This window comes from Pogona vitticeps, chromosome 5, assembly GCF_051106095.1.
Source record: "Pogona vitticeps strain Pit_001003342236 chromosome 5, PviZW2.1, whole genome shotgun sequence".
NCBI classification, from domain to species: Eukaryota; Metazoa; Chordata; class Lepidosauria; order Squamata; family Agamidae; genus Pogona; species Pogona vitticeps.
In genome coordinates this window covers 72,956,911-73,101,089 of record NC_135787.1, presented here as the reverse complement: position 1 = coordinate 73,101,089, position 144,179 = coordinate 72,956,911, and the positions used below count along the sequence as shown (strand labels likewise).

The 144,179-nt window shown below is 40.0% G+C and overlaps 1 protein-coding gene and 1 long non-coding RNA gene across 3 annotated transcripts; one reads left to right on the top strand and one right to left on the bottom strand.

The window, feature by feature from the left end:
- Window positions 1-66,910: 66,910 nt before the first annotated feature.
- Window positions 66,911-133,871, bottom strand: KCTD8 (potassium channel tetramerization domain containing 8). The gene is made up of 2 exons (XM_020786177.3): window positions 132,977-133,871; window positions 66,911-68,165 (listed from the first exon to the last, which is right to left on the bottom strand). The coding sequence occupies exons 1-2, from the start codon at window positions 133,869-133,871 to the stop codon at window positions 67,705-67,707; spliced, it is 1,356 nt and encodes a 451-aa protein (XP_020641836.1). The 3' UTR covers window positions 66,911-67,704.
- On the top strand, window positions 133,026-141,268 carry LOC140707506 (uncharacterized). Of its 2 annotated transcripts, none has more exons than XR_012087612.2 (2): window positions 133,026-133,112; window positions 138,491-141,268. It is a non-coding gene; the product is annotated as an uncharacterized LOC140707506 (long non-coding RNA). The 2 variants fall into 2 exon arrangements; XR_013545847.1 differs by lacking the exon at window positions 133,026-133,112 and adding an exon at window positions 134,567-134,679.
- Window positions 141,269-144,179: the final 2,911 nt, after the last annotated feature.

Below are 144,179 nucleotides of genomic sequence, written 5' to 3'. Positions count from 1 at the left end.
GAGGGTGAGGGAAATGGAGGAAAGATTAGAGAGAGAAAGAAGGCAATTTGAAATAGAGAGATTGGAAAGAGAAGAAAGATTAGAGAGAGAGAAAATTGCTCTGGAAAAAGAAAGGATGGCGTATGAGTTAAGAAAATTGGAACTGATGAATCAGAATAATAATAACAATAGAGATTCTGAGGGGGGCCAATTGTCTAAAACTGACCTGAAGAAATTCCCTGTGTACCACAAGGGAGATTGCCCTGAGGTGTTCTTTTCCCTCGTGGAAAGAGCGTTTGTGGACTTCTCAGTGAGGGAAACTGAGAAGATGACCATTATGCGATCTTTAATTAGTGGCAGCCTGGCAGAAGTTTATGCAGAGATGCCAGAGGAGCTGTTAAAAGATTTCGCTGAGTTTAAAAAACTGGTGTTTGCCAGACATGGGATAAATGCGGAACAGCTGAGGCAGAGATTCAGGTCACTCACAAAGAAACCAGAGCAGACTTTTACCCAAGTGGGGGCCCAACTGGTGAGGCTGCTAGAGAAATGGCTATCTCAGGAGGGAACAGAGACCTTCCAGCAGCTCAAAGACCTGATAGCGCTGGAACAGTTTTATTCAGTCCTGCATGGGGAACTGAAGTTCCAGGTGAGGGAAAGGAAACCTAGATCTGTGGCAGAGGCGGCCGAGATCGCAGATTTTATTTCCCAAATAAGAAAGCCCTTAGGTGAGGGGAAATCTATAGGTAAACCTAAAGAAACCTACAGCAAGTACTCTCAGGGACCAGGGAAAACCCAGCAAGTGGGAGGGGCCCATGGTGAAGGGAAGCCCTCAGACATGAAACCAAGACCTCAGATTTTGGAGGGAAAACCAAAACCAGATGAGAAAGACTCAAAATACAGCAGAAAATGTTATTTCTGTCAAGGAAAGGGCCATCTAATCTCAGAGTGTGAGAAATTAAAGCAGCTAAAAGGAAATGTGCCTCATGATTTGAGTGGAACCAAGCCAAAAGCTGTGTTCTGTGTCCAGAAAGAGCAAAGCTCCTTGCCATTGAGGGAGCCTGTTACCATGGCTACTCAATCTGGAACAGTTACATCTGCTGATCAGGCTGAGGAAAATGGTCCTCTTGTGGAGGTCAAGCGCTGCTTGCTAGTGAGAACAGATTCGCAGTTGTTTGAAACCGCAGGGGTGGACGTAGGAATACTTGACCATCAGTATAGGGGGCTAAGGGATACTTGTTCCCAGGTGACCCTGTGCCATCCAGATATTATTCCTAGGGAGTATATAATCCCGAATGAGAGCCTAAAGGTGGCAGGGATTGAGGGACAGGTGATCTCGCTGCCAGTAGCTGAGGTACCTGTGAACTTTCAAGGCTGGAGGGGAGTTTGGCGGCTAGCGATTTCATCGACTCTGCCAGCAGCCGTGCTCGTGGGAAATGACCTGGCTGAACATGTGAAACGGGTGCTAGTGATTACACGCTCACAAGCCACCACGGGGACAGTTCAGGGGGGTACTGATGAGCCCGAGACGGAAGCAGAGGGGAGTTCCGAAGCTGTGGTGGAAACCTTAACCACAGACAGCTGATTTGGCCAAGAGCAAAAGGCAGACGCCACTCTCCAAAAGTGTTTTGAACAGGTGACAGACGCCCAGCTAACACCTGAAACCCCAGTGAGATTTTGTGAGAAAAAGGGAATTTTATATAGAGAGACCCTGAGGAATATCTCAAAAGGGGGAGATGGGATCAGAAGTCAGCTGGTGGTACCTGAAAAGTATCGCCCCATGATCTTAAAAAGGGGGCACTCTGACATGTTTGCTGCACACTTAGGGGTGAACAAAACACAGCAGAGAATCACACAGAATTTTTACTGGCCTGAAATAGGGAAGCAGATCAAGGAGTTCTGTAAACAATGTGATGTGTGTCAGAGGCAGGGGAATAACCGTGACAGGACCAAAGCAAAGTTGTGCCCTTTGCCTGTGATTGACACTCCGTTCAAATGTATAGGGGTGGATATTGTGGGACCTTTGCCCAAGGCCACAAAGAGGGGGAACAGGTTCATTCTCACCATTGTGGACCATGCCACGAGGTACCCTGAAGCCATTCCCTTGACTAACATTGAAACTAACACAGTGGCAGATGCCTTGGTGGGGTATATGTCCAGGATGGGATTTGCCTCAGAAATAATCACAGATTTGGGCGCGTCGTTTACATCGAAGCTCATGAAACGGTTATGGCAAATCTGTGGAATTAAACACAAGGAAACCACTGCCTATCACCCTGAAAGTAATGGGTTAACGGAGAAGTTCAATGGGACTCTAATGCGCATGATTAGGGCTTACTTGGCAGAGAATCCAAACAATTGGGACCAGAAGCTGCAATCCCTTTTGTTTGCTTATCGATCAGTGCCACAAGCCAGTACCGGGTTCAGTCCGTTTGAACTTTTGTTTGGGAGAAGGGTGAAAGGGCCCCTTGATTTGATCAAACAAAATTGGGAGCAGATCACCCAGGATGACCCACAAGACGTTGTGACATATATAGACACCTTGATGAATGACCTAAAGAGAAACCTAGAGCTAGCAGCAGAAAACCTGCAAGCTCAGAAGGTCAGACAGAAAACATGGTATGACCACAAAGCCAGGGAGAGGCACTTTGACCCAGGGGAGGAAGTGCTTTGGCTTAGGCCCTGCAGAGAGAACAAACTGCAGCTCAAATGGGCAGGACCATATAGGGTCATTTCCAAGATGTCAGATCTGAACTACCTTATAGAGCAGGAGGAGAACCAAGCAAGGAGGGTGGTACATGTGAATGCCCTAAAACCCTACTACAGAGGGGAACAGAGGGTTTTATTTGCAATAAAGGCAGCTGAGAGTGAGGAAGCTGAATTACCCTTCTGGGAGGGTAGAGGGGAAGTAAAATACAACCCAGATGAGGTAAAGATCAGTCCTGCACTCACCCAAGACCAGCAGCAAGAACTAAAAATGCTGCTCATCAAATATCGAAGGGTGTTTTCCAATAAGCCGGGGATAGTGAAGGGAGTGATGCATCGGATCCACACAGGGGATGCACCCCCGCAAGCAGTATCCCCATACCGAGTGACGGGACCCTATAGAGACAAGGTGCGGAAGGAGCTGGACGAGATGCTTAGGGAGAACATAATCGTCCCCTCTTCTAGTCCTTGGTCCTCTCCGATAGTCCTAGTGGACAAGCCTGATGGGAGCATTAGGTTTTGTGTAGATTACCGGAAGTTAAACCGCGTAACCACTCCTGATGCCTACCCAATGCCCAGGCTAGACAACCTGATTGAAACCATAGGGGGTTGTTGGTTCATTTCCTCATTGGACCTAGTAAAGGGATATTGGCAATTAAGGATTGATCCCAGGGATCAAGAAAAGACCGCCTTTTGCAGCCCTTTTGGTCTCTATGAGTTTAGAGTCCTGAGCTTTGGTCTCAGAAATGCACCAGCCACATTCCAAAGGCTGATGGACCAGAACTTAGCAGGGCTCAGTGACTTTACTGTGGCCTACACTGACGACATTGGGATCTTCAGCAATACCTGGGAAGATCACCTGAAACACCTGGAGTTAGTGCTGCAGAGGTTAAGTGCAGCAGGGCTAACAGTAAAGGTGAGCAAGTGTCAGCTGGGTAGCCCAGAAATAAAATACTTGGGTCACATGGTAGGGGGAGGAGTGATCAAACCCCTAGAGGCCAAGATAGAAGCAGTTCGTGATTGGCCTAGACCCAACACCAAGAAAAAGGTCAAATCATTTCTTGGGTTGGTGGGCTACTACAGGAAGTTCATCCCGAGGTTTAGCGAGATTGCGGCTCCGCTGACCGATCTGACGAGGAAGAAGACTGATGACCGCATCCCGTGGACCAGCAACTGTGAGGAGGCGTTCCAGAGGTTGAAGGAGGCCCTCATCAACTATCCAGTGCTGCGTGCTCCAGACTTCGACCGGGAGTTCATCATCTACACCGATGCGTCTAACAGCGGGGTAGGAGCAGTTCTTTGCCAGGAGGATGAGAATGGTGACCAGCATCCAGTGTCCTACCTGAGTAGGAAACTCCAGAAAGGTGAGAGACATTTGGCAACCGTGGAAAAGGAGTGCCTGGCCATAGTCTACGCGATCCAGAAGGCCAAGCCTTACATCTGGGGAAGACATTTTATTCTGTGCACTGACCATTCACCACTGCAATGGTTAAAGACAATGAAAACCCACAATAGTAAACTTATGAGGTGGGCTTTAAACCTGCAAGACTATGACTTTGAAGTGAAGGTGGTCAGAGGGTCAGTGAACTGTGTTGCTGACGCCTTGTCAAGAAGACCTGAAGATTGAAGACGGCGAAGGAACATGGACTATGTATATATTTTGGTGACCAAAAAGTTAAATGTACCTGTTGTTTATTAAACATGCCTGGTTTGTATCAATAAAGGTAACTTGATGTATTGTAAATGGTAAATGTTTAAATGCCTAATTGATATGTTTCACTTAGAGTGTAAGTATAAGTAAGTATGGTATTGTATGTTATTGTATAACTGTTTTTGTATGTTTTGGATCCAGGTTGTTTTTTTGGAGAAAAGCACGTTAGCTTTCCCCCTACAAAACAACTTATAAAGAGGGGAGGTGTTACATACAGCACTGATGTTACCTGTCTGTCATGGGTTTGGAGGGAAAGTTCCATCCTATGGGGAGTGGAAGGCGGGACATCAGGAGGAGGGGCTGTACTGTATATATATGTGGAGCCTGTGAGGAGAAGCTGTAGAGAAGAAGCTGGTGTGGGAGTCTGTGTGTCAGACAGGGTACTACTGTGTGTCAGTCAGTACCAACCTGATAGGTTCAGGTGTCTGTATGGGTAGCCAGAACTGATAGGTTCAGGGTCTGTGCTTTATTTAAAGGTGTTCTGTGTGAACCAAACTGGTGTATGTATGATTGAGACTAAGCCACGTTACTGTATCTTATTCACTTGATCATTTTATTTTCCCTGTGTGTGATTTAAATAAACCTTATTCCTTTGTTTGTTAAAAATCCATTCCTGGCCTGTGTGACTCCTTACAGGGAATGGTTGGTGGCAGCTTAGTGAAACTGTGGCATATCCCAGTAGGTCTGGGGTTGTCACATGCCCATCATGTCTCTCCAAAGCAGCCCAACTCAGATGAACGTCTGCCTGGCTGTGGTAGTCATTCTGAAGACAGGAAAGTTGATAATGTTGGTGCCATATTGATATGATTAATTTGTTGTGCCCAGTGGACAGGCCTACGTTTTGGGGGCCTCTGAAGTGTGAACTGTTGGGGAGGGGGGCTTCACAACCAGCAACAAGGTCTGGTTAAGTGGGGTTGTTCCATGACAGATGACAATGATTTTTTTTCAAAAATATGCACTAAAGTTTATTCTAATTACCCCTGGTTGTGCCAAGCCAGTGGTTCTCTTTCCAGACTCCATGGATTGACTGAGGAATGTGACACAAAATTCATTTATTTTATTTATTTATTAGATTTTTACCCCGCTCCCCTAGACAATGTCTACTTGGGGCGGCTTACATGGATAAAAACACAACAATATGACATGTATACAAATTTGTCAAAGACACAGTTATAGCAATTAATTCCAAACAACATATTACCAAGATGACATGACTCAAGGAAGAAAAATAAAGATCAATTAATTGACTAGAGGGAAGGCCTGCTTGAAGAGCCAAGTTTTTAAATGGCTTTTGAAAACACCCAGCGAGGGTGCCAGCCAAATTTCAGTTGGGAGGGTGTTCCATAGCCGAGGGGGCACTACTGAGAAGGCCCGATTTCTTGTTTTTTCCTTCCAGGCCTCTCTCAGTGTCAGGCCCCTCAGCCGTCCCTACTAGATATGTCAGGTGATTCGGGTAGATCTAGGTGGAAGAAGACGATCTGCCAAATATCGAGGTCCTAAACCGTTTAGGGCTTTGTATATAATCATTGGCACTTTGAAATCAATGCGGAAACGGATGGGCAACCAGTGCAATGCAGCCAGAGTGGGGAAGATATGCTGATACTTTCTCACCCCACAAAGGAGGCTTGCTGCCGCATTCTGGACCACCTGAAGTTTCCACACCAACCTCAAAGGCAGCCCCACGTAGAGTGCATTACAATGGTCTAATCTTGAGATTATGAGCGCATGTGAATTCACACTTCCTGCCCATCCTCCCCTCTGTCTGTCACTCTTGTATCTCTTGATGCAGCTGCAGGCATACCTTGGAACTGAGGTACATGAGAGGGTGGGCAGACCTTGTGGGCTAGAGGGGCGGTCCTTCAGGAACGTAGCAAAGAAGCTTTAGAACAGTGGTGTCGAACTGTGGCCCTCCAGATGTTCTTGGACTTCAACTCCCAGAAGCCTTCACCACCACCTCTGCTGGCCAGGATTTCTGGGAGTTGAAGGCCAAGAACATCTGGAGGGCCACAGTTCGACACCACTGCTTTAGAACATTCCGGAGACCTCTGCACAAGCGCAGATTAAACCCTTTAGTGTGAATTCACAGATGACCACTCGAAGAATCAGAGTTAAAGTAGGTAACTTCTCTTTCCACCTGAATGCTATATTTCTAAGGTTCAGCTGCTATTATCCACTGCAGTGTGCAGGAAGACATTTCTTTGTCCACTTTTTCCTGCAGAAGTCCTCTCCCATTAGCTGATCTCCTTTCAACCCATCTTCTAGACCAGAGTTTCTACCAGAAGCTGATTAACAGGTATGGTGGACAGAAGGACAAATAACAACTTGCAAATGAAGATAGCATGTTCATTTCAAACAAGGCCTCTCGAGTGCACGTATTGTAAATAGTATGAAAATCTGCAACCAAGAGGCAAAGCAGTTTTCTATAAATTATTATGGTAACATGTTAGTGAGCTAGAAACTTTATACATTGTACTTATGTACAGCTGAAAGTTAAAATATGGGAGAAATAAAAATATTTTAAAGATTCATTTGAGATGACTTGGTACAGGAGAGATTTCACCTTATAATGCAATGATTCCTTTATTAATACTGATTTTCCTTTAAACATAGTCTGCAAATGAGTTGGCATCTGGGCAATCTGTGCCTGTCTGTTGCTTTTCAGTGGTGAAGGATTTTGCTGACTGAAATTTCCATCTCATTGAGCTGGGAGTCTCTGGAGATGGAGAGAGAATCTGTGAGGCTTGGAATGTGTCAGACAGAACTCTATGTGCCATTTGTTTGCCTTGTGGAAAGCCAAAACCAAACAAACCCTGTGATTTCGTATCTTTGTTGTCACTTCCCAACATACTGCTGCAGTTGCACTCCAGCTCTTTTCATTATGGAATGTGTTTACTCATAAGTAAAACATTAGGACTGAGGCTTGTGGCTGCACAAGGACTGCCTTCAGGCAACACTGTCAGTTGCATTTATTTTGAAAGTTCATGAAAATATAAGATGTAAACCAGGGGTGTCCAACCTTTCACCTTCCCTGGGCCACATTAGAAGATGAAAATTTGGTTTGGGCTGCACATAAATTTGGTTTGGGCTGCATGGGGGGGAAGCCCTAGCCTTCCTCCGCAGCCCCTCTCCAAGCGCGCTTACCGGCAGCTGCAATCTCAGACAGCAGAGGCTGCCAGCTTCGACTCCGGTGGCTTTATGGGGCCGGGAGGGGGTCCACCTATTGACAGGGACAGCGCAGTGCAGTCACGCAGCCCCCCTCCCCTCCCCTCCTGCTCCTTCCTTCCTTTCCTCTCTTCCCCCCCTACCGTTGTGATGTGCCCCAGCCTCATTCCGGCCGCAAGCACCAACAGTGTAACTTGAAACTTTGGAATTTCTTTAAAAATGAAAAATTGCACTGGGCCGCATTATAAGCCAACCTGGGCTGCATGTGGCCCTCGGGCCGCAGGCTGGACAAGCCTGATGTAAACCATGTGTTACCAAATGTTGACTCTGTCTTTTACCAAGGTGGGTCTGGGAGAAATCAGAAATGAGCTAGGACAAAGAAAATATTGAAGACAGGTAACGATTTTAGCTAGGTTTTTTTTTTAAAAAAAAGAAGTAACTTCCCCTCCCCACCCCCCAGATTTCTTCATAAATTTGATGGGGATAATTTGTTAGTTAAAAACAAACGAAGAATCAAATCTGGGAGAAAGCAAAACAAACAGATTTGCCCATTGAGGCACAGGGGTTTGAGTGCTTAAATTTTAAAATGACATTTTGAATCCCTGTGAATTTAACCATCTCAAAAGATCTAACCATAAGTTGTCACTTTTCCCCCCAATCAGACTCCTCATCTTTATTCAGTTATTAAGAGATTTCTATACTGCTTTTCATTCCAAAATTTCCAGAGCCATGTACAATGCTGTACTATTAACAACCAATTAAATATAATACAATCATGAAGTAAAACAATTGTGATAAAACAGTAAAATAGTTTGTTAAAATCTGTGAAATTTTAACACCTGATTAGACTTGTGATGAGGAAAATGCCTGGGTAAAAAACAATCAACTGGCAGCACAAACACCTTGCATTGGGAGCTGGCCTGATTTCATTGAACTTAGCTTGATAGCTGAGATGTTCAGCCCAGAAGTTATATGTGCATGATAGGAAACCCTACTGAGATTAGTTGCATTCTGCATATGAAGTTCAAAGATACAGTTACGCTCTGGCTGCCTCAAAAACAAAATTCTCCAATGTGTTTTATGGGGTGCTGGAATATGGAATGGAAGTTTCAACTGGTGCAAAGTGCAGTTAGTTATTCAGGTGCTGTGTGGATAATCTGAACACATAATTTCCATTCTGCACCAGCTGTACTGTCTACCTGTTTTCAAAATGCTGATTCTACTCTTTGAAGTCCTTAAAGTTTCAGAACCAACTGGGCTGGTTATTTGACGGCCTGCTTTCAGTCCTCTCTTTATGCTAAGATCTACCTTGGAGGTCCTTCTTGAGTACTTTCTCTTAAGATCAATAAATTGGTATAAATTAGAGGCAGGGCCTTCTCAGTGCTCGCTGAAAAACACCGGAGGCCTCTTACAATCAGCTTTAGTTTACACATGTTGGCTGTTCTGCCAACAACATCCCTCTGTCCCATATATTCCCTCTCAATGTGAATTCTCCAAGCAATTATTCCCAGCCAAATGGCATAGAAAATTCCCACCACCAAGATATAAAACATACTATTCAGGATATTTTACAAAGGTGTTAGATGCTTTGATACTTCAGTGTGGCAGCTTCATTTCTAATAAGACACCAGGGCAGAGCTAGGTCCAGTCTAAGACACAAAGTCCTTCCAGCTAGACCTTTTCTCTAAGTGAACCACATGTAGGTGTCTATAAGGTTTCAGTCTGTAGGATGAGACTCCATCAATGAAGAATTCTGTGATTTTGTAGTATAAGAAATCTGAAAATTTTGGCACCCTTAACTTAATATTTGGTCACACCCCCTTTGGAAAAAAATAATTGAAATCAATCACTTCCTGTAACCATTAATGAGTTTCTTACACCGCTCTGCTGGAATTTTGGACCACTCTTCTTTTGCAAACTGCTCCAGGGCCTTCAGATTTGAATGATGCCTTCTCCCAACTGTTGTTTTGAGATCTCTCCATAGGTGTTTTATGGGACAGATCTGGACTCATTTCAGAACTCTCCAGTGTTTTATTCGTAACCATTTCTGAGTGCTTTTTGAAGTGTGTTTTGGGTCATTGTCCTGCTGGAAGACTCATGACCTCTGGTGGAGATGCAGCTTTCTGACACTGGCCACTACACTGCACCCCAAAATTCTTTGGTAATCATCAGATTTCAGAATACTGCTCACACAGTCAAGGCATCCAGTGCCAGAAGCAGCAAAGAAACTCCAAAACATCTTTGAACCTCCACCATGTTTGACTGTAGGTACTGTGTTCTTTTCTTTCAATGCTTCAATTCTTTTTCTGTAAACAGTGCCATGATGTCCTTTACCAAAAAGCTCTACTTTTGTCTCATCTGTCCACAGTACATTCTCCCAGAAGGATTGTGGTTTTGTCACATAAGCTTTGGCATATAAAGGTAAAGGTAAAGGTTCCCCTTGACAATTTTTGTCCAGTCGTGTCCGACTTTAGGGGGTGGCGCTCATCCCGCTCTTCAAGCCATAGAGCCAGCATTTGTCCGAAGACAATCTTTCTGTGGTCACATGGCCAGTGTGATTTAGACACGGAACACTGTTTACCTTCCCACCGAGGTGGTCCCTATTTATCTACTCGCATTTGCATGCTTTCGAACCGCTAGGTTGGTGGGAGCTGGGACAAGCGACGGGTGCTCATTCCGTTGCCTGGATTCGATCTTACGACTGCCGGATCTTCTGACCCTGCAGCACAGGCTTCTGCGGTTTAGCCCACAGCGCCACTACGTCCGTAAGCTTTGGCATACTCCAGTCTTTTTTTTATGCCTTTGTGTCAGCAGTGGTGTCCTCCTGGGTCTCATACCATAGCGTCCCTTTTCATTTAGATGGCGACAGATAGTACCCTGTGTCTGCAAATCAGCTTGAACTTGTTGGGAAGGTAATCTAGGTTCTGTATCCACCATTCAAACAACCCTTCATTGTAATTTTTCAGTAAATTTGTTCTTCTGTCCATGTCCAGGGAGGTTAGCAACAGTGCCATGGGCTGTAAACCTCTTGATGATATTGCGCACAGTGGACACAGGAATAATAAGATCTCTGGAGATGGACTTGTAGCCTTGAGATTGCCTACGTTTTTCCACATTTTTTCTCTCATATCCACAGACAGCCCTTTACACTTCATTCTTTTCTCCATGCTCAGTGTCACACACAACGCAAAGGCTGAGTCAACCTTTCTCTATCTCAACTGGTTGCAAATGTGATTACTATATTGTCCACATCTTTTACTTGCAACAGGTGTGTCTAAATACAAATTAAAGGAGCATCACATGCTTGAAAAGCAATTATTTCTTACAATTTAGACAGGGTGCCAATAATTTTGGCCAGTGCATTTTTGGGTTTCTGTATGGGATTGTATCAGAATTGACTTTTCTTCTCTTTTTTGTGTTGTTCCAAAACAAACCAAATAAATGAACATGTGAGTGCCAAAACATTTGGAACAGCAACAATTTTCTGAGAGAAGGGTTGCATTTTCTGAAAGAATTGCAAGGATGTCAATATTTTTGGCCATGACTGTACACACAGTGAGATCACCGAGGCTTCAATAGTAATGGATGAATTGCTCCTGTCCTTAAAAATGTTATTGCGGTTACTATTAGATCATTCTCTCTAGTTAATCATCAACATCTCTGCATCTTTCTCTGGTTCCTGTTGAACTTCCATCTTTCTCTTAAATGTTTTCACCCTTCTTCAATTTGCCAACATTTCTGGATTGCCTATCTGTTTTTTAAAAAACCCTCTGCATATCTATATGTGCAATGCAGTGCCTCATCTCATTGTTTTGAACACATTTGCCTCAATATAACTGGTTTATGACTCACACTAAAATATCTTGCCCTTTGATGGGTGTGATTTTTTCTTTAAAATATACTGTAACAAAGTAATGCTCGATTCTCCATAATATTAGTCATTTAATAAACCATAGATGCAGCGATTGAAAAAGTTAAAACTAGAAAGTGGAACACAAGCTCCTGCAAATTCATGGGCTAAATCTCATATCTTTTTTTATGATGGTTCTATGTCATACATTCTGCCCATTTTGTTTTATGAGACAGAGGTCCTGTGTTCACAATGGCCTTTGAATGAGAAAGGCACAGATGATTGATTGATATATATTTTCATGTAAAAGTGAACATTTTTACAGGATCAGGGAAGGTTCAATAAGAAACAATGCATAACAAAAAATGATTCTACTTCTGCACCCAAGAATGGCACAGAGGCCTGAGTTTACAATGTTAGCCAGGTATTCTGCTATTTAGCCTCAATTTCAGATCTTTTCAGGGCCAAACATTACACAGTGTGGTGGCCACCTCAGGTGGCACATTTTGGCAAATTGTTATAGAGTTTATAGTGACTGCATTTTCAAATATGCCTGAAATAGTGAGGCATATTTGTGGTGATACCACACTAATTTGTATGTCCTTGGGCATGATGTGCCTTGACTTTGGAAAGGGCAACAAAATGTCTTGAGCCAACCCTGAGCTATTAGCATATATGGAAGAGGAAGGAATATCAGCACCAAGGTTTTTACAATGTCTTTCTGAATCCCAGCTCAAGGACTTGTGTCTGACCTGGATTCTTGGGACCTCCACACCATATGTGTGAGTTAGTGTCAGGGAATTTAGAGCATGAACAAAAGACCTCGAAGTCTGAGACAGGGATTTATCCTATCAACTAACATGGGCAGAGATTATTGGTACTAAGGCCTGCCCTCCCCATCCCATTGGTTGCCTCAGGATAGGATGCAGCCATTTTAAATTTCTCACTGTGTATTTGAGTGATTCTGTACAGTCAGATAAGCCCATTGCTGTGAGGGATGGGTGGGATGGAAATAACATAGGAGGAGTCACATATGTAGATGCTATACTTGAAGGGGGAGAAATCACCCTTGGAGCCCACATTAAGCAGGAACCAGACTGCCTCTCCAATGAAGACAGCAGAATATCTCACGTTCTGCGCATCAGGATCCAGACCAAGTCCAAGCCAGAATTTTCATATGGAAGTTGCCCAATCCATCCAGTCTTATAAAATGTACTTTGGTTCATCCTTGCTCAGTAAATCAAAACACTAAATCATTTTTACTACATTTCTTTCGTTTGGAGATGTTACATGCATGTTTGAGCCTATTTTGTGAATTTCTATTAATGTGTTATATTGAAAAATGGCAATAACTGTTGCCTTCTTGCATGAATCAATAATAGAAGCAGCAGTGGATAGTTTGTTTTGTCTTTGTGTTCAGTCAGCCTGTTCTGTTGTGCTTGCTCTCTTTGTCTGCTTAGTTTCACAGAAGGAGACATCAGTTTTGAATAGAGACATTTTGAGCAAATTGTGAAAACCACAGCCAGGAGGAGGAGGAGGAAGAAGAGAAAGATATCTTGCAGGATTGGAGATTTTCCACTGGCAAGAGATGCCCTGCCTCAACCAAACTCTGAAAGAGAGATGGAAGTCTGAAGGAAATACAAGGCATGTATTTTCCCACTGTGCTCTTTGGGCTGAAACCCTGTTATGCAACGTATACCACATAAGGCTGATGGCATCATCCTGGCAGTAGTGATTTTGAGATATTAAAGACTTCCCACTCCCATTCTGTAGCCCCCAACAGTGCTTCCAGGATGAAAAGTCCTCAAGATATGCAGGATGGAAACTGGGAATTTGTAATTTCCGAAATAAATAAATAAATTAAATTAAATTGTTTTTAAAAATCACAGTGGCTGATGACATCAGCAACCAGACTCAGCATAAGTTAAAACAACTGGATTCCAGCCATTATGTGAGTACATATTTTTTTTAAAAAAAATAAAACTTTGTTATCAATCAATATGTTCTTTAACACCTGTCAAGTTCCTCATTTCCCCACCATGCCATTACTCACTGCTGCCTGCTATGATTGCTGAAGTCACATCATTCCATCTTACACACACATTAATATAAGTTTGTTTGTGATTTGTAGTGTTTTAGGTGGACATGTTAATTACAAATTATATTCTCACTTAAGAACCCTGGGAGATCAAAAGAGATGCCTTTGACTTCATTTGAGGTTTAAATTTTGTTCATCTGCACAGAATGTGAGCAGATGGTAAAAGACAATGATTCCTGTGAAGATGATGGATTAACAAAAGGCAAGAGAAACTGAAAAGGCTCTGTAATTTGAATTTATTTATTTATTTATTTTATTTATTTTATTTATTTATTTATTTATTGTATTTACACCCCGCCTATCTAGTCATTTCGACCACTCTAGGTGGCTAGATTTTATGAATTTATGAATTTATTTTATAGAATTTATGATGCTTAATATGGAATACAGCGTATTCTGACCTGAAGTCCCTCCTACCAGCTAATGTGAATAAAAAGCACTTAGAACAAGCTCATAACCTTTCTCACTTATTTTATTTTATATTCACTACAACTTAGTTCTGATCCAAATTGATCATTAGTATCCCCATCCTACTTTTCATTTTCAAATCGGACCTCTTTTACTAACTGAAAGTCCAGATTTTCTCATCCTTTTCAAAGAAAACCTGTCCAGATAATGGGATACAAAGGCAGTAAGACTGAAAAAGAAAATAATTTGTTGCCTTTGCTAATCGGCCGTGGCTCTCAACAGTATTCCCACAAGATCCACAGATTTAAAATGTTAAATGGAAGTGCAGCTAAAGTGGCACAATATTGATTGTGATCTCTTCGCCTCATGCTGCATGTCGAATTAAGTAAATGTAGTGTTAACATTTAGCTGAAAAGACCATTCACTATGTACATCAAATCAGACCAGTGCCATGGTTTCATACAAATATGAAATTGTATTTGCATGTTTCCAGAAACAGGCAAATGTTCCAATTCTGTTAAAATTACAGAATGAAAAATCCTCCCATTCTCCTTTCAAAATACCAGCCATACATAGAGTTGGCTATTTAAAAGACACCTTGCCCCAAGGCAGAGGTGACGAGGAAAATTGCCTGTTTGTTTTTCCAGCTCACATCTCCCACAATGCCTTGGTGACCTCTCACAAGTAGGCATCATGGAATTAGTCAGCTCTGGACTTCTGCCCATAGCAACAGCCCTCTGGATGAGCAGGTGGCAATTGGCCACTCCCAGTGGTCTACCACTTGTGATGAATGCATCAACAACATATATGTTAGGGCTGGCTCTATCTCTACTAAAGTTAACAACAAGATGCTTAACTGTGATCTGTGGATGACACTATCTGGCAGTTCACTTTCTTAACTTTAACATTTGTGTTTCCCTACCAATCTATCTCTTTACTATTCTAGTCACATACAGACCTGAATGTACATAAGCTCGAAAAAGAGTTGAATATCTGTTCATGTTTTTATTGTTTTTGAACTTTCCTCATTATTGCAAGTGATGTATCCATATCTAGTTCTGAACGAATGAAGAGAATGACATTTTACAACACAGCACCATCACCTACCCACCCACAGAATGTGTCTTACATGAAATACTAGTTGATGAGACTTTAACACCCCAACTGGAAAAGTCTGGCCAAGGTTTCCAGTCAGCTGTGCTGTTGAAAATCATGCTTCTTTGGGGGTAGCTCTTACCAACAACGAAATGCACGTTTCTGAGCTTAAAAATTCATTCTTACCGTCTTCTTCCTAAGAGCATTGTTTTTCATTCAACGACAGTTGTTTCACCCACACTGAAGTTAATGAACAGTATTTTAGGAGAAATTGATTTTTCTTCCACTGCAGCAGTTTTTAATAAAATCAATGTTACTTTTCCTGTTAACATATTTGCATACCTCAGCAGAAGAAGAGGCCAGGCTAAGCCATCCAACTGGTATTATGGCTGATGCCACTGATAATCTTCACAACAGTGGGACAATATTGCCACTTGACAATTAGTGACACCATATCCAGCTTTCAGAGAATTATAATTGGGAGAAGCTTGCAATAGGTGCCACCCAAGCTCAGTGCAGGAAACCCAAACCTAGGGCATATGTGACAAATGACTGCCTAGCCTCTGCTCAAAGCATTTTTGCACAACCACCACCCCCCACTCATTTCAATAAATGGCAGCCCTTACGCTTTGCATTGCTTTTATAGTTAAGGTATTCCTCCTACAGCTTGGATATAATTTGTCAAATTATTTACATTGAATTGTTAGTCCCAACAATATGAAACATACTGAATGAATGAGTCAACAACACATAAGTCCAATTCATTCAGTGAGTCTATTCTAGCTGAGGACTAACGCATGAATTTAAGTTTCGGAACAATAACAGCAGCATTTGATGTGATCAGATTACTTGTAACATTAATACATTTCTTGGGGAAGTCATTTGGAGGATTTTTTTAAAAGTCGTACTACTTTTCCAATAATGTGCGTCACTTTAAACTTCTAAAAATCCAATGTTATTGTGTTACTTGGTAAAAGTAATGTTTCTAAAGTCTGGGTTTTCCTAATGTTCCACTCAAAACTACCCTCATGCAACTCACCTTCTAGGTCTGCTCTGTAGAGCATCAAATCTACTAAAAAGCCAGATAAGAGATGAGGGCTACCACAACCATGTTATAGAAAACAACTTTGCCAGGGCCGTCCATTCTGTATGCGCTGACCTCTTTTAAAAGTGCAAGAAGGAACCTGTAATTTAAGTCAACTGTGTTTTGACTTTTGACCACATTACCAATAAATTACAAGGTAGCATCAAGGAACATTATTTTGAGTAACATACCGTGTTTCCCCGAAAATAAGACAGGGTCTTATATTAATTTTTGCTCCAAAAATGCATTAAGGCTTATTTTCAGGGGATGTTTTATTTTTTTCATCTACAACAATCTACATATAGTTATGTCATCTTCTTCTGGTTACTGCACAATGGTGGAGGGCAGGGTTTCACTTAACTAGGGATTATTCTTGAGGTAGGGCTTATATTACGACCATTCTGAAAAATCATACTAGGGCTTATTTTCAGGTTAGGTCTTATTTTCGGGAAAACAGGGTAGATGGTTGCAAGAGAGACCTCTGATTTCTCTTAAAAGAGCACAAAACATTGGGGATATCTTAATGAGTTTAGGGAAAGACAACAGAGACTACCTGATATTTGCCAGAAAAAACACCCTTGTGGACACAGTGTCTCTGCAGGTACACTGACTGAGTCTGTGGATCACTGCAGTGACAAGAAGTGTTATTTGAAAAGATTTACCACTCACAGCACCAGTTGGATAATACAGCGCATGCCATTAGATGCCCCTGCAACAAGCTGTGTCTAGGGGAAAAAAAACATATAGTTCCTTTAAATACTATAGAGAAGCATCAGCCAGGGAGATTTCTTGAGATGTGACTGGTTTGTTTTGGGTTTTTGCCTGAAAAAAAAAAGAGGCATGGAGGGAACAAAAATGGCCTTCTGGGGCTGCATGTGGTCCGTGGGCAGCACTGAACTGACATCATCCCTAGCATCAAGGAGGGATGGGGAACCTATGTGATGAATATAGCATTTGTTCTGTGCTGTAAAGTCAGAACCAAATTATAGAAATCCTAATATGGCTTTCAAGGTGAGTGATATATTTAAGGAGTGATTTTACCAGTTCCACACCCAAACCTGGCGACTTTCTATTGGCCAAACAGGGAATTGAATCCAGCTGTCCTGAGTCCTATGCGATCACTCTATCTAGTGCTCCAGACTGGGTGTAGCATTAGCTGTCTCTTTCTTCTGTCCTTCATACCTCTGCTCAGTATCCATATTCTGTGCAAAGGCCTTTGGTTAATCCAGCGAATCCTCATTCTAACTCTGACCAAGTGCAAGTAAGCATAATTACCTTCTGTAACACTTATCCCACTCTGTTCCTCAGTGCACATTCCTGCTCTTGATTTACATTTTAAAGTAGGGGTGGCTCATGGACTTGGGTACGGGTGTATCTCACTTCAGAGAGCTCTGCTTGTGGGCTTTCTATGGTGTAAACATTAGATCATCTAGGGCAGGTCATCATCTTTTCCTTGATTTTGGTTCCACAATTCCATATAGTAAGAAATATATTGCTAGTGCCGCATCCATCATAAATTATAGCCATGGTAAAATGGGAGCACTTTAAGTAACTCAAATTGTTATCACGAACGCTGTTTTGTAACTTCCACCTATTATGAATAGCTGTGACAAGAGATTTCTCCTAGGCGTGTCTTGGGATTGGCATAATAACTGCAAGTGCTTTCTGAGAAAACATCTCCATTTTTAAAAAGTACTCTCCCAGCTTTTGATTTGGCACGCACACACATTACTCCTGCTACTGCATGCATGCCTGAACCTTAGAAACCTCTCCGGTGGGGGTAGGTTGAACATCTCTAATTCATGCTAGCATCAGCCATGGAAGAGAAGTATTTGGATGGCCCTCTTGAAACAAACTTGTTTCAAGCTCCTCTGGGAATAAGGGTGCATTTTATTTCTAGATTGGGAGACACCAACCACACATCATATCTACAGTGATGAAAAGTTCCACCATATTTCTGTAAACTGTAGGCAGCAGAAGTGGAACATGTTTATGATTTCTTATGAAGTGAGGGAAAATTCCATGGATTTCCAGGAATCGGAGGCTGACTGGGACAAGCAGCTTACACATCGAAACTGGTGAAAGCAGCAGCAACCCTTCTCTCAACATATCAATTAGCAAGATGTCTGTTTACCCTCAATAAGGTCCCAGGATTGTGTGTGTGTTTGTGTGTGTGTGTGCGTGTGTGTGTATTTAAAGTTTCCAGATAGAGCTTCAACTGAGCCCCAGAAGATCTTCACATTAAAAGGCTGGTGGTTGACATCACATATTCCAACACTTTTAAAGCAACTGGCTTTTAAATTTGGGATGTTCAGGTATTTTGCTTAGTATGCATTTTTAAACAAAACCACCTGGTTCACACTTGCTAGACTAACACATGTACTGGAATAATTATTATTTCATGCTTTTGTGAATTTTGTGATATTGTTTCTGGCTCAAAAAAAGGAGGATGAAAATGTTTATCTTAGAGGAAAACATGCACTATATTCTGTACAATATACTGTACATTTATTTATTTATTTATTTATTTGTTTGTTTGTTTGTTTGTTTGTTTAACTTATATGCCGCCCACACTACCCGAAGATCTCTGGGCGGCTTACAGCATGTGTACTTAATACATTGATACAGATTATTATTATTATTTTTTTAAAAAAGAGAGATTGGTGGAGAAATGAGATGAAAAGACTTCTGAAAGAGCACTGGGAAGGATCAGAAAAAGGAAAGGCCTTGTTCATGGCATACATATGGCATTTGGCAATTTCATTGGCCATTGGGACTGTACAGAATTTTTGTTCATTCTAGGATTCCATAGAAGGCAAGAACCTCTCAAGGAAATGTGGAGTCATACATATGAGAACTAGTATTAATCTGGATAGAAGTGGTCCAAACTCAAAAAAGGAAAGCAAGAAAATAATTTTCATACTATCTTATCCATGAAGTGCCTTTTTGTAGAAAGAGCTATATATAATTTTTTCAAAGGTGTGCTAATCTTTAGAATGTAGGTGCCACCCCATAAATTAAAAGCAGTGCATTGTACCATGTTGACCTTTTCAATATTCACTACCTTGCATGATTGCGGTTTCCATGTTTCTTTGATTAAAGACATGAGTAGTACTGAGAAAGTTAAAAAGAAGAATAAAAAATTAAAAATGGCCCAGTATTTTTCACCTACAACTGACAGAGGTTAGAAGGTGAATGAAAATGAGAAAAGAATGGTCTGAACATTATTAGAATCTATTTACTGCTCCGAATACAACCTGCATAATTTGTAACCAACCACCATTACATGGAAAAGTTTTCAGACTACAGCTTTCAGAATCCTGCAGCCAGTAATCATGCTGGCTGAGAATTCTGAGAGTTATGATCAAAGCATTCTCCCCTAACTTTGCCAAGACATGTGGCATGTCAGATATTTCATGAATCTGTTTCTGCAATACCAGGACCCCCATGGTATTCCTCACAGGGAACTGAGGTATATGTCATAAATCATATAGGCAAGAGTGAGCCAGGCTTTCCCTAGTAAAAGAATTAGGAAGTCACCACAAAGCAAGAAATAATATATTTCATGTATATTTTTACCCTGTGGCAAGTTGTTTCTGACTTAGGCACCAAAATGGTGAGGTCATGTGTTAGTTGGCCACATCACAAATTCCTAGACCCAATGAAAGTATTCTGGTATCCTCCAGATGTTTTGGAGTTCTCATAATCAGTGAGTGCCACACATCTGTCTGGGGCTCATGGGGATATAATCTAAAACAGCTAGAGGGCACCAGATTGCCTACCCTGTCTTAACCACTATACAAGCCAAGTTCTGTGAAAGCTGAGTGAAATCACTGTCTACCATTGTTTGCTTACATCAATTAGTATTTTTACTAAAGCACTAGGGATGGGTTGCTAAGTTACATGAATGAATTGGGAGCACAGCAGAACCCCTTCCCTTTCTCCAGCTGATGTGAAAAAGCTTGCACAGAACACACTGAAAAGCTGTGACTCAAATTTTTTTATGTTGGAATATGGGAGAAGCCACAGTGTGGGTTATTCCTGTCGGGTCCATCTTTAAATCTTCTCACTTAAACTCCATGGAGCAGGAAACAGCAGCACACTAGTAGTAGCCCTCAAACCCTCCAGACCAAGAATAGTAGCACTTCTGAAACCATGCCTTTGCTAATGAATGTCCATCATAATTAATCTCTCTCCACAGTTTTCAAAAGTAGCATTAAGTGATGTGACAGTGTCTGGAGCGCTTCTCTATAGCAGTACAATACAAGGAAAACATACTCATATGAAATCCTGGCACAACTAGGGATGTAATGAGTATTCAGCAGTTCTTTCCTTCCCAGAAAAAATTCACAGAAAGAGACTAAAGATGCTGTGCTGGTCAGGGAATCACAGGAGAGAGAAGAAAAACATAACAAATATTGTAAGAAGCTATAGAATGAAGAAAGCTCTACAATCTTAGGCACAACCCTGACTATTCCAGCTAGAAATTACCAAGTATAAACTCATCTATCTTAAACAGCATAGTAATATACAAATACAAATCCTGATGAGTTTCTTTTATTAAAATAATGTTTTGGTTTGGGGGTTCTTGTTTTCTTTTGTCTTTCTTTGTCAAATGAGCCCTAAAATGTATCCCTAAAATCAGAACAAGAATGCTACCTTTTGTCTGTGTGGAACTTGTAGCGTTCTAACAGTTCTCTAGCTAAAGGCTGTCCATGATCATAAGATCATAAGAGATGATCACAGGGGAGGATGTACATAGAAATGTTGAAGCAGTATTGAAAATCAACAACAAGAAAAGAATTTTCAAAAAAATGGAAGGCAGGCAAGCAGGCAGACTAACGCAGGGTTTGTGATCACACAGACAATTTGCTGTGTCTTTGCTGCTTATTTACATTGACATATATTAAGATCATAATACAAGAATATAAGAGCAACCCTGTTGCATTTTATTAAATATCCATCTGGCCCAGAATTCTGCCTACAATAATGGTCAGGCAGATGGTTCTGGGAAGTTGACAGAAATTTTAAGCAGCACAAAAAAAAACCCTAAGGAAAAACAAGTCTTGTGGCACCTTAAAGACTACAAATATTTATTTGCCTCATGTTTTCTTGGAGTGTACCCCGTTGCATCAGATGCATGAAGAATAGCTTCAATAGGTGAGGTAGAGTAGGGAAGCAGAGATGCAAATGGTACAAACAGTGGTAATTATCTTTATGTTGTGTTGTTATGTGTTGTTAAGTGAGACCTAACAGACTGAAGTGACCTAACAGGGCATTTTAAGGTAAGTAAAATATTTAAGAAGTGGCTTTAACAGCCCCACTCTCCAGTGAGTTTCCATGGCTGAGTGGGGAATCGAACCCAGTTCTCCTGAGTCCTAATCTGACACTCCGTCCACTACACCATACTGGGTACCTGGTTATCTTAATAGAGGTTATTTTACAAACAGTCATTGGGAAATGACAAGGACATCCTAAACAGATTGACAAATGTATGTGGTGTCCAAGTATGAGAGAAGAGGTATAAAAACAATTTTCCTCAATATAAATAGACACTGAGGGAAAACCTGCTCACTGTTGACTTCTCATGGACACGTTAATTGATTTGTCACATTCTGAAAGTTATTCTTCAGTCAGTTGTGCCGCTACAGCTGACAACACCCTTTCCTCCACCCTTTTAGTGAACCATGGTTTAATAAAGGCAGGAGCAAAGGTGCTGTGTTTCCCACTTTTTATTTCAATACTCTTCAGGATTATGCTTGTCACTTAATTACACAGTAAATACAGGTAGTGACAGTTTAATTATATGATAATAGACATGATGATAAAATGTAAACTAAGGATTATTTCTGTCTTTTAAAAGTAGTGTGGGTTACATAGTAATTACTCTTGGACTTATTGAGCGTTTTACCAAGTCATCACCAAGAACATGTAATTACCCTATCTCCCCTTCACACACTTCCTGTCTATGGTGCTCCAGAAGAGAATTTAAATTACTCTTTGAGCTTCCAAATTTTTCCCTCATTACATTTCCTGACACCTCATCCCCCTCCTACTCTCACCTGCTCTCTCTGCTTCTTTAATCCTAAACTAAGTCAGAGCTTCATTTCTACCACTGACGACTACCAAGAGATGGGAAAGTATGAGTCTCCTCTCTTCACCCATATCACACTCATCTTTACAAATGTAAGCAAACATACTATTTGATTTCTTTCCATTTCCTGCTTTTCTTTCTTTCATTTAACTCAAGCGCCTGAAACACAGAAACAAACTGTTTCTTAACACATGGACCAAACACATATGATGGTGTATTGACTCTTCCTGGACTGTGTTGTGAGAGAATGCAGCAGTGGTTGTTATGGAGCCACTGATTTGAATGTTGCCTCCATGGGGAAAAAGAGTGAAGAATATGAAAAATGAGGGTGCCAGAAAGGTTAGGCTCGCGTTCTTCTCACTAACATCTATGTATTCTCTATTTGACTGAAGTTTCTTTTTTCTCAGGAGAGCATCCAGTTAGGCATTTCCCTTCTGCTAAAGTGGTTATGTTCCTCCATCACAGCCGCATTCAACAAGGCACAGCTGCATGTTGCTCTATGCCTGATGCCTCCACTTCCCACCAGTGTCCTGTCAGGGAGAGATGCTGTTCCGATGTCACTTGTAAAATGTACCACCTGTGCCATGGCCAAATGCTGCTGTAAAGTTCCCCAACATAAATCTGGCACCACCTGCAGTTAAGGGTTGTTCAGGATGGCAATTGGTAATGGGGCATCAGTTCAGCCAGAAACCTATGGAAAGCAGTGTTCTCCACCAGAAAGAATCGCTGGCCATTCATGGCTATCATGTCCCCTAGGCAAAAAGTAATCTTGGCATTTTTACATTTCAGAAGGCTTTTTTCTGCAACCCTCCAAGCAACGCTGGGGAAGCTTGGAGCTAATTCTTGAGATTTGGGTCTGGTGTTTGCTACCTTCCACCTCTTGCTATTTGCCCACATCCTTCCTTGCTTTCCTAGACTGGTGGCTCAACCTCTGCCCTCTGATGACTTACCCTTCATAATAAGGAAGCCATTTGCCCCATAGTATCCACTTCATTTCCCAGCTTTAATGTCCTGTGCTGAGTCCTCACCTAACTGAGCATCTTACTATAGGATAGGTGGTCCATATCTTGCCCATGCTTGAGCACCTTCTTGCAGTGCATACACAGCCATACAAGCATCTGTTGTACACTGAAGAAAATGCCACCTCCTTGAGAGAGAGACACATACTCTGTACTGTTTCCTGCTGCTCTTTCACAGTTTCGGTGCTGAACAAGGCAGCTGGGTGACAGATTATGTTTGGGGGGTTAATAATAGCTGTTGTAGGTGGTCTTTTTCCTCTCCCCCTCGATAGAATCTGATGCAGTGGGTGGAGGCAGCATTCCTTCAGCCTTCCCCAAATGCCTACTTCTTCTAACACATCCATGTTTTATACTGCCTGCAGACTCTAACAGTAAAAACATGAATCCTTCTGATGAAAATCAAACACAAAGACACAAAATCTGTTAATTTAATATATCTGTTTATACGTAACAAAATCTTATTCTCCGCCTGATATACCCCAAAGGGGATTGTTGCAATATTTCCCTGGTGATTTATAACACAATACTCTATGAATCTATGAATGCCACATTTTATTCCTAATTATATTAAGGGAACAATATGCAATGAAATGTAGAGAATGTAAATGTAAATTGAGGGTTCAGAAAAGGCCACAGAGAAACCTGATGCACTACAGGCTTGCACCAAAGCATAACTAAACAGCAAATGCTAGTGGATTTATAAGCAACTAAGCCCACCTTTCAGTTGGAAACAATCAATGTGAAAAAAAACACACCTTCTGGTGTGCACACCAGCTTCTAGATTTCTTTGGTGCATATAGACATCATTGACAGATGTTGCTCTCACCTCAGCCCTTCTCCCTTGAAAAACCCATGACAACCCCAATAGGGAGACGGAAAGTCTTCTGCCTCCATTATACTTGATGAGTTTCTTTAAGTTTCATTTCTCAAAAAATCACTCTAAGCTGCCAGATAAATAGGTTTCACTTTTAGTTCTTCTGGTAGGAAGCAGAAACCTAACCTTTTGCTTTCTAATCTATAGGAGTAAATAGGACTCCACATATAAGGAATTAAAATTACAGATGTTTGGAACTATCAAATATGGATTCAGATATATTTGGAATTGTCCGAACATGGCATTATTCAATGAATTCCTAATATTTCTGAATTCAAGTGCACATTCTATTTATTACCTTCTTCAGGGGCTGTGCAAAGAAAATAAAACAAAGCAAAAAGGGACAACATGTTACTATTTTTACATTTTTACACTGCAATACATCTAACCATCTGAAACTTTAATATACATTTTTGCAATGGGAATATTCATCAAAGAGAATCACATTTAATTGACAAATGCAGCCATTATATTTTATACATGCCATTAATTTGCAATCTAGATTAACTCTCTTCCTCTTTTTTTTTTTTTTTTTTTGGTCTGTTACACAGCTCCACTAGGGAGAAAGGTTCCTTATTTATGGATGTTATCTTACTGCAGCTATTGTTCAAGGTTATTCTGATCAACCCAAAGACTACTGGCCTGAAAGACCTGGATGTGCATGCAAGAAGTAGTACTGCTAAAACAGAGAAGGAAAGTCTAGTTCTTCATTTAAACCTTTGGGAGTCAGAGTATCCAGTGTCAAAATCTAGCCAATCTCCATTGTTAATAAAAGGTTTGGGGACAGTTATATGGCAGGAAAAATTAGATATGGAATTTGATTGGGAAATATAGAACATGTAAAATGCAAGAAGTTGGCATTCAAAATATATTACACTACTCAAATATGGTATTAAGGAAGTCATCCCAAAGGTGGAGGCAACTAAGAAAGAAACCTAGTTTGGCGGCGGACGAAATTGGCAATTATAGGCCCGTCGCCAATGTTTCTTTCTTAAGCAAGGTAGTCGAGAGGGTGGTGGCCGATCAGCTTCAGGCGTTCCTGGATGACACAGATGCCCTGGATCCATTCCAATTGGGCTTCAGGCCGCGCCATGGAACAGAGACGGCATTGGTCACCCTGTGTGATGACCTGTTGAGGGAGGCCGACAGGGGCAAAATGTCTCTGCTGGTCCTCCTCGATATCTCAGCTGCCTTCGATACCATTGACCACGGTATCCTCCTGGGGAGGCTCACCGAGTTGGGAATAGGTGGCCAGGCATTTGCCTGGCTCCGTTCCTTCTTGGAGGACCGTCCCCAGAGAGTACAGCTTGGGGAGAATGTCTCGGCCCCGTGGAGCCTCAATTGTGGGGTTCCACAGGGGTCGATCATCTCCCCAATGCTGTTTAACATCTATATGAGGCCGCTGGGGGGATCATCAGGGGGTGTGGAGCCCTGTGCCATCAATATGCGGATGACACACAGCTCTACATCTCCTTTTCTCCAACAACAGGAGATGCCATTCTGTCCCTTCAGCACTGCCTGGAGACCGTTCGGGAATGGATGCAGGAGAATGGGCTGAGGCTGAACCCGGACAAGACGGAGGTACTGAGGGTGGGCGCTCCCACAGTTGGGGATTTGGGAAACTCCCTCATTTTTGGGGGAGTGACCCTGCCTGCCAGGGATGGGGTTCGCAGCTTGGGGATTCATCTGGACCCGGCGCTCACTATGGAAACCCAGGTGGTGTCTGTGGTCCGCACCGCATTTTTCCATCTTCCATTATGGGGAAAAATACCGATTTTAATGTGACCGTTCAAATCCACCCCCTCTAAATGTATCCTTATCCTAGTTATCCCTTACCATACCCTACCTCTATAAAGAGAAAAATAAATATTTTTTAAAAAAAGTTCTCTCTCCATCATCATGAAATCTCTCCCACTTAACCCATTGTCCATTTTCCACATTACTCAGCCTTCCTTCTTCTTGATCATAAACCAATCAGCTCAAAGAGACGTAACTGTCCGTTCCACCCATAATTTTCATAAAGATGGAGATGTTCTATCTCCATTCCAATTAGGAAGGAATTTGTCGGATGTGCACATTCTGGGCCTCTCCATCCTTGCACCCTAATCAGTTTCACGCTGTACCAGGCTGGCTGTAAATTAAGAAAAACAACTTATCTGCCGTTCTCACATTTCCATGTCTTCCTTTCACTTTTAAAACCTAACAGACTCCATTTTCTCTCTTTCTCATTGACTACAGTTCCCGTATTCCTTTAACCTCTGGGCACAAGTCCCATTCTCCTTCAATCTCATGACAGTTTGTATTGCAATAGAGTTTGTTTTTAAGTGACTGAATGAGGGTTATCTAAGAAAATAGCCTTTTGGTATAGAGAACTTGTTCGCTTTGTCTTTTGAATCAATTCACTTATATGATGTCTAAACAAAACCTCTCATTTCAAAAGAACCAAAGTTGCTTTTCTAATATAAAAGAAGTATTATTTACACACGTGAACTAGAGAAACATGCAATAGAAGGCTGTGATTTTGAAAGTATGTACTCATGTAATTTTTACATACATCCGAAATACATTTTTTTTGCTTTTAGTTACTCAGTTGGTTGCTTACTAAATAAACCTTTTAAAGGAGAAAAGGATTCATTTTTGAACTATTAACACAAAATTAGTACATTGTCTTCTCTCTCTGTCTCTATCCTCTCTCTTTTTGTGCCTAAAAGCACAAATCTTTGTCTGAGGGGTTTGTGTACCCCAGTGATGACCTTCTTTCTTTCCTCTTTTCCCCATTGTTCCCTCCCTTTCTCTTTTTCTGCCCTTTTTTAACCTTTAAAAACAGCCGGAATGGATTAATCACGTTTCAATGTATTCCTATGGGAAATGGTGCTTTGAGTTACAACCAACTTGAGTTACAATCATCATCCTGGATTGAATTAAGTTCACAACTCAAGGCACCACTGTGCATGATATCCCAGAATGAAGATTTAAAATAAATATAACAAAGTACAATATCTTGTGAGACCATTAAATAAATTCCTTGTCAGATATCTATATAGAGTACAAATCTATGGGTCATCCACAAGGAGCTTGTTGATCAGGAGCTTTATAGGAAATATTCAGATTTCCCCCATAGAAACCCCATTTAACAGAGCCTTATCATTGCTCATGTAGACAGCATCTATAGTCTAAAACTGGAAATCCATTGCAGAATGGTTATTTTTTTTATATAAATGACTGACCAGAAGAATTCCTGAGCGTTTATTTCTAATGTTGCCAAATTGCTCCCCAATAAATACTTTACGGGTCCTTGAAGTTTTTTCTGAAAGAGAGTTTGTTGCATGGGGCATCTATTGGATGTTACCAGCTCCTTTGGGGTTTTTGTGAACAATCACTGCAATTTTTTAAAAAAAGTAAACCAGCCACCCATGCCTACATAAGTACGCAGAGGGCTCCTGCATCTTGGTTAAAGAATACTTCCTGGTATGGAAGTTACTCTGGAGCTAAATAACAGCCCGACTGTTTTATTTGGAAGGAGACCACAGTGGGTGGATCTTTCCTCCATAAATATGCTTTATGTCAAGATTGCAATCTATTTAGATGTATAAATTGCAATTCCTTATGCAACTTATATTGGGGTGAAAGTGTTGGATGGGCTTTTAAACATATTTTGTATGTATATATTGCTGCTCATGTCAGAAAGTCAGAGATCAGAAATACAGCATGGGAAAAATGCAGTGGAAAATAAGCCATTCGTTGCTTGGGTTGGGTTGTATCCTACCTTTCTTTGCCCAAAATGGAATTCAAGGTGCTGAACAATAAAAATTGAATAAAATAAATGCTGTTAAAATATACAACAGGTTAGCTGTTTTTGCACCCCAGCTTTCTTGTGTTGAAACTATCGGGAGGAATGGAGGACAACAGTAACCCTTACCCAAGAGAGGGGAAAAATTTATGTCCTGAGTGGCCCAAGCTACTCCTTGAGAAGAAAAGTTACTCTGAGATCAGTAAGTTTGTGAGTGGATGTTGTGATATGCAGTTTGCTTGTCTACACATGTCTCCTGCTAAGCTGGTGACAGGGCATCTATGAAGCATATTTCTACAAATTTCATGCTGAATTTTATACAGAAAATTTCCAATGCAATACACTAAAGCATAGTCATTTTAAGTTATTAAAAGCACATAAGCTTTTAATGGAAAAAACGGCCCAGATGAAAAGCCATTTTTGCAACAACCCTGGCTTAACAATGACCTTCTTTCTTGCACAGAAAGGGCTTTGGCTGCTGAGAGACAGGCAAAGGAAAGCAGAGTCCTTGAGCTTTTCCTCAGTAGGCACTGCCATGTAACTGTTCAAACATACAGCAGCCACTAGTTAGAACAGAAACCATATTACAAGCCAGTACATATTACCAACCAGAGTGGCCGTTTGACCAGATAGGCGGAGTACAAATAAAATAAATAAATAAATAAATAAATAAATAAATAAATAAATAAATAAATAAATAAATAAATAAATAAATAAATACTTGCTGGCATACACTATTCAAGATTCAGTTGTATCATTCTTCTATTGATGTATTGAAACAATAAGAGAGATTCAAATGAAATGATCAAAAATACATTACTACACAAACCTGCAGATTGAGTCCTCTTTGTTAATAAAGCAACCACCATTAAAAAAAAATCAGCAAGAGTGCTATAATGTGCAGAATGGAGTGGGGAGAACACTGGAGAGCAATTTATTTCTAGTCTTCTAATCAAGTTTGTAAAGCTCTTAAGAGTTTATAGATGTCTTATTGGTGCTAGGCAGCTTTCCTGTGGAAAGCATCTGCAGTGACTAATAAACTTTCTAAACAAAAGAAGTATTATTATAGGAAGTACTGTGGAGTATGAACCGAGGCTTTCTGTCAACTTGCTTCATAAAACTGGATATTTAACGTCTGTGACCTACTGACCTTTCACAGCTGGAATGCACAAAGTTTCTATCAGTCACACAAGGTGGTCCAAGACATTTTGCTGCCTGAGGAACTGTAAAAGGTAGCACCTATTCACTCAAGTCATAGTATGTAGCATTCAAGTCCAACCATGTTTCTGCATCTTGTCTAGAAAATCCTATAGCCGCCTATTTTCATCCCTCTACCTGAGAAGAAAATAATAGTAACAAATAGGCAACTAATAATTTCCGATAGGGCTGATCCTGCAATGAAGTATATTGCTTGTCATAGGAAAAGTTTGCTTTATGTCCCATGTGTTAAAAACAATTATTGCTTTCAATAAAATCCGGGACTTTTGCTATATCTATTATCTCAGTCATCTAAACTTCAAGGTCTTTCTGTCCCATATATACAATTTGCAAATGAATTGAAATAGAAATTTCAGCCATCTGTACTGGTCAAATACATATAGTGATTCCCATCATGGAGATCAACATGTACTTACCTACCATGTGGCCAGTAAAAACACAGAACTTCTCAGGAAAAAAAGAAGGAGCTAGCAGCTCTGCCCGCAAAACACAGGCAAACAGATTTTCAGACCCACACTTTCGAGTAAAATTCTCTAAACCCTGGGCCTAGATTGGGGCGGATACCCTTGAGAGGTTCATGGGCCACGTTTTGGCTCCATGGGCCAGATCAATCCTGGAGATGTAAGAGGAAATGCCTAGACTGGCACTTTCACTTTGCTTCCTCCCCCCACTCCTCTGCCCCCAGACACCTTTAATTCCCCTGATACAGCAACTACCATATCTATAGACCTTCATGAGTAGAAACAGAATGTTCAACATATCTTTTGGGGGGATAGGAACACTCTTTTCATGGGGAGACCATAGGTGGCTTTGGGTGCCACAAATATGACCGTGGGGATGATACATTCCATTTGGGGATCATTCGTGGATGCCTATACACAATGCCCACCCCTGGCCTATAAGAACAAATGCTTATGTTCCCAGTATGTCCACTTTTTTTTTACTTGCCAGTGCTGGGAAATTCCTGTAAAAAATATGCTGACCCATCTCAAGCTTTCAGGAAAATTACTGTCTTGGCTACAGCTTGGAGAACTGCTTGAGAAAAACATATATATTGTGAACCAACAAAGTTTAGAAGTTGCTCGTGGCCTGTTTTTTTTTTTTTTAAGAGCATCCCACCTTTGAACTGTGTAAAGATAATTTAGTCACAATGGGAATTTCATGCCTATTGCTATGCTAATCAGTTGAAGGCATTTACCAAGCCTTGTACTTTTCTTGCTTGTTTTCTGAAAGCTCACATCTGTGCACTTATATACACATCAGAGATGGGCAACACACACCGACCGTGGGCCACATCCAGCTCTCTTTTGCCTGTTTTTGCAGCTCCTCTACCAAATTTGCAACCATACTGTTGAATTCGGGCAGCAACAATGTTAATAGTTTCCCTTTAAATCATGGTACAGGTGGAGCCTCATGCCAGAAGCAATGTTGTGAACCTCTGAGTATGTTTCAGCTTTATGGTGAGGTGTGAGCTCTCTGCCTCCCTTTTGTTGGTGCTTTTTGCTTTCACTCTGCTGCTGAAACCTGATGCCATGGTGACTCAGCAGTAAGGGTAAGAAGTGTGCCTTGATGGGCTGGGGGACACAGTGCCCCCCCCAGTGTTATCTAATAGAATGAACCTTACAATCAAGATACAAAGTGATATGAAATGCATGGAGAAAATTAGCCACTATGACTCAATATGTTTTGAGATTTTTAAAGGCTGTTTACTTTTTGTAAGTCTTTTTTCCAAAAAGTTTTCATTTTGTTTTTGAGTGAGGTACACTCCCCACTCTAAGCCATTGAAACAATGGCTTTTTTTCCTCCTTTATATGAGACAATTTTTTCTCAAGATGAAAGAAAGAAGTAGAACTATTGTCCTCCAAAGACAAAGTGGATCAATTTATCACTTTTGTGAATCTTTGTCTTTTTTTGTTTTTAAGGGAAGAAGTGGTGGCTAAAAATATGATTCCTAAAAAATGCTTATCCTATCTTTCCTAATAGCTAATAGTTATCAGAGGAAACAATAAAATGAGAAGGACAATAATATAAACTGCACAAATTTAAAAGCTACAGAGGTAGAAACAGTAATAAAAATGCAGGTTGATTTCCTTTGTGCATATCTTGTTAACTACGTAAATGAATTATATGCACATATATTTAATTGGTTTGACCACTTTTAACCTAGAGAAATACCTCATAGTTAGAGCTGGAAGTATCTCAACACTACAGAGAAGGAATCAAGGCAGTCTTTCCATGTTTATGAAATTCTGAAGAAAAAGCTTGAAACAAAACAAACTAATCTACATAATCTCAGAAATGAGGGACTCTCACAAAAGTTAAGAGTTTTCTTCTTCAAGTTGTGGGTTATCTCTATCATCTATTTCTGATCTCATTTTCAGATAGTAGAAAATAGGACCCTAATTAATGGTCTCTACTGGTCAAGGGCTGCTCCCAATTTTTGGAATACGTCACACCCACCTGCTTACTGTGGGACTGATAGGAATACTTTGTATCTGAATTAGACGTGTCATCACAAGACAAAATGCTACCTGAAGCAGAATCCAAATACCCCCCCTGCTGGTGACAGCACTTTAAAATGGAGTTAGTGAACATGTGGCCCTCAAAATAATGTGGAAGTGCAGCTCTCATCAGCCAGTGCTACAACAGCTAAAAGCAGAGGCAGATGAAAAAGTTTGGGGAGGGGGCTACCCCATGCTCAGTCCTGAGCCTACATCCTCTATTGATAAGGGGAGTTCTGGTACAGAGACATCTGGAGGGTCACACTTTCCTCATTCATGCTTTATATGAACCCTTTTCAGTTAGGCTGTAGTCCAGAATCATTGAAACAATTTTGAGGAGGAGATAGTCAGTCTCTTCCTTCATTGCTTTGCAAGCCATGAAATGCATGAAGGCTGCACTTGCAAACAGGTTTTCCAGGGTTCTTCCTCACAGGTAGAGCCTATATATGAGCAAGAACCCATCCTATTTAGATTTGTCGTTTCTCCCATGAGCAAAGCAATGAGGGAGGCAGCAGGACTAGCCTTTCCCCTGAAACTGTGTTGATGATTCTTGATTTTAGAAAGACTGAATAGGGTTAGTGCCTTTCCTTACCACATAAATGTCAACTTCTGCCTTCATTTGCCTTGCAGTTCTGCACTCCCTTGTGCAAGTGCCTCCTGCAGCAGGCTGCTTTACCATACTATCCTGTGGGAAATGGGCCTATGAAGATATTCTTCTCTGCCCTTCCTAGTTGTTGGAGTAAGGACAGATCAAATATATTACAGCAACCATGACAATATCTGCAAGAATTTTAAAGACAGAAGCCACACAACCATACCTGAATCTGATAAGGCCCACCTAGAAACCTAAGGCATTTTCCCCTGAGAAGAGCTGTACCCAAAAGGGCATGTTAACACACCACATGAACCTATTGCATCAACACAGTGGGCATTGACCATATCAGCTCTATAGGGACCATCATCTTGTTTTAAGATATGATAGAATAAAAGTACTGATGATCAGTAGCAGGAGACTTTTGCTTAAAGCATGAGGTCCAGAAGAAACTGAGGATACTTAAGTCACGTTTCCTCATCTGTGGGAAGGAAGGTACACTGTATAAGGGCCTAGATATCCCAGGTGGCAACATCATTACTTCAAGGGGGAAAACTGGGTCTACATGGTAAGGATGTATGGCATCTGATGCTCTTGAATTTGTCTTCTTTTCATTTTTTGTAGAGATTTGCTGAGGCGTTGTCAAAGAATAATAAACAATATTCTGGAAAACTCAGTTGTTGACCCTCCTTCTCTAGAACTAAGAATATCCTTGAAGTAAGATTTGTGTTTTGAGAGACAGAGTTTTGTGTTTCATTTGTGTGCTATGAACTCCATGTAGGCATTTGAGTGTTCCTGCATAGGGCAAAACTGGGGACAGGGGATGTAGGTGTGGCCACAAGCCCTATCCCATAATGTTGCCTCATGCCTTCCAGTGTCCCAGAGTTCCCCACAATGAATGAAAGGTCTATTGAATGTGTTTCCAGAGCTCCTGTAGTAACTGAGGATCTGACCTTATAAATTTGACAAAATGTACAAATTGTACACAGAGAGACCATACTGTCATGGTCTTGTTGTCGTTTAGTCGTTAAGTCACGTCCGACTCTTCGTGACCCCATGGACCAGAGCACGCCAGGCCCTCCTGTCTTCCACTGCCTCCTGGAGTTGGGTCAAATTCATGTTGGTAGTTTTGATGACACTGTCCAACCATCTTGTCCTCTGTCATCCCCCTTCTCCTCTTGCCTTCACACTTTCCCAACATCAAAGTCATTTCCAAGGAGTCTTCTCTTCTCTAAACAGGAACCAGACAACAGAAATGTAAAAAAAGAGTAAGCACAGGAAATGGCAAAAATACATTGTATTGTGGGATGTCTATGGGAGATGGGAAGTACGAGGCCTTCTCCCTGTATCCCCCAATTTATTTGGCAGGGTGAGGCATCCTGGCTGACAACCTTAAGTATGGCACCGTTCTACAGGGAGCAGTCCTATACCACTTGTAAGGTTCCTAGATCTTAAGGTACTAGCTGACGTTTCAGGGAATAGCTGCACTTTTGTAGTCCTCGGCTCTATGACATCAGAAAGACTAGCCTCCTGGTCTCAGGTTTTGTTCCTGATATCCCAGGGAAGGAATGCAGCCGACTCGGCAACCTTAAGGACTTTCCACAACTTCACCACAGTGTTTTTACACAGCCCCATTTGTTGCAATGGGGCATTTTAGAGGACAGTTTTTGCAATGAATGGTTTGTGGAGTAATACTACACTGCCAGGGGTTATTTTCTTCTATCCCAATTAATTTTTTTCCGCTCAGTTTCCCTAATGAGGACAGTTGCTGAATTACACAATGAGCATTCCTACACAGTCATTTGCAGTTCATTTAAGTTCCCATTAACCAGCTTTTCAACTCTCTTCAATAAGCAGAACGGAGAAAAATATTTGCAGCCCATATTTTAATGACATTATAACCCTATCTGATCATAGCAATTTTTTTACAAGATATTGGATTACGTGGAAGTCAATTTAACAATGAAAAAAGCCCAAAGAACATCCATCGTAATGTTCTAAATTTCAGATATAGTTATTTACCATATGACTCCTTGGGGATGAGGGGAAAACACTATGTATACAAATGAATTTAGATACGCCGCAAACATTTTTTCCAGTGGTGATATAATTAAGACTATAAAACATTGCCTGCAGCAAACAGCCATTGTGGGAACACCTAACATACACTTCTGTGCAAGACATCAGATTAAATTGGTCTTGATTTGCTGCAAAGCCAAGACCATGTCTATGTCAAAGAAGTTGGAACCCAGGGACATTTATGTTAGTGTTTTATTTGCACCCTCACATGCTGTCTGTAGTTTGTGTGATTGGGAGGGACTCTTCTGGTCTGAAGTGATTGTCTATCCAGCACTAATTGTTCCTACCACCTTTTGAATTCAATGAGAGCACCATTTAATTGCTGAGTGTCTCTTTCCGTCTTTTTCACCTGTTGGAGGCAGTTGTTTGTTTGTTGTTGATCTGTTCAGTTGGTTGCGAATATAAGTGCAGAATACACAAATCTATAAATTCAAGGAACTGTAGGTAAAGAAATGTTTGTTATTCTTTTTTCTATACATCTCCAAGTGTATTATTGAGTCTTTAAGTGCCAGTTAATGAGAAAGGGGTGGACTCCCTGGAGAACTTGCAGCTATTTTGTTTTGCAGTTCTTTATACTTCTGCTGCATAGCAAAAGGAACTTTACCAGAAATTCAAAACTCTGCAACATTTTTTGCTCCAGGGCAACAACTACTGTATCGAACTATTCAATTCACAGTTTGCTATCCAGGTGGGAAGCAACAGCAATAAGAAAAATGAAGCACTGCAAAATTTTGATCTTGCTTATTGAGAAATATTAATAAAGCATTCTTTGAAGGTGACTTAAGGTGTATGTACACTACTGTTTAATTCCACTTGAACTGTCATGGTCCCCATCCTGCCTCTACCCATGGCAGTTTCTGCCGAAGAGTTCTCAAATGCTCCCCAGAAATATTGCAGAGAACTCTAAACCCTTCATGCATCAGGTGTGTACAACTGAGCCAGTGTTTCCACTCATTTGCTTCTGGTCACATCTGGAACCCCACATGCATGGGGCAGAGCATCTACATTTATTTCACATGGAACTCAGAACTGCACCAAACATTCTTTCATTCGCCCTGTTCATCCTTTCTCTTTTTGGAAGGTACTAAGCACTCTGCTTGCGGGTTCTACTCAGTTTCTCATTTCAAGAATCAGAGAAAAAGAATCATGGTTACATCACAAAAAGACTTTTCTCAAGATGGGTTGCAAGAGAAACCTGAATGACTGTTTGGATTAACTTTCGGAAACACATAGTGCAATAAATCTATGAGTCTTTAATTTGCAATACGACTCTTCCTTATTTCTTTTCTTTTTTCTTTTTTGCTTGGATTAAGCTTGACAATTAAAATAACAAAACTCTGCTCAGATCGACATTATATCTGCCAAATAATTAGATCACCTGCAATGCCTGAACAATGTACACTACAAATCAACACTATGTCGATAAAGGTACAAATTAATTTTCAATATAAGCCTTCTTGGTGTCTTAATGCCAAGCTATTTTACTTCATTATTGCAAGCACAAGCTCTTTGGAGCAAGAGGCTGCATTATGTTTTAAAATCTAACAGATCCTAATGAATTCTCAGAATTTCACCAGTCTCAGGAAACTGGTAACAAAATATCTGTTAGCAGTAGGCAAAATCTCTGATATCTTGTGTTATCAGTTTGTAATCCTGATTGTGGATAGCCAAGAAGAACTGCAAATACTGTTGCCAAGCTTGTTTCACACTTTGAGGAGAAATACTAACTCAACAGAAGTGTGTGTTTTGGAGTTATTACTAAATGGATATTCCCAACTGGTGGAGGCTGGTGACTGTGATTTGATGTAAATAGTACATCTGCTTAGGTTTCGTTTAAACTTTACAGGAGCTATCCATAGCCCTCAACTGCTTCTGCCAGATAGATTCAGAACCTTGGATAGCTCATCTAAAGTTCCAACTAAAACTTGAATTCACTGTCTCCCACCCCTTGGTGAAATCAGGCTCAATAACTCCCCACACTGCTCCTAGCAATAAAATAGTTTTTAAAGAAAATATGAAATCACAGGTCCTGGGCTGAAATCCTATCCCCTCTTATCTCAGTGAAGACCCAATGAACTCCCTTGGGAGTCAGTCCTAATTTAATAGACATACATATGATTCAGTAGTTAAAGGATCTATATGATCTTCCAATGGCTATTGACTATGATTGTTCAGTAAGGGCATATGTTCTGTGACAACGAACTTCTAAATGCCAGATGCTAAGGGTAGATAAATGCACGTGCATTTCCTTTGCTGCCTTACATGGGAGACAAACTGCTGGCATTCTGTCCAACAATATATTTCGTACAATTACTATACACTATCAATATAGATTATTACGGGATGCTATACATGGTCAGTAGTAGTATAAGAAACAGAAACATTGCCAATAAGTGTAGACTGCACCAGGTTAGATGGACCAATCATTTAACTTGGCCTTAGTTTATGGTTGTTTTCCTCAGCATCTTTAGACTCACAAGATCCTCATTCTTCAGTCCATTTCAAATATCTCTTATGCTGCTTCTGAGACCTTGCAATATTTATTGTACATTGGCACTGTGGGCTAAACCTCAGAAGCCTGTGCTGCAGGGTCAGAAGACCAGCAGTCGTAAGATCGAATCCACGCGATGGAGTGAGCTCCCATCGCTTGTCCCACCTCCTCGCCAACCTAGCAGTTCAAAAGCATGTAAATGCGAGTAGATAAATAGGTACCACCTCGGTGGGAAGGTAAAACGGCGTTCCCTAGTCGCGCTGGCCACGTGACAATGGAAACTGTCTTCGGATAGGCGCTGGCTCTATGGCTTGAAAAGCGGGATGAGCACCGCCCCCTAGAGTCGGACACAACTGGACTAAAAATGTCAAGGGAAACCTTTACCTTTACCTTTAGTGAAATTGGAATTTAGGGGCAGATTTGAGTGAAATGCTTTGCTCCTCCAAGGGCTCCAAGGACAGTCTGTCCACAGAGAAATGCAATATATATTCTGGGTCAAACACCCAGGGGGCAACTTTTGCTGCCTGATAGCATCCCGATGCATAGCCCATTGGTTACTTCTTCAACCATCTTTGACAGCCCTTTAACCTCAAGGGGTTAAAAGATAACTATTCACTGAGACCAGAAATTGCATCCATCCATCCATGCATGCATGAATGCATTCATGAATTCATTCATACCAGCTACGTTGTCTTCAGAACTCTGACAGTTGTACTCTCAGCAGTGTAGCTACTGGCCATACGGGCCAGGGGATTTTGGAACATGTAATTTAAAAAAAAAAACAGCCAAACCCTTTTCCAAGCTCTGCACTTAGATACATGATCAGATTGGGGGCTTTTCTTGCCTATAGTAACAAATAAGTGTAGCGTTCAGCCCTGCCCTCACCTGTCTGTCACCACTGAGCAGTCGAAAAGGAGCCAATGAGGGAACTGAAGGTGGTGCTAAAGGGGGAGGGGCTGGGATATAAAGGGGTTGTATGGAGTATGAGGGAGAGATTCATGAGTCTGTGGGCCTATGAGCGAGAAAGTCAGTGAGAGTAGGGTTCTGTGTGTCAGTGAGTTAAAGGAGTGATATTGATTAGCAACTTGTGATTTACCTATTTTATTTTACTTATCTAATAAACAAGTTTAAGTTTCAAAGTTACACTTGTCTCACTGAATAATTAGTATTGAAACTGAAATATTGGTGGCAGCAACTGAGTAGAAGAGTGAGCACCTCCTGGAGGCCTGAGATAATAGAGGCTTCAGCGCGCTCAGTACAATAAGAACTTTTCTATGGAAGGTCATGGATTTGTCCCTATTCACGGACAAGATAAACATTAGCACAGCAAAAAATCATCCGCACAGAACCAACGTTTCATTTAGAAGAGTCCAGTTTGCTTCTGTCTGTGGAGCTCCATCCTGGATTCTGGTTTCTTAGTCACAAAAGAGTGTAAAGACAGACTAGGAAAAGACTTTTAAATGCCAAGACATCGTTTTGGGGATCTTCACCAGAAGGAAGCAAGTTAACCTCACAACGCAATTATACTTCAGTTAAAATCTGCCAGAGCCTTTGCTTCATTTTGCTGGAAGAAAACCAACTCATTCCAAATAACCTAATTAAAGTGCCACTTGATAGCAACTGAGGAGAAAATGTTCCCTCACACATATCAGGTTGTTTGCTTTAAGGCACTTGGCAGATAATCATTTCTTTACTGATGGGCATTTAGAACACTGTCTTTATTGGCTGCTGTGGCACTTTCTCCCAAATCTGTTGTCCCAGTAACTGTTGGTTCAATAACAGGCAGCAATGTTTTTACTACCAATAATAGACTGGGATGCTTTTACTACTTGGCACAATCTACCGAGTGTCACTCCTGTGGAATCACACTCATTTGAGTGGAATACATTTATAGTCATTAAGAAAAGTAGAGCAGTGGCACATCCTGTACACAGCAAAGACATAGAATGCAGCAGCCTTGAAGTTACAGTTCTTCTAGTAACAGCAACAATTTCTATTACATATATTCGACTTTGGTTGTTGCTATAAATCCTTAGATAACCTTCCTCCAAGAATGATAAGCACATTTGTGGGAGGTAATACAGATGATTTTCTAATGTATGCCCATCTAGTTTAGTAAATCCTAGGGGCTGCCAAGAGAAAATAGCTTATACAAATCAATGACAGCACTCCCAATGGAAATGGATGCTCCATATCTCTTTCCAGCTGCTAATGGTCCCGGGCAGAGCCTGCTCAAGGGAGCTCTGACCAAATCCATCAGCTATTGTCAGAACAGCGTGGGTGCTTCAATGTTAGCGTTAAGTGTTCAGGACTGGAACTGAAAATCAGGAATTATGTCATCGCCATAAAATTTATGACTGCATTCCACTAGCCCTTGGCAGGGGGCAGAGGTGCAGGGAAATTTGTTGAGCATGGTTGAGCTTGCTTTATTAATCTCCATCCACAAATGTGTAACACTTTTAATTACTATATTCAACTGACTGCCAGCATGCACATGTCTGGAATGATTAGAAACAGCATAAGTAAAACAGGGCAAAAGTTACTAATGGCTTATTCTTCTTGCTTGCAATCCTAGCAAAGAAAGGCAAAGTTAGGGTCAAACCTTGTTTGCACCACCAACATTTCATTCAAAAGGCAATCTTTTGAGTATTTCAGAACATTTCATCAGATTGGCCATTGCCATTTTGACAGATTTGAAATTTCTGCTATTTTATGGTGTTTTGGTGGCCCAGTCAGAGTTAATACCCAATTCTGCTTTCTCATTTTATTCCCAGACCACACAACTACGTTTCTTCTTTTGTTTCTTGAGATGTCTGTATCTCTCTTCTGGTTCTCCTGTTCATATATTACTCTTCTATTCTCACCATTTTCTCACCTACCTGACTTTGAATGCACATGTATTAAAAACATTCTGTGCTGCATTTTCAAAAACAACTTGAGGCAGTGTTTATTGAATGATTAAAGCAAAGCATACCAATAAACTAAATTAATCAACAGCATAGTTAAGATAAAATATGAAATGAAATATCACACAGAGCAGCACAATTGGAAGTCATATTTTATTTTCCCATAGTATAAAACCCCCCAAAACAAACAAACAAACAAACAAAACCTGCAGAAGACATAGGTTTTACAGGGTCATTGAGCAGAATTGGTGGTCCTTCTAAGAGAAATAAGTTTCATTGATCTAACTATCTAAGCAATTCTGTTCCTTACAGCTGATCAGCTTACCTTCTGATATTGAGAAGCTAATGAAGGACTTAAAGGCAACTAGACTCAAGCAATAAAATGTGTTTTCTAAATGGGGCCAGCAACAAAGTAGATCAGGATCTACCATAGGTTTTTACCAGTTTCTGATTTCCAAATGTTTAATAATGGGAAGGAATAGAGAAAGAGAAAAGAAATGCTGCCATGATGAAAAGAAACATTCATGAGTTTCTTGATCATGTCTTTATTGAACTTTGTTGGCCAGTTTTAGAGCTGGATCTATTTGAGTCATTCTGCTTTTGGAACAGCTTCTTTTAGCAGACCACCACACTCCCCACACTCCAGTCCGCAGCTTTCCATATGCCCCCAGAATCTGTGATGGAAAGTTGGAAGAAATTTTTTTTCAGGTGGTGCAGTGGACTTCTTGAGGGATAGAAGAGAAAAATTCCCATTCCATAGGACCATCCTTAGCATTAGGCAAAGAGAGGTGGCTGCCTCAGGCAGCACAATTTGGGTATCAGGAAATGGAAAGAAAATGACAGATGTTTAAAGTATTTCTCCTGCATTTTTACTACTGGCAATGGCAAAAGATGCTCGTGGGATGTCCAAAGAACAAAATAACAAAATAATGGCTTCAGGTATTACAACACTTTGACTTAGGCGATTGGGGGGCAGTGGCATTTGTGGTACCTACCTCTTATGGCAGAGTATCTTGGACATCTTGCCATTGCACTAGCAGATATTTGCCAGCAGAGCAATGATTTAAATTTTAGTCTTCTGCTGGAATTTCTTAGTGAGAGTAATGCAAGATATACATTGATGTGCAGTTGTGTAAGAGAGCTGTGCAGTTGATAACTGGCTTTGCCCATTATGAAGCCTCATTTTGTATCTAGCTATAGCTGGTAGAATAGCTCTCCCCCTTAAAGGTGGAGAGTGAAGTCTCTTTCCCCACTGGCAAATTGTATAGTCCCAGGTTTCAGTGACAGGGACTAACACCTTGAGATGTTATATGTCTTTATGGCCTTAACACTCAATGAGTGCATCAGGCCCAGGGCAGTAATGCATTTTATATGAGGAGAGTGGTTAAACCAAGTACAGCACTATGATACCATTAAACTCTTTGTCTTTGGCACTATATTTTTTGCATTTTGGGTAATTAAATTTTGCAGTGCCAGTAAAATCAAAACAACACAGAGAGAAAATACAGGAATGCAGCCTTATAATGAGGGAATACACTGGATTTGGTTGACAGCTCAGTATAATCAGCTGTTCAATCTTCCAAGCTGTATAAATTGGGTGAATCTGCTACGGATGAAAATCAAGGTCTAAATTATTAAAGTAAGTATTTATTTAAATTATTTATTTGATTTATATGCTGCCATCATCCATTGCTGGAGAATTTATTATTTTAAGTTTGACCAAATCTGAATATAATTTTTTTTAAAGAGAGATCTGTACCTGCTAGAGTGATATATACAAATGTTATCGGTAAAGTTGGTGGAAGCCAATATTGTTGACAGAAGTTCAATCCAGCCCACAAAGCTTCAGGCTTGCAAAGCTGAAGGTTACAGAAAAAATGGAGTAGATATCTACTATCACAAGCACAGTTGCTTTTAGGAAAATGGCACATTTCTATCAATTTAAACTGAAGCAAGCATAGCAAACTATGACTTCATATGCTACTGTGTATGTTCATGGTTCTGCACTTTCTCCACTCTTTTCAAGAGCAGTGATTGCTCTGTGGTATCAGAGACAGTACGACACTGAACAGGTTAAAATCATTCAAGTCATCGATGTTAGGTGGCTTGTTTAATATTTCTTGTTATCTGACAGTAAACAGTTTTGTTTTGTTTTTAAATGTTATTTCCATATTGACTTTTCTAACCAAAATAACTACTATGAAAATATGGAGAGAACAATTTTGCATTCTTGCTGGCATTGACTTTGCCAACCAAGATGGAGGTGTAATGGATTGACATGTCAGGAAAGAGAAAGAAATGCTTGATTATATTGTTCTTAATTTTATTGCAATGTGTAATCCAATGCGCACACTAGGCAGCCTGAGGTTGGCACTATCTTTCAAAACCAAAGTAGTATCTCTGGTGTATTATTGTTTTCACCAACTTTAATAGCTGCCAGTTTATATCTGTCTAGGATTATCCAAACAATTACTATACACTATCAATATAGATTATTACGGGATGCTATACATGCTATACTGATCCTAAGGACTGCTTAGAAATAATGAGTGCACAATACAATGTGTTTATTAACTAGAACTGGACAGAGAGAATGTCTCCTACTGGTTGTCACAACTGTTTTTTTCCCCTTGCTTGTGATCCATTTCTAGGCATAAGTAAAAAAATGGGTCTTCTGTATCAGTGGTTCCTAGCCTTGGGCATCCCAGATGTTTTTGGACTGCAACTCCCAGAAGCCTCAACCACTAGATATGATTCCTAAGTCAGCTGAACAGGGATCAGAGATGTGAAATTTTCTGTTCCCATCCCAGAAGATTCAACTGGCCCCATCTTGTTTTCATTATGGCACCAAATATTAATTTTAAAAAAACTCTTCTATTTTCCTATACTTTTGAAATGTCTTTATGTTGGTGCTTTATACTGCAACTTAAAAAATTTTTTTTTACTAATATGATTAATTAGTGCATCATTTTAACTGACCTAGCAAATTAGGCTGGATTTTTTTAAGCAGAAGAAATTGGGAAGCCTAATTTCTTGCATTTTATTGTTGGTTCAGTTCCTTCTGCAACCCTGACACATATATAATAATAAGAGTTTGGCTGTATGATGCCAAAAGTCCACCTAGATCAGCATTCTGTTTCCAGCAGTGTCTGGAAGTCCATTGCTGGACATGGTGGCAACAGCTCTCTGTCATTAGTTGTTCTCCTAGAAGTTGGCATTTAGAGGCACAACCAGGATCCTGAAGCAAAATGTTGTAGTGTGGCATTCTTTTGACCAGCGGTCCAGCCACTCTCTTATATCCCTCACCATTCCCCATTTTTCCTTTCCCCTTCTATTCAGCCCCTTGTGGCTGTTAAGCATGCTTACTCTTTAGAATTGCTGGGTTACCAGCATTCTGTTCCCCAAGATTTCAGGGTCAAAAAATGACAAATGAAGATGGATCCCCAAACCTGAGTCTCAGGCCAGAATCTAAGACCTGGCAACCCCATGAGATGCTTTTATCCCTCACCAACTCTCTCTCTCTCTCTCTCTCACACACACACACACATCCCCACAGTGACTTTTATTCTCTTCTTTTCCTTTTCCTTCCCTTTTTTTCTTTTTCTTTTTCTGTTAATGTTGTGGATGTGTACTTGGCCCTGTTCACTGATTTCTACAGGCAGCTCCATCCTTGTAGACATTGAATTATAGTTTCTCAATGTTAATGCAGAAATTCTCTATCTAGACTACCAGGTGGCTGTCTCTGCATCTTTCATATCTCCAATATATTCATCTTTCTTCTCCAGCCATTCTGTTATTCTTTCTCTCAAGTGATGTTCAGGGTTTTCTCAGAATTCAATGACCACTGAATTCTCAGTGGACTGTTTTAGAGTCCCCTCTCATCTGGTGCTGCTTTTAGGAATTTCCTCCATATAGATTGTTGCATTTCTACAACATGGAGTCATCTTATGCCTCATTCTTGTCGGAGGCTGATGCTATTTTGGCTCCAACTCTGTGTGCATGGAAAGACATGATTAGAAATAAAGTCAATTATATTGCCTACGTCCATTGTGCTACTAGAGCTAATAGTCACTGATAGACCTTCATTCTTCAAGGTTCTTCAGATAGCTTCTTCAAATACGGTAGGTTACACTTATTTGCAAAACTATATATTTCTTTAGAACCATGACAAGATACTGGAATTCAAATGAAATGATAGGGTGTTGGTCATATGGATGTTTATGAGAATGCTAAAATGTAATGTGGTTCCCAAACTTTTTCCACCAGAGATTTTGAATCTAAGTACTAAATCCACTAGACAAGATAGCAAGTGGTCAAGCATTTTGGAAGCTGACATCTGGAGGGCCAGAACCTCTGATCTTGGTGGCATTGCCTATTGATCCAGGCTTAGGCATGGGGCAGACACCAGTGCCCTAATGAATGATTTATACAGAGAGTAGGAAGGGCAAATCTGATCTTTTTTTCTTCTGAATCTCTCAACAGTTTTGATACTTTTGGTCATTTGATACTTTTGGTTAAAAGTTTTGATACTTCTGATGCTTTTCTGTATTGCTTGGCTGATTAGGCATAACAAGCACAGTGAGTGAATCTAATCCCATCTTGACAGTCATTTGTGAACAAGGTTAAAAAGGCTCAGACTTAATCCAAAGAAGATGGAACTGCAGTCAAGCCCCTGCTCATGACCTGAGTTCTGTCTTGACAGATTTGGGTAGATGGCTTGAAACTGACTCAATCTTCTATTCTTCCAAGGTCAATAAAATGAGTACCCAGCTCACTAGGCATCAAAGTGTTGTTTTTATTATTATGTTTTAAACCGCTCAGAGAATGTCCTGAACTTGAGTCATGGAAACTGGACTTCTTTCCTATTAGGTTGAAACATTTTGCTACTCATCATTCTTCAGTCAGAAGAAGACTGAAGAAGCTACTTGGATGAGTAGTGAAACATTTCAACTTAATAAGAAAGAAGTCCAATTGTCAAGACTCAGCTTCCAGATAACCTCACATGAATGACTGAGAATCTTCACAGATACACTCGGATAATGCTTTAGCACTATGAGTAGTATATACTATAAGTCAAGACAACAACTATTACTACTACCTTGGGTGAGGAAATCTGCTGATCTAGATAGATCCAACTGTTTGAGAACACCATCCCTGTCAGGAACCAAATTCACTTTCTAAGCTACTCTGGAAGGACTGTGATCTTGAACCTCAGTATGATCTAGAAGGAGTTAAAATAGTCTGTGAATTATTTGTCCTCTTAGGAAGTACTGTTCTCTTCAGAGCCCCTGCCTCTTAGCTATCATCTGATCGCTTGAGATCCTGGGGATTTGCATTTAACCATAATCTTTGTGTTTTATATAATTTCCTTATTTCTAAGCTTGTTTTGCTACAGTAATTGAATCCTCCTTCAAATACAGAAGTAGTTCCAACGCTGCCTGTAAAATAATGAACATATTATCCTCACAGTCCAGTCATTATAAAGATATTACACTATCATTAAACTGAATCTATTATTCCAGTGTTAAAACAATTGATCGATATCTATTACCATTCACTTAATACCGGGACCAAAATGAGATTTTATAATAAATAAGCCACAAAGTAATGGTCCTTTTACTCTGATATATTTAAAGTTACCCTCTCCAAAGCACAGTATTGTCTTTAAAAAAACTACAAAATATTTAACAAGAGTTCCAAATAGGTAGATAAGCAAGAGTTTCAGACATCTGGATAAAAAGTTTTGCTAGAAAAATTAGTTTTTACTTGAGACTATCCCCTATTTTACTCAGTAGGACATACTTGACAACTGCAGACATATAGAGTCAAGTTGCAAAGCTTTACAATATTAATCACACTTTCTCCAGGAGTTTATGGGTACTTGAGACTGAATGAGGTATCTCTAAACTTTGGTCAGAATCCCGAGAGTTATGGTCACTGCTCACTGATCTTGGTTATGCCCAAAGATAATTTTGACTGCTTCTCTATGAAAAGCTAGGTCATTTTTCAATCATGCTTTTGTTTAGAAAAAACATATCCAAGCATCTTTGAACTGAGCAGCGCCAGTCCAGGATATCTGGACAACATGAGATGGCATCCGCTAGCCACTCAACAAGTGCTGACTATACTGGTAGTTGAACTATTTCAAGTGCTACTGTTTAGTGATGAAAAAGTATCAACTGCTACACAAGAAGTTGTAATTTAGTTTGGGGGTGGTGGTGGCTCAAGGCAGATTCTCTGAAATATATTGCTCTTTCTTCCCCAAATAAGAACAGCTATCTCTACCTATCTACTTCCTGAGGCAGCTGCTTTAATCTGGGCAATAGTAAGGCTGAACTAATTCTACAGTTTGGTTCCTAAACATTACATGGTAGCAGCTGCAATACAGATGACTAACTCTCAACAAAGAATAAGGAGATATCTATAATGACCTCTACTTTTGAAACTATTTTCGTCCAGTAAAAAAAAAAAAAATGGCCCTCATACATTCCAGGGGACAATCAGTATCTAAATTGTACAGTAATAGCAAAAGGCAATGGAAAGCCTCCTATTAGACAATAAAAGTGCAGTTCATGTATTCCGTACAGTGGGGGAAATAAAGCAGGTGCACCAGAAGAATCCAGAAGTCATGAAATACAGTATGGGATAATTACTATAATGACATTTAAACATTCTAAAATTGTTTTAATGACTATTGAAATTGATGGCTTTGAAAAGTCTCTTAGAGATGATGGTTCCTAAGCAGGAGAGATAAAATAGGAATCAAGTTGCTCTAAAGAGTTCTGGAGTCGGCAAAGTTTCAGAGGTTTCGCCATCTTTAGAATATTCTCCTAAAACTACAAGAGGTCAAAACAGCATCACAATGCCCAGACCTATTTGTATATCTTCCACAGTCCCTTCTGAAAAGTCTTTAAGGAACAGGAACTTCTTGCAGGATTGGGAAATACATATCTATACAGCAGGATCATTTTTCAGAGCTTGGGAAACATGCTTCTTTTTTGGACTATAACCCTCAGAACTCCTCAGCCACCAGGACCACTAGAGATGGGCACGAACCGCCAACTTGGCAGTTCAGTGTGATTCGCTTCTTGATCGTACAGTTGATCCATGGTTCGGTGCCCTGCCCCCTCCGATGGGCAACTACTCAGAGGCAGCACCACAGGAGTTGGGGCAGGATGCTGCCACCAAGTGGATGCCTGTTGGAAGGAGCAGGGTGCCAAACCGCAGATCAGCTGTTTAGCCTGGAAATGAACTTGCCTGAACCACCGCACCAGTGGTTTGTGCCCATCTCTAATAGCCACTAGCCTGCAGCCAGAATCCTATTAGTTATACACACCAATGGAATTCTGTTGGCCCAAAATTCAGCAGAAAAACTGCTATGAGTTTTTTAAAAAGTGTGGACATCTGCTGTTGCAACTTGAGTAGAGATTGGGGTATTCATATTTGTATTTGAATATCCCCACAAAGCTGGAGTTAATGAGAGTCTGGCCCTTGGGGCTGGACCGTCCACACACATCCGGTGGTGGCGGCAGCCCCTCTTTTCCTTCCAATCATTCTGGAGCGCCACTCGACTAGCCGCTCTGCAACCTTGCAGGAAGACTCATCCTCCTTCCCTCTGCCAGAAGTGGCTAGACAACCGGGAAGAGAACAGCACTTGAGAGCGATTGGAAGGATGAGTGGGACCAGCAGCGGCAGCGGACGTGTGCATAGACCCTTGTTAACCCCAGCTGCACGAGAAGTGGAAGGCAGCAGAAAAAGAGGAAGACCAAATGCAAGATGGACTGACTTTTTAAAGGAAGCAACAGGCTTGAGTTTGCAAGAACTGAGTGAAGCTTGTTGAGGACAGGACATTTTGGAGATTGCTCATTAATGGATTGCCAGCACATAACAACATTATCTTTTCCAGAAAGCCTTGCCTTTTCATTATGTGCCCCAAGTAGGATAGCCTCAGAGAAGATTCAGGCTTGATTTGATCTAGGTCCCACTTGCTTATCTTTCTGGTAGTTCACGATATCCGCAAAGCTCTCCTCCAGCACCACATTCAAACAAATCACATTTTTTCTTATCATCTTTATTCACTGTCCACCTTTCACAACTGTGCATGATAATCGGGAATAGAATAATGTGAATGATCTTAACCATGGTCTCAGTGACACATTCTTACATTTGATTATGTTTTCTACTTCCTCCATTGCTGCCCTTCTGAGTCTCAGTATTCTGAATTCTTTGCTGCAGTCTTCATTTGGACTGATTGAACAAAGCTATACCAAATATTTAACTATTTCAATTTCTTTATCAGCCTTAAAGTTATGTATTTCTTCTATAGTCATGATTTTTACCTTCATCTGTAGCCCTGCTTTGGCACTTTCCTGTTTCAAATCATTGCTGCTTTCTGCTAGTAAGATGGTGTCATCTGTGTATCTGAAGTTATTGATGTTTCTTCTACCAATTTTCACTCTTCCTTCATGTGAATCTAGTCCAGTTTTCCATATGAAATGTTCTGCATACAGATTCAATACAGGGCAATAAAACACACCCTTATCTGACATGTTTGCTTATTGGAAACAATCCTGTTTCTCCATATTCTTCAGAACAATCCATAGATTCTCATGAACCAAATAGTCAAAGGATTTCCTTCAAAGCATAATCTTCTAAAATTCCTTGGTATGCTCCAGTAGCCAACAAATATTTGGAATTGAATAATGAGTGCCTCTTCCTTTTCAGAATCCAGTTTGAACTCAAGGCATTTCTTGCTCCATATCTGGTAAATTAGAGCAATGGTCCTATATTTTCTGCAGTCCTTGGCATATCCTTTCCATGGGACTGGAATGTATCTGGAATGTTTCCAGTTCATGGGCCACTTTTCCATATTTGGTGGCATATTCTTGTTAGGATTTTGAGACAGTCTCTGCAGCCTTTCTATTGCTTTTCAATCTAAACCTGATGATTTATTTATTCCCAATGCTCACTGGAAGGACAGATCCTGAAGCTGAGGCTCCAATACTTTGGTCAACTCATTAGAAGACAAGACTCCCGGGAAAAGACTCTGGAGTTGGGAAAGTGTGAAGGTGAGAGAAGAAGGGGACGACAGAGGACGAGATGGTTAGTTTCATCGAAGCTACCAACATGAATTTGATCAAACTCTGGGAGGCATTGGAAGTGCTCTGGTCCATGGGGTCAAGAAGAGTCTGACACGATTTAACAACTAAACAACAACAACAATGCTTTCAAAGCAGCTTTCACTCCATCTTCTAAAACAGTGGATTCTTCATCATAGAATTCCCGTTCAAAGGAATCTGTCATCCTTTTATCTCTTCTGTATAGGTCTTTAGTATATTGTTTCCACCTTCTGTTTATCATATCCTGGTCAGACAGTGCTTCCTTATTGGTCTTTTGGCATCCCTAATCTAGGTTTTCTTCTTTTGTCTTCCTCTTTTGTTTGCACAGGCTATTGTAATACAGTTGTTTTTGTCTGTGTGTGATAATCACTTGTATTCTGAACATACTTGCTTCAGCCTTTTATTTTTGCTTTTTGCCTGTTGTTAACAATTCTTAGCGTTTCTTCTATCATCCATCTAGATCCTTCTTTTCTTTTTTACTACAGGAATTTCTTTCAGGATTCTTCCCTTATAATATATTTGGTATCAATTCACAGTTCTGGTTCATGGTCTATTGATTTTAACACTGCAAATCTGTTCTTTATGTGAACTTTAAATCTATTAGAAATGTTATTTAAATTGTATTTGGACATTGATTCTTTTATTTTTATTTTTCAGCTTTACTCTAATTTTTGATATCAACAACTCATGGTCAGTATCACAATTTGTTCCTGGTCTAGTTCTGGCATAGAAAATACAGCTTCCTTTTACCTCATCACTGCTACTGTCCAACAACTGCCTTTCCGGAATTCACCCACCCACCCCCCTCACCACTCAAACTATCCATTCTCTTCTGCTGATGTGGCCTTTACTCCTTAAGAAGCCAGATGCATGTTGGGTTTGGCATCTGAGCTTCTATTATTCTCTCTTGGGTCACTCTGCTAAGAATCCAGGCTCATACCAGACTCCAACTTCCTGATGGCTTTGCTCTTGGTTTTTCTGACAGATTCAAACACCCTCACCATGTTAAGGTGTGTATTCAATATATGTATTTTACTACAACTGTTTTTGTGTTTTCTAGCTTCAAGAAAGAGTTTCTGTGTCAACTCATTAGCTGAAGGACATCTAAGTATCTGCTGTGTAATTCTCACCTTGCAAAGGATTCTAGATTATATTCAGAGGCTGGATCCTGTAACTGATACAGAACAACTCAATAGAGTGAATTACTGCATGATGCATGGACTCTGCATGATGCATGGAGGATACAGATGGGTTTCTTTCAGATAATTTTTATTGGAATTTAACAATATTCAAAAAAATAAAAATGTATGAGAAAGTGAAGTTGACAAATTCACACTTTAGTTTAGAGGATATTTCTTCAAGAAGTGACATTGGTTATGTCAGACTAGAATGTGCCAGATGTGGATTCAAGTCCCCACTCAGTCATGAAACTCACCAGGTGGTGTCTGCCAGTCATCAACTCTTAGTTCATTATTCCCTGCTGGGCTGTCGTAAGGATAAAGTGGGGAAGAGGGGTTACCATCTTCAGCTCTAAGAAGAAAAAAGTCAGAACATACACACACATATACAATCACAGAGTGAGACACACACACACAGACACACACACACACACACACACACACACACACACACACACACACACACACATAAACATAAATAAATAAATAAATACATAAATTCTGAAAGGAGAGCATATTGTATTGGTACAATATAGTGGCTCAAAACCAGGGCAATAAACTGGGGTAGTATCCCACCTACAGCCATTAGTCAATGGGATACTCTCAAGAAAGCCACATTTATTAAGTCTGAGCCACCTCCATCTCCTCTATATATAGAAAATACATTACTTATCTTATGCCATATTGTCAGAATCACAAGATATGTACCTTTATGTATCAAAACAGTACCGTCTAGGTCTCATACTATGGTACCAATCATCCATAGCAGATGATGTGGCAGTTTCAGTTTTCCACATTTGGACAGAACATGTTGAAGAAGGCTAGAGTACATTATAAAGTGCTTTGACCACACTTTACATATGTTAAACATGTTTATTAGCAAACATGTTAGTAAGATTTAATTCTTTTGAGTGTGCGACCTCCATAATATGTGGCCTTTGTGTAGGTTGGGGAGTAAAAGGTTAAACTGTTACACATTCCTTATTTACAGCATGTTTGGTCTCACAAGAGGTTATGCCCTGAGGTATTGTGTGGATTTATTGGAAGAAGCACCGTTGAGCACAGCCAAGATAGTGTTTAAGCCTTCTGAGCCCTCTGCCTGAATTACTTTTTGTCTTCTCCAACTCTCTTATTTATCTTCCTTCTGCAGGGAAGGATTTAGTGAACTGATAATGTAGTGCAGGAAGGGCCCTGCAGGATTGTTTTATTGTCATTTGTTTGTTTTCCTTTGGCATTAAATAGTTGGCCTATTTTGATGCAAATGAAAAGTACAATGCCATGCCGGTCCAATGAGAGCAGCAAGGGGTTAATTTAATGCCCTTGGCCTAGGAGATTAGTTCAGGCTTAATTGGTGTCTTGCAGCCTTTTCTAGCTAAACTGAATCCCAGATTGTCTATTTTATATCAGAGAAAAAGACACTAAGTATGTAAAAATACTTGTAGGAGAAGAAGAAAAAAGCAGTGGTGCTTACTATGTACCTGTATATAGTGCTTTCTGAGTGTTCAAAGTACATCATAAACATTTTAGAATTAGAGGTTTTGCAAAATCCAAATATCCAAAGTTACAGCTAGGAACACTGATGTAAACTTGACAGGTGCAATGAGGTATGGAACCCCTCCATTAATTCACAGCTGGAATTTCGCTCTTGCTGATGTTGGTGAACAGCAGCCGCCATCAGCTCAAGGCATGGACCTGCCATATAACATTTTCTTTGCAGACCGTTATGATGATTTTACTCAGAAATAGAAAAACAGTCTAGAAACTATTAAATAAATACACACATAAATAACAATGGTCAAATCCTAGGGAAGTATACTACTCCAATGAAAGTCAGAGTAGACAAGGTTCCTAACCCTTACTGACCATGTTAATTTACTTATACACTAACGGTTACTGTTACTTCTCTAGCATCCCATGTTCTGTCAAACTCTCTCCCCACCTTCTTTACTCCTACATTTCCTCAATGTTTTTCTGTATGGTACAGAGAGCACACTGTGCTATCTAAAGATTTTGGTTCATGCATTTGATGCAGAAGCCTGTAGTTCTCAAAAGATTATGTTGGAAAATGTGTCGGCTTTTAAGGTGTTACAAGGATATCGCTTTTATATGTCAGAAGATTTTTTTTCCTGCACTCTTTGTGCAGGAATATTTTGTTTCTTTCTTTTAACCCTAATGAAAGGAAACAAATAATCCACCAAAATGGGTCAGACTGGATTTATTTACTGCTTCTGCTATTGCAAGTTGTATAGCATCTTTGTCTTTTGGAGGGTATCTATTAGAATTTGAAAACTTGCCCTGTTTCTACCCTAGCCACAGCTTTGTTTCTATGGATAGATTGCACAGCTACTTTTTCCTTTTTGTTCCAAGTGATACAGGTTTTGTATAACATTTTCAGACACATGTGGGGCCTGCTTCAGCCAGCAAACATAAGGCATGAATGAATGCATTAGAACAGTTGATGCATATCCTGTGGATGTAACTTACGTTCCTGTTTGTTTCACTATAATGGATACTTTTCAGTCTGCATAGCCTGAGTGTGTGGACAGGATCCTCAGAAAGGTGAAAGCCACCATGTGGGCTGGATCCTTGCCCTTCTTGGCCTATAAAAGCTTCCAGAGGGGGACAGGCTTAGTGGGTAAGAGGTGCAATAAATGCATCTTTGCAGCAAGGTTTGCTTAATGGAAACAATTGTAAAACCTCTACTGAAAAAGCCTTCCTTAAATCATACTTTACAGTGGTGCCTCGCAAGACGAGCACTCCGTTTTATCATGAAATCGCATAACGAGGAAGTTTTTTCAATCGCAAAAGCAATCGCAAAACAATGTTTCCTATGGGTTTTTTTCCGCTTTGCAATGATCGGTTCCTTGCTTCGCTAACCGATCATTGCAAAATGATGATTTTCGCACAGCTGATCGGTGGTTTCAAAATGGCCGTGGGGTAAAAAAAATGGCCACCCACTGTTTTCTGGGACGGATTCCTCGCTGCATGGGCAGCGAAAATGGCTGTGCTATGGAGGATCTTCGCTGGACGGTGAGTTTCAAGCCCATAGGAACGCATTAATTGGGTTTTAATGCGTTTCTATGGGCTTTTTAAAATTGCTTTATGATGTTTTCGTTCTACAGCAATTCTGCTGGAACGAATTAACATCGTAATGTGAGGCACCACTGTATTTGATAATTACTGACCAGTCTCCAATATTCTGTTTTGAAGCAAGATAGTAAAGTGGGTGGTGGTTTCTCAACTCCAGGGATTCCAGGATAAAATGGACTATCTGGATCCTTTTCAATCTGGCTTCAGGTATGGGACAGAGACAACTTGGGTCGTCTCTGTCCCATACCTGACCTACTCTGCACAGGGGAAGTGTGCCCCTGTTGGTTCTGCTGGACCCCTCAGTGGTTTTGATACAATTGAACATGGTATCCTTCTGAACCATCTCTCTGTGATGGGACTTGGAGGCACTGTTTTGCAGTTGTGGCAGTTCTTCTTGGAAAAGCAAATCCAGAAGGTGGTGCTTGGGATTCCTATTCGATGCCTTAGCCTTTGACCTGTGGTGTCCCACATGGGTCTGTTTGTGCCCTGTGCTATTTAGTATTTACATGAAACCACTGGGCAACAGAGTATGGACAGAGTTCCCACTCCAGTCTTCTGAAGATGCCGGCCACAGAGACTGGCGAAACGTCAGGAAGAACAACCTTCAGAACACGGCCAAAGAGCCCGAAAAACCCACAACAACCAGTTCAGGAACAATATTTGAGTCATCTCTACACTTAGAAGTCCAGGTCTTGGCAACAACCAGGAGTACATTTGCACAGTTAAAGCTAGTGCATCAACTGTGCCTGTTCCTTGAAGCATCCAATTTGGCTACAGTAACACATGCAAGGTAGATTACTGCAAAGTAATTTGCCACTTCAACTTGCCATGACAGTTGCTGATGAAGCCATGGAAAGAGCTCTCATGAACTTATCAACCCACATACTTTCATGTGTATTGGGTGGGAGAGGGGAATATTAGTTCACCTAGAATTATCCCTCAGATAAGGAACCTACTATGTATACAGAAGTCATTCACATATATCTTCTTCATGATGGCCACCAAATGGACAAAACTCTGCTTATCTGGCTTTCAGATTTGAAGGGGGAGGGGATGTTGGAATCTTCCAGATTTCACACATGTCCTCCTGCTTTGCAGCTGAGGGGTTCTGAAGACTCCTGGACAATTTGGAGGGGTTCTGTCCCATCCATTTTTTTAAATGCAGCTATTCAGATCACTTGATATGAACACAATCATTGGATTGTGAACACTGAATTTTGGAAATTAGACTATGTGCAGAATGCATCAGTGAAGTGGCAGCTGGTATATAGTATGTGAACAACTGGAAACCTAGAAATGCCAACTAATTTTTGATCAATGGGAGATAATCCCATTCTTCTGAAACTTTCCACATTAATACAGAAACTACAGTGTTGAGATTTAAGCTAATTTTGCTAAGAGTAACGAAAATAACAGGATACATTCCCCTTGGTTCTATCAAAAGGAAACATTGTAGTCTGGTCAAATGAAGACTAAGATCTCTGGTTCACATACTGGCTTATGTGTACTAGCCTATGCCCCACTAGCCTATGCTCCAAATGTTGCTGGAGTATGGCTTCTATCATCCCTTATTATTGGCTGTGCTAACCAAGGCTGATGAAAATTTCTGTCCAACAACATCTGGAATACCAGACATTATCCACACCAGGAGTGACACATCTTTTGTGGTTGCTTCCATACCAGGGCAAGTAAAAGGCATATGTTCATATGGTTCCTCTAAACTTTTCTTCCCTAATAGACAATACATAATGTTGGAGAGGCAACACAATGTAAAAGGAACGTGCTACAAAACATCTAATAATAATAGGGAAGAGAAGAAATAACATGTAGAGCTAATATCTGAAGACCTCACAAGGAAAACATGGCTGACACCCTAGGTCAGGAAGATTGGGCTGTTTCCCTTTTGCATTAAGGTACCCATCCTGGGCTCAACCGTATTATAGTAGCACATATTGCCTATGACCTTGACAAGTAATGTTTATAAAATTGTGGCTCCCTGCCTTCCCTGTGGTGATACAGGGGATTCTGAGCCATTCTCTTGTTTCATTCACTTTCTACTCTGATAATTACAGTGGTGCGTCACTAGACAGTTACCTCGCATGACAGTTTTTCGCTAGACATTGGCTTTTTGCGATCGCTATAGTGATTCGCAAAACAGTGATTCCTATGGGGACAATGTTTGGTCCCTGCTTCGCAAACCGATTTTCTCTAGACGACAATTTTGACAGCTCCCTCCTCGTTCGCAAACAGGTGTTGTTGGGACCTAAGCTTCGCAAGACAGCAATTTAAACAGCTGATCGGCGGTTCGCAAAGCAGCTTTCCTATGGCCAATCTTCACTAGACAACAATGATTCTTCCCCATTGGAACGCATTAAACAGGTTTCAATGCATTCCAATGGGAAAATGCTTTTCGCTAGACAATGATTTTGCTAAACAGCGATTTCAGTGGAACGGATTATCATCGTCTAGCGCACTGGTTCTTAACCTTGGCTTACTCAGGAGTTTTGGACTGCAACTCCCAGAAGCCTTCACCACCAGCTGTCCTGACTGGGGTTTCTGGGAGTTGCAGTTCAAAAGCATCCGAGTAACAAAGGTTAAGAACCACTGGTCTAGCGAGGCACCACTGTATAGTGCTCTCTCTGTGACAGGGCTTCCAAAAGTTTCATCTCATTCAATCCTCTATCTGTGTCAAGCCACTTCCTTATTTGAGTACCCCTTGTCTATCGGGAATCTGCTGTATTGAGAATAGGTACTTGGTGTTCAAATTCCATTGCTCTTATAAGGCATTCCTTCCGTGTACTGTCTTGCCATGTGCTACATTACTGGAAAACAGTAGCCAGTACAATGGTAACTGAGCTAGGAGACAGTGGTGGCCACATGTTAAGAGACACTAAAAGGACAATGATATTTAGAACATTCACTTGCTTTCCATAGGAATAGATAAAGATGAGAATTTTAAAACCAGCCCTTAATTCTATAGATGAATTTCTTATTGCTAGCTTAGTAGACTAATAAAGCGAGCAAGAGCTGTAGATGCTGTTTCCAATATTTGAGCAGGTTGTTGCCAGAAAGGGTTCCGTTTCATTAAAAGCAACAAAGGAAGGGCTTTCACATTAAATGACATTTCTGGTGTGAATTTTAGGATGAATAAGTGATAGCACCAGAACCAATGGAACTGGTTTTTTTAACCCATCATATTCTTATGGGGGCGGTTACGTTTTCAAATTCAGACTATTGCCTGTACATGATTTTGTATTGTTTGGCAGCATAAACAGCAGAAATGAATAAAAACACCCCAATTTCATCAGGATAGGAAATGCAGCTGAAAGAGACATCTGCAGCATTTGGAACCTGTCTGCTAGCTTGTTGTTTAAAATTTTTCCATGATATCGATTGATGCCAGAGACTTCCATAAATATCCCAGAAGTGTGTTAGTAAATGATTTAGGAGCAAGAGGCTCAAAGCAATAGAGAGGCTGCTGGAAAGCAGAGAGGATTAGCAGATCAAGCGTTGCCATTTCAGAGGGCCTGAGTTTGGCTCTTCATCAGTTAATGGGTTGCTGTTCAGCTTGATTCAGAGGCAGACTTTTCATCTCCTCTGGGGACAACGTTCCTTCATCAAATGTTTGAAGAAAGGTGTAATAAGGCAATCATGCACTTCTATTGTATATAGGTACAGACCAGGATAATGGTTTTACCCGGATGGTACCAGAAGTGACCTTTTTAATTCTCCACATCCAGGTAGCCTAACAGTTGCATTATTTTTCCACCAATACATTTCACGTTGGGAGTAATTTATATAGTAACCAGGGATGTAAGGAAACCAGTATAGAGGAATGACTAGAGTGCTGGACATGAATCAAAATGAAAATTCCAACCCTTGCTTAGTCATGAATCGAGATTGGCATGAACCAGGAAAACAGTGGTTTGCGGTTCGTCACTATTCATGAACCATGAGCCACAAACTTTCTGATGCAATCAGGATCTCTGGGAGCAAAGAATGGCCCCCATGTGGCTAGAGACACCAAACTCATGGTGAGTCTTCAGTTTATTCTCCTCCCCAACCTGTCTAGGTTTGGCAACAATTGGATTTTGGACATCCAAGTTATAAGCCCCCAAAGCAGGTCCCCCCAGAAAAGTGCTCTTTAGCAGCTGGCATGGGAGAAAATAAGTGGATCATGAAAAGGAATTTGAGACAGGGTGTTTTTCATCATGACGTGGACTGGGAAGGGAACAGAAAAGGGGCAGGACAAATGGACCAGCTAGCTAAGCATCCTCTTCTCACGCCAGCTGCTGCCAGAAGTGAAACCACCAGCTGAGCTGCCCAGATTATGGTTCCTATCACCAGCTACTCCCAAAGAGTGGATTTGGAGATCCAAGGGTGACTGCCTGACCTGACAATCAATCCTAAACAAAGTTTTCTCTAGGTCCATCCCAGCGTTAGCAAACAAATTGATTAACACCAGGCTGACTGGCTAGGGAAAATGCACCCAAAAGTGAACCGTTTAAATTGCCACTGCTGATAATACTTCAACATTTCATTTCATTCTGGGCAGACATGTTGCCCTAAAGTGCCTCAAACAAATCATGAAACAGCTCAATTTGTGTTTTTGTTTTCTTCATGGTTTATTTCATGCCCATTTCTAGTCACAAAGCTTACTTGGTAACTACTCTTGGGTCAGTTAGCACTTCTCAGCCAAATCTATCTCACAGGTTTCTTCGGGAATAAATTGGAGAAAGGGGAACCATGTAAAACAACCATATACACTGTTAGTCCATATGTTGGTCTTCTGTTAATATTCTCATGAGACTGCTGTTATTTTTTTCCTGTCAGTTTTTACTACTGCCCTACCAGCACCAGAATATTACCGCAGAATTCCTTCACAAGTATCACACTGTCATCTGATCTGAAGGGGGGAAATGCGAGGGACAATCTGTGCAAATCAAAGGGAGAAAACAAAGTGTGTCATTTCTTTCAGAGATCAGCTAAATTTTTTATTATAATTAGAAAATATCCTACCTTAATTTTCTTTGCCCTGTTTGATCTTTGATATAATAATAATAAATGTTTATTACGGTCATTGACCAGCAAAAGTAAGATACATTTTTTAAATTAGGAGACATAAAAACAATATAAAAGCATTAAAAACACTAAAAACACCAAAGCACTAAAAGCATCTATATACATATATACATCTTACTAGATATCTCCTACCTCCCTATCATAGGCCTTATCTATGGGCTATTACAGCTTGCATAGAATGCCAAATTTGTTATTTTAAAGCTCATATAGCCCGTGTGATCATTAATTGGTGTACACCAATTTACAGATTCTATAGCTGTGCTTTAGGTGGAACCTTTCCTTCATGGATTTTTATTGTAGCAGCACAGAATTTGGCAACTTTTGTCAGCATATCTGAATTAAGCCCAATATATCTGCCAGGGCATCGCCCTGTCAGCAAAAGCTGTGTGTAGTGTGCCTCTGATCGTCAGGAAATGCCCTTATGTAAGGGTCAACATGGACTTCTCGAATGTCAGAATAAAAAGCACAGTGAAGTAACACATGGGAGATAGATTCAATCTCACCAGAGTTACAGGGGCATAAACGCTGAGTGTAAGGGGTGTTGTTATACTTCCCATCCTGGACTGCTGACGGAAGTGCATTGAAGCAGGCCAAAGTAAGAGCTTTGCGTTGTTTAGGTGTTAAGGGTAAGTAGAGATATTTTGCCGGTTTGGGTGGAAGCAGTGTGTTGTCAAGTATAAACCTATTTCTGATAGTACCAAGATCCTGCTGCCTTTCTGTCTCAATAATACGCTGCCTAAGATTACTCTTGGCCTTAACGTATCCCATTTGTTGGATACTTTCTACTGAATAACCATATCTGTTGATTTTATGGTATATTGCTCTCTTCCAAGGTGACTGATAATTATCCTGTAATACCAGTGAGGTCAGTCCAATTGGCTGAAAGGTTAGTTTTAGCCAAAAGTTAAAAATAGCCAGCCAAGCTCTAGCTTCAACCTTCAGGTAGCCCACTTCAAGCCTGAGGGCTGCATTGGATACCCCTCTTGGTACTTGTAATATAGCTCTCACAAATTTAGATTGAACTACTTCTAGCTGGATAAATGAAGTATAGGGGCCCAATTGTGCTCCATACAAAAGCTGACTAAGGGATTTGGCCTGAAACAATCTTAGTGCAGCTGGAATGTACTGACCTCCCCTTGAATAGAAGAATTTTAGTATAGCAAGGCTAGATTTTTGTGCTGCTTGTACCACATTGTTAACATGGGCCTTGTGGTTTCCTTTATATTGGAGAACAACGCCCAAATATTTATAAGCCTTAATTTGTTCTATCTCATGCTCATCTATTAACCACTTATAGATCCTGGGCCTTTGAGCAAACACTAAAACTTTGGTCTTCGAGTAATTTATCTGTAGCATTTCCTCTTTACAGTATTGTGCAAGAGCGTGTAAAGCTCTCTTTAGTCCTATTGGTGTCTGTGAAATTAGGACTGCATCATCTGCGTATAACAGAAGTGATATATGTCTGTTGGCTAGTTTGGGGGATGGAACTCTGGACGGCTGAGTGCCGTTACCATCGAGTTGATATAGAAATTAAATAACATCGGAGCTAATATACACCCTTGCTTCACACCATTATAGGTTGGAACTTTATCAGACAAGTGTCCTTCCTTGTTGCATCTAATTCTGAGTGTTGTATTTTCATGCAGCTTATACATAAGCAGCAGAAGACGTCGATCTATTGTGGAGGACTCTAACTTACTCCAGAGCCTATCTCATGAAATTAAATCAAATGCCGATCTAAGATCAATAAAAGCGGCAAACAGGGACCCTTGGGGCTTCTTAGTGTACTTATCCACTAGGTGCCTTAGAATAAGGGCATGATCCTGTGTAGATCTATCAGATCTAAATCCAGCTTGTTCATCTACCAAAACACTCTCAGAGTCCATCCAATCTATCAATTTCCATGATAAATGTCTGGCATAAAGCTTACTAATTATGGGTTGTAAACTGATTGGCCTATAATTAGCTGGATTGTCTTTTTTACCTTCTCGGCCTTTTGGCTAAGATCAAGTGTAGTGATCTTTGATATACACATGGATGTGCCAATTCAGCATCTCACTTCCTTGCAAAACCTCATCCCCATTAGCTGTTGTTTTGTTTACCTGCTGTACTACATTGCAGAGCTTGAGTACATTTTTTAATAATTACACTACCTTGTCCAGAATCTCTAAGCCAGAATAGTCACTGTTCATATTGGCTAGGAGATTCTTGGACTCAAAGTTTTAAAAAAGTGGCTATCACTCCCTGCTTCATAACGAGTACAGATATAAAGTCAACTCTCGACTTACGAATGTTCCTACACATGAACTTTTCGATTTATGAACGGCTCCGTTGGCAAAAATTGGCTTTGGTTTGCGAACGGAGTCTCAACCTACGAACGAGGTTGAGGCTCCGTTCGCAAGTCAATGCCATTTTTTGCCAATGGAGCAGTTTGTAAATGGCTCCCTGTAAAAAGGCAGGGAGAAAGGGCTGGAAATTCGAATTTCCTGCCATTTCTCCTTGCCTTTTTGGCTTTGGAGATCTCAAAGGGCTTTCTCCAATGTTGGGGGGATAAATTTCCTCGGCACATTTACCGAAGTGTAGGAGTCATTTAATTTAGAGGGACATATGTCTCAGTAAGCAATTCAAAGAGCCATACCAAGACAAACACATGCAGAATTAGTTCCTTCTCACTCTCTGAAATCTTTTTCATGAAATTTAATATTTGCAGCAACTATATGCTCAGTGACAAGAACACAAACAACAGCAAACAGAACCTTCTAATATTCACCTCTTCTGATTGTTTTATTTTGCTAAAAGAATCTTTTCTTAGGGCAGCATCCAGCTAAACTCTCAGCTAAACTCCCAGAAATTTGAAAGCATATACTGAGATTTTATATATGTGAACAGAAGGCCATAGAAGTGTAGACTCATAAGACCAATAGAACTGTACAGCTGGAGATACCTCAAGGACCTTTGACTCTTGTTGTTTAGTCGTTAAGTCATGTCTAACTCTTCATGACCTCATAGACCAGAGCACGCCAGGCCCTCCTGTCTTCCACTGCCTCCCAGAGTTGGATCAAATTCATGTTGGTAGCTTCAATGACATTGTCCAACCATCTCGTCCTCTGTTGTCCCCTTCTCCTCTTGCCTTCACACTTTCCCAACATCAGGGTCTTTTCCAGGGAGTCTTCTCTACTCATGAGATGGCCAAAATATTGAAGCCTCAGTTTCAGGTTCTGTCCTTCCAGTGAGCACTCAGGGTTGCTTTTCTTCAAAATAGACAGGTTTGTTCTTTTTGCAGACCAGGGGACTCTCAAGAGTCCCCTCCAGCACCGCAGTTCAAAAGCATCAATTCTTCCACAGTCAGCCTTCCTAATGGTCCAGCTCTCACTTCCATACATCGCTACTGGAAAAATCATAGCTTTGACTATGCAGACCTAGGTGATGTCTCTGTTTTTAAGATGCTGTCTAGGTTTGTCATTGCTTTCCTTCAAAGAAGCAGGCGTCTTTTAAGTTCATGTTTGCTGTCACTATCTTCAGTGATCATGGAGCCCAAGAAAGAAAAATCTGTTGCTGCCTCCATATCTTCCCCTTCTCTTTGCCAGGAGGTGATGGGACCAGTGGCCATGATCTTAGTTTTTTTTTTTGATGTTGAGTTTCAGGCCGTTTTTTGCACTCTCCTCTTTCACCCTCATTACAAGGTTCTTTAATTCCTCCTCACTTTCTGCCATCAGAGTCATATCATCTGCATATCTGAAGTTGTTGATATTTCTTCCTGCAGTCTTAATTCCTGCTTGGGATTCCTCCAGTCCAGGCTTCCGCCTAATTTATTCTGCATATAAGTTAAATACACTGGGAGACAATATACAGTCTTGTCATACTCCTTTCCCAATATTGAACAAACCAGTTGTTCCATATCAAGTTGTAACTGTTGCTTTCTGTCCCACATATAGATTTCACAGGAGATAGAGAAGGCTGTCAGACACTCCCATTTCTTTAAGATCTTGCCATGGTTTGTTGTGGTCGACACAGTCAAAGGCTTTTGCGCAGTCATTGAAGCAGAAGTAGATTTTTTCTGGAACTCTCTGGCTTTCTCCATAATCCAGCACATGTTAGCAATTTGGTCTCTAGTTACTCTGCCCTTCAAAATCCAGTTTCTACTTTTGAGAGTTCTCAGTCCACATACTGCTGAAGCCTACCTTGTAGGATTTTGGACATAGCCTTGCTAGTGTGTGAAATGAGTGCAATTGTGAGGTAGTTGGAGCACTCTTTGGCACTGCCCTTCTTTGGGATTGGGATGTAGACTGACTTTTTCCAATCCTCTGGCGATTGCTGAGTTTTCCATACTCGCTGGCATATTGAGTGTAGCACCTTAACAGCATCATCTTTTAAGATTTTAAATAGTTCAACTGGAATGCCATCACCTCCACTGATCTTGTTGTTAGCCATGCTTTCTAAGGCCCACTTGAATTCACTCTCCAGGATGTCTGGCTAACGGGCAGCAAGCACACTATCTGGGTTGTCCGGGACATCCAGATCTTTCTGGTATAATTCCTCTGTGTATTCTTGCCACCTCTTCTTGATGTCTTCTGTTTCTGTTAGGTTCCTCCCATTTTTGTCCTTTATCATGTCCATCTTTGCACAAAATGTTCCTTTAATATCTCCTATTTTCTTAAACAGATCTCTGGTTTTTCCCTTTCTATTATTTTCCTCTCTTTTTTTTTTGCACTGTTCATTTAAGAAGGCCCTCTTGTCTCTCCTTGCTATTCTTTGGAAGTCTGCGTTCAATTTTCTGTAACTTTCCCTATCTCTCTTGAATTTTGTTTCCCTTCTCTTCTCTGCTATTTGTACAGCCTCGTTGGACAGCCACTTTGCTTTCTTGCCTTTCCTTTTCTTTGGGACCCTTTTTGTTGCTGCTTCCTGTACAAAGTTACGGGCCTCCATCCATAGTTCTTCAGGTACTCTGTCCACCAAATCTAGTTCCTTAAATCTGTTCTTCACTTCCATTGTGTATTGATAAGGGATTTGGTTTGGATTATACCTGAGTGGCCCAGTGGTTTTTCCTACTTTCTTCAGTTTAAGCTTGAGTTTTTGCAATAAGAAGCTGATGATCAGAGCCACAATCAGCTCCAGGTTTTCTTTTTGCTGATTGTATAGAGCTTCTCCATCTTTGGCTGCAGAGAATATAATCAATCTGATTTTGGTATTGCCCATTTGGTGATGTCCATGTGTAGAGTCACCTCTTGTGTTGTTGGAAAAGAGTGTTTGTGATAACCAGCTTGTTCTCTTGACAAAATTCTATTAGCCTTTGCCCTGCTTAGTTTTGAACTCCAAGGCCAAACTTACCTATTGTTCCTTTGATCTCTTGACTCCCTACATTAGCATTCCAGTCCCCTAGAATGAGAAGAACCTCTTTCTTTAGTGTCAGATCTAGAAGGTGTTGTAAGTCTTCATAGAATTGGTCAGTTTCAGCCTCTTCAGCATTGGTGGTTGGTGCATAAACTTGGATTACTGTGATGTTGAAAGGTCTGCCTTGGGTTCACATTGAAATCATTCTATTATTTTTGAGATTGTATCCTAGTACAACTTTTCCTACTCTTTCATTGATTGTGAGGGCTACTCCATTTCTTCTACTGGATTCTTAGCCATAATAGTTGTGACGTTCCACCCAGTGTTCCCTGTTTGTTTTCCCCAAACCAAGGTTCACTCTTGCGACATTTTCTCTTTCATTCGCTGCCACCAGTGGATATCTCTTATCCACACTCTCACAATACTTGAATCAGACACTTGCTGCCAACATAACTTGTTTATTTAGATTGAATTTGAATCACAGATGTTCTTTTTAATCATTGTATAGGATCACTCATTAAAACTTATCTTTGGTTACATGTTCAATTCTTCATTTGTTTTATTGATTTATTCACTTTAACCAACCTATTAATAATAGCAGTTCTCTCTAGTTCTCTACCTATCTATCTTGACTATTCAATTTCTCTCCTCCACACTCTCATCCTTTTACCTTCTTTCTCTCTTCCCTCACTGCCCCCTCTGTCTGTCTCCCTGATCCTGCCCCTCCAATCCTCTCATAGGCTCATGCAAATGAGGTTCAGCTATGAGTGACAGGAGTGACGTAAGGCATTCGACACAATAGTAGATATGATAATCATCTGAATTGAATTCGCCCATTCCTGTCCATTTTAGTTCACTTACACCCAGGATGTCAATGTTTATTCTTGCCATCTCCTGTTTGACCACATCCAGCTTACCAAGGTTCATAGATCTTACATTCCAAGTTCTTATGCAATATTTTTCCTTGCAGCACCGGACTTTCCTTTCCCTTCCAGGCACGTCCGCAGCTGAGCGTCCTTTCGACTTTGGCCCAACCACTTCATTACCTCTGGAGCTACTTGTCCTTGTCCTCTGCTCTTCTTCAGTAGCATGTTGGACACCTTCCGACCTGAGGGGCTCATCTTCCAGCGTCATATCTTCTAGCTTTTTGTTTCTGTTCATGGAGTTTTCTTGCCAAAAATACTAGAGTAGCTTGCCAGTTCCTGCTCCAGGTGGATCATGTTTAGTCAGAACTCTCCACTATGACCTGTCTGTCTTGGGTGCCCCTGCATGGCATAGCCCATAGCTTCTCTGAATTACTCAAGCCCCTTCGCCATGACAAGGCAGCAATCCATAAAGGGGTAGCTCTGACTCCAGCCCTTGCTAAAGCAAAAAATTTAGTAAGTTGCCCGGTTTTGAAAAGTTCCATTTTTGGACTAAAGATCTCATAATCCCAAAATTAGCATTCATTTGCAATGGGTTGTTTTCTATGCACTGTTTGAATAGAAACATTGCATACAGAACTCCACTATACTTTTCATTTGGATTTATATGCTATTTTATAAAGTGCAAAACTTTCTATTACAATCACTTTGAAAACTTATTTTAAAAGTACTGTAACTAATACGTATATTCAATAAACTACCTTTGTCATAGAAATAAATAAAATATTTGGTGGGAAAAGAGAAAAGAAAGTGTAACATATTTATGGCATCTAATGAGGTGACCATACTGTAAAAGCTGATCTCATAGTAGTTTTTAAAGAAACATAGTATAATGTATATGTTGTTTTTGCTGTAATAAATTAACATGGTTACCCTTCTGGAAACAACTCAAAGAAAATTATTCATGCCCTTTGTCCTAAGACCAATTCTTACACTGCTGGTTTTTCTCATTTTGTCTGAGGATGCTTTGTAATCTCGCTTGGTTGCAGAGGCAAGGGAGAGTAGTAAAAAAAATATTAGGACAAAAATACATACCTTAGTAGAGGTTCAAAATCATGGACACTCACCAACATCAAACTCAGCTTGACAACACCAATCACTCTTAGTTCTTCAGACATGCAGTGATCTGCACAGTAATCATCATGAACTGCAGTTAGTTTGTACTGGCGCCTTTTTCAGTGTGCCTCACATTAGTGCAACATTAACTTTAACAGGCGTAAGGGGACTTTCTGAGGCAGAAAGAGCAGAAGGCACATAACAAATGTTGTAACAAATGACTGGGTAAGAGATTTTTTTTGCAGCTGGCAAAAGTCCCTGAAGCTACTTCACAAGATTTGTATTTGCGTATCTCTACATTACAAAGATGAATTTTGCAGCTATTTTGTGCCTGCTCTCCTACAAGTTGGGTGGGTGGGATGGGGTGTTAGTCACAGGTATCTTTGTAAACCAGTAGTACAATGTATACAAATCTTCCTCTGTCATCAATTTTATAAAGAAATATGCGATTGAAATGTTAAATCAATCAATTAATCAATCATCAATCAATCAATCAATCAATCAATCAATCAGTCAATGGTAGATCTAGAGTTATTCACACTTAGAACATACCTATTGAAATCAACTGGACTCATATTAGCCATAGTATGATTAAATCAAGATCCATCCCAATAAAAGCACTAAATGTTCACACATCATGGTGGTCCCACACATTCTACACCAGCATATTTACTGCTGAAGGCGGCAGTTCTGTGAACTTTAGTACAAACAGGGACTGCATATATCGTTGCTGGTAAATCACACAAACAATGTTGCCTCCTGTGATGTGTAAACTGAGTAAAACTGAAAGAGCATACTCTGGAATAAATTTATTCAGTGAATGAAGTGGGTTACATGACTGGAATGCCTGAAGCTAGACTTGCAAATAATCCCTCTGCTTTGCTAAATTAAGAAGGATCTTTGTCCTGTTGAAAAGATAATCATACAACAGAATTAAGAAGGCTAATTGTTGATATAGAGATTAAAAACTTAATACTATAGGAGTATTTCATAAAATCCTACAATTCCATTATTAATCCCCCAAACATACTTGTTTTTATCAGATTTTTTAAAAAAATCATTATGAGTAAATATAAATTTTTAGTCATAATGATACATTTGTACCATGGGAAATAGTTTTGCCTGCTACTTTTGATAAATGGCAACTTAAATTTAGCATTGTAATGGTAAATTCCCATCAGAAGATTATTTCTTTTGTCAAGTAAAATGCTCTTCATGTACTTTTGGTTTAAATGTTATTGCTACTATACTGAAGAGCAAACAATAGCACTGTTCTTTTCCATCATACTAAATCTCTATTGAACATTTTAATTAAAACTCACACCCCAAACATTATTCATTTTTTTACTGAAACACATTACTTGCAATTGGGTGATATAATGAGAACACTGCAAAAACTCCTGGTAAAACATACCCGAAGATACATGCTGAGACTAATAACAGAAGAATAATAAAAGAACACCTAATAGTAGACCCATTTTAACAAATACATTAAGGTCTTTTTATTATTTTTATTTTTCCACTTTTGTTAACTAACATGAAAACAGAAAAAATATGGATCGCCAAACCAATTTTCACAATCTGCTAATAGTTTTGCATTTCACTGGAACAGTCCTGGCAAACATTAACAGAATAATGTTGGTGCAACCATAAAACATTATAAGGCATATTTACACCATCCTTACAAAACGAACACACAGCCACACAAAAATCCTCACAAGGTTCAATTCCAAAGTCATTTTACATTTATAGCCTTGGTATTGAACAAAATATTTATCCAAGCAGCAGAAAAACCTCTTATTCTCGTGTGATCTACTTGTCACTATTATGCTCATGCAAAATAGGCATTTGCTTTATTGCATTAACATTGTTCAAAGTTTTTGCATTTAATTCTGTTATCATAAGCCCCATTTTGATTCTTCCAAAGAAATTTGTATCACTGCTATTATGTGGCCTTAGAACGAAGAATGATCTGATGATATATTTGTTTTACCAGTGAGAAGTCTGAAAATCATGATGACTTGGTCATGCACATTTTAACTATTATAAAAGAATCCATAATATTTCAGTTTGATTTTATTTGTTCTGTTAAAAAAAGAAAGGGAGGGGCAGGAGTCAACCCATGTCCTATCCAACATCCAGTTCACAGAAAGAAAGAAAGAAGCAGCAGGAATCACTCCAAAGAGTAGACCAGAAAGAAGTACATCAGTAGAAACTGGCAACATATTAAACATCTAATGCATCACCGACATGTCAAGAAATATTGAAAAACTATAGCCCATATTTTTGTAAGAGTTCAGATTGCCATGGGCGTTTCCTTTCAGGAAAATAATCCGGAATATGGATTTTTTTAAAATCCTGAATACATTTTTTCATCTCTTCCTCAGCACTTAGCTTCTCGCACACTTTCCTTTTGGAGAGGTTTGTTTCTCTTGACTTGCTAATGAGAGTTTGAAAAAGTTCACTGTTCCTGCGCTTGTCTGGGGGTGGCATCCACTGCACTGGGGCCTTCTTGGATGGCCGATCCAATGTTAGAGTATTTGGCAGATGCCCTGCAGGCTGCTGAGTGCCAGAAGCGCTTTCTTGAGGGGTGCTGGCTTCTGAGTGGCTGTCACAACTAGAAGTTGACAACTCATTGCAGGATGTTCCACTCTCGCTTCCTTTATCAGCAATTTTTTCATGCTTCCCCTCTTCATGTTCATGTTTGGGAGATATGGTTCTCTGAGGAGGTCCTAAAAGAAGGAGACAAATTATTAGTAAGTAAATCATACAGAACGCACACAATCTGTTCTATAATTATGTTCATTTTTTGCAGTTTTTTGCCAAGAAAAAAAACGTTAATACACTTCCCATTAAAAAGTCTTCCACTTCACGTCAAATAATGTTATTATGTTTATACATGATTTATATTGAAGAGGAAGCAGTTCGTGTCCCCTTCTTAGCACTGGAAGCTGCACTATTTTAACTGAAAATTAGGCAGCTATAGAGATTACCTGTCAATACAAAATCCACTAGACATTCTTTCCACGATACTGTACTATGTTGCTTTTTAAATCTTCTGCATGTCAAGATAATCCTGTTTACTGTACTTACAAAACGAAAGCTTCATTTTCATGAAGGAGTTTTATTTCAGGTCAACAAAACCATTCCTCATCTGAAGGTAATGTAATATGGTGTGAGACTGACGAAAAATTATGCTGCAATTCTGTACCTGAGAAACATGGACAATGGGATATGTCATTGCCCAAACCTCTATTATAACTCTTTCATGCTTCTTCTAGGGGAATCTGGCAATTTGTCTTTCCTCCCTGAATGAGATACGCTCTTTTTCCTGAAAATTGCCTCCCTTTCAGACACTTGGAAATGGATGAGCTATCAGATGCCACTCCATCAGAGGATGTATGGGAGGGTCTTGATTCACCTACACTGAGATCATGCAGCTTGATAAGCAAGGCATTCAAGAGAAAATTGGACAACCATCTGTCACATCTGCTTTGATTTGGATTTCTGCATTGAACAGGGGGTTGGACTTGATGGTCTTCAAGGCCCTCTCAACTCAATCATTATATGATTCTATGACTCCAAAGTTCCCAACTTCCTGCCTCTCTGATGTGGCAAAAATGTAGTAGGAAGTTTAAGAATTAGATTGTAAAAGAGGTAATCTGCCTTCCAGAGGTAGTATGAATAGAAGAAACAGTTTGCTGTCCCCTGAAGATGCTGGCCACAGAGACTGGCGAAACGTTAGGAAGAACCACTTTCAGAACACGGCCAAGAAGCCCAAAAAACCCACAACAACCACCAGAAGAAACTGTGTTGTTATAGTAGTAGTGCTTTTAAGATAGCTTTAGCTTGAGGCTCCAGGTGTCCTCTTGTTTGACCAACTTTGTTACTTTCTAAAGAAGTAATTTTTGCCTACAGTGGAGCTCAAGAGAAGTTTCTTTATAACATTTAAGGCTGCATATACTCAGGTTCTTCCATATCAGGAAAAACAACACAATTGGCCCAATTATACACAAGGGTGTTTTTCCCTTGGCAAGAAATCAAAAGAAGATTGCTCCCATTCATATCATTTATTCAACTTCACTGGGTTCTTAGTAAGTGCTAATGGCTGAAGCTCTTTCCTATGTGATGGCCTTTAGGTGTGCCAAGGAGCTTTTTTGCCCTGCTTCCGCTTCTCTAGGCCCCTCTTTTTTTAGCTCTTCCACCTCCTGAGGTGAAAGAAGTAAATCTGCCCAATGCTTAATCTCTCACTTCAATGCTTCTATAAATGGCTTGTGGTGACCCATGCCATTTTTGTGTCAGCTGCAGTTACTGTGTAAGTCACTGTATCATTGTTATTCAGTTAGTACATAGAAAATATCTCCTTTCTTTTAAGGTACTTTTTTTCTTTTACACTAATTAAAATGAAGCTTTTGTTTTAGTTTGACGAGCTCTGATTTTTAACTCTTTTCCCGCCTATCTATAGGATCTGGTCTTAGCCACTTTTGTTTTCTCTATTCATACATCCAATTAAGATAAGGTGAATCAAAATAATACAGTTGACTCCAGATGACAAAGACTGGAAGGCTGGAGAAGTACATGAAGTCTTATAGTTCTAAAGCATCTCTACTCTCAAAGCCAGGAAGTCTCAGAGACTATGGCCACTGACTAAAAGGAACTCATTTTGCACTAAAAGCACATCCCTCTTTGTTATAGCCTGTTTATGTTGGATCACACTGTTGCACTCAAGTTAGTACAGTGGTGCCTCGCTTGACGACAATAATGCATTCCATTAAAATTGCTGTTAAGCGAAATCATCATCAAGCGAAATTTAAAAACCCATTGAAATGCACTGAAAACTGTTCAATGCGTTCCAATGGGCGAAATACTTCATTGTGCTGCGAAGATTCTCCAAAGCGCGGCCATTTTCTGGTGCCTGTATAGCGAGGAATCTGTCCTTAACACAGTGGGGAGCCATTTTGCAACCCAACGATCAGCTGTTTTCTGATCATCGTTAAGTGAAAAATCAGTTCCTGAAGCAGGGAACCAATCGTTGTGAAGTGAATTTTCCCCATAGGAACATCGTTTTGCAATTACAATAGTGATCACAAAAAACCCATTGTAAAGCGGATTCGTCGTTTAGTGAGGTAATCATTAAGTGAGGCACCACTGTACTATAGTGTTTGGCACAATCGTGAATTTTTAGGGTAAGGTGTCTATAGAAGGCCCATGGGAACAGCTCTGAATGTAATTCTCCATGTGCACAGGATGAAAGATTTCAAGTGTATTTATGATGTACTGAAAGTAATGTTTGAAATGAACAACCTATATTTTCATTTTAGACTCATTGCTAAAATTTTCTGCATTGTTATACAAATGTCATTCGAAAACAATTCAATATTGTTTTTGTTTTATTGCTTTGCCACCCCACTGGGCCAAAAAACTGGGTAAAAATGCAGACCACTATACAGTGGTGCCTCGCTGTATGAAACATTGCTGTACGGAAAGAAAAAAGCCATTGGAATGCATTAAACTTAGTTTAATGTGTTCCAATCGGCTGATTTACTCACTGTACAGCGATGTTCCTCTATGGCCGGCAGCCATTTTCGCGCCCTCCCCTCGCTTAATGAGGGCGCGAAAACGCTGCGCGTGGCCATTTTGGGGCTTCCGGTGGCCATTTTGAAGCCGCGGAACAGCTGATTGAGGGCCCCATTGGGGCCGTCACTCTGCGATCGCATTAGTGATCGAAAAAACATCCCCGCAGAGCGAATTCATCGCTCTACGGGGCGCTCGTTCTGCGAGGCACCACTGTACTTTTTATAGCGACAGTATATATTGTGTTTTTATCCTGTTACTTCACCAAGGAGCTCATAGGAGTAAACATGATTCTTTCACTACGCTATTTTATCCACGCAATAGCTCTTCACGGATGGTTAGACTGAAAGAGTGTCCCAGTGTTAATCCATGAACTTCATGTCTTGATGGGGATTTGATTCTCTCCTGCCCTAGTCTGACATTGGAAACAGTAAGCTATGAACCTAGTCACACAAGGAAAATGTGGTCTATTCTCCCTATACTTTCTGTACCTCTGTTGTACTCAATCGTGGTCACATGGTTTATATCCAAGGACGAACGTTCCAAGAACTTTTAGCAATACAGATTCATTTCTCCCATTTGAATCATTATGGTTGGCTGGACCATAATACCACTTTATTTTTTCTCTTGCTTCAAGGGGTAATATTATATATAATATTTATTGATATATTAATATATCAGAAATAAGTCTCCCTCTAAGGTGTATGACTGTTATGGTCAGCCATAGCATTACCTGTCCGTCACAGCTGGGAGGGAAAATCTCAGCCAATGAGAGGGCGGAGGGTGGTGCAGAGGCGGGAGGAGCTGTGATATATAAGGTGTGGGTGAGGTATGAGTGGGTCAGATAAGAGATTGCTGACTGGAACTTAAGATGAGAGAATGAGCTGAGGGTTAAAGTGTTCTTAGAGTCAGTGAGAGTCAGTGAGAAAGAGTCTGGGAGAGCTAGTGCCTGAGAAACAATAATTGATTATTTCTTTAACAGTGATTTACCATTCCTTTCTTTTTGTATTCAATAAACCAAGTTTTTATTTTTAAAAGTTATACTGGCCTGCTGTATGATTTATTTATTAAGGAATGGTTGGTGGCAGTAAAGAAGAGTGAAGGGTTTTAAAGTGATGTGATGACCTCCCTTTGTGAGTCTTGAGGGAGGCCGTCACCATAAATTGGTGCCAGCTCGTGGGATCCGAAGATCCAGTGAAGCCTTGACTGGGAAAGGTGCCCAGAGCAGGGGTCTTTAGTTAGGGGATCTGAAGTGGAGAGCGTGGGTAACCTTCTAGGACTTGGCTCGCGGGGAGCAAGTCTAGTAGAGGGTCACTGAAACTTCAGATTGGGCTAAGACAGGGAAGCTCTGTGGTGACCATTTCTGAGTGGAGAGTTGCCCAAAGCAAAGGCTGTGGTGTTTTGGCTAGCTTGTCCTGAGTTAAGGGAAACTCTGAGGGGACAGAGCAGAGGCCAAAGGCAGTGAGGCTGAGGGAACTCTGTGTAAACAGCTAAACCTGGGTTAGGGTAGAGCTGTGTGTGTTTAAGATTTGTGCTGGGGCAGAGAAAGGAAAAACTCTGTTTTGGCAGGAGGCCTGGCGAAGGGCTGAAAGCCTAGTTACAGTTGCTAGCTAGACAGCGTGGGGGAGCAGCAACTTTATAGCAGACTCACTGACAGGAAAAAAGTGACTTTTAAATTGAGGCCTGAAAGTGAATCAGTGGCTTGAATAAAAGGAAATGCCCTTGACCAGGGGAAAAATAGCTGAAGAAAGGCAAGCTGAAATGGCAGCCGGCTCAGATGAGATGATTAATGAGGTGGAAGAAAGATTTACCTCAGCTCAAAAGGAAGAGTCCTCAAGAGAAGATTTAGCAGACCTCAGAAGATTGGAGTTAGCGAAGCACATGAATACAGAATGAAACAGCTAGAATTAAAAGAGAGAGAAAGGGAGGAAAGAATGAGGCAGATGGATGCCCAGTTAGAGAAAGAGGAGAGAGATAGGGAGGAAAGACTGAGGCAGAGGGAAATGGAGATTGCTCTAGAGAGAGAACGTATGTCTTTTGAACTCCGGAGAATGGTATTGATGAATCAGAACAATAATAATAATAGAGATTCCAACTCTGAAGGGGGTCAGTTATCAAAAGCAGACTTAAAGAAATTCCCAACTTTTAAAAAGGGAGATTGTCCAGAGGCATTCTTGACTTTATTTGAAAGAGCGTGTGCAGATTTTTCAGTTAGGGACTCTGAAAAGATGATCATTCTGAGATCCTAACTTAGTGGAAGCCTCGTTGAGATCTATGCAGAAATGCCAATTGAATTGATAAAAGATTATTCTGAATTTAAAAAGTTGGTGTTTGCCAGGTATGGCATCAATGCAGAACATCTGAGGCAAAAATTCAGATCACTAACAAAGAAACTTGATGAGTCTTACTCACAGTTAGGAGCCAACTTGGCTAGGTATTTGGATAAATGGCTGGTACAGGAGAAAGTTCAGACAATTGAGGATCTGAAGAATATTATAGGATTGGAACAGTTTTATTCCCTTTTACATGGTGAATTAAAATACTTGGTCAGAGACAAGAAACCTGAGAATTTGAAACAAGCAGGGGAAATCGCTGATTTCATTTCCCAGATAAGGAAAACTAGTTATTCTGAGGAAAAAAGTATGAGGAAAATTTGGGAGGACTATAATAGATATCCCAGGGGACAAGTTAAAAACCAGCAGAAGGTTGGCAGCCACTATGTGGGAAAGCCCTCAGAACAGAGCCAAGCCAGAGGTCAGAATTTCGAGGGAAAAGTAAAAGGGGCTGAAAATGAACCGTGGAATGTTACAATTTGCTTCAGATGCAATGTAAAGGGTCACATTGCATCCCAATGTCGAAAAGGCAGAGAAAATAAAGAATTTTTACCACAGAAAGTGAATTTAAATAAGCCAAAATCGGTTTATTGTGTCCAGAAGGAACAAATAACTCCACCAAGGGAGGAGTCAGTTGCCATAGTAACACCAGCAGAGCTCTCAGCAGCAGCTGATAATAGTGAAGCTGATCTTCCTGTGGCTGAGATCAGACATTGCCTTTTGATTAGAACAGATCACCAATTATTTGAGACAGCTGGAGATAATATTGGAATTTTAAACAACTTTCTGGCGCTGAGAGATTCTTGTTCGCAGGTGACCTTGTGTCATCCGGATATTGTGCCACACAAGTACATAATACCAAATGAAAACATGGCAGTGAAAGGGATAGGACAAGAAACTATTATCTTGCCTGTGCCTGAAGTGCCAGTTCATTATAGGCGATGGCAGGGATATTGGCATGTAGGGATTTCCTCACAACTGCCATCGGCCGTTCTTATTGGGACAGACCTCTCTGAGCATGTTAAGAGAGTTTTAGTTCTAACACATTCACAACAAGAGCAAACAGAGGCTGCTGAAGGAAATGATGACAGTCAGGGTGAACAAGCAACTGAAAATATACAACAAGCTGAGACATTCACACTGGATATACCACAACACAGTAGGTTTTCCCAAGAACAGCAAGCAGATCCCACTTTAAGAAGTTGCTTTGATAAAGTGTCTGGAATACAGTTAACCCCTGAAACGCCTGAAAGATTCCACGTTAAGCAGGGATTACTGTACAGGGAAACATTGGTAAACCTTTCAAAAGGGGGAGATGGGATTCAAAGACAGTTGGTGGTGCCTGTTAAATACCACCAGAAAATATTAGAAAGGGGACACTCAGATATATTTGCTGCTCATCTAGGCATTAATAAAACCAAGCAAGGAATAACACAAAACTTCTATTGGCCAGAGATAGGAAAGCAGATTAAAAGTTTCTGCCAGAGCTACGATATTTGCCAGAGACAGGGTAATAACCGGGACGAAACGAGGGCTAAGTTATGTCCATTACCCGTAATCTCTACACCATTTCTATGTATTGGCATGGACATTATTGGGCCATTGCCTAGTGTCACAAAGAGGGGAAATAGATTTATTCTCACTATTGTGGACCATGCCACACGATATCCAGAGGCTATTCCTCTAACTAACATCGAGACTCATACAGTGGCTGATGCCCTGGTGAGCTATATGAGTCAAATGGGCTTTGCTTCAGAGATTGTGACTGACTTGGGAACCTCTTTCACTTCAAAACTCATGAAGAGACTATGGCAAAATTGTGGTATCAGACATTTAAGCATTTCCCCATATCATCCGCAGAGTAATGGGTTAACAGAAAAATTCAATGGTACCCTGATGCGCATGATTAGAGCTTATTCAGCTGAAAATCCAAATAACTGGGACCAGAAAATACAATGTCTGTTATATGCATATAGATCAGTACCACAAGACAGTACCAGATTCAGTCCGTTTGAATTGCTGTTTGGGAGGAAAGTAAAAGGTCCACTTGATTTAATTAGACAGAATTGGGAACAAAGCATAGAAGATGATCCTCAGAATGTAGTCTCATATATAGACACCTTAATGAATACCCTGAGAAGAAATTTAGAATTAGCAGCTGAAAACCTACAAGCACAGAAAACCAAACAAAAAGTCTGGTATGACCGTAAGGCTAGGGAACGAAGTTTTAACCCTGGAGACGAGGTGCTAATGCTAAGGCCCATCAAGGGGAACAAATTACAATTGAACTGGGCAGGACCATACAGGATCATTACTAAAATGAATGATCTTAATTATATAATTGAAGATGATGAACATCCAGGCAGAAGGGTAGTTCATGTGAATGCAATTAAACCATATTTTAGAGAAGAAAATAGGGTGTTGTTTGCAATGAAAGCGGCTGATAAGGAGGAACATGACTTGCCTTTCTGGGAAGGGAGAGGTGAAGTTAAGTTCAACCCAGAGGAGGTTAAAATCAGCCCTGCGCTCACCCATGAACAGCAGAAGGAACTAAAATCCTTGGTTGCCAAGTACCGACATGTTTTTCAGGGCAAGCCTGGGTTAGCTAAGGGGGTGGTGCACAGGTTGGACACCGGGGATGCACGCCCACCGGTAGTTGCTCCGTACAGAAGACGAACCCAGCTAGCCAAGCTTTGTGGCCAGAAAGCAAAGTTTGGTCAAGATAAGAGGAAGGGGAAGCCCAGAAGAAAACATGCATGGCCATACTGGGAAGGCGGAGGCTTGACCTACCTAAAGCTAAATAGGTCAGGACGTTGCCTAACCCCGCCAGTGATGCAAAGGGTAAAAGGATGGCGAGTTAGGTTTTGTCTAGCTATGCCCTTGCTAAAGGGTGCAATCAAGAGCATCATGGTGGCAGCTCCAGAGGTAAAACTCTGTAGAGCAGCCAGAGTGACTCGGCGGAAGGAGAGATGGAAGACCACGTCGGTGGCAGACCACGTCCAGAGGGGGCTCGAGTGCCAGAGGGGCGTCGCCATCGTGGAGAGGACGGGATTCGGGTCGGGAGTTGTGCCGAGCCAGGCAGATGACTGCGAGATACTTCATCTGAGGTGGTTCCGGAGAGGAAAGCTGCAGTTTGGTGAGGGACCCCAGCTATCGGCAAGGTGTAAGTTTTGTGAAGGTACCGAGGGAGTCGGACTTCACCACACCTCCAGGTGTGCTGGAGGGTAGAACATTTCATTTATGGACATTAGGACTCCACCATGGTTACAGTTTTGGACTCTCGAAAAGGACTAGAACGTGGTGGTGAGAGAGAACTATTATGCCTGACAACCTGGACTGTGAAAGATGTAAGTGCAGGCGAAAGAGATTCAGAACTGTGCCGCAGATGCCCTATCCAGAAGACTAGACGACTGAAGGAGAACAATGGACTTTTAAAAGGGTTAATGTATTGAAAAGTTTGTTGTATATGTACTTACTGATATGTTGTTTATTATATATGCATATGTATTTGAACGTAAGTATAATTTACATGGTGTAGTATGATGTTAAGCTTATGCATGAATTATCCTGGTAAGTGTTGATGAAATGTTGGGGAATGTGATTGTTTATGAAATGTTGGGGAATGTAATTGTTTATCAAAGCTCCTCATTGTTTTGGGAGAAAAGCATGTTAGCTTTCCCCCACAAAACAACTTATTAAGGGGGGAGGTATTGTTACGGTCAGCCATAGCATTACCTGTCCGTCACAGCTGGGAGGGAAAATCTCAGCCAATGAGAGGGCGGAGGGTGGTGCAGAGGCGGGAGGAGCTGTGATATATAAGGTGTGGGTGAGGTGTGAGTGGGTCAGATAAGAGATTGCTGACTGTAACTTAAGATGAAAGAATGAGCTGAGGGTTAAAGTGTTCTTAGAGTCAGTGAGAGTCAGTGAGAAAGAGTCTGGGAGAGCTGGTGCCTGAGAAACAGTAATTGATTATTTCTTTAACAGTGATTTACCATTCCTTTCTTTTTGTATTCAATAAACCAAGTTTTTATTTTTAAAAGTTATACTGGCCTGCTGTATGATTTATTTATTATGGAATGGCTGGTGGCAGTAAAGAAGAGTGAAGGGTTTTAAAGTGACGTGATGACCTCCCTTTGTGAGTCTTGAGGGAGGCCGTCACAATGACTATGTGAGTGTACTCGACAGTACAAGTACTAGCCCCTCTACACAGCTTTCCTCCTCCTCTGTTCACCCACAGCTATTGTCTCCAGCCCCTTCCATTCCTGTTGCATTTGAACCCCATGTGGGTGAGGGGCAGACTCACACATGAGGGTGAAAATCAGAGGGAATATTGATTGGAAAGGGATCTCTGGTTTCGGAAAGTGTTCCTCTGTTGCACTGGCTGCTCCTCCAGAAATTCATTGCACACAATGGACTTGGGATATCCGAGATCACCTCCCACCCCCTGTGACATTGGCATACCAACATTTCAATGTGTCTTCCCACAGGAAAGAAAAAAATTACTTCCCAGTAATGTAATGGTAACACCCCTCCCCCCCCAAACACACTTTTACCAATGTATTGATGTATCAGGCACAAAAAATTGGGGAGAAATGTGCACACTGCAGTAATGGCGGTCACCTTCCTGGCTTTGATTTTGAAAAGAAGCGGGGCATGTCATGCACACAGGCAATCCTGGTAAGGAATATACCAATAAAGCAAAGGTACAAAATAACTCAAACCTCCTGGCAATGGGGAAATGTTCCGCAGTTACATTGCTAGCTGGGAAAATGTCTCGGTCTTGACTCTGTGTTGTGTAACCAGGAAAAAAAATATTGACATAACTGGTGGATAACTACATAACCTTCTCCTAGTGTGACTGGGGCCTATTTGGGCTCATTGAGACATTATCTTCTGTCATCCAAATGATATAAATATGCTTACTATATAGTCATTCAGTCCTACTTCTCTGGAAGACAATTAGCACAACTTTAAACAAAGAACCTGAACAGCATAAAAAGTGCAGCTTGGGAAGAAATGCAAGCACTGATCTTCAGTCTCTTATAACACCCTTCTGTGCAATGTGATTAGGCTGGAGTGACCCATGGAGCCCTGCAAAAATTCCTCCACACAGTCTCTGCATCTTTGCACACAGCAGGATTGTACATGAAATAAGCAGCTTTCGATAAAGCTTTCAAACATTTTCAGCCTTGAATGAAGAGAGTCCCATGAAAGGCACATAACTGAGACTTACTTTATGGTATATATTAATTGGGGAGTGTAACAGAAACCTCCAAGTAACCCTAAACTATAATGTAGGACACAAAACAAATGTTGTAATAATAAACATAACTGGCTTCTTAATGAGTTAAATGACAGAAATTAAAGGAAATGGAGAGTATCAAACACATTAATGGGATTGTTCAAAGTAGCAAAGGCAAAATATGTACTGTATCTTGATTTATCCCATTAAGTTTTATTATAGATAAATGTTAAATGGGTAAAAGCTGTTTTCCACAGTAATTACTGTTCTCTGTTGGCATGGACTTTGCTGGTAGTATCTCACTTGCTTGAGTGCAAAACATATGACTTTTATAATTGGATTTGGCTGTTTTGCCCAAAGGTTTTCAGTTTTCCATGTGTGTGATTATATTCTTGGGCTTGTGGATTTTTCAAAATGAGGGGTACTTGCATGATTGCGATTGAAAATAAAAGGAGACCTTTATTTTAAATTCATTTGTCTTCTTTGAGATGACATCAAGATTTTTGTGTACAAGGCTGCTGCGATGGATGTAATTCCCATAAGGGAAATTATCCTTCAAGAATAGTGGGCTCAGTGGTGATGTAAAATGTAACATAGTGCTTTGAAAGCAATGAAGTAATCTGTTGTTAGGACTCAAAACATCTAAATTGCAATCTGTTATCCAAAAAAATGCCACTAAAGTTCTAGGACTTGGTATTTTTCTTACTTTGCTAAAAGAATTGAGCCAGATTGTCTTACACAGTTTTGTTTGCTAGATGAGAGGAATTTCCCAACATTTTACTTGTCTATAGGGATGGAATAAAAACATTCAGAGACAATGCACAAGAAAGTCAGGCTTAGGGCCTACAGTGGTTGCAGAAGACATAAGCCCTACTTAGCTATCACCCTGAAAGCATGTGGGGCTAAATAATGGAAAAGATGAAGACATGCACATAAGCTTTGATGTCATGTCACCTCCCCATCATTGGGTGGTGTAGAGACATGGAGATGTGGCGTATATGCATGTCCCCAATCCCCACTGTCTTTGAGCTATACACACTTTCAGCTGAATGCCTAAACAGGGCTACTTTATTACTTCTCCTACACCACTTCTAACTTTTCCTTTTGAATGGCTAATGGACTAGCAGTGCTGGTGACCTCAGGCTTGTCTTGCTCCTTCCTTCAGTGCTGTATTCTGCGCATATTGTTCTTGATTGAGGCAAATACTGTTTATTTTAACTTTAAAATGTAATGCATTGGTTGGGCACTTTGGAGAAACTTGCCAGGGTTACCTCTTTGCACCTGCAAGTTTCATAGTAGCAAAACTGCCAATGGCAGATGAACTGTGGGCAGCAACAATTGCACCAGCAGGTAAGCAGCCAGGAAGACATGGCCATTCCAGTGATGGTGGTGAGCTATAGATGTACATTCTTGCTTGTCTTGTCCTTACAAGGAACTGAATATTTGTAGCACTCTTAGAAAAAAACATAGTTTTTTAAAGAAGCCAAAAAAAAAATCACAACAAAACCAAATTAAGCAAAAAGTAAAATGTATTGTTTTGACAATAAAATGAATGAGTGGGTGGCATTGAAGGGCATGAACCAAATACAAGTACCTGAGCTCTCTGGAAGCTGTTTAATACAGATACAATAAATAAATTCTGAATTTTGGCTTTATATGTAAACATTGCTTGTAATGTGGCCACCAGCCTTGGTCACAAATGAAAGAAGGTAATGCTACAATTATTATATTTGAGAATATAGATTCAAACTACGGTTTAATCCTGCAGCTCATTTCTAATTTGTCTCCAGGGGATAGTTGTTCCAAGTAGAGGGAGAAGCACTTTCCTTGCAGTGTAACTTAGTGCCCTGTTGTATTTCACAAACAGGAGCAATAAAAACAAGGCAAACATATGTGAAAATTAAGACATCTTAGAGGAAATAGCTAAAAGAGAAAGAGAACAAAAATTGAAGAGCTCTTTTCAGTTGTTACCTTCTCCAAATATAAAGTGATGTGAGAAGGAGAAATGCCTGTTTTTGCGTAGGCTCTACATATGAGCAAGAAACCTGGAGCATCTGGGTACTTGCATGTGCTTAAATGTGAGCAGGAGTTTCTTCTCCTCAAATGGGTTGCTCATGTGAAGAAAAGGGATTCCCCTTTTCTTCACATGGAGCACAGGGGCCAGTTGCTCTGAGCCAAACAACTCGGCAACAACTGAATCAGGTTTTAGTTGCTTATCTTATGCATTATTTCATTTCATTTCTCAGCCACCTTTCTATTGATGAGGGGATCCAAAACAGCTGCAAATGGATTAAAACAACTTGGACTAAAACCACAATAAATTACAAGTTATAAGAAGAATTTATCATGTAAAGGTAATTAAAATCTAAACATTTAAAAAGCTTCAAACACATGCTTGAAAAGAACATGTACCCTGCATCCAAAATGGATTCAGTCTTGCTCAGTTTTTAGAGGCCTTCCTAAAAAGGCAGATGATTCACTGTTGCTGAAAAGATAAAAGGCAGGGGGCCAGCCTAACCTTCCAAGGGGAAGCATTCTACAACCTGGGAGCAAACACAGACAAGGCTGTCTCTCATGATCCCATTAAATGCATCTGTGAAGGCAATGGAACCAAGAGAAGGGTCTCCCTCTGAAGATCTTAGCAGCCAGAAAGGCTCCTATGGGGAGATATAGTCCTTCAGATAGCCTAGACCCAAACTGTATAGGGCTTTATAAGTCATAACCAGCATTTTGAACTAGGCCTGGAAACAGAATCATAACCAGTGCAGCTGCTGTAACAAGGGAGCTATATGTCCCTTGCAGCTGGCCCCCATGAGCAGTCTAGCTGCAGCATTTTTAAGCAGCTGAAATTTCTGAACTGCTTTCAAAGGCAGCCCAAAGTAGAACATATTACAGTAATCCAAACTGCCCAGACAGCTCAGAGGGATACTATGGCTGATGGTATCAAAAGCCAGTAGAACCAATAGACACACACTCCTCCTATCAATTTCTGGCACAGGTCATTCAACAACATGAGCAAAGGTGTCTCCATCCCATAATCAGGCCTGAAGGCAGACAGAAATGGATCTAGATAATCTGCCCCATCCAGGAATCCTTGGAGCTAAGAAGCCACCACATGCTTCAGTACCCTGTCCAAAAAAATACTCAAGACTGCCCAATAACTGCCTAATACAGTGGTATTAAAAGAGGGCTTCCTCAATAATGGTCTGATTAATGCCTCCTTTAGGCATCCTCAGGCTGCACATATTGAAACAGAGGCACGGTGGGGCCAGTGTTACATCAACATGACCTGTATCAGCTAAAGTCAGAGCAGACCTAAGCAACTTTTTTGCAAAATGCTGTGTAATTTCCTTACAATGGGTCATTAAGTGATCAACATCTTGCTCCCATGGGGCAGGCAGCAGGCCCTTGGTCACCCATAACAACACTGGACAACTCTGCCAATGCAATGGTGTCAGAGAAGAATACTTTGCTGTAGCCACTGCCAAGGCATAGGCTTTCAAATAAGATCTACCCTGACTGGCTGGACCTGCTACCATCACCCTCTGGCTTCCATGCCATTAGTTTCATGACTGTTGGCTTCAGTGGCTCCTCTCTGTGGGAAGGGACATTTGGGAACATCATGTCCACAGCCTTGGCCACTTCCCCACTGCAGAGGTTAGCCAGGGCTTTGACAGGATCATCTGCCAAGGGACAGGAAACTTCCCAAAAGCTGTCAGGAAACCATTAGGATCCATCAGTCTCCTGGGGTAGACCATCTTAATAGGTTCCCCACTCCTGTAGAGTTCATGAATCCTAGTAAGTCTAAACTACCCCAGATAGTAATCTGTCCATGCCAAAGGAATCACAGAGAGTCCTTTTGCATCCAGTTCACCATCATCCTGTCAAGCACAGAAGACCAAGTCCAGGGTATGCCCTGCTAAATGATTTGGGCCAGATACCAATTGGTCATAGAGTCATGAGCTACTCCTGATAAGGTGGATTTTGAGTGCGTGTAAAGGTCCCCCATGAGAAAAAGCTGCGAAAACTCCACCATCACCCCCAACACCAACTTGGTCAGCTCAGACAGAGAGATTGTGGGATGAGTGGTACACCAACATAATGCCCTTTATGTCCCGGATACCAACTTTTAGCTAAAAACATCCAAACCCAGAAAACTGGAATATGGCACCTGTTGAGGCGAACAGAATCACAGCAGACTCCTCACCCCAACCCAACCCAGGTCTGGTCTGCTGCTGCAGAAGAACACAGGTGAACAATACTGGAAGAGACTAACTCCTCCAGCTTCATCCAGTTGGTGTCAATGGTATAGGCCAGGTCAGAATGCTCATCTAGGATCAGGTGTTTCTTCTTTCACTGACATGGCAGAGTACTCAGAAGTGGTTTATCATTATCTTTTTCTGGAGCAATTTGGAACCATGTAAGTAGCCCAGCACCTGAACAATAATTCCAGAGCCAGGTGCTCAATCTCACTGAGTGATCCAGCCAGTCTAAGAAGCTAAGCGGATTAGCACTAGCCCAGTATGAATATATGCACATTGATTTTGGAGCCATTTATCTTTCAAATCCCGCAGAGTTTCTCATTGAGAGATAAGGGTGTAAACCTGTGACGGTTATACATGCATGCACATACATATACACACAAGTGATGGAAAGTTAACACAAGAGGGGTATCTACCAGTTTTCAGTGATGTTAAGCAAGAAAGAAGAAAGAAAGAAGAAAATGTGCTATGAGATCCAGTCAACGAAAAAGCTTATTAGCAGAGAATGAGTTAGAAGAAAAATTCTAAGTCAGAGTGTAAGAGAAATACTTCCCTATGGTTAAAGAAGCAATTGAGTTACAGAAGTTCAAACAAACAGACAGATAGACACCAAAAGTGGTCTTAAGTGCCCACAGAGTGGTTTGCTCACTAATGGAACAAATTTTCTCCTTTCTCCATTAGCTCTGTCTTCACAAGAACAGGGTCAAAATGATAGCACAGGGACAGTTATCATGTGGCAACTAGAAGGAGAGGAATTAGCTAAGAGAATGGTTTGTGCAGTAGCAGTTCTGAAAATCCTTGGAAATAAAATACCTGCTGTTTTTAATGTAAAACATTTATTTACTCCTTCTGCATTCCTCTTTATCCGTACAATCTTGTCAGCTTTCCTACACTAGCACAGTCCAGGACAACCTTGCATTGCTTTTTTAAAAAACCCACAAACCTTAGTTCCCTTTGCTTCCTCTTTATTTCCCAAACTAAGCACTTGGGCCACTTTACAGTATTCTCCCTAGCTATGCTGCTGCTTTCCCAAGATCACTGTCCAAGCCATAATACCCAGAGCCTTTTAGTACATGGCAGTCAGCTTATCATGCTTTGTGCCTTCAGTTAAAGCTCTACTGCAAATTCCTAGCAAGTGTTCATTCATGATGAGCTTGAGTGCTCTCAAGTACAGGCTCAGAAGATAAAAGGTGGAGGGGAGTAGAGGGCTTGGGCTTCCCATTTGAAATGGTAAATCAAAGCCTGATAGACTAGATATGGAGGACATTATCTGTGTCCCTTCTGATACTTCTTATGACACCACAGGAAAGAAAGAAGTGCCTCTTCACTGTCCAAGAATAAAATCCAAAAGGGGATAACTAACTAGAGATGCAGTCCACAATACATCAGCTTCTCCAAGACATAGCCTAGAAAACTCAAAATGAGGCACGTATTCTCATTCATCTGTTCCTGTATTCTTTGTCATGACTGCCATGTTTGGGAGATGATACTAAGCTCCATAAGAAGCACTATTCATATTAGGCATGTTCGCAGAGCACACTACCTGACTGGGGAGGAAGCTATGTGGCTTGAAGGATATTGACTCACAATCTAAAAAATAGAAACATGTTAAAATAATGTCCAGAATACTGCTTCTCATGCTCACTAGTATAATTCCAACAGTGCAACTTTCTGTGGTAAATTACTGCCAGTTAAAATCTTGGTGCTTGTTTTCTTGGTTCCAAAGTAGTTATATGACTTGTGCAATTAACAAAACAAAACAAATGCCAACATCTTACCTGGCAACAATTCACTACTGGAATGTACTTTACCTTTTTCCTGTCCCCTCCCCAACTTGGGCAGTCACAATGGAGGTCTGATCTACAGAAAGATATAATTAATTGGGAACATTGCCATAGAGAGGTTGGCAAGGTATTACAACAGCAGTGCTCAACTGCTATTTGTAAGCAAGCGCTTACAATTAACTGAAGCTCATTTGGTAAAACAGTTCTTTTCATTAGAGCATTCATTTATGTCATCTTAAATATTTTTTTCAAAGTTTTAGTTTTATGATAAGACTCTAAAACAGGTTGCGAATATAAAGAAATATCTCTTATGCAAATTCATCTGATCTAGGTTTAAGGAATAATAAAGGTTACTTGTCTTCCAATAAAGCACAGAGATTCATGAATGATGAAAACATACAATCTGCCTGGGGAAGACAAAAGATGAACCACTCTGGTTCAGCAAAGCACATATGGATAGCTCTTCCTGTAAGCACACGTGGCCTGCTGATATTGGTATTGTCTTCATATCCAGAGTCCTGTTATAATACGAAGCCAATACTAACTCAGGGACCATGCTCTTGACTGTTTCTTCTTATATAGAAAGGAAAAGGAAATACACCTGACACAAAAGGTTACATTAAAATACAATGGTTAGTCTCTAAGGTGTCACATGTTTTGTTTTGCTTTGTTTTGTTTTGTTTCTTTGGATTTTGCCTGATATCATGACACTTTTTGTTATCAAGATACAAAACTAGACGTGACAACTGCAAAATGCAACTCAAGCATTTGAGAGGCTATCAGAATATGAAAGGCCACCTGTAGTAAAAAAACAAAACAAAACAAAATTGTGACTTTGAAAATGAGGGGATACAATCTAAAGGTTTAACTAGGCATGCCGGTGGCACAATCCATGTGGAAAGATGGCAAGCAAAAGAGACTTGCTGGTTCTGAATCCTTCACTGGTCTACCACTGTGGCCAATGAAGGATTTGAAGACAAAAAAAGCCAAGCTGACAAAATATTTGGCCCTGTTCTGCAGTCTGTATGGTTGCTTAATTCATTCTAAAATAGAGCTGTGGGGGGCATTCCTTTGTGATGTATGCAGTGGGTTGGGACAAGAGAAAGGGTGGCAGAAAAACCATCTCCTCTATTTTTTGCTTTTTACATTTTTTAAAAATATATATTTTAATAAGTGACACAGTACAATTTCAGATATAAGGGAGTATCCATACTTGTACTGCTGTAGTGGTATGTCACTTAATAAATTAAACAAAAAGAGAGAGAAGTCACAATGGCCTGTAGAATGACAGCTGCAACAAAAGGCAGGGAAGGGGAGGGTGTGTCAGTAACTGAAAGGGGGAGAAATTGGAGCAATCTGAAGTGCTGTCGGGATTCTTCATACAGAAAAAAAATGTTTCCCATCTGAATTGAAGGATTGCACAAGTGCAAGATAATACAGATAGCACTGACAACCTTTTAATGAGATCTCAGATCACTCCATATTCCCCTGTCTAGTCACCTCCTTAATGTTGCTCCTCTGTGGACATTTTATCTAAAGATGTTGTGTTCTGGGCAAATTGACTATTTGAGATTATCTGCCTAATCCTGTTGAAACTGATTCTTTAGATGATAGAATAGAAAGACTCAGATGTTCCACTATGTATTACTGCATTCATCATGCATATGTAATGATCAAGAAAATAAATATATATATATTTATTTTCAAAACCAAGGCAACTTAAGCCATTCTGGGACCACATATTGACAGTGCAAGTAGGATGCTATATGTCTGAACATGTGCCCATCAAAATACCAGACCCAATACAAAAATACAGCAAAATAGAGAGAAGGATAATAGAATAATTCTGATTTCTTGCTTTCCATAGAGTAGAGAATTAATGTGATCCCTCACCTATTCTGAAATCGTTATGATTCAAGAGCAATTCTAAAGGGTTCTTAGTTATGCTTACTCTCCCTTCATTCCTCCCAGTACAATTTAAATGCAGAAGAGGAAATTCAGTAAGGTAAAGAGATTTAAAAAGAAAAGATAACAAGGTAATGAGAGGACAGACATAAGTTTAATTGGTGATAAAATGTCAATATTCCGATAAATGTATATCAGATGTCCATTAGATTTAACTGGACTCTTTCTCTCCTTCCCTCCTTGGGTGCAATAAATAATTTTAAAAAGACAAATTGCAAAAGAAATCATCTGACTTCTGTGAAATAATAAAATTTTAGTTTACCAAAACTAAGGAGGAAACACTGAGGAGAAATAAGGAAAACATACTAACTAACTTGATTTGGTGACACAGAGATAGTAATATTACTTGTCCATTATTTTCACTTACTTATTTTACTTTATAAACTGTCCATTACTAAAGTTCAGTGATAATGTGCATGATGCTTTTAGATGTGATTTCATATTATAATGTAATACCATCTCGCAGCGTAGAAAATCCAAATACTTAACTGCTTTTGAAGAGAGACTGAAGTTTAAAAATGGGAAATAAACTGATATGTTGGATTGGCAATACTGTTCCATTATTTTTTGCTAACTCCAGAATTAAAAGCCACACACCTAGGAGCACAAGCAGAAACTGGGGAGGTCACTACTAAAAGTGGGTCATCCCCAAATGTTTTATTCAGACGTGATGCAGCTACAAAGGTAGCTGAATGGACATTTAAAGAGAAGATTTGAAATAAGTTGGGTTCGAGGTTTGATTTTTAAAGGCCTATTATTTTGCTTGCTTGCTTGCTTTGCATTATTCCTTTTCATCTCTCTCTCTCTCTCTCTCTCTTTTTAACACATCTTTATACTGTAGCAGTGATATATTGGGAGTGGCACTTTACTTGAGGCAGGATGCTTCCTGAGCTGTGGAAGATATGGGGTAACATTGTGCTGAGGGACTGAGAAGGAAGTTGGAAGTGAAGATCAATTTAGTCATCTCAGGCCTGTCCCCTCTTCTCTAAATTTCCCCATTTCCTAAGTGAAAAGCCACTGATTGCTTACTTCTCTATCCTTGGTTACTGTTGCTGTTGCTGATAAATGCCATGATGGTATGAAATAAATATTCGTATCATTCAAATGAAGAGAGTTCAGCTAGCATAACTCAGGAGGTGAGCCAGGATTCATCTACCTCTCTACGCTGTAGCTTTCAGGTCCCGCAATAACTGGTTGTCTCGGAGGGCTTTTTAAACAAATTGTTGTGCTCTGTTGTTTTAAATGCGTTTTAGTATTGATTTTATTACTGTTTTAATGTAACCTTATTTATATTTATTTTATAGCAAAAAAATTAATCCTATGATTTAGACTTGCATGATGTTGTCCATATAAATTTATTCATCCAGCAAAGGGATTAAGAAACCATTGGTGACTGTAAAAATGTACCACACAGACTGATGATCACATGCTCATTTAATTTGGTATTACAGTACTTTGTTCCAACAGTAACTAGAGAGGAGCAAGAAAGCTACAAAACTACCTTACCAAACTTTCCTGCACCCATCATATCTCTTTGAAAACAAATGGCACTTTGCAGGGGGAATCAGAAGTGATTCAAATGGCTAGGAAGACAGAGAGACTAAAAGCATTCTATCTTCCCATCCAACTAAAAAGAAAAAGCAAATTAATTTGCCATATGCAGACTGAGGCACGCTAATGTTAGAGTAAACCGTTTTTTTTAAAAAAAAAAAACTTTTCTAGGTGGACTGCTTTTAGATATTGCTTCCACAATCAGTGCATTGTTGAACATGGCTGAAAAAAACTGAGTTTGCTATGATATTTATTTATTTATTTATTTATTTATTTATTTATTTATTTATTTATTTATTTATTTATTTTATACCCCGCCTATCTATTCAGTTGTGACCACTCTAGGTGGCTTACAACCAAGCTTCATTGATTGATTGATTGATTGATTGATTGATTGATTGATTGATTTGATTTGATTTGATTTGATTTGATTTGATTTGATTTGATTTGATTTGTATCCCGCCTGTCTGGGCCACCGGCTTTATAAAGCTAATATCAAATTTGATGAACTCAGTCTTTATTAGAACTATCACTGTTGACTTTGGGCTCTCTGAAACAAAGGGTGATTTTTGGGAATTAGAAAGTAATGGTGAGAATACTACAACCACTATGCAATAATACTACTTAGCGGCAAATTGCTGCTTATTAACGAGGTGCTAGTTGTGTTCCTGAGCACATGCCCAACACTTCATTAATGAGCAGCAATTTGCTAACAAGACATACAGTACACAGTTTCCTTTTCATAGATTTCCCTTCCCTATTTATTTATTTATTTATTTATTTATTTATTTGTTTGTTTGTTTGTTTGTTTGTTTGTTTGTTTGTTTGTTTGTTTGTTTGTTTGTTTATATATTTAATATCCTGCCTATCTGGTCTTACGACCACTATAGGCGACTGCCAAGTACATATGTCGAAGTACAATGTCTCCTTTTAAACATGTGATCATTTCCATAACTTTAAAACCAGAGGATGAATCAGTAAAAAGGTCTATAACTGTAACAAATCCTTACCCTACCCCCAAGAGTGAAAATCGTAGCAACCTATGCCTTCCTGAGAACACAGGAAGATGCCTTATATCACATTGGGCATTGGCCTATTGGCCCCAGCACTAACAGCATTGAATGGCTGAAGATCTCTCGAGTTTCAGAGTGCACACTTTTTTAGTCTCAAACACAGATGACAGAAACTGAATGTACTGTCTTGTGTACGCAAAGATTATATTCAACCACTGAGCTACAACCCTCCCTAGGACAAAGGTTTTAAATTTAATATCAATATATTAAAATTATCTTAAATTACAATCTGGAGAATTCCAGCTGTTGACAGTACTAGAGTCAATGGATCAATGTTCTGATTTGATAGAAGGTGACTATGTTCTATGTGGTTTTAACAGATCTGGGGCAAATATTTCTCTCAGCAATGGAACACAGCACTCAGTGCCAAAATTCTGTCAGTTCACAAAGGAGCAGAAGCCTTTAAGAACATAAGTTTTCACCATAAACAACACTTCAAGCTGAAAAGTATGTGGCCATGGCAGAAAAATGCCATTTACCATTTCTCACCTCACTGGAGAACTTGGCTACTGGCTATCTTTTTCACTTCCCCATTTTGCAAATATATTTCACTGAGAGGAAAGGCTTTGGATCTAAGAGTGCAAGAAATGAAAGTGTGCAAGATACACAATGACATTCACAATTACAGTATTAAGTATGCACCTATTTATGAAACTCGCAGAGTCCAGGGAATCTTTTCATCAGACTAAACAAATTCAACAAGACTGCAAAATTTTCTTCAATATGAGAGCAAGTGCTGCTTCTGATGGTGTGTCAGCAGAGTATTTTTAGCATAACAGATCAAGAGAAAAAGGCATCTTGATTGTAGGAACAGCTGACATATAAAAGCCCAGCAGGCTGTTGATAAAATTCCTTTACATTTTACAAAGGAAAATGTACGAAATGGCCTTGAAAAAGCAAAATCATTTCTAGACTAACTCTGTCTTTATCCAAGGAAAACAAAATTGGTTATAGAAGCCTAATTACAGGGGGAAGACGAATCTTGATACGCACAATGAAAATCAGTGAGACAAGGAGCAGATGGCCGGAAATGGAATCTCTTAATCTTTGAAATGAAACGAAATGTAGCCTATGACAGGCTTCTGCCCTGATGGTATTCTCTAGGCAAGGTAAATACTTATGAATGATTCCTATTCACAAATATTGTTAAATCTGAACAGTATTCTATTAAAAAAAACTACACATTTTAAAGAAAAATACTATGTTGTCCAGTTCAAATAAATATCTGAAGTATGGTTTAGCTGACTGGGAATGAATAACAAGCCATTGGTTGTTATATGGGTTCACATGGTTTTTTCCTGCCTTCTCTTCCATTATAAATGAGAAGAGAAAAGAATAATTCACATCTCCATATTATGTCTCAGTTTAGGGATCTGTGGCTCATTGTGAAACTATGATCCAATCCTAGTTTATTCGAACTAACTTTCCCTATAGAATCACAGGGAAAATAAGGTGTAGGAGAGGAGAAGGTGTAGAGAAAAGATTACTCTCTACTTACCAGTGGCTTCTCCTCTTAAATTTGTCCTTCCTGAACTTGCTTGTATCACATGTTTATGCATACTTTTCATGTGTAGTTTAGTTCTAAGTGTTCTAGCCTCGGAATAAGAGCTAAGTTGTCAAAAGAAATGAGGAGTAACTTTGGATTTATCTTTATCTTTGAATTGTTTGTATTTTTTACAATTGTGCTATAAAGTGAGATGAGCTTCTTGGGAAACTCAGGGTTTTGTAGCTACTATGAGAACCTTAGCTGTATGTAAATGGTTCAACACATATATCAACATGCAGTATATAATACAGTAGATATCAACACATTTCTCTACCCAATAAAACTGTAGCTTAAAAAAATTACATCTATTCTCCTGTCATGGTCAGATATTACTCCCTAGTTTGGATGAGGAGATATATAAAGACTGTTTTCCCATACAAGAATGGGTAACCTATTAAAATTATGGATTCCAGAGGGCTTTAGGGGATTTTCCAACTAAAATGGCTGATGTTCCTCTTAAATTCCTGGTCATGTAATGCCTGTGGTGGTTGATACAAGCTTTATCAAATGTCCTTTTCTGTTGAACAGAACCCACTTTATTGTAGTGGTTAGAGTACATGTACTAATGCATAGTGATTATAACTACAAGTTATGCTACTATAGTTGCAGTTACATTTTTCTTTATCCGTCATTTTGTAAGCTGCCCAGAGCACTTATTCCACAAAATAAGTGGAATTCCATAAATACTACAAATCAATGAAGCTGGCTGGACATATACGTAAGACTTGGAGTTACGACAAGCAAAGGATTAGAATTACTTATTGCACCTACTGTATATCCATTCTTCCTTGTATTTTTAATGCTATCCTTTGAAGGAAGAAAGGCTGAAAGAGAGTAATCTGGCTGGCTATGGCCATGTTGATACAATTCTGAGTTTCCTGTATTCAAACCCAGGACTCCAACTTCTACAAAAATATGGACCATTATGGACCTCCCCTTGAACAGAAGTATTTTCATTTTCTGTGCTTATACTATATTTAAAAATCAAACCACTAAACCAATAATTGGAAGGATAGATGCAGGCACCAGTCTTTTGTAGTTAGTTATGGAGCTGGACAGAATAGAGAGGTAAATCCTCATACGCAGTGAAGACCTGGAAAATTACTCCTGCAAGGTATGTTGTGGCATTTTTGGACAAAGAGGAAAATGAGAAAAGGGCAAAATGCACAAAATATAGTGTTTTAATGTGAATAATATAACTTATGCAATATGGCAATGAATACTGCTTTATGCATGGGTTTTGAAAGATTAGAAGCTGGATAGCCCAGTGGTTTAGGTATCTGGCTGCAGAGCCAGAGGAAGTTTTGATTCCCTACTGTGCCTCCTTGAAGGTACTGGATTTGATGATCCATAGGGTTTCTTCCAGCTCTGCAATTCTAAGATGATGATGATATGATGAAGCATCAGTAGAGTTATCTGTGTCTGTTTTAACAGCCAACCATTGTGATGTGTGCTTCCTCTGTGTGAAAGTGTGTGTTGTACCCTACTCTCATTTGAATGTGAGAAATCTCACCGAGCTTGAAAAGTCCACATTGAAGTGTCTTGTCAAGCTGAGAGAGTCTAAACAGATGTGGATGAAGAATATTCTCAGCATATCCCATCTAGAGAACGTATGATCAGAAGAAAAACCACAGCTAGTAGTGTTCTTATTAGCAATAACCTGTAGAAGAGAACATTGAATTTTGGGTTGGGTCACAGATGGCTTGGATCTGGTAGACAGTGACTTTCCAAAACATTTTAAAAAATGAAGCTAAGTAAAATTGCCACTTTGAGTCTAGAAAGGCACAACATAAAGTAGGTAGGTAGGTAGGTAGGTAGGTAGGTAGGTAGGTAGGTAGGTAGGTAGGTAGGTAGGTAGGTAGGTAGGTAGGTAGGTAGGTAGGTAGGTAGGTAGGTAGGTAGGTAGGTAGGTAGGTAGGTGGGTGGGTGGGCGGGTGGGTGGGTAGGTAGGTAGGTAGGTATGTGGGTAGGTAGGTATGTGGGTAGGTAGGTATGTGGGTAGGTAGGTAGGTAGGTAGGTAGGTATGTGGGTAGGTAGGTATGTGGGTAGGTAGGTATGTGGGTAGGTAGGTAGGTAGGTAGGTAGGTAGGTAGGTAGGTAGGTAGGTAGGTAGGTAGGTGGGTGGGTGGGTGGGTGGGTGGGTAGGTAGGTAGGTAGGTAGGTAGGTAGGTAGGTTGGTGGGTAGGTAGGTAGATTGGTGGGTAGGTAAATGAGGTGTCCAGAGAGTATTTTTCTGATATTCCCTATCACCCTCAAGTAACAAAGACCGGGATCTTATCCAAAGCATGAGCCTTTAGTGCCATATTGTATGGCACAGACTGCACTCACCATATGACCTTGAACTTCAAAATAAAATGCAAGAGTTGAATGACCACCTAGGGGGTTGCTTTAGTAGTGAATTTCTTGCATCTGGAGGAAGCTGGGATTGATAACTCTTTCAGCTCCACATTTCTATAAATACACCATGTTACCATAGCGGACCGCCATGCCATCCTGAACTCATCAGACTTTGTTAAGATAATCAAGGTTAGGCCTGGTTAGTACCTCAGTGTGAGGCTAACTGGGTGGTACCAAGGTTTTCCAGGTAGAGCTAAGAAATAATCCTGCCTGGAGTCCTAGGGAGATGCTGCCAATCAGGTTAGACAGTATTGAACTAGACAGACCAGTGGTACAAATCAGTATATAATAACTGCCTATGTTTCTATAATAATATAATCACACTTCTTAGAGCTCTTCTTCATGAAGCTGAAATTCTTTCTCACTATATGAAGACACCAGGAATCTAAGTTTTATTGTTGCTTTCTGTAGTTTAGTTATGCACAAACAGAACCTGGCATACATCCCTGCTTCTGGAGGGACCAAGCTCTACAATTCTATTTTCAACACTTTAAAAGATGCCAAATAGATCCAGATTATATACATGTTTGCATGGACTGAGCACAGCAGACGGGACCGCTGGGTGCAGCACTACTCTGAGCTATATTCCAGAGAGAATGTAGTAACCGAAGAAGCATTAAATAATATTGAGTGCCTTCCTGTCTTGGAAGAGTTGGACAGTGAAACAACTTTAGCAGAAATAAAAGTGGCCTTGGATTCCCTCACTTCCAGCAAGGCACCTGGAAAGGATAACATCCCTGTTGAAGTGCTGAAGTGCTGTAAAGAGATCATTACCACTGAACTGTATGAAGTCTTTCATCTTTGCTGGAGTGAAGGTGGAGTACCACAGGACATGAAGGATGCAAACATCATCACATTGTATAAGAACAAAGGAGACAGGGGCAACTGCAGTAACTACCGTGGCATCTCTCTTCTCAGTGTTGTAGGAAAGCTGCTTGCCCATGTTGTGCTGAAGAGGCTCCAGGTGCTTGCAGACAGAGTCGATCCAGAATCACAGTGTGGATTTCGAGCTAATAGATCCACCACTGACATGGTATTCTCCCTCAGACAGTTGCAGGAGAAATGCAGGGAACAACAACAGGCACTCTTTGTGGCCTTCATAGACCTCACAAAGGCCTTTGACTTGGTTAGCAGGGACGGCCTTTTTAAAATACTTCCCAAGACTGGATGTCCACCTTAACTCCTTAACATCATCAGGTCCTTTCATGAGGGAATGAAGGGCACTGTAGTTTTTGATGGTTCAACATCAGATCCCTTTGACATCCGAAGTGGAGTGAAATAGGGCTGTGTCCTCGCACCAACACTTTTTGGGATCTTTTTTGCTGTCATGCTGAAGCATGCCTTTGGAACTGCAAAAGAAGGTGTCTATCTCTGGACTAGATCAGATGGAAAGCTCTTTAATCTCTCTAGACTGAGAGCAAAGGCCAAAGTCCAGCTCAAATGCGTGCAGGACTTCCTCTTCGCCAATGATGCAGCCATTGTTGCCCACTCTGCTGAAGACCTCCAACAACTCATGAATCGTTTTAGCAAGGCCTGCCAAGACTTTGGACTAACAATCAGCCTGAAGAAAACACAAGTCATGGGCCAGGGCATGGACTCACCTCCCTCTATTACCATCTGCACACAAGAATTGGAGGTTGTTCATGACTTTGTGTACTTTGGCTCAACAATCTCTGACACTCTCTGCCTAGATGTCGAGCTGGATAAACGCATTGGCAAAGCAGTTACCGTGTTCTCTAGACTCAAAAAGAGAGTATGGCTTAATAAGAAGCTGATGGCATATACCAAGATCCAGATCTATAGAGCCTGTGTCCTGAGCACATTCCTGTACTGCAGTGAGTCCTGGACCCTTTGTGCACGGCAGGAGAGGAAGCTGAACACCTTCCATATGTGTTGTCTCTGATGGATTTTTTGTATCACCTGGCAGGACAAAGTTCCAAATAGAGTAGTGCGAGAATGAGCTGGAATTTTTAACATATATATATTACTGAAACACTGACGTCTACGTTGGCTTGGGCACATTTTGAGAATGGCTGATGGTCGGATTCCAAAATATCTCCTGTACGGAGAATTAGTGCAGAGAAATCGCCCCAGAGGGAGACCACAGCTGCGATACAAGGACATCTGCAAGCGGGGTCTGAAGGCCTTAGGAATGGACCTCAACAGATGGGAAACCCTGACATCTGAGCATGCAGTCTGGAGGCAGGCGTTGCGTCATGGCCTCTCCCAATCGGAAGAGACACTTGTCCAGCAGGATGAGGCAAAAAGGCAGTCATGAAAGCAGCAAAATCAGGGAGCCGGACATGGGACAGATTGTATTTGTCTTCAGTGTGGAAGGGAATGTCACTCTTGAATTGGCCTTCTCAGCCACACTAGACACTGTTCCAAGTACAGAGCACGTTACCATAGTCTCTCGAGACTGAAGGATGCCTAGTATTCCCCTTCCAGAAGTACATTGACTCTTGTGTAGGTACACAACCCTTCCCCTTTGTTAGTACAAAATCAATAAATTCTCCCCATATATCTCTAAACATATTTTCATTTGACAGTCTTTTTCTTACTTTAATATTACATGTCAATTTGTCATTAATAGCTACATTCCACACTTCTTTATACCATTCATTTGATATCTCATATAACTTTCCAGTTCTTTGCTATTATTGATTTAGCTACTGTTACTAGAGTTGTGATCAATTCTTTCGTTGTCCAATTTCATTGTTCACTTTCAAATATTGATAGAAGTGCCATTTTAGGACATATTCCTAAATTTAACTTTAGTATTTCCCATATCTGTTTAAAAACCAACTGCCAAAACATTATATATTCACATTCCTATCACATATGGAAGTAGGTTCCTATTTCCTACTCACATCTCCAACACAGAATATTTTTTATCCATACAATTCAATTTCACTGGTGTCAAGTACCATCTCCAAACCAATTTGTAAATCTTTTCTTTTATTCTTACAGACATACAGTACATTTTAAAAGTCTTTTATTCCATATATTCTTCCACTTCTCAGTACTTATTTCCTCTCTTGAAAGTTTTTATTGTATGGCCAGTTGTACAACCAACTGCACAATGGCATGATATTGAATAATTTCTGCATTAACTCTGCATATGGATATTTATGCCACACAACTGCACAACAGGATCTATCTATCTATCTATCTATCCCCCTATCTATCTATCTATCTATCTATCTATCTATCTATCTATCTATCTATCTATCTATCTATCTATCTATCTATCTATCTATCTATCTATCTGTCTGTCTGTCTGTCTGTCTGTCTGTCTGTCTGTCTGTCTATCTATCTATCTATCTATCTATCTGGTTTAAATATTTGTGTGGAGGGAGAACACCTAAAGTATACCATTATCTACATGTACTTTATATTTTGTTTTGTTTAAAAGACAACGATGTTCTCTCTTTCCAGATGTTATGCACAAATCCCAAAATTCCTATTTCCCTTGCTTCATTATATCTAGATAAGAAATTTTCTATCTACACAAGTTAAAGAACATTTTCTCTTATAAAAAAATAACTGAAAAACTGATAATGTGTCCAACTAAAAAGACACTCACTAAAACTGGCTATCTACTTTAGACTGTTGTCCCTGTCAAACGCAAAATGTATTGAAATTAGAGATGGGGACTGTGACGGCTGCGATGACGTCACCTGCCTGTCATGGTTATGCTGGAACCCATCTGCCTATAGCAGAGCAGGAGGTGGGACTCCAGGAGATGGAGCTGTGTATATAAGAGGGGGAGTGAATGATGTGAGACAGTTTTAGAGAGTTAAGAGTTATGTAGAGTTAGAGTTGAGAGTTAGAGGGAGAGTTAAGGTCTGAGTGATAGTGTGTATGAGGGGATACTTGATTATTACTGACTGCCTTTTTATTTTAGTTGATAAAGTGATTTACCATTCCTTCTGTTGTTATCAATAAAATACAAGTTTTTATTTTTAAAATCATACATTTGTCTGAAGAGTTTTATGAAGGAGTGGTTGGTGGCAGCGTAAATAAAGTGTGAATGAGAGAGTGTCCTGACCGTTGTGACGTGAAAAGGGGAAAGTCACAGGGACAAACTGCCAAAATGGTGCTTCATCTTGGTTTGTGGGTAGACAAACCTGACAACCCAGGAACCACAAATCCCCCCCAGTGGCTGGATGAACCACTAATCAATCTGGCAGTTTGTCAGGTCAGTTTTTAAAAGATAGCCCCTGGGGCTATCTTAAAAAAACTTCCTCAGCCTAACAGCCTGCTCCCACCTCCTTCCCACTGCTGCTTACCTTCCCAGCTGCCTCCTCCTGTTCTGCAGTGGCTTCTGCAGAAACAGAAGCTAGATTGCTGGAGCCCCGGTTTCAGTTCCAGCAGCCTAGCTCTTACAGGGAGGAGCGGGGAGGGCTTCCCTTTCACAAACCTGACTGAGATGATTTCCCCCCCCCCCCCGTCATTGCACAGACAGCAGGGGTGGGGTCAGGCTTCCCCATCTTTCTGTGCCTCAGAAGCCAAGGGAAGTGGGACCCAAGCAATCCCCCACCCCTGCTGTCTTTGCAAAGACAGCAAGGATGGGGGATCACTTAGATTAGGTTTTGCTCCTCTTCCTATCCCTGCCGGATGTCCACATCTGTGTGGCTTATCAACAAACAAGAGATGTAACTCATAGTTTGTTTATGACTCTGGCTTGCCAGGGAAGACATAATCCAAAGTGCTAGTAGATTCAGACACCCTGACAAACAAGCTACAATAAGATGGATGATCCATGCTTTCACATTCAGCTACTGTTGCTTGCAGGAGGAGTGATGGGGGAACAAAAACCAACATGCTTCTTTGTAAACGGTAGACAAAATTTTTCACAGAATGCTGGCAAAGGAGATCTATAGCTCCTGAAGTGTTTCTGTGGGGCAACAAACCATAAACCAATTGAGCAAATGCCTGCAAAATTCATCCTTATCATTAAGGAAGAAAAAAAAATTCTGCTGGAGTGATTTTTCTTTTGAAAGCATTGTTTCAGAGTTAAGAAAGGATGGATGATAAAACACATGTGGGAGTATTTTAATGCATATAATGTGCATGTTATACAGTTTTCTTCAGACTGTGGGACCAGTCTTTTCAATGTTTAGGGCCTCCAAAGATCTTAATCAGCCCTGCCCTTGCTAAAGCCACAGGGGAAAGATCAGGGCCCGATGACCTGAGACAGAAAAATAATGTGGGAAAAGTATTTCATCATCTCAGAATACAGAAGATAAAAAGTTTTACAAAATACATCAAGATTCACACACCAGAATGATTCCATATGGGATCACATCCTTCCCACCACTCATCAATTACTGCCTTCCCTTACTCTCAAGTAACACATATAAGAATTATTGATCTCTGGTGATGTATAGTTTTAAGCTACTTTAAACTATCTTAATCCCTTCATGGATTGCTGCCTTGTTGTGGCAAAGGGGCTTGAGTAATTCAGAGAAGCTATGGGCTATGCCATGCAGGGACACCCAAGACAGACAGGTCACAGTGGAGAGTTCTGACTAAACGCGATCCACCTGGAGCAGGAAATGGCAAGCCACTCCAGTATCTTTGCCAAGAAAATTCCATGGACAGAAAAAAAAAGGCTAAAAGATATGATGCTAGAAGATGAGCCCCTCAGGTCAGAAGGCGTCCAACATGCTACTGAGGAAGAGCGGATGACAAGTACAAGTAGCTCCAGAGCTAATGAAGTGATTGGGCCAAAGCCGAAAGCATGCTCTGCTGTGGACGTGCCTGGAAGGGAAAGGAAAGTCCGATGCTGCAAAGAAAAATACTGCACAGGAACCTGGAATGTAAGATCTATGAACCTTGGTAAGCTGGATGTGGTCAAACAGGAGATGGCAAGAATAAACATTGACATCCTGGGTGTCAGTGAACTAAAATGGGTGGAAATGGGTGAATTCAATTTAGACCATTATCATATCTATTACTGTGGGCAAGAATCCTATAGAAGAAATGGAGTAGCCCTGATAGTCAACAAAAGAGTGGGAAAAGCTGTACTGGGATACAATCAAAAATGATATATTGATTTACAAAACCTTCTAGAACTGACACCAAAGAAAGATGGAGAAGGGAATGACAGAGGACAAGATGGTTGGACAGTGTCATCGAAGCTACCAACATGAATTTGACCACACTGTGGGAGGCAGTGGAAGACAGGAGGGCCTGGTGTGCTCTGGTCCATGGGATCACAAAGAGTCGAATAAGACTTAACGACTAAACAACAACAATAAAACTATTTTATGTCACCAGAGAACAGTAATCCCTGCATGCATTACTTAACAGTAAGGGGAAGCAGTAACTGATGAGTGGTAGCAAGGATGTGATCCCAACCAGTATCTGCCCTGCTTTTTCACATCCATTATATTCTCTCACTCAGCATCAGCACCCAGGACAGGAAGGAGCAAAAGTGTGTCATAGAGCCAAGACCATGGCACCAAGCCAACTGTTTTAGAGCTATCTTTTGTAGTAGTTCCTTAGTTGTGCTTGCAAGAAGAGCTATGTGTTTCTTCTATGCCTGTTCCTATGGCCACCTTCTCTTTTCTTTAGTGACTATTTCATATGGTGATGGTTCTCTCCATCTTGTAAGAAGCGAGAAAATTTTCATACCCAACTTTCTCCTTTTTTTCAGGGCGAAAAGGCATTTGTACTCCTTTTGTCTGCCACTTCCCATATCAGGTCCACTGCTCCGTCTATTTCCATTTCAAAAGTTACCCTCTCTTTTTTTTATACACCTTCATCTTTCATCTATCTTCTATTTCTGCCTTACAGGCCTCTCAAAATTCCCATCACTTCCCTCTCCTTTCTCTTTATACTATATACCTCAGCTACTCTGTTTTTGTGTGTGTACCATACCACTCCACTATAATATTAAATCATTTTCTTTCCAAACCCCATAATACTCTAGCTTTTTAAAATTCTCATTTATTCCTTCTTTACTCCCTGCCTGCTCTTTCTCATTGTTGATTTTAACATGTTGGATGGAGAAGGTCCATCTTATACCTATTTCAGCCAAAAAAGGGGGGGGGGATTAAAATGTGAAATAAATTCTAATTTGCCTCAAATTAACCCATGTTAGTTACAACTTTACTTAACTGTTTTAGATTATATAGCAGCACATATTCTTAGATAACATGTTACACAAATAAAAAACTGGAAGTACTGTAACACAAAATGTGGACTGATACAAAATAACATTATCATAATGCTTACTTTTATCTTTTTTCACTTTTCTCCCTTTTTCAGTTATAGAGGTAAAATCATAAATATACCTTAATAAGAGGGCTAACCTTACACTGGACATGATATTCAAATCATTGTTAAAGGGTTTTACAATTCCAAATTAATATTCTACACCTACAGCAGAATGAATAACACCATCATGATAAATAATTTATATTAGACTGCTGAAACTGCAGGATTTTAGGTATATGTAGCATCTGATGAGTCAAAAGGAAAGTTGCAACTGACTTCTAAGTTTAGATTATCAAATACCTGCACAGAAACAAATGTATTATTACCTCAAAAGAAAATTGCAAGCAGTATGAATTTTTCATGCACACTGAGATTACAATTGCTGAGCATCTGGTATTTAAGGATTTCTATGACAGCCCTTACAATATGTCTATGGGGAGGTCTCATTTATTTGATGCTTACTAATGCACAACCTGACTGCAGTATGTATTTTAAAAACCCTGTATAAGTATATCTATTAGATTACTCAAAGTTCTCTTGGTGTATGCTTCCCAGGTAATTTCACTGGCATGACTTTATTGAAAGAGCTCAGAACACAAATGCTGGGTACAAGAAGCAAAGCCTTTCTTCTCTGATATGAGAAACAGATTCCCAGTTTTGTTTGATGCCAAGATCTCTGACCTGAGACTTGGATTTTGGCCCTGCCCAGGTATCCCCTGGTCAGGAGCTCAAGGCTTGATTTAGGAACTTTAGCAATTTCAAATAAACTTCGATTCAGTGGAGTGGGACTAACATTTAGTACAGAAGGCGACGAGATGCTAGCTTTGCAATTAGATGATTGGCTCCCTTCGAAGTAAGTCACAACTGCATAAAGCTGCTATGTCTTAACAATCACCTTGCAGTTTAAGACTAATAACGGCGTCTCCTAATGATCATTCACCAAACAAAAGCAAACTTCACACTAGGATAATTAAACAACGTAACCTCTTTAGGGAGATCCAGTTCTGAAGTTCACTATTAAGTCTGTTTTTCACCCTTAATTTAATGAGAATCTATCACAGAAGGTAAGTGTGCAACACTCTAGTGCAGTGGTTCCCAACCTTGGATAACCCAAGTGTTGTTGGACTGGTATTTCCAGAAACCTATATCGCCATCTGTGCTGCTGGGGTTTCTGTTGTTAGCCAATGGTTATTAAGACTGCCAGAAAAAAAGAAGCAATATTATTCTGCTGTTCTGTTAGAATGTCTGTGGAGTCTGTTAAGTGCTGTCTGTTAGGACTCTTCTTGTACTGTTGGTCTGATAACTTGTCTGTTACTATACCTGATAAGGATATATGAAACAATTATAAGTCTGTCAAGAACAAGTTTGCAACTAGTCCAAATGTTACAAACACTGTTAGTTTATCTTTTAGACCAGATGGGCGGGATATAAATAAATAAATAAATAAATAAATAAATAAATAAATAAATAAATAAATAAATAAATAAATAAATAAATGTTAGACAATGAACTTCCTTAGTTTTTACCATGACTAAGTTAATATCAACTGCTGGCACATATAAGGGAGAATACCATTTATGATATGTGGGGTTTTTTTATATGCTACACTGGAACTGCTACTTACAAACTCGCATACATTTTAACAGTCTGCACCACAGAAACTTCCACCTACATTACTTCGGGTTCAAGCCCAGTCAAAGAAAAGAACACTTCGCGGAAAGGCAGTTCTCTCTTTGAATTCAAAACCTGGAAGGAATGAGTGATTAATGCTAGACAAATAGACAATCACTCCAGTCCAGAAAAAGTCCCTCCTACTCACACAAACTGAAGACAGCTAATAAAACTCCAGCACTTCTTACCATAGACATTGTAATGAATTTGGGTTACATACAGTCTGGATTTACCTCCTTTTCTTAGGAGAGTTCACTACAGATTATATTGCCAGGACAGTTTAGTGTACTGTAAGTAGACCAGAGCAGGGTAAGAGAAAGTATAATGGAGTGGTTAAAGGTCAGAACATGATGCTGGTATGTGCCATCAAGTTGTTTCCGACTTATGCTGACCTTATGAATTACTGAACTTGAACTCGGACTGGGCTTTACATCCCATTGCCCATGAAGCTAATTGGAGACTGGGAGCTAGCTATTTTCTTGAAGGTTTATGAGGATAATTGGAGGTAAGAATGTGATCTGCAAAAATACACAATTTAAGAATTGGACTTGCTTAGAATTGGGTAATATGGTACTTGAGATATATTAATATTGAGATTTCTCCTCTCAAGATTAGACCCTGGCAGTAGGTTTTTCTGTTTGTAATTTATGTTCTTAAAAATCATCATGCGTTTAGTATGGTTCAATATTGCCCTGAATTTCCTGATGCAAAGATTCAGCTATATATAAATGATCTGAGAACATTAAAAACTTCTGAAAGTCAAAGCTGAATTGCTGCATCCTGTTTTGCAGTACAAAATAGACTGTCTTAACCATCTATAGAACATAAATTAAATAATATGCACCAAGAAATGCAGTCCCAACCTATATTTACATGAAAAGGGGACAAGGAATCCCACAAGTAAAATAACATCTGGGTAGAATGGAAGAGGCCAGGATAAAACAAGAATTCAGCTTTGGGAATCAATTATTCATAGCTTTCATTCTTGCAGCTAAAACCTTCTGGTTGAAAAAACACTGACAGTTTTATGTAGCTGATAAGACATCAAAAGTAGAGAAATATTAATATCCAACAGCTCCATGTACTCGATCTTCAAATATAACCACAATATTGAACATTTTACAGTATATATTTGGAGACAAGAATATATAAAAACTGTATAGAGTGCTTATTGGGACTGTAGTGTCTATCACAAATTCATTTTTCTTTTTTTAAAATTACATTACTTATGGGTGAGTTAGCATTTGAAAATTATCTACCTAATAGGAAAATATGAGTCTGTGTCTAGTGATGGGAAATCATGTTCTTTGTCCATTTTTCTTAATTTCCATATGTTAATGGAAACACACCAAATGTACTATCAATTCCAGGTTGCCCAATAGCTTCTTGGAGATTTCAAATCTACTGTTGCAGCTTCAACACAATAGAGACTGCTTGGAATTGTATAAAGCAGTGAATCAGGATACTATTACCACACACTGAAGAGTTTGTCCACATCCCTTCCCTTAGACATGTGATAAGTTTCTTTTAAAATTCTTCACAATATCCAGCCAGCTTTTCTATACCCACCACATGTACAAAAGAAGATCTAGCAAATGGCCAATATAAGACTATAGAAAAAGCCCAATTTTGGTAAATAAAAATAAATCTAATTATCTTAACATTTTAACTTTCTAAATGTTTACCTATATTTCATAAACATTCATAATTTTAAATTGTGCAACATTCTGATATGAAGAAAGAGAGAGAGAATTTTTCCACAAGGAAAAGGTATTATTGGATAATGTGATTGCAACAGAATGATTTAGAGATGAGCAATAAAAATACAAGATGCATCAACCTTAATCATCCTACAATATTTTAGTGAGCAAGAAAAAATTAGCTAAGAAATTCTAACTGGTCCTAAGAAAGTGATTTTAAAAATGAAAGCCTCTCTTTTTGAGAAATAACCTTTTGGGAAGATAAGAAGCAACTGTCCTGAGCATTCTTGCTGGGGTTGAGGGGAGGAAGCCAGAGACCAAGAACACCTGGTGAGTTATTGGATTAGGGTGGGCACATATCGTCTTTTAGGGAGGACAGTCCTTTATTTGAAAGGCTACCAAAGGATACTCCTTCTTTTGAAGGTATCCTCAATAGCTTTCTGGACTATGTCTAATTTAAAAATAAAGAAGGAAAAGGGGGGCAATCAGGGACCTTGAAACTGCCGATTCACAGGTACCACCTGGACAGCAAGCTAGCAGTTGATCAGAGTCTTCCACATGTGTAAAATGCACTGTAATTCTGTTTAAATGATAAATATATTTTCTAATTTTGACTTTGTAGATATAGATATAGATATAGATATAGATATTAGCATATGCAAATCAGAGTCCTCCTTTGTCTTCCTTTTGGGTGAGGACTTCCTCATTTTTTGTGATGTGCAAGTAGCCAGCCTACACACATTGCCCATGCTGGTTTGGAGGAAAAACATGTAATATGTTAATTTCATATATTTATTCACAGCCTAACAGAAATAAACTAGTAGTGTTACTATGACAAAATAAAAGGCTAAAAGACAGAGAAGTGAGAAAATCCTGTTTTTTTAACATTCATAATAAACAGTGTAGAGACTTTAGTTCATAAATTTTCATTCATCCTCACAAAAGGAATATTAAGTATTATTACATTTAGCAAAATGCTATTTGTAGTAATTATACATATTCAGGTATCCAACTCACACAGCTATCCAGCATTGCCTCCACTTAGTATATATAATAAAAACAGGCAGGTAGCTCAATGATAGTGATTCCAATTATTACAAGGTTTTCTGGTTTCTCTCAGCCAGTTCCTGTTGCCCTATTTATTACCTCATATAAGTTACTTTGGATTCAGTACTATTAGCTGGCATGGAGAGGGTAGAGAACTGAGGACAGGGTGCTCATTATCAGCAGCAGCAACATGTCTCCTGCCCTCAGTGACTAGGTAGCAAGTAATTAATAACTATAACAAGTTTGTCTCAAGCACTCTTCCAACAAAATGAGGCACAGCAATTCATTGACTGCATCTTTACCACTTGGCATGAAGGGTTAGATATCCAGAGGAAAGAAAATGTTTTCTGATTCAGGAAGGCAACACAGGAGAGGAAATCACATAACAATTAGACTTCCCTTATTTATCTTGGGGGTGGGATGGGAGAAAGTATGAGTTTACCATTAAGACGGTTAAGTTGAAAGACGATGGGAAAGAGGTTACACAGGGGATGACCATTGAACTAATGCTGACTGGGAATACAGACACAGAATTGGTCGAAAATTTGGAGATCTGCATAAGTAGGATTGCATGATTCCATTTACTGAGAATGAACTGAGCTCATCAGCATAGCAACAGTACTTCTGAAAGAGATGGTCAGGTACCCCAAACAGCAGGAACTGTATATTTGGGACAGCAGGAACACTAGGGATTGTTGAGAGAGAGAAATCAAACTGAACATATCTCCAGAAATCAGATGGCTTCATATGCTATAAGGAAATGATAGATACAGAGAGAAAATATATATGAACCTCATTTTATGAGGGCTTGTCTTTTCCCAATAAAACTGGGGAAATAGATGGCAAAGGAGCTAGCAACTACAATATCTCAAATTCTATATAAAATAATGTATTTGGTTACAGGTTAGCAAAATTAATTAATGACAGGTTCACTGTCAGGTTCACTGTACACATTGGGAAAATTCTGGATGTTCCAGATCTGACTAGATCATTTGGTCCAGTCCCCTGCCCAGGCAGGAAATCCACAGTTAAGCATCCTCATCTAACTTCAGTTTAAAAGCCTCTCATCAAGGAGAACCCACCACCTTCCAAATCTGCATGTTTTAATAAAGGATGTGCTAAAAAAAAACTGTCATCCAATACATGACTATTGAAAAGCAATTTTTCACTGAGTTTAGTAGGCTGTCTCCCAGAGAACACAGTACAGAATCACCTTCTAAGAAATATTTATTTCTTTACCTAAGGATGAACAGGGGGGAGAAGAATAACGAATTATGAAAAAAGAATCTGCCAACTATTTTAGCTATGAATGTCATATAACTTCTGTTATTTCAGAGCCACCTTGTTCTCACTTTTCCTAGGAAGCCTAAAAATTTGATGGCTCAGATGTGAGTTGCTGAAGGTAATTAAGAGAGCTGCATACCCGAAAATGCCAGTTGTCACAGTATTTCCCCAAGCACAAAAAAGATAGTTCTGTTTTCTAAATAGAAGAAAAGCATACTTCATTTTCCTGAACATAATTGCTACTCCAACAACATACTGTATGAAGTTGATGACAGAAAAGAGGAGTGCCAATTCAGAACAACTGCTCAGAACTTTCAACTTGTGTGCTAGCATCATTTTATGGCATCCATTAATAGTTAGCTGAGGAAGGTATCTTGTAAAAATGTGTGAAATCCAAATCTCATGCTTCTTGTGCACTGCAAAGTGAAGTTATCCTGCATGACGTTCTGAAATACGCTGCCTTATCAATTTTCTGCAGAATTACTTTACAGTAATAATTTAAATTCACTTTGCTCCAAAAGCCCCAAGGCAAGCTAAATTTCCAAGATAGTAGTAAAAGTGACTTTATGTTACTAATGCAGAGCAAGTGTCCTAATTCTGGAGATACATGCAAGGTAAGGTTCCTTTAAACCAAATGTGTTATCTTTTTTGTTGAAACGTTTCATCTTCAAGCAAATTCAGAAGTGAGAAAACTTAAAAAGGATAAGCTTAAAATGTAGACACTTGATTAATACGACATATTCCTTGAAAAATTAACCTATACTATATAAACAAATAAAATGCAAGGTCAGTATCCTGTTAGCTCATTCGGTTGCATGCATGGATGGGCTTTTTCACAGTCGCTGGCTGCTCACCTCCATCCTGCAGCCGCTTCTTGATCAGTTATGTGGACAATGTGTGCTTCGGTAGTCCTTTAAGCCCCCAAATCACCTTGATCACATTTCCTACAACGCCTTGGCCCCGCCCACCCAAGCCAGACATTTTACATGGAGCCAGGAAAGAAATGTCCACACTGTGGAGGCAGGTGGGCAGCAATTCCAGGAGGAGGAGGAGGAGGCGGTATCGCTGTCACTCTCCTTTTTTCCTATTTCCTCTTACTATGAGTGCTGCCACGCAGGAGAGGAAGGCAGGAAAGCTAGCATGCCTGCAGAGTATTATGCACTCTGACTGTTAACAGAATATTGGGCTAGGTCTTACACATACATTCATCTCAAAGTTTGATAATAAACATGAGCTACAACTCTGGATGAAAATCTGAGTTTTAACAGGATTTTTTAATGCTGACCTTACTGTTTTTACTATTCTTGAATAGTCAAATAACTGTCACAGATATTATCAAAGGAAGAACAGAATATAAATCTTGATGAGAAATGAATAGAACTGCAGAATTTCATCTTTTTGCTTCCAATGCATAAATAGCTCAAAGTATCAGGCATACTTAAATATCTTAAGCAAGCCTTCTTGAATGCACTTTTGCATTGAAAAAGTAATCTTTTTTTTTCTTTTTCCCTCCTCTGTCTTGTGTAAGAGCAAAGTGTGTATGTCCAAATTAATTTTTACCACTTACTATAATTAAAACTTTTCATACTTGATGTTGATTTTGTTATTCTTTATATATATATATATATACTGTTTCCCAGTTTTCCATAAGGTATGGAAACTGGCATTATGGTTTCAGAAGTGCAAGAAACAGCACTTTAAAGGGATTGGCCCAAAGTTCTTTGCTCAGTGCTTGGAATGTCCTTCTAGGAAAAACAGTTGCTGACCACAGCTTTTTAGAAAGGCCCTGATAACTTACCTGCTGTCTAAGTTATCCCTGTGTTTATTTTCTTGGAATCTTATTGAATTTTATCTGTCATTGTTTTAGATGTTAGTCCTGTACTGTATTTTGCTCTGACACCTAATTATTCTTCTGAATGTTAACATTACATATCATGTAATGCTCAGAGAAAAGTGTGTTTATTCAGTATCTATGTTTCACAGTTACATATCTAAAAATATACAAATATGCCAGATACATTATAACTGCCCTACAGTACATGTTGCCATACTGCTTTTTCTCGTATGGTTAAAAAAATAATTAGACCAATACTTTTATAGAAGGAAATATGTCATTACGATCTCAGTGGGACATAACCTTGGCCTTTAGCTAGAGAAAAAAAAATCACCAACTTACATTTCCTAATAAACAATGCAATATTAATAAACACAGCTGGAATCCAGTGCTCTGAAAACTCACAGCAGGTATTGAAATTGTCACTCTATTTAGTTTTAGAAATTGACTTTTCTTTTTAAATGGCCATAGCTGACTGCTAGTAACAAAAGGACAAATAGAATCTACAGTAAAGGCAGAAAGACGGAAAAGCAAATTAAAGGCAAAGCAGACCATGCAAAGCTTGTATCACCTTTGTAGTATAAAATATTAAAAGTGAATTATGAATTAGCAGTAAAGATTTCTGTTTTCCAGTTAAATAAGGTGCATGTCCATTTTTTCTATAAATATTTTAGTTCTAATATAAGAGAAAGAGGAAGGAATTCTTTTAAATTGTATATAACATTTATGTATGTGTGTGTATGTTTGCAGCTATATCTCTCTCTGAAATAGTAAAATCTATTTTACCTAAATACTTTGATCATGTTGTACTCTCAGGTTCAAGAATAAGCATAGAGTTAAGACTAGATCCACGAAGTTTCAGCAAATGATTTATAAGATTTTTAGAGCATATATAGGTACAAGTTTGTTTGTTTAAAAAACCCTACATACATTAATACTCTAGAAAACAAGTGCCAAATGAATTGATTCTCATTCTCTCATACTTGTTTGAACCCTAGAATCGTATCCTTGCTTGAATTATTATTTTAAACACTGGAGGCAGAAAACCTGGGCAAACACAGAGTAGAAGGGTAGTTATGCAGCAGTTCCCATTCTGACAGAGCAGTGGCTGAGAAACATTATTAGCTGTGCAGCCAATCATGCAAACAACTATCAGAGGGTGGAAACCACTGCACAAATGCCCCTGCACATGTAAAACTGAAGAGAGAAGAACACACCCTACCATGTTGTGGGCATAGAAAATAAAGGCAGAACCTAGTGTTTGAACACCACATACCAGCCATGTGTGCATATTGTACAGACTTAAAATATTTTATGGTTTATAATGTTTTATTGTAATTGCTGTATAAGTTAAAGAGCACGATAGGGTTAGGCCACTTGTATCTTACTTTTTTTAAAAGATGGAAGCCTGTAACCTAGATCATGCCTAAAATCCCAGCAAAGTCCAGGGAAATTTTGTGTTCCTGTGGAACTCTGGCACACCATAAGTGTAGTAGTATTGTTGCTTTCTCAGCATACCCGAGTCCTCAGACCAGACAGCACAAGGCCTAGACTGGCCTAGCCCTAGAAGGAATTCCCATTCTGTGCCAGGCATCGTTATGCTTAAAGTTTCACAAATGAAAGCAGAGATATTTTTACATATTTGGCACATACATATTCTCATGTCTACAGTGACATACTGGGCATGACTTCTGATTTATAAAGGTTCTGCCACACTGAGAGAACAGTGGCCACATTAGAGGTCTTGGAGTATGTACAGCGAGATCTAGCTCTTCTGTATCTCTGCCTAGCAAGAGATTGGTCACCACGGATCTTGCAAGCTGAACCAATTCATTCTGCTTTTTGCCAAAATGATTTGCCTATTTCTAGCTAAAAATGTTACAAACAGTAGTAGCTATTAGTTTAAAATGATACTAACGTATGAGACAATAAGCTCAACAATTAAAAAACACTTTATTTTAGGTACAACCCACAGTTTAATTTGAATGCAGTACTTTTGTAAACAAGTAAATCCATGCAAGTACAAAAGAACTAGGAGAACCTTTATGTTTATCTCAACAAATACTTTAAAATAAATAAATAACATAATTTAAATTAAAACCACAGTATACTGCTTAATTATTCGGGGACCATGTGATGGAATGGGATTCTGTCTAAATATGAAGGTTTGGGATGTTTCTTCATCCTGTACTGCTTCTGGATGCACAAGTGGCTGGATAACCAGGATCACCAATTTCAGTTGGTGCATCCACCACTCCTGGAAAATACTGAACTGATCATAGCCATTCATGCTTTAATAACCTCAAATCTGGATTGTGGCAATATTATCTGTGCACTGGTTATTGCTGAATTCTAGACTTGATTGAATGCTCCATTAAGCAGCTTATTTCAAACATTTTGCTGCTTGAGCCCAAAGCAGCAAATGGCCCTGCTGCCCACACAAGTGAAAGTGCATAATAACCAAAACAAACCAAGTCATTTGCAGAAATCTGCACAAGCACCTCTCCCAAACTCGGCAGTAAAATATAATAATATCACATGAGGTAATTAACAATTGGCTGCCCTTTCATAACATCCCAAATCAGAAGCTGCCTTTGCTGACAGCTCTTTCTAAAATCTTTTTTTTATGCTTTTTATTTTTTATAAGGGATAACAGAAAGGAAAAGGGAATTGGGATTGATGAGGAAGAGGGGAGACAATAACATACTTTCATCCATTCTATACCTATTGCCATATCAAGATTTTAAATTATTCTATTTACTCTTTTCTACCTTCTAGATTCAGTTCTCCTTTCAATATGTACTGTTCACAAGCTGCCTGTTCATTCTGTTCACTTGTTAAATAGATCCCATCTTTCTGTTGCCTTTTGCAAGGGATAGTCCTTCATGACTTCTGATAAAATATCCATTTCGGCTATTTCCCGAATCTTTTCAATAAGATCTTCTTGTTTCGGTACCGTTGATCTTTTCCAATTTTTAGCATATAAAATTCTAGCTGCCGTAACTATGTATACAACTATATAATTCTTTGACTTATCTATATTTTCAGGTATCATACTCAATAAAAACAGTTCTGGGGTTAATGGCACTTTACAGAGCAATATTTGTTCCAACATTACATGCACTCTTTTCCAATATTGTTTCGCTACTCCACATGACCACCACATATGATAATAGCTTCCCACTTGTGATCCACATTTCCAACACTTATTTGATACATCTGTATACATCTTTGACAATTTTTCTGGGGTCATGTGCCATCTATAAAACATCTTATATATATTCTCTTTAAAGTTCACTGATCTTGTAAGCTTTATATTATTTTGCCATATTTTCAGCCATTGATCAATATCAATATTATGCCCTATATTTTGTGCCCACTTAATCATACATTCCTTAACCATTTCATCTTGCATCTTAATTTCCAACATATAATTATACATTTTCTTAACAGTTTGTTCTTTTGAACCTAATAAACGTTTGTCAAAAATCGTTTGCTCTACGTAGAAGCCTTCTATTTTATCAGCTCTTTCTAAAATCTGGCTGTGTTTTCCCTGCACATTGAAGGAATGAAGTTGTACAGGACTGAGAACCCTTAGCTGTACCTCTCAGAAAATTTCCACCAAGAAAAACTTTGCCAGTTTCATTGTCATTCATTTGCTGTAGCCTGATTTTTTTTTTACATTGGTCTTTGAATGTGAGTGACTGCTGGGCTCTCCTGTTCCTTTATTGCTGTGGTGGGGTTTTGCCTTTGGGTTTGTCTACACAGTGAGGTTGTCTCAGGTTTATTTGGGTTGATTCAAAATTTTCTATACCAAAAATTCATACTGCACCATCCACTGACTAACATTTTCATTTGGATCACAGCTTCCCACCCTATTAACATCACTGTCTTCCTCATTCCTTCCTTTATCACTCCCCTTCATCTGTCTTCTGTCTGGACTTCTTCCTTTAAAAAAAAAATTGGCAAGTGATACAACACTGATTTGATACAAAAACTTGTCAACATAGCAACAGAGCAGAACTAAAAACTCTGCCTGGTGAGAATAAGATGGTTTACAATGAAGACAATGGTGCTTCATGGAAATACAGTGGTGCCTCGCACAGTGAGGTTAATCCGTCCCGGATTAACCCTCGCTGTGTGAAACATCGCTGAGCGGGGCAGAAAAGCCCATTGGAACGCATTAAACATGTTTTAATGCGTTCCAAATCGGCTGAAAACTCACCGTTCAGCGATGCTTCTGGGGTCCGGCAGCCATTTTCGCGCCCTCCCCTCGCTGAACCAGGGCACGAAAATGGCTGCGATCAGCTGTTCCGCGGCTTCAAAATGGTCGCCGGAACAGCCGAAAGGGCCGGGCGCAGCGTTTTCGCGCCCTTGGTAAGCAAGGGGAGAGCGCGAAAACGCTGCACGCAGCCATTTCGGCTGTTCCAGCAGCGTTTTCACGCCCTCCCCTTGCTTACCAAGGGCGCGAAAACGCTGCACCCAGCCCTTTCGGCTGTTCCGGCGGCCATTTTGAAGCCGCGGAACAGCTGATCGGCGGGTCGCAAAGCGAAAGTCGGTAAGCGAACCGCTTACCGACCTTCGCTCTGCGATTTTCGCCCATTGGGGCCATCACTGTGCGATCGCATTAGCGATCGCAAAAGCGTCCTCGTAGAGCTAATTCATCGCTCTACGAGGCGCTCGTTGTGCGAGGCACCACTGTATTATTAAAGAAGAATCAAGATGAGCTTGGAAATGCTCTCTGTGTGCACGTCTGCATGTGAATGTACACATATGTACACACATGCATAATTGCCTTTTTCTCTTTAAAAAGAGATTTGGGATTGGGGGAATTGTCCATGCATGCAAAGACATTTTTGTTTTCTCACTAGCTTAGTGGAAAAGAAGGGAAAGAGGTATAGGAACAGAAGGAAACTATGAGGTTTTTTTAAAAAAGATTCAGGGGGTGTGAAAGTATCCTCCAATATGAGAAGTATGGGAGGGGAAGTTACACATTTGTCTGATCCAAGAGAAGAAAACACTCACAAGTTCTTGCATGTCTGCCTACCCCCAACATTTTTTCTTTCATTTATTATTAAAAAAAATAAGACTCAATGGGAATTAAAAAAGACCCCCTGTATGGTCTCTCCCCTCCCTCCCCAACCTAGCAAATTAGAAGCATGTCCCCATGCTACTTAAAAGTGAAAGCAACTAATATTCCCGCTTCACAAAAGCATTTAGCAAAGCAATGATGAAGGCAGCATTTATCTGATGTAGCCCTACATTTGACAAAACAACAAATTAGAAAATATATATATATTCCAGGGGGAAACTAGTGGTTTCCACTAGAGGATTATGATCCAGCTGTATTGCAACATCCCACACTACTGAAGACAGTAGTGCCAACATCACCTGGGACACACCCACCACTGCTCTTTTTACTGATAAAAACAATCCCATGAGGGAAACAGAAACAAAGTGGAAACACTACCCAAAAATAAACAATAACAAGCTGACCTCCACTGGACAAGCAAAAAGCAATGAATGGTCGTGCAAAAAGGATGAAAATACTAGAAGTAAGTCAACAGGAAATATATTGTAACAACTGCAGCTGAAATAGCAGGATAAATTGCAGTATAGCCAAGCCATAATTTCTAGCTACAATTTTTATCACTGCTGTTGTTTTCATTATTGCTAGCCACTTTGCTTGAAAGCGAAGTGGGATTTTTTTAAAAAAATGAATGAATTCTTCTTGGTTACCAAAAAGTGTATTTCCTACAAGTTATGATCAAGCAAATAACCAGTCTTTAAAAGCAACCAGAATTAATACAGTGAAAAAAGAAAAAGAAACCACAGGGCATTTTTAATTACTGCATTTAGTTTTCTTTGTATCATGCAAAAAAAGAAGGAAAAAATATACACCACAAAATAGAGTTATATCTAAGAAAAATAGTTTTAAGGTTGTAATCTGATACACACTCACCTGGGTATAACTGCAATCAAATTAAATGGGGCATAATCCTTACTAGACATGCACACAATTAGTCTGTTACTGATTCATACCATTCCTTTTCTCCCTGTTGAAGTCTGACATCCAGATATATATTTCATCTGTTAGCATTTTTAATAACATATTCTTTACAAACTTTTACTGATTACTAGAATAGCTGCTAACCATGTAATTCAATTGCAGGCTTGTACATTTTGCTTTTAATCCTAACACATACTGTAAAATTCAGTAAATGGGATGGGTGTGGCTTAGGGGAAATTAATTAATTAATTAATTAATGTAAAAAGTGTGGAGAGGAATATAAATAAAATGCATATATAGTAAGGTCAAAAAGGACCACTGAGTTTAAGATCCCGATAAGCATAACTATCCTATCCTATCCTATTGACTGCAGGAGCAATGACTGAGAAGCTCTTTAGCTGTGAAGTGATGAAACTAAGAGTGGTCAACTGATATATTTTCCAGTCTATGTCAGACAGAAGATTAAAAATGCCATCTGAGACGCATGGTCACTAATTGCCAAGACAGCATGGGATTCATTCCAAAAGGATGTAAAGTACTTTGCCAACACAGATGGCAAGGTTAACTGGGGCCCAAATTAAAGTGAGACCAAGTCTCACATCTTCTGCAGCATTCTATTGAAAAGCAGCCCAGGAATGTCGCAATCAGGAATGAAAGTGGGTGGGAAAACTGATTAACCTTTTCCTTTCTTGCTATTTGCCAACTAAGAATCACACATAAACCAGATGATCTCCAGTTTGGGAAGAGGGGTACTGGGAAACAAGGCAATTCTGCCACTTTTCTACTATGAGGAAAAAAATCAACTGTGGGATATATGTGTTTATCAGTAAATGTGTGTTTAACTGTGGAAGAAAAGGAACACTTTAAAGGTACCCAACTGTGCTGTTCCTATGATAGCAGAATTCTGAAGCCAGATTTCAGTACAAAAACAAACAAATAAAATAATTAAAAATCATCCAGTGTGAACATAAAATCCTTTTTACTTTTAAAGACCAAGGACAGTAATTTGAATTATTTAATTTCAATTTCAATTCAAATAATTTATTGTCATTGGAAGTGGTGCCTCGCTTAGCAATTGCCTCGTTTAATGATGTATTCACTTAGCGATGAGGTTTTTGACAGCTGTCAAACCTACAGTTCAATGCATTCCAATGGAGGGGAAATTCACCAAATATTAACGAAGACTCAGAACAAAGCCAAATTAAGTTTGCAAAGGTTTTACAGGGTGCACTAATGATTCCAAGCATTTTAAACAGTTTTTGAACATTTTACGACACTTTAAAAATAGCGAAAACGGACCTGTCAAAACCATTGAAATGCATTGCAATTATAAGTAAACAAAAATTAAATCCAGAATTATTAATAATTTTAGTTTTATTATTACTGTTGCTAACTATTGTTAATATAATTTGTATAGTTAATACTAAAAACTAGAAACAAAGAAAGTGAAAAAAATCGATATAAATGAATGGAAAGAAAGAAAGAAGAAAAGTAAAAGTAAAAAATATATAAAAGATTTAGAAGGAGGGGAGACAACAAGTGGTCCATCTTCTAAGCCTTCAGGAATCTGGTTCTTTCTGCTTCAACCTTCTGGTTTTTACTTCAAGTTGGATTTAACTCCTGACGTCCATCTTCCTCCCACTAGAGTTTCCATGCCTTTAACAGGTCTTTACCTTCTCCACATGGGGCTCGTCAGCCATGGAAGGCAGCCCATCTAGGAGAAGGAAAACTCCGATTTCAAACCTCCACTTCCTTGTGGCTATATCCACTCATGGAAAAGGCTTCAGGCATTAACCTCGAGGCAAAATCTGGAGCTGGAGTCCCGAAGGCAGCATGTATCACTCTGCCAACTCCTGCGACATTGCTGGAAACAGTTGTATTGGCTCTTGCCTTTCCATTGGACCATTTCAGCAATGTGGAGAGGGGGGATCTGCTGCTTGGGTAACAGCCTATCCTCCATATTACCTTACCCGGGCTTCATGCTCTGGAGAGGACACTCCTCGATTCAGAGCATGTTACCATAGTCTCTCGAGACTGAACGATGCTTATACAATGGGGGAACTGCGTTTCACTTAGCGATGTTTCCTATGGCGATTTTCGCTTAAGGACCGTAATCCATTCCCATTGGAATGGATAATCCGGTTTTCAATGCATTCCTATGGGAAATGGTGTTTCGCTTAGCCATATTTTCCCATAGCGATGTGTTTTTTTGGAACCAATTAACATCGCTAAGCGAGGCACCACTGTATATACATAGTATACCCATACAACAAAATTCACACAGACCACCCAGAGACCAGACCCACATGCACACACATAAAATTCCCCAAGCACTCCCCACCCACTAAAAATCCCCATTAAGAATACAAACATCTACACCACAGGCTAAGTAACACTGTCCAACCAACTATTCACTACTGGTGGTCTTTAAGCTCATTGTTAAGTGCAATTATAGCTCTGGGATAAAAACTATTCAGAAAACGTGTGGTCCGAGTCTTAATTGTATCTTCTGCCAGATGGCAACAGTTCAAAAATAGTTGTAAGCAGGATGGGAAGAGTCTCTCAGGATGTTGTGTGACTTCCTCAGACAGTGGGATGTGAAAATGTCATCCAGGGTTGGTAGCTGATATTCTGGGCAATTTTAATGGTCCTCTGTAGAGCTTTTTTGTCCGCTACAGAGCTACTCCCAAACCATGCCAAAATGCCATAGATTAGGACACTCTCAATGGTGCTACGATAGTAGAACAGAAGTAAATGCTGAGATAACTTTAACTTCCTTAGCATTCTCAGGAAATACAGCCTCTTCTGTGCCTTTTTCATTAGCATGTTGGCATTTATAGTCCATAAGAGTTCCTCTGAGATGTAAGTGCCCAGAAATTTAAAACTACCAACTCTCTCCACTTCCTCGCCATTCATATACAGTGGTAAATGTACATTTCTCTTCCTCCTAAAATCAATTATGAGTTCTTTAGTTTTTTTGATGTTAAGTGTAAGATTATTTTCTGTACACCAGAGTATCAACCCTTATATTTCCTTTCTTTATTGTTTATTGTTAAGTACCACCAAGGTCATATCCAATTTACGGCAACCTTAAATATGGTTTTCAAGGTATGTGAGATATGTAAAGAGTAGTTTTATTAGTTTTATCCTTAGTGAGTTTCTATGACTGAGCAGGGATTTCAGAAAAAGGATATTGAACAAGATCTGAACAAAATACAAAGAGAAAAAAGGAATGCCAGGGCAACAAAACCTAAGTACCACTAATATTATTGATTTGAACTGTTTAATTGTTTATATGTTGTTTTCATGCTTTTACTGTAAGCCGCCCAGAGTAGACATAATCTAGGTGGGCGGGATACAAATCTAATGAATAAAATAAAATAAAATTTCAACCCAGATCTCCTGATTCCTAGTCTGTCACTGGATCCACACCAGCTCTCAATATGAAGTGGTAGATGTATTTGAAAATCCAACTCCCCGAGTGATAAGATGAGCATCTAGCTGACTATTTGGTTCTATTTTGGTGCAGTTTGTTCACCATTTTTCCATGTGTGCTTTATTTAAGACATAGCCACCTGATCCCTTTTGTGAGAAGTGCTGCTCCTTCCTGGGACAGTTCAGGGGCTGCAGTTTATTTGGTGCTATTGGGAGTGCTCCTTATTATCCCATTCTAAAGTCTGTGTGGTTGCTTAATTCACTCCTCACAATTTTATTAAAACATATTCCTAAGTAATGCAGTTCTATTTCAGATATAAAGGAGTATCCATGCTAGGCTGACATATTGATCTAGTGCTCTGCCATTTATTAAATTAAGCAAAAAGAAAAGTAAGTCACTGTGGCCCCTGGAATGATGGCTACATCAAAGCCTAGGGAAAGGGGCAGGAACAAGGTGTCAATGATCAAAAGAGAGAGAAATTAGAACTGGATCTGAAGTGCTGTCTGGACCCTACTCACAGAAACGTCTCCCATGTATATGGAAGAATCACTCAAGTGCCAGATAAAAGATATCACACATGTTCTTTAAATATGACCCAGATCTCTCCAAATTCCTCCATGCCCTCTGTAACAGGAAGTTCCTACAAGTTGTTATTGGGTTCTTCAAAAAAAAAGGGGGGGACAAAATAACACATATCTCATGTTCCTACTTCCATTAAGTTCTAAGGACTGATTCAAGCATTCAAACAGTACCATAGAAACATCTGGAAATATTTTGTTTGTAAGCTGTTAACTACATGAATCAGGATGATTACATGTAGTGTTTGAACATTAGCACTGATTTCCTCAGAAGGCAGTCACGCAAAGTCTCTCCATGTAATCAAGCAAATCTGCTTTGCATTTGTTTCTTTCTCTCAAACACTTTCTTACATACATGTACACACACAATCACAAGCACTTCTACTGGCTCGGTTGTCATGTTTAGATCTATTCTAAGTTTATACATTTACACACACTACTTTTAAATAGGTTTCATGATTCAAAGCTACAGCTAATGAATAAATAACCTCCAGAGCAGAGGATTTGAGACATTTCATTTCTCTTAAAGTAAAGCACATGATGTTCTTCCAAATCCATTCAATATAGATAAGCTGGTTTAAATGCAGTATCACGGTACTGTCACCGAAGCTACCAATATGAATTTGACCAACTCTGGGAGGCGGTGGAAGACAGGAGGGCCTGGCGTGCTCTGGTCCAGGGGGTCACGAAGAGTCAGACATGACTTAACGACTAAACAACCACAACAATCACCATACTACAGCAAACCACTCCCATTTAGTTTATTATTCCTTAAATGTGATCAGCAAATTACACAGGCTATCACATACTGGAATATGTAATCCTGGTCTCTGAGATAGAGAGGAATGGGATCTTTGTACAGTAAGGACTTCTTCAACAAACTTGTCAGTTTGAGATAGATAACTGAAGGCTATGCTGACCAGAAATTAGAGAAAGAAGCTAAGGTAAATTCCAAAAGGCAATCCCTGCTGACAAGACAGGTGCATAAACAGAAACAGAAATAAGAAAGCAGTCAAACACTGGCATAGGGAGAGCAACAGAACAGAAACTGGCCATGGCAAAGCAAGAAACAGAATAATGCGTTTCTACAGAACAGCTAAAGACAAAAACAGAATTAACAGACAGATAAGGGAAACCTTTGTGTCCTATGATGTTGTTTCTGTAGGGGAGGGCCTTTTCTGTTAGGAATTTTGCTCCTTGAAAGGTGCACTGGTGCTGACATTGCCTTAATTTTGGTGCCAGGTCAAAATCTTTGCTGTTTCCTGTTTTGCTGGGCAATGATATTGAACTTCAAAACTATTTTAGTTTTTGTAATTTACTGAAACATTTTGATTTAAACTTCAGTCTTAAAAAATGGTATAGAAATGTAGTTAAAAACAATAAAATACAATCAAAACAATAAAACCTATTTTAAAACTTATTAAAATAAAAGGAGCATATACAAGAAAACAGTGAATCAAGCAATTCAGATGCCTTAACAAAGGGGCAACAGCTAATGTTGCAACAGTTGCAGAGCTGAAGCAGTTAAACTTCCATGGGGATGACTGATTGCTGGGATCACAGAACAGAGGTGGGCTCTCCTTTGTTTATAAATAATGCAGCAAGGCAGGCTGGGCACCAGGTCTTCTTTGGCCTAAGAGACATGGAACAAAACACTGTCCCAACAGCTGGGCTGTTTTCCTGCACAGAACTGGAAGCAGTGGCCCTCACACTGTGCCAGAAAAGCTCTTGCTGCTCTGTTACATTCTGCTTCAGCGGTACCAGGCATCTTCTTCAGTATAACTTGCCTGGCTGGCATCCTAACAGCCACGGCACTGAGGGAGAGGTAGACCAAAAAAACTGCCCTCTCAGCCAGGCACTGTGGAGTTAAATGATGGAGTGCAGCCCTCTCTGGAACAGCAGCTATTGATTCTCTTCTTTTTAGTAGCACAGAGAGCAGTACAAGCTTTCTTGTTGCACCAGCTTTACCAACCCCACTTCTATGACACTTAAGGAGACAGCCTCAACTGGCCAATGATAAGAGTCTTCTCTGATGATTTCCTGGTAGTCTGATTCTGAAAGAGGTACTCCTGCAGATATTTGATCCCAAGCCATTAGGGACTTTAAAGATAAAGCACCAGATCTCTAAATTGGAGCCAGAAGCAAAAAGGCAGCCACTACAGCTGGTTTAAAAATGATGTAATTTGATTCCCTCCAGCTATATCAGTTACAATACACACTATACATGAGTTAAGCTTCTTGCCGATCTTTATGAACAGTCCCATGTTTAATATATTACTGCAATCCAATCAAGAAGCTACCAGAACTGACCTACTGTGATCACACCAGCCTGTCCAGAAGTTGAAGTTGATAAATGGCAATCATAGCCACTGATGTCATCACCTGATACCATTAATTTTTAATTTTTATTTAATGTTAAATTTCCTCCCTGCCCCTTCAACTTCCAGGTTTCAAAGCTTCCTGCTGATTCATTTTGCTCAGGGGAAACCTTTTGGAGTTGTGTGATGGGAGGGCGGGGCTTTAAAAATTCAAAAATCGCCATCAGATCACTTTCAGTGGTCTGTTTGATAGCAGGACCACTGAGAGATAAAAGACACTGAGATACGAAATTGCTGTCAACAACAAAGCGCTGCTTTATAGCCATGTTTGTTTTTTAAATTGTATGCTAGGGTTGTATGTCTACTTTTTTGTTACATTTACTGCTTGTTGGACTGGCCATAAATAATCCAAATAAACAAAATAATATAAAAAAAATCTGGCTGGCTATTGCTGGAATATGAGGTAAGACTAGGTAGACCTTTGCCCTAATTCAGCCCTAATTCAGCAAGATTTTTATAGTGGTTGGGAAGGCAAAGTATGAGGAAAACACCACTTCAGTGCTAGAAACTTGTGCTGCACAAAAAGGACCAAGGATGCTATTAAAATGTTCATTTCTGCCTGCTTGTAATTTGCTACTAATATTATCAGAAGCTACAACCTATGGTGATTATCTTAAAATATAAAAGGGAGTTAAACTCTCTCTCTCTCTCTCTCTCTCTCTCTCTCTCTCTCTCTCTCTCTGTGTGTGTGTGTGTGTGTGTGTGTGTGTGTGTGTGTGAGAGAGAGAGAGAGAGAGAGAGAGAGAGAGCGAGAGAGAGAGCTCTTCTTTAACCCCCAGTACAAAGGAAAGTACAGTAATAAGATCTCACCCACACCTAAAGAGAAGACCATTAAACCATTCTAATGCACACACATATTAGTGCACTGCCATCTAGTATAGGCCAAATCACTGTCTAAAACTCCATATGAATACAAGAGACTTAAAAAAACAACCTGGGCTGGAAAGTAGCAACATGCCAAGTCTACTGTTGCTATTAATTGGGTTTATTATTTCTCAGGCACATTTGAAAGAGAGTGGAATTGAAATGTAGTGGAGCTATTTATTTATTTATTTATTTATTTATTTATTTATTTATTTATTTATTTATTTATTTATTTATTTATTTATTTATTTGATTTTTACCCCGCCCCTCTAGACCATGTCTACTCAGGGCAGCTTACAAAATAAAACAGAACAGAACAGTATAAAAATATATAAAATCATAAAATTACAATTACAATTTCAATTTAAAACAATTAATTTAAAGAGAGGATTACCAAGATGGAATAGCAAAGAAAAGAAGAAAGGAGAAAGGAGAAAGGAGCTATGAGTTTAGACATGAGAAGTAAGAGGCAGTCTTCTAATCTTCTCATTCAGATAACATGCTAAAGATGAAGCAAAAGAATGTAATGGTTTTCCATTCATCTAAATAGTTCATATGTGTGCAGATTTGGGAGGTCTTTATTGTTCATACCTTTACTCAAAGCTTTATTCTGAAAACAGTTATCATTCTACTCCATCCAGCTCTCCTTCCTCACTAGGAACATGAGTAGTATGGAATTCCATCTGATCAAAGATGACAATGGAATTCCCTCCTTCTCAGTGGGGAATATGAATGGGATTTAGAAGAATCTCTCTATACTCTCAAATAAGAAATTCTTTTCTCACATTCCATTATATTCAAGATGTTGAGAAGCAAAAGAAAGATACATGGAGAAAACAGAAAAGGGGGTTAGGGGTGGGATCAAAGGGTGCCACAAGAAAGTTTGGGGAGGCAGAGGTCCCTAGAACATGATCTGGCCTGCACACCAGATAGCCTGGGTGCAATATAGCATTTAAATTTTTGCCCATCCATGTTCTGATATTTACAGATATTATCTTATTAATTCTTTCTTCCCATCTTCTGCAAAATTGTAATCCACAAAGCCCTATTATCTCATTGGGACTAAGATGTAAACTAAACACTCTAAGGCTATGCCAATACAGTTGCAAGCTCTGGCAGATTCTACGAAGATGGTAATGCTCTGAAAATGGCTCGCTCTGTCTGTGGACTAGAGGCCTACTGTTTTAGGATAAGCTTAGAAAAATACACAATGGCTTGTCACCAGAAGGGCACCAGGTAATGAGCCGGCCATAGCAACTAAGCATGAAATAATTGTGATCGGTGCAGGACTGCCCTCGTGGACAAGATGTGATATCTTTGAGGTTTTCAGAATATTGCTTTACATGATTACCTAACCATTTACATTGCACACAAATGATCTACAGTAGAACTCCCATATCTGTGGGATCAGTATGTGCTGATTCACTTATCTACAGTTTGAAAATATTAAAAATATTAAAAGAAAAATACTAGAAATACATACAATTCTAAAGATGAACTTACCAGAACTGGACACCAGAGCGAGACAGAGACCATGCTATACATAGCATTCACTATTTTAAAACGTAGTTGCTATAATCTGCTTCTCAGCTTCCTCAGGGGTGGTTTGAAACTGATCCCTCATGGATACAGAGGTCCTACTGTACTTGTTTAATTTTATAATAACATTGTAAGGTAGATTAAACTTAACACTCAGAAAAACTGTCTGCCCCCAAAAAACTTTATTACCAAGCAGAAATTTAATTCCAGATCTTCCCAGTTAGATTCTAACACTGCAGCCATTTACTTTATGAGGGCGCTATTACTGATCAGTCTCACTGTCAAAATAGTTTTGAATTATATTTTTTTAAACTCAGCTTGTATTCATACATTATTAGAATCTGATCTATCAAATTTAAACAGTTTCCAAAACAGTTCTATGATTAATGTCATTGTTTGCATTAGTCATTTTATAACTCGGGGGGATCAATTCTGTACTAATGGACAAAAACGTATCAAGGTAAATGATTTTTTAAAAAATCTAGATGTGATTATTTTCTCTGTTAAACAAGTTAAAAGTTTTTATTAACTATTTCATACATCTACAAATGTCAGAAATAACTGAATGACTCTTTAAATTTGGCCTGAATCTTAATCAGGATCACCACAGATCATTATAATCATCATGCACCACCAAGTCAATTCTGACTTATGGCAACCCTTTTCAAAATCATTTACCATTCTCTTCTTCAGGAGGTGCCCTGGGACTGTGCAGCTTGCCTAATGCCAATATAAAGTGCTCCCCAGTATAAAAACACTGTCTGAATATAAGAATATCCCAACTTCATGCTCTCTTTGAACAATGAGTGCTTTAACAGGACTAACGTCTAAACTAAGGCTGTGTTGAGATCAAAAGGCCTAAGGCAGAACTGGGAATTAGGTGGCACATGGATGCATACCGTCCCCAAGCATCTCTCTCTCTATCTTTCTCTCTCTCAATAAGAATTTGAACGGCATATGGCACAAAACCTCTGCAGCTCTTTGTCTGGACTCTGGCAAGCATAATTAACTCATAATTTGGGGAAATTTTTCTGATTCTATATTTTTCCACAGAAATTTTTCTGCATCATACAGTATATATCTACATGTACCCATAGTTGCCTGGGCTGTTGTATTGCAATCAATCATGTTAGATGAGGTAAGTAAATGATAAGTTACTCTTCTAAGATGACATATATTTGACAAACTCTAGTGCTCAGCTGTCCAATGCGGGGAACTGAAAAATAATACTGTAGATGACAACCACTTCCTGTGCACAATGCAGTTGGCTTCTGACTGAGTATGGACCTGACTGTACATAGAGTATTTGTTGTTAGTAGCCTAACAAATCAGTTCATTGCTCAGCTTGTTTCTCTTTCACAAAATCTCTTTCTTCTTAGTCACTCACAAGTACAAGAAGTCAAGAAAAAATGTGATAAGCTACCTGTGCCCACAGACTTGCATCCGTCCTTTAGTGAAATAAAATGTCCAGCTAGTTGTATTTCAAGTTGAGAAAAGTCTGATTCAGTACAACTGAAAAGTAGTGCAGAGAGTGTGTGAATGAAGCTGCAGGTACAGCCATTGTACCTCAGCAAAAGACAGTTGAACTGCTGATATATCAGATACACCTCTCTTCAGGTATGTGTCCTTAAAAATGAGTGTGCCGTCAAGAGTAGTCATTTTCCCCTTAAATATAAGGTCCTTTGGTGTCCACTTTACAATATCACAAATACTGCAACACACGAATTTCCATTTAAAGCTTTGAATGTGCTTGAATATAACATTTAAACCAAACAAGCTAAATCAGTTAACACAGAGCACTACTTTTCCGAGAAAACCCACATCACTGTTCATTCCTACAGCACTACTATATCAACAAATCTAAACCTACTGTAACAGCTAGGGAAAATAAAGCTACTGACAACATATGCAAAATTATGTTCAAAGCCTAACATTTCTTTCCTTTTAATCATTTTTGCCACTAATTGCTAACATCCAAGCTTAGCAACATGTGATAAACCAGGAAAATATATCTGTGCTTGCATTTCCATAGCAGCATCAAACTTTACATACATATTTAGCTTTTACTGTGTGGATGTTCTGTCTCTTGAATGCCAAGATGCAATAAAATCTTTATATTTCAAAATTCATGATTATATAATCATCAGTGCAGCTTTTAATCAATATATCCCTATGAAATGTGCAAACAAACAAACAAACAAACAAACAAACAAATAAATAAAGGTACCTGGATGTAACTTTAGCATCAAGTTGATGCTTTTTCAGCACAAAACTTTGCTATGTATATTTGCTTCATAGCATCTCCCTCTTGCCCAGCAAAGACCATTCTCATAAATGATGATACAAGACCCACAACCTTTTTAATTAATAAAAGAAAAAATACCACAATATAAATCCAAAAGTAATATAATAATTACCAGTAAGTACATTGAGTCTATTGAGAATGTTTCCGAAAAATCATTAATATGAAGATAAAGCTCTTCTTATACTGTAGCAGTAGCATATATACAGAACTTGGCTTTATATTATAGTATTTTAGGCTTTATATTATAATATGTTATTTTATTTCAAGCTTGTTATTATTGTATAATTCTAACTGTTATTAAACATTTGGGTCCCCTATGGGGAGAAAGGCAGCATATAAATAATGATGATCAGCATGGCGACCCTTTTCAGGATTTTCTAGCTAGAGAGTACTCAGAAGTGGTTTATCCTTCTCTTCTTCTGAAAGCATTCTCAAACTGTGCAGCTTGCCCAAGGCCACACAAGCTGGCTCTTCTTCTGGGGAGCACAGAGGGGAATCAAACTTCCAGCCTCTGGCTACACAGCCAGATACCTAAACTACTGAGCTATCCAGCCAGCTGAGCATAACATAACATAACATAACATAACATAACATAACATAACATAACATAACATAACATAACATAACATAACATAACATAATAGTATGAAGCATAATCCCATAAATAAGACAGAAGTGTACAGGGTTTGGGTCTACAGCTTTTTTTCCTCCTTCATCAAGAAAGCCAGTAGGCTAGATCAAGAATGTAGAGCAGGTAACAGAACTTTTATTAGAAAGGTAAGAGGAACATCTGAAATTGAAAGACATATAGTACAAGTATACACGCAAGACCCACTGAATTTTTTTAATTATAATACAAAATAAACCTACTACTACACACAAAAAAACTATAAAAACAATACAAAACAATAAAATACAATTACACATGTGCTCCCATCACCTTCAGGACTAGCATTACACTTCATTCAATCCATTTTCACTCTAAAATGTCATTGTTTCTTCCCTTGGTGTATACCCCTTCCCTCTCCAAAATACATGTTCCAAAAATACATTCCATATATTCTTAAAATCATTATTTTTCAATTGGCCTCAAGACCCACTGAATTAATTGAGGCTAACACACCCCCAAAATGTGCTTGGAATGCAAATTTAAGAAATACTAGTCTTCAAGTACTGATAGTTATTTAATTATAAAAGATTGTGATGGCTGAGCATTGGTTAGGGCCCAAATACCAGCAGAGGGCCTCTTTCTGAGTGGACAACAGCTTCTTCAACACATCATTTTAGTCCCATCTGCAGCTTTCTCTATTTACTCAGCAGGAAGAAAGGAAGAAGTACTGTTGTTCCATTTGCCACACATAAGGACAGGGTATGATAGTAATCAAGCTGAGAAGGAGAAATACTACCACACTAAATAGAATAGGAATAGCTTTGACTTGTTTTTGGTTCCACTCCCCACTGTGACAGCAACTTCCTCCTCACTTTCTCATTGTCTACTTTGTAGAGGAAGAGGATGGCCGAGTGAGCCAGTGGTGAGAAAAGGGTATGGAGGAGATCAACAGCAGCAATTGCTCCTTTTCTCACCTCCTTGTGCTCCCCTCCTTGTTGCTGAAGTGACTTAAACTGTGCAGATGCTGGATGAATGCATGAGTGCTGTAATGGACTGGATAAAGGCCAATAAACTGAATCGGAATCCCAACAAGAAAGAGATTGCAAGTACCAGTGGTTCCAAGGTTGCCTGCCTTAGATGAGATTACACTGTCCCTGAAGGAATGGGTGCATAATTACTCCAGGATCTGTATCAGTCATTGGATGCCCAGGTGGACTCCATGACACAGAATGGGGATGGTTTTGATTGACCTGCCAGCCATATATTCCTAGACAGGGATAGCTTGCCCACACTAGTTCATGCACAGTTAGGCTGCTAATTAAATTACTGCAGTGGAGCTGCTCTTTAAGATGGCATGGAGGCTGCAGATAGTACAATATCCAGCCTCTAGGCTACTGACAGAATCCACTGTTTATAAAAAGGATAACCCTAGTTCTTGAAGTAGCACCTCTCCCTTTCCCTCAGAGGAGCCCTACTCAGTGTCCAACTCATAGTAGAAAAACCCTGCATGGGGATATGGGAGACAACCTTCTATGCTGTGGATTCTCTGCTGTGAAGTTGGAATCAAGTTGGCTATTTTACAGTCCTGATGACTAAAGTATTTTACAATCCTCATGGGAATTATAAATAAGACTGCTCCAGAATATATAAACTAACTTGACAGAAGATGAGAAACGCTTTACAATTTCTACTTGGGAAATACTAAACATATTAGTAATTGTATGTAAAATGAGAAAGCTATGCATTTCCCAGAAACCCAGTTCAGACTGATATAGAGGCCTTAACAGAATAGCTGGAGATTTGAGATATTATTTTCTTCAGCATAAGTAATAAGCAAAGTATTTTCTTCTAAAGGTAAGATTCTGAATAGATACAACACTATAAAAAGTTGACTGTTTTCACTGGTAACAGTGAGCAAAAAAGTATACAGTTATGTTCAGCAGGATATCTTGATTCATCCTCTATAGGGGCAGAGGAACTAGAAACCAAATTGCTAACATGTGCTGGATTATGGAGAAAGCCAGAGAGTTCCAGAAAATCATCTACTTCTGCTTCATTGACTACGCAAAAGCCTTTAACTGTGTAGACCACAGCAAACTATGGCAAGTCCTTAAAGAAATGGGAGTGCCTGACCACCTTAACCATCTCCTGAGAAATCTATATGTGGGACAGGAAGCAACAGTTAGAACTTGATATGGAACAACTGATTTGTTCTAAATTGAGAAAGGAGTATGACAAGGCTGTGTATTGTCCCCCTGCTTATTTAACTTATATGCAGAATACATCACGTGAAAGGCAGGACTAGATGAATCCCAAACTGGAATTAAGATTGCCAGAAGAAATATCAACAACCTCAGATATGCAGATGATACCACTCTGATGGCAGAAAGTGAGGAGGAATTAAGGAACCTTTTAATGAGGGTGGAAGAGGAGAGTGCAAAAAACGGTCTGAAGCTCAACTTCAAAAAAACTAAGATCATGGCCACTGGTGCCATCACCTCCTAGCAAAGAGAAGGGGAAGATATGGAGTCAGTGACAGATTATACTTTCTTGGGCTCCATGATCACTGCAGATGGTGACAGCAGCCATGAAATTAAAAGATGCTTGCTTCTAGGGAAGAAAGCGATGACAAACCTAGACAGCATCTTAAAAAACAGAGACATCACCTTGCCGACAAAGGTCCGCATAGCCAAAGCTTTTTTCCAGTAGCAATATATGGATGTGAGAGCTGAATCATAAAGAAGGCTGACCGCGAAGTATTGATGCTTTTGAATTGTGGTGCTGGAGGAGACTCTTGAGAGTCCCCTGGACTGCAAAGAGAACAAACCTATTAATTCTAAAGGAAATCAACCATGAGTACTCACTGGAAGGACAGATCCTGAAGCTGAGCCTCCAATACTTTGGCCATCTCATGAGAAGAGAAGACTCCCTAGAAAAGACCCTGATGAAAGTGTGAAGGCGAGAAGAAGATGAGAGATGACGAGATGGTTGGACAGTGTCATCGAAGCTACCAACATGAATTTGACCAAGTAGAAGACAAGAGGGCCAGGCAGTGGAAGACAGGAGGGCCTGGAGTGCTCTTGTCCATGGGGCCATGAAGAGTCGGACACGACTTAACGACTAAACAACAACAAAGGGGGGAAAACCATAAAAACATGTTTGTGATTTGACTATGGAAGATTGTCTTCAGACAAATGCTACCTCTGTGGGGTTGAAAATGAGGATGAGCAAATCCCCCTAGAGTCAGACATGGCTGGACAAATTGTCAAGGGGAACCTTTACCTTTACTTTAACATTACAATCCATATTAGTGGTAGAGTCATGGGGGGCATCAACATTGACCCCAAATGTTTCACAGAAAACCCAGTTATCCTTTTCCTTTTCTCTTTCTGCTGCTGTTGTAGGTAACTGTTCCAGATGAAGGAGAAGCCCACTGGAGCTAATCTTTCAGTAAAGCTGATAGGATAAAAGTACTTTGATTTTTCTTCCCTCTCTTTGCTGCAAGTTAATCAAATGTTTTCTGCATGTTGACAATTGATGGAAGAACGTGACAGAGCTGGCAAATCTGCTCATGATACTTGCATCTTCTGGACAGTGAGGTGAAGATTTTTAAAGCAGAACCTTATGATTTTAGAATTGCCTTTAGTGAACCTGAAGCCCATAGCCCCTTAAAATATACTAACACTACTTTTAAAAAGATGGTTATCATTTTAAACCATTATCTTCCTGTAGAAGCTCATACCACTTATTGAACAGAAATAAGAAGTGTCTCTGTGGATGAACTAGCATTAGGGCAACATTTTCATTTGTTTCATAGGGTGTCGTGAGGCTCAAAAACAGGCTTGGCAAAGGTTATTGGAGTTTTCTTTAGAAATCAGGTGGCAGAGAGCGACTTCAACTTCACTTGTTCTGGACACAAACTTTGGCTCTGCTTCAAGTTGCTCCAAGTGATCTCCCAAACACAGATAATGGACGGGAGGGAATCAGGACTACAGAAAGGTTAAAATGCCCTCCCACCCCATTAAAGCAGCCTTGATGTGGCTCTGACTACCATCTCTGCACCCATAATCAGGCAGTGCATACTATATACATTGCAAAAGATGTGTACCTTAACTATGATCATGCTGTTCATTGGATAGCTCAGTGATTTAGATATCCGGCTGTGGAGCCAGAGGTCAGGAATTTGATTCCCTACTGTGCCTTCTGCAAGTAGAGCCAGCCTGTGTGGCCTTGGGCAAGCTGCAGGGTCCCAGGATGCTCCCAGAAGAAGGGGGTGGCAAACCACTTCTGAGTGTTCTCTACCTGGAAAACCCTGGAAAGGATCACCATAAGTCAGAATCGACTTGAGGGCACATGATTTTTATTACTAGTTATATCCATGCTATTCACTCTTCACAAGGAGCTTGGTCCTCAGACTCAGTGCCCAATACCACCAGGCTCTGTAGAAGCCCTTCAGCATCAGTAAATCTTAGATCTAACTAATAATATGATTTCTAGCATAGAGCCTTGCAGGATTATTTTTTAAAAAAACAACAACAGAAATGTGGTATTTCATAAGAAGTGTTATTCTACTCATGGAAGTCACCATGTCCACAGATAAGACAGTTGATATGCAGGAATTTCAAGAGCTCACAAGTTTAAGAAGTGCATGAATTGACCTCAGAAATAGAAAAGAATCCTGTGGCACCTTAAAGACTAACAAGTTTTATTTGGAGTAAGCTTTCTTATAGGGCAGCCATGTCTGTGAAAATCCATAAATTACTTTCCATCTTATTTGGTTTGAGTTCTTATTTTTCAAAGTAAGAAACTGTAAGCATCTGCTAGCTACAAAGCTATTGGGCTAAAGTGCTCCAATTTCTTTTACCCAGCTTCCACCCAATTGAAGCTGTGACATAGACACACATAGGCATTCATGAGTAAATAAGAAAAATTACTCATAAAGGGCTTAACTCAAACCTTTCCAAGCATTTTAAGAAAAAGATTTAAACCTTCTGAATCTTGTGAATAAAAGTCTCTGCCAAATGATGTTCCCATTTTGGCCCAGAATTATTTGTTACTTATCATCCAACATAGCATGCATGTTGGAACGGTTAAAGATGCTGCAGTTTATTTGTCTGTTCGGAAACAATGTGAAGTCTGTTCTTTTATGTACACCCAGCTTTAAATGAGAGCTATTTAAATAATTTCACCTACTGTGAAGTTTGAACAACAACAGATCCTTTCAACAGTCACTGAGAAAACGAGATTCTTCTTGCTGTTTGTCCTTCACTAAAACGTGTCCAGATGGAGTCTGTTTACTTTGTAGTTAATGAGAATGGAAGGAAATGTAATGATAAAATATTTAACATCCTTCCTCGCGTCTAACATTGCGTGCATTAATCTTGTGCAAAGAAAGCTTTAGTTCAACAAAATCTATGAAATCCTCAAAGTCAAACTGGATAGCTCTCTGAAGCTTTAAAAAGGAGTTTCAGGTAACAGCAGTGGTTGTTATCACTTCAAAGTGCTCTGACAGGGGGAAGCTCCAAATTTTGATAAAGAGAAAACCCTTAAGATCTCAGTACCAAAGTCAGTTCCTCAGTTATTCTTAGCTGTGTGCTGTCACATCAGTTCTGACTTATGGCCATCCTTTTCGGGGTTTCCTATGTGTACAGTACTTAGAAATGATTTACTATTTCCTTCTTCTGGGGGCATCCTGGGACTGTGCAGCTTGTCCAAGGCCAGATAGGCTGGCTTTTCTGGAATGCATAATGGGTATTTCTGGAATTGAACTCCCAACATCTGGCTGCACAGCCAGATACCCAACTCACTATGCTACATTACCATCAAAATCACAATAATTATGGTTACTGGCCTCATCCCATCACAGTAAGGTTTCAGCTTATTTTCACTGATGTAAGTTCCTGTTATGAAAGCCAAACAAGAACTCTGCATCACAAGAAAATTCTAATAGACAAGATAAGCAAATTGAGGGTTCACATGCATGTAGCTCAAGCATGCACATTTGCCCACTCTGTGAATGTGGTAGCAAGTGATCATTTAAGTTACCACAGATTAAACTTTTATATTACCATTCCAAAATCACGTCAAATACTATTTTTCCAATGGAAGCAGTTCACTAATCTGGCTGTTAGTGATCAAGAATGTGAAGGAGAAGAGATGAACATGCATATGTGCGTTAGTCCTGGGAGAGCTGCATATCAGAAAAAGGAAATTTGCATCAAGAAGAACACCCTCCTTCCCATAAAGAGTCAACTTATTCTCCCACATATGTGTTATCTCCCACATCTCAAAAGCAAACACATGCATTTGCCTAAAACTATTTCCAATGAATGTTTTCTTTTTAAATTCTGAACTACAGTAGATTCAAACTTAGCTATACTTTAAGCAGATTGAAATAAATGGGACTTAAACGAGTCATGATTAATAAGCCTCACTGATTTCATTGTTCTGCAGTAAGTATGACTAGCCTGAATCCAGCTCACGGTTGAATGCTTGGCACAAATCCTGCTCTATTTCAAGAAACTATACATTGGAACTAGATGGTTGGGGAGTCTTCTTTTGCTCCCCCACACACAATTACAGTTTCAAAGACACTAATTAAGTAACATTCTTGGTGTTGTAACATACCTGGTATAGAGGCAATTGACTGGTACATTGTAACTTTTTTATCTCCTTTCTGAGCAAGAGGTTGCCAGATTTCTGTCATTCTACAGCGTCTATACACAAGTTCTTTTAGTGGTGTCGTTTTGCACGTATTGTCATTTATATACTGAAATCCCTAAAACCCTTGGCTTGCTAGGGGATATAAATTTTGAAAGAACTAAATACCCAGGCTCAAATCTTTCCTCAACTATGATAGCTTCTGGGTGATCTTGAGGCAGTCGTTGACTTTCACTTTAACCTACCTTGCAGGGTAAGTGTGAACATGAAATATCATGAAGCCTTTTTACACTGCTTTAAGCTCCTTAGTGAAATACAACCACTAGAACTACTACTACTACTAAATAAGGCACTGCTAAGTCCCTGTTTGCTTCAACCACACACATTCAGGCTTAGAGAGCTCCCACAGATATCTGCAGGGCAGAAACAGTGTGGTTTAGTAGATGGAGGATTGCGATGTCCTTACATCCTTGCCCTAAGGAAGCCTTTAGCGAAATAATGCTGAAGGAAAGACACTGTGGGTATTTGGAGTCATTTTCTTCGGAACTCTTCTCACTTCTAAAGCGGAGGTCTTAAAAGCGATTTTAAGTGACCCCCCAGGCATAAACCAACCTTCTGCTTCCCAACTTTAACCTAGTGAGGTAACGGCGGCAGAAGAGCACAGGGACTTACTGTAGAAGATGTACTCGGTGTAACTGCTCCAGATCTTGTCCTCCCTGTACTGGTTAATGAAGGCTGCCGTACCGGTGGAATTGCAAGCCACCATGTGGAAGCCGGCTTCGGACAGGCGGTCGAAGGCCTGCTCCAGGTAAGTGAACTTCAGGTAGAAGCGGGACGTGTACTTCTCCGGCGGGCGATCCGGGTCTCGGCTCTCGTTGAGGGTGTCCCCGAAGATCTCCTTAGCCAGGGCGATCCTGCCGCACACCATGATCCTCGCCACCCGGCGGAACTTGGCGTCGGTCTGGTTATCCCGCACGGTGGTGTAGGAGCCCCGGTAGCCGACGGTGATGAAGCCGGCGCGCTTTTCGCCGGCGCGTTGCTGCTGAGGGAGAAGGAGCTCTCCGTTGCCCGGCGAGTTGCCGTCCTCCAGATCGCTCTGGCAGCCTTCGTCATTGAGCGAGCTCTGCTTGGTGACCTTGGGCGACAGCAGCTTGACCAGCTCGGCCAGCTGGAAGTATTCGGCCTCGCGCAGCAGGCGTTCCTTCTCCGGAAAGTGCTCTGGCAAAGCCAGCTGCTTGTCCCGCAGGTAATCCAGCACGTACCTGAAGAGGAAGCCGTCGCGGTCGATAAAAAAGCGCGCCCGGCTGTCCCGTGGCAGCTCCCGCGGGGCGCTCCGGCGGGGCGAGAACATGTGCGCCAAGGTGCTGTCCGGGACGCTCAGCAGCGTGGAGTGTTTGGTCACGTACACCTGCCCGCCCACGTTCAGCTCCACCACCTCTGGGAAAGCGCAGCCCCCCGCCGATGATGCCGCCGGCGAAGCACACGAAGACACCATGTCGCTAATGGGCAGGATAGTGGCGGTGGAGCCGCCGCCGCTGCCGGGGCCGCCGCTGTCCTTCAAGGCCATGACGGCTGTTGCTGCGGCGGCGGCGGCAGCTGCCGACGGCGACCTGAGGCCACTTTGCCTCAGCTAGCTCGGCTCACCGCACGAACGCGGACGGGATGGCCGCCGCCCTCCGCGCCCAGCCAAAGTGCCTTCGGACGCCTGAGGCGGGCAGACGGCTTCGCCCCACCCGGCCACCTTCTTCTTTCGCCACGTGCAGCCCAGCGCCGCCGTCCCGACCGACTCCGAGGCGGTTGTTCCCCCCCTTCTCCTCCGTGCTCCCCCTCCAAAGAGCTCCTCTCTGTCTCTACGCTTCACACCATTCCCCTCAAGAGTCGAGCGTCCGGAGCGCGCCTCCGCTTCTCCCGCCTTTTATTGCACTACAGGTTTTTCAACCCCCCTCAGCTGCGGAGTGGGTTTCGTGCGTTGCGCCCGACGACTGTCCTCGTGCGTTGCGCCCGACGACTGTCCTCGAGGAAAGGGCTTGCTTTTTTTGGCGGCTTGTCAAGCCAAACTCTGGTGGAAAGATGCTCTCTTTCTTTCCTTCGCTCCCCCCTGCCCCCAAGGCTCTTCTCCCATAACAATTCCCCCTTGGCGCCTCGCTCTTTCCTTAGGTCTTTCCTCTCAAGGTAGCGCTACAAACCTAGGGCGCTTCCTTCTGAAGCAGGACGGTTCCCGCTCCTCAGCCCTCTGCTGTTTGCAATCTGCACTGCCTGGTCGTATTAAGCTGTGGCGCAGCGGCGTGTCAAAAAGATGCACCTTCCGGATTGTGTAGCTGCTTACTGCAGCAGCAGCAGCAGCAGCAGCACAACCCCTGAGGAAACAGCCCCTGGTAGGACAACAGCCTCGCCCCGCAGCCAAGCAACTCCTCAAACCCAAGCAGCGACAGCAGCCTGGGAAAGCCATACTGGCCTAAAGCCCAGCTGCCTAAAGGAAGAGAGTGTGTGTGTGTGGGGGGGAGGGGGGGAGTGTACGGGGCAGGCTCTGTCCTTCACTAGGCTCTGGAAGATGAGGACAGATGGTGGCTGCCTTTCTCGTTTGTTTCGCATTCGGTCGCCCTCAAATGCTTCCTACATTAAAGGTCGAAGTACAAAATGTACTCCAGTTTCAGAGGTTGAAACTGGAGTACATTTTGGACCTGCTCCCCTCCCTGAGGATAAAACTGGATTTTTTCATGTACAGCAAGAACAAATAAGGGAAAAGATATAGCATGAAAGAAAGCTAAAGGGGAAAAGGACAATCAGACTCACTTCCGCCTTATTTTACTAATAGTTTCCCTTTCTTTCTTGTGTTTTACAAGAGCAAAGGATCAATGTTACTTCCAATGGAGATTTGAGGTGATGGGATAGTGTACAGTGGACCCTTGACTTACAGACTTTTTGAGTTACAGACTTCTCTGGCCACAAAATTTAGGTTTGACTTGCAGACTGAGATTTGACTTACAGACCAGAAAAAAACCAAAATGGAACAAAAACCTGTTACGGGATTAATCGGTTTTCAATGCACTGTAGGTCAATGGAGACTTGACTTACAGACTTTTTGACTTGAGAACCGCCTTCCAATATGGATTAAGTTCTCAAGTCAAGACCCCACTGTACTCTTTACAGGTTGTACCCAATGGAGGTGCAACCTGCATCCTGGGATTTCCCCTCACGACTACACACATATTCTCCATATACCGGCAATACCAGCAACTCTCTAGGTGATCTATAGTCCACTGTTGTTATTTCCCCATTGAAGTCTCCCATTTAATGTTAGGTTAGAAAATCAACTGAAATCCACACATTTCCACTCCAGCATAGTTTTGTGAGATGTGATGACGACTGTGTCCTAACAGACCATCTGAAAGAGCTATGTGCTCTTTCATCTCTGAAAACATGGTACAGTGGTATCTTGGTTTATAAATTTAATGTGTTCTCTGGAACATTTCATATTGTGAAAAATTCACAAACCAAAATGTGGTTTCCCATAGGAACGCATGCATGGGGGCGGCGCTATAAACCTTCCTTCCAGGTGCAATGCATCCTAGGGAAACTTGCTTCGCATTGCGAAAAAAAAATCATAAACCAAGGCATTATTTTCAATTGATTTTCATTTGTAAACCAAAAATTATGTTAACTGAGGTATTTATAAACCGAGGTACCACTGTACATATTAAATCTACACATACATGTTAGGTACCATGTTTTCCCCCAAATAAGACAGGGTCTTATATTAATTTCTGCTCCAAAAACGCATTAGGGCTTATTTTCAGGACATGTTTTATTTTACAGTCATGTCATCTTCTTCTGGTTGTTGCACAGTGGTGGAGGGTGGGGTTTCACTTAACTGGGGCTTATTTTTGGTGTAGGGCTTATATTTGGGGAAACAGGGTACATAGGATAATTAATATTAGATTTTCAAATAAGTTACATATACTGTACTCTGGGCGGTACAGTCCTCTGAAGGATACATATAGTGAACAACTTTAATTCAGGGATAAACTGAGCCAGCAGCTGCGCTCTACTTATCTCAGTCAACTAATTAGCGTATACACTAGCAGGATCATGAGAAGTGATTTAAGATGGCTCTGCAGTATTCAGGAATTGTAAACAGCTTAACATGGTGACAGGTTTGAGTGTGTCAGGAAAGATAGAACAATATCATCAGGAAGCCATATAGAGTATAGACTCCTCAAAAGATCACCAAGGCCCAATGGTCAGAGCTGAGATCCCAGGCTAAGATAAATCATTCTTAATGAATTAATTGTCACATTGATAGAAAAGTATTTATAGTTCCAATAATGATGGCAGTGTAGAAACTTGTCACAGCCAGCTATTGTGCAGCAGTACTGGACATTGCAGAAGAGCCAACCTGTGTGACTTTGGGCAAACTGCACAGCCCCAGAGTGGCTCTAGAACAGTGGTCCCCAACCTTTGGCCTCCAGATGTTCTTGGACTACAACTCCCAGAAACCTTCACCACCACCTCTGCTGGTCAGGATTTCTGGGAAATGAAGTCCAAAAACATCTGGAGGCCCATGGTTGGAGACCACTACTCTAGAAAAAGGGAATGGTAAACCATTATTGTTAATGCAAAGTGAAACTGGCAGTGCGGTTTTCATAAATAACATTGACACTTAGATAACACTTGTTCATATTATGAAGAAGAAGGCAATGATAAACCACTTCTGAATACCTACACCTTGGAAATGCTATGACACCATCTAAAACGAACAAAGGTTTAATGCTGGAAGATGAGAATCCCAGGTCAGAAGACAATCAATGACACTTTGATTCTGTAAACAGTAGGTGCCAGTACTGCTGGGTTGGTGGCATCTGCAGGTTCAGAAAATATGTGAGTAAATATGTCATTCATCATACTGTCATATTTCACTAAAAATAGATATCAGGCAGTCAGAAACATATGAAAGTTCAACAAAAGGAAGAAAGCTAAACAAAAAGATTCTGAATCAATCCTCTACCTTTTCAAAACAGACGAGGCATTACCACAAGCTAGCTCAAGCAATTATCCTTAGTAGAGAAGTAGATGAACAAAAACATAAAAAAATCATTTCAATATAGAGACTGTATGTGTGGCAATTGACAAGGAAGAAAAGCTGTCACATAAATTATGCAATTCTAGTCTGATGCTTTCAAAAGATAGTGACTTAGGGGAGATAATTAATGTTTTTGCAGAAGAAAAAACCTTAAATGAAGTAGTTTATCTATAAAATGCTTTAAGCAACACTGCCCTGTTGGAATTAAAAACACAGGACATATCTTTACCAGCACTAACAAAAAGTTAGTCAACAAGCTTTGTAAGATGTGTTACAATGAACAAAAACAGCAAAGAAGAGGAGGGTAGGTAGATTTTTAAAAATCTGTGCATACTGTCTTGTGAATTGTGATGGTGAAGCATTCTGCAATGGGTTTTAGAATTGAAAAAGCAACATTGATTTCATGCTTCACAAAACAGTATGAATAGGATTGGATTATGTTATGTGTGTGTGTTTATGAAGATGTGTTATAAATTTGTATTTGCAATTCTGGCTTATGGTCTGAGCAGAGGGACATGACACATTCTGAAATTCTGGGGTCATGTGGTGCCTATTGTACTGGGCTCCTGAAAGATCCCTAGATCCTCTCTAGAGACACTGCATTCATGCTACACTTTTAAACAGTAGTAATTTTACTTCATCAGTAAAGTGTTTATCTTCTGGACAGACCACATTCCCAATGCAATAGAAAGTAAATGATTTACTTCGCGAATACAAAATAAAGTACTTTGCTGTTGAAATAAACTATTTCTGTTTAAGAAGGTAAGTGCAAATGCACTTTTTTGCTAAAAATCACATGAAACATGGATATCAAAGTCTTCAAACAGACACTGCTGTACAAGGAAGAAATATTATATAATTAAGAATAATCATCATGTGCTGTCAAGTCAATTCTAACTTATGTCAACCCTTTTCAGGTTTTTCCAGGTAGAGAATACTCAGAAGTAATTTACCATTCCTCTCCTCTGGGGCATCCTGGGACTGTGTAGCTTTGCCCAAGGCCACACAACCACTTATTTTATAGTTTCTGTTAGTTTATAACAGAAGCTGTTGAGATATCTGTATAGAGGAACCATCGCTAAAGGTCTTTTTCACCTCCACCTTAGCCCAGCAGGAAGCACTGAAGAATCCATCTGACTGCTTGGTCAGGGAGACTCTCGACATATGACTGCTTGCAAAATTGCCTGTGCAACCAGTTAGACAACCAGCTGAACAAATGGAAATTGTGTTGGATGGCCATGAACACAACCTTATTTGAACCAGTGGAACCACTGACGGGAAGAGTTAATTTAAGCCATTATTGAAAATAAAGTGTATAATTGTCCCAAAGCGATAAAGAGTTTGTGTGCAGAGAAAAATATTTCATAGGAAACAGGATTTTTTTAACAGAACAAAATAGGTTATTCACAAGTTCATTTGCATATAAAAGGAATAGTACGCAATTACTTCTCTTCTCCTCATAAGACTACAAGGAAGCAATGTAATCAAAATGTAAAACCAGTACATCCTCACCTTGCAAGATGCAGCGTATAAAAGCAGAAGTCTCCCAAATGCATCATAAGGAAAAATTAATGATAGCACAGCAATACATGGGTAAGGTTAAAGGTGATGAGCTCTACATAGCAGTCTAATAAGTTAACATATGTAAATGCAATAGTATTCAGTGATGTCTTCCTCATAATAATGTAAATATGCATTTATTGTTAAGTACAAGGTTTCCAGTGAGGAAACTGTACTAATAAAAATATGAAAGAGAGAAGGTAATACATAGACAATAGTGGATTTGTCCTAAAGTCTCATGGACGTAACAACACTGAAAATAATGCTGAGGGTTAAAATTGGGATCTTAAAAACATTACAGAAAATGTATTGGATCACGACACAGATCATCATGAGCACTGTAATCCTACAGTGATTAGTCAAATGCCTAGAGGACGACCACAAACGGAACATAAATGAAACATTACTCTCCTACTTGTGTTCCCTAACCAGTGGTATTGGAAGGGATACTGATTTTCTATGCTACAGTCATTGGCACTGAAAGTTTTATGTCACTGATGCTTTGCCATTGATGAATCACCCTCATGAGAGTCAATGACTGTAGCTTCAAAAGCAGAAGGAAGAGGCAGGTATGCCTTTCAGTTTCATATAGTTTTATGGCAAGGACTATGAATCTGTGATGAAGCACAAGCTTGATGTGTAGGTTCAACTCTTGCTGTCTCCAATGGAAGAGATTAGGTAGCAGATGATGAGATCCTGGGATGCTCTGTTGACCAAAATAAATAGTTACATCTGGACTTCATGGGCTTACAGTTTGACCAGACATAAATTCCTACATCTATTTATGATACTAGGATAAATCTGTAAAGGGTTGCACCTGTCATTTGTTTCCTCTTTATGTACAGTACTTGATTAACAATAATAAAAGACAGCTATGAGCACCCCAAAGTATATGGTGGGACTGGATTCAGACTACAGCATCAGGCTGCATATCCAGCTTGAAATTCTGGAAGTCTTGTCTGCACAGTGGAATAAACAAATAGGTTCTTTCAGACCCATGATCAGCTTTCATGAGAAATTAATTTCAGGTATTCATAAATGAGGCAACAATATACTCAAAATATTGTCTGCAACCTAAAGACTGGTCTCTCTGTAGTCTCTCTCTGTAATTGTATGTAGGAATTACTTAGATTCTTGCAAACCCTTCAAGGTCTGACACATTTAGTGGGGAAAATGTATTTTTAGAATCTACATCAATCAATGAGTAGCTCAGCATTTTTCTGCCCTATAAGATCACTATTCATTTCATTATAAATAAGGCAGTTTACCTATGTATTGGTTGAATAAGACTTTTCAAGGTTCCCCAAATTTTATGTAGTGACAGCTCTATAAATATATACATAAAAATAATAAAAAGGGGTTTTTTAAGCCTCTGAAGAAGATATTACAGGAAAATGCAACCTTAGAGTGAAAATGTGCCATATTATTCACATGGGATTTATAGACATTAATATCCAAGAATCTCTGTAATAGCGAGCTGTTTAAATGCTTACATAAAAATGGTCAGAAATAAGTAGGCGTCAGAGAAGATTTGTTCTAAAAATGAGATATTATAGTTATAACTTGAAACTTACTAGAAGATTATACAAATCGGGCTATTAAGCGGTAAAGTAGATAGATGAGATCAAATTATAGACAGAAATATAGAAAGTAGAGAAAGTTTATACATAAGATACTGGGAGTAATATGACATATGTAGCAATTTCCATCACTCTTCAGTGTGGAATGCAATTCACATTGGGTTTTAAAAACTATTTGAAAGGGGGGGAGGCAAAAAGCAAAGCCTAGCTGGCAAAAGATGTGGGTAACAATGGTAATAAAGTCTGACAAATGGTAAATATGTTCTGTTAGAGACATTTGGTAATAGGTTTCATAGAAAGGTTGAGTAAAATTTAGAGGCCTTTCAGAAACAACACATATCGCTTTGCATTTTCTTTTCATCATGCATCATCACACTCTTTGGTGCACCCAAATGTGACTCCCAATCTAATTTACCACCTTTCTGGATCTTCCTTCCACCTTCTCTTCCTCTGTCATCCAGCAACCCCAACCCAGGTGTCTTCACTTTATTCTCCCCTATTATATACTGCAATGTTGGAGCTTTTGTTCTTCCTGTGAAGAATGCCTGTATAGCAGTAATCTGACAGAGACTTTGGACCAGGATGTTCTCATCTTGGACATCACTGCACATAAGAAATACCGCAGCTTCCTGTACAAAGTGAAATAAAATATAAAAATTAGATGCTGGAAATTGATTAAAAGGGGTAGGAAACACAGAAGTTTGAACATGTACTGCAGATTTCCTGATTAGAGATGGGCACGAATTAAAACATTAATCACCAAATTCATTAAAAAATTATTAATTTATCAATTCATAGCTGTACGAATCAATACCCTTGATGAATCACAAATCAATGAATTTTATTGATTTTTTGATTCATATTGATGGATCTAGATCTATATCTATATCTATATATATCTATATCTATATCTGTATCTATATCTATATCTATATATCTATATCTATATCTATCTATCTATCTATCTATCTATATCTATATCTATATCTATATATCTATATCTATATCTATATCTATATCTATATCTATATCTATCTATCTATCTATCTATCTATCTATCTATCTATCTATCTATCTATCTATCTATCTATCTATATCTATATATATCTATATATATATACATACATATATATACATATATATATAAAGTAAGCAAGGCAGAACAACTGCATGATGAATGGGTATCATTTACACTTATATTTATTACCTTGCCCTTATCCCATATTGTGCATAAATGAATGCTCGGACATGTCCTTGAGGGGGGAAGTCTCCAAGTGGTCACATAGAAAAGGTTTTATCCTTAGAAAGGATAAAAGCGAGGGAGCCAACCTAACCTCCAAGGGACAGTATTCAACAGCCTGGGAGCAGCCACAGAGAGGCCCTCTATATCTCTGGGATATGCACGTAGATTGCAGATATATGGAGAAAGGTGCCATCATCATGCTCCCCACATGCCCAGTAAGTGTTGTAAAGGATGGTGTACTACCACAACAATTGCTAGGCAGTCCATCATTCATTCCAATTGACTGTTCTCCACTGAATCACCTAGGAAGGTGGAAACCAGCCAAACAAATACAAATATTCTGGGGCATCAATAAAATGATAGCCTTGCACAGGGCTGCAGTTCCTGCTGAATATGGTATTTTTGAACTCCAACTTTCATTGTTGTTGTTGTTGTTGTTGTTGTTGTTTAGTCATTAAGTCTTGTCCGACTCTTAGTGATCCCATGGACCAGAGCACACCAGGCCCTCCTGTCTTCCACTGCCTCCCGGAGTTGGGTCAAATTCATGTTGGTAGCTTCGATGACGCTGTCCAACCACCTTGTTTTCTGTCGTCCCCAAGCCTTCACATTTTCCCAACATCAGGGTCTTTCCCAGGGAGTCTTCTTTTCTCATCAGATGGCCAAAGTATTGGAGCCTCAGCTTCAGGATCTGTCCTTCCAGTGAGCACTCAGGGTTGATTTCCTTCAAAATGGATAGGTTTGTTCTCCTTGCAGTCCAGAGGACACTCAAGAGCCTCCTCCAGCACCACAATTCAAAAGCATCAATTCTATGGCAGTCAGCCTTCTTTATGGTCCAGCTCTCACTTCTGTACATCACTACAGGGAAAACCAAAGCTTTCACTATGCGTACGTTGGTTGGCAAGGTGATGTTTCTGTTTTTTAAGATGCTGTCGAGGTCTCTCATTGCTTTCCTCCCAAGAAGCAGGCGTCTTTTAATTTCATGGCTGCTGTCACCATCTGCAGTGATCATGGAGCCCAAGAAAATAAAACATGTCACTGCCTGCATATCTTCCCCTTCTATTTGCCAGGAGGTGATTGGGCCACTGGCCATGATCTTAGTTTTTTTGATGTTGAGCTTCAGACCATTTTTGTGCTCTCCTCTTTCACCCTCATTAAGAGGTTCTTTAATTTCTCCTCAATTTCTGCCATTAGAGTGGTATCATCTGTATATCTGAGGTTGTTAATATTTCTTCTGGCAATCTTAATTCCATTTTGGGATTCATCTAGTCCTGCCTTTTGCACGATGTATTCTGCATAGAAGTTAAATACGCAGGGGGACAATATACAGCCTTGTCATACTCCTTTCCCAGTTTTGAACCAATCAGTTGATCCATATTCAGTTCTAACTGTTGCTTCCTGTCCCACATATAGATATCTCAGGAGATAGATGACGTGGTCAGGCACTCCCATTTCTTTAAGAACTTGCCAGAGTTTGCTGTGGTCCACACAGTCAAAGGCATTTGCTTGGTCAATGAATCAGATGTAGATGTTTTTCTGGAACTCTCTGGCTTTCTCCATAATCCAGCGCATGTTAGCAATTTGGCCTCTAGTTTCACTGCCCCTTTGAAATCCAGCTTGTACTTCTTGGATTTCTCGGTCCACATACTGCTGAAGCCTGCCTTGTAGGATTTTGAGCATAACCTTGCTAACATTGAGTGCAATTGTATGGTAGTTGGAGCATTCTTTGGCACTGCCCTTCTTTGGGATTGGAATGTAGCCTGACCTTTTCCTATCCTCTGGCCATTGTTGAGTTTTCCAAACTTGCTGGCACCTTCATAGCATCATCTTTTAAGATTTTAAATAGTTCATTTGGAATACCATCACTTCCCCTGACCTTGTCATTAGCCATGCTTTCCAAGGCCCACGATTTCACTCCCCAGGATATCTGGCTCATGGTCAGCAACCACACTCTCACTTCCAGGCACATCCACAGCTGAGCATTCTTTCGGCTTTGGCCCAACCACTTCATTAGCTCTGGAGCTACTTGTCCTTGTCCTCCACTCTTCCTCAGTAGCAAGTAGGACGCCTTCCAACCTGAGGGGCTCATCTTCCAGAGTCATATCTTTTAGCCTTTTATTTCTGTTCATGGAGTTTTCTTGGTGAACATACTGGAGTGGCTTGGCAGTTCCTGCTTCAGGTGGATCACATTTAGTCAGAACTCTCCACTATGACCTGTCTGTCTTGGGTGTCCCTGCACGGCATAGCCCATAGCTTCTCTGAACTACTCAAGCCCCTTCGCCACGACAAGGTAGCAATCCATGAAGGGGAACTTTCATTATACACCAGGCTAAATCATATGAGCAGGTACTGCTTGCACTTTGCTAGTGGAGATGATACGGAAAGCAATAATTGCTTGTTCTGTAATGGGATGTA

Bases quoted from the DNA above. Each gene is read 5' to 3' on its own strand.
- KCTD8 (XM_020786177.3), bottom strand. From the start codon at position 133,871: ATGGCCTTGAAGGACAGCGGCGGCCCCGGCAGCGGCGGCGGCTCCACC. The intron at 68,166-132,976 runs GTAAGTCCCTGT...TCCTTCTTTTAG, and splicing joins CACCGAGTACATCTTCTACA to GACCTCCTCAGAGAACCATA.